The 124,652-nt window shown below is 50.9% G+C and overlaps 7 protein-coding genes, 1 non-coding gene and 1 pseudogene across 9 annotated transcripts; 3 read left to right on the top strand and 6 right to left on the bottom strand.

The window, feature by feature from the left end:
- Positions 1–7,044: 7,044 nt before the first annotated feature.
- On the bottom strand, positions 7,045–23,151 carry FLVCR1 (FLVCR heme transporter 1). Its single transcript, XM_049769825.1, has 10 exons — positions 22,367–23,151; positions 18,846–18,990; positions 14,794–14,931; positions 12,796–12,863; positions 12,340–12,443; positions 11,686–11,793; positions 10,685–10,790; positions 10,151–10,262; positions 9,292–9,359; positions 7,045–7,838 (listed from the first exon to the last, which is right to left on the bottom strand). Exons 1-10 carry the CDS (start codon positions 23,075–23,077, stop codon positions 7,776–7,778), a joined length of 1,623 nt encoding a protein of 540 aa, XP_049625782.1. The 5' UTR covers positions 23,078–23,151; the 3' UTR covers positions 7,045–7,775.
- Positions 23,152–28,679: 5,528 nt separating this feature from the next.
- Positions 28,680–29,479, top strand: LOC126003609 (40S ribosomal protein S3-like). Its single transcript, XM_049769898.1, is given in 3 exon segments — positions 28,680–29,302; positions 29,304–29,326; positions 29,328–29,479. Coding segments are annotated over 3 exon segments (714 nt in total). The 5' UTR covers positions 28,680–28,684; the 3' UTR covers positions 29,401–29,479.
- A 7,981-nt stretch (positions 29,480–37,460) lies between these two features.
- LOC126005254 (uncharacterized) lies at positions 37,461–37,604 on the bottom strand (annotated as a pseudogene).
- A 5-nt stretch (positions 37,605–37,609) lies between these two features.
- On the bottom strand, positions 37,610–46,484 carry TATDN3 (TatD DNase domain containing 3). Of its 2 annotated transcripts, none has more exons than XM_049769894.1 (10): positions 46,381–46,484; positions 45,763–45,795; positions 45,275–45,348; positions 44,749–44,833; positions 44,025–44,087; positions 43,187–43,296; positions 42,500–42,555; positions 40,883–40,995; positions 38,943–39,023; positions 37,610–37,847 (listed from the first exon to the last, which is right to left on the bottom strand). In XM_049769894.1, exons 1-10 carry the CDS (start codon positions 46,444–46,446, stop codon positions 37,704–37,706), a joined length of 825 nt encoding a protein of 274 aa, XP_049625851.1. In that variant the 5' UTR covers positions 46,447–46,484; the 3' UTR covers positions 37,610–37,703. The 2 variants fall into 2 exon arrangements, with proteins under 2 accessions (XP_049625851.1, XP_049625852.1); XM_049769895.1 differs by having other exon boundaries at positions 38,943–39,020.
- A 98-nt stretch (positions 46,485–46,582) lies between these two features.
- NSL1 (NSL1 component of MIS12 kinetochore complex) lies at positions 46,583–58,006 on the top strand. The gene is made up of 6 exons (XM_049769896.1): positions 46,583–46,799; positions 49,184–49,268; positions 51,149–51,279; positions 52,717–52,771; positions 55,906–55,973; positions 56,442–58,006. Exons 1-6 carry the CDS (start codon positions 46,590–46,592, stop codon positions 56,691–56,693), a joined length of 801 nt encoding a protein of 266 aa, XP_049625853.1. The 5' UTR covers positions 46,583–46,589; the 3' UTR covers positions 56,694–58,006.
- Positions 58,007–67,168: 9,162 nt separating this feature from the next.
- On the top strand, positions 67,169–69,131 carry BATF3 (basic leucine zipper ATF-like transcription factor 3). The gene is made up of 4 exons (XM_049770766.1): positions 67,169–67,222; positions 67,334–67,389; positions 67,500–67,647; positions 68,845–69,131. The coding sequence occupies exons 1-4, from the start codon at positions 67,169–67,171 to the stop codon at positions 69,022–69,024; spliced, it is 438 nt and encodes a 145-aa protein (XP_049626723.1). The 3' UTR covers positions 69,025–69,131.
- An 8,871-nt stretch (positions 69,132–78,002) lies between these two features.
- Positions 78,003–86,957, bottom strand: GARIN4 (golgi associated RAB2 interactor family member 4). Its single transcript, XM_049770764.1, has 4 exons — positions 86,852–86,957; positions 86,186–86,286; positions 80,635–80,668; positions 78,003–79,624 (listed from the first exon to the last, which is right to left on the bottom strand). The coding sequence occupies exons 1-4, from the start codon at positions 86,955–86,957 to the stop codon at positions 78,003–78,005; spliced, it is 1,863 nt and encodes a 620-aa protein (XP_049626721.1).
- Positions 86,524–93,877, bottom strand: ATF3 (activating transcription factor 3). The gene is made up of 4 exons (XM_049769901.1): positions 93,812–93,877; positions 88,942–89,191; positions 87,744–87,851; positions 86,524–87,389 (listed from the first exon to the last, which is right to left on the bottom strand). Exons 2-4 carry the CDS (start codon positions 89,185–89,187, stop codon positions 87,192–87,194), a joined length of 552 nt encoding a protein of 183 aa, XP_049625858.1. The 5' UTR covers positions 89,188–89,191; positions 93,812–93,877; the 3' UTR covers positions 86,524–87,191.
- A 20,570-nt stretch (positions 93,878–114,447) lies between these two features.
- LOC126005596 (U6 spliceosomal RNA) lies at positions 114,448–114,554 on the bottom strand. Its single transcript, XR_007494643.1, has one exon. It is a non-coding gene; the product is annotated as a U6 spliceosomal RNA (small nuclear RNA).
- Positions 114,555–124,652: the final 10,098 nt, after the last annotated feature.

Genomic DNA, 124,652 nt, shown 5'->3' with positions numbered 1-124,652 from the left:
TTAGGGTTCTAATGCAGAATCCAAGAGTGACTTGAAAATGAGCACCCAGGGACTGGAGCACAGCAGTTGAGTGTTTGCCTTGCATATGGCTGACGGACAACCTGGGTTCGATCCCCGGCATCCCATATGGTCCCCCAAACCAGGAGCAATTTCTGAGTGCATAGCCAAGAGTAACCCCTGAGCGTCAATAGGTGTGATCCAAAAACCAAAAGAAGAAGAAGAAGAAGAAGAAGAAGAAGAAGAAGAAGAAGAAGAAGAAGAAGAAGAAGAAGAGGAGGAGGAGGAGGAGGAGGAGGAGGAGGAGGAGAAGGAGGAGGAGGAGGAGGAGGAGGAAGAGGAGGAGGAGGAGGAGGAGAAGGAAGAGGAAGAGGAGGAGGAGGAGGGAAGGGGGAGGAGGAAAGGGGGAGGGGGAGAAAAGAAGAGAGGGGGGAGAAGGGGGAGGAGGAGGAGAAGAAGGAGGAGGAGGAAGAGAAGGAGGAGGAAAGTCACCCCACAGGCCTTCTAGCTCAGTTGCTGCAGGATAGCAGGATGATCCATTCATCCCTGGGGATGGCCTCTGTCCTTAGCCACCCACCTTTCACCCTCTCCCTTGTCCTTCCTTTGCATGTCTGTATCTACTCCAATCCCAACCCCTGTGATATAGTGACTGGAGGGCCACTGCAGGCATAGGGGGCAGGGGGCCTGAGTGATAAGTTCCTGGCCTGTCCCAAAGGATGGGTGGCCATGTCTGTCTTGGAGCTGCCCAGAAGCTTGTGGAGGGCAGTGGGCCTGTGAGAGGCCCCAATAAAGTCTTTTGTGCATTACCTTCAGGAGCCAGCCAATCTGCTCCCTCTGCTGTGTTTAGGTCTCTGGGGGCCAAGCTGGTGCAAGACAGTCCTCAGTCTGCAAAGTTTTGGCTGTTATATTCTCTGTCAGTGTCCTCCCAGGACCCCCAACTCTCCTGATGGGACACACATAAGGGAGCCCCTGGGCCTCGCTCAGCTGTTTCTTCCTCCATGAATTGGAGATTGCAGGAAATGTTTGTAGTAAGAAACTTGGGTGTCCATAGAGCCTTTATATTGGGGGATTTGTGACAGGAACAAATTCCCTGATTTGAGGATATGCAGAGAACATGGGGGTTCAGGGCTGGCTGTGTTGAAGTGCCTCAATGAGGCACAGACTCCACCACAACCTGTAATGCACAAATGGAGACGCTACACTCCTGGGTAAGGGTTGAGGGGTGAGGTCACCCTCAATGCTGTATGCCAGGGCCATCTTTTCTATTTAAGTGCCACATTTGGCAGTGCTCAAGGATCATTCCTGAAGGGGCTCAGATGGAGTTTAATGAACAACTCCAGGTTAGGTGCATTCATGGGAAGTACCCTGCCTATGGCACTATCTTTCTAAACCTCAGTGCCATCTTAATATAGGTTTCAAATTTGTGTCTGTGTCAACATCACAGAGGAGATGAGCCTTGGCATCACAAATAATCCCAAGCACTACTGGCTGTGGCCCCAGAACATAAGGCCGGGCCTGGACCCCGAGTACCGCCAGGTGTACCCCAGAAATAAAGAGAAAAGAAAGAACATGATCAAGGCAATCAGATGAGACTTGAACAGAGTGTTTTGGGGCTGGATGGTTTATGGCTTTTCACTCCTGCCACTTTGTTCTGACATTTGGAATTATCACCAAGTTAAATAAATGTTACAAGGACACAGACTAACCTCTAAAAGCATACCTTCTCACCTAGCAGCCCTGGAGGATCCAGGGTGCAATTATTCCCACTTTCCAAAAAAACAACAACACCAGCTTTCACAGGTTGGGGGAAATGGGCCAAGCACCAAGCTGGTGCTGAAAGCCAGACCTAGATTCAATCGACTCTACTACCTCCTGCCTTTTCTTTTCTTTCTAGTCGTAGGCGAAACTGCATTCAGGGCGAGCTAGTCAGGCAATGCCAGGATGTCCGGCTGACCCAGGGTTGCTGTCCTTGGGAGTCAGGGTATCTATTTTCTGACCCACCCAGGGAAGGGTACAGAGGAGAGAGAGAGAGAGAGAGAGAGAGAGAGAGAGAGAGAGAGAGAGAGAGAGAGAGAGAGAGAGAGAGAGACAGAGAGAGAGAGAGACAGAGAGAGAGACAGAGAGAGAGAGAGACAGAGAGAGAGACAGAGAGAGAGACAGAGAGAGAGACAGAGAGAGAGAGACAGAGAGAGAGAGACAGAGAGAGAGAGACAGAGACAGACAGAGACAGAGACAGACAGAGACAGAGACAGAGACAGAGAGACAGAGACAGAGACAGACAGAGTCAGAGACAGACAGACAGAAAGAACAGAGAGAGACAGACAGAAAGAGACAGAGAGAGACAGACAGAAAGAGACAGAGAGAGAAAGAGACAGAGAGAGACAGAGAGAGTGTGTAAATAAGGCTACTAGGTTGGGGTAACCCTAGAACTGAAGACTTGGAGGGCCTGGCAGGACTGGGTCTCAGACCTCTCTCTGCCTCGAGGGTTCCAAAGTACTTTGAGGACAACCAGGACATGGAAACTTAAGACTTCCTTGGATTCTAGCTCTTTGCTCCAAAGTGCTTGTTTCTAGGCAGGCAGCCTCCAGAGACTGACCCCTGCCCTTTAGTGGAGGGTAGAACTTTCACACCCAGCCCCAAATGTCTGGTTTGAACACCCAGTCATTCCTTCTCAGCCTGAGGCCAGGAAGCCCACGAGGTCAGGAAACCCAAGTTCAAGGACCACAGATGGTGCCAGCTTCAGACTCAAGGCCTTGTGCGTGCCCCGGGCATGAACTCTGAGGCATCTACAAATGCACATGCAGCCCCAGGGGTGTTGAACCCATCTGATCCTTGGACTTGGCCCTGTGCCTTACAGGCCCTACAGCCCTTTGGGGTATTTTGGTTTTTGTTTTTGTTTTCATTTTTGTTTTTATGTGTCACACCTAGAGGCACTCAGGGGTTACTCCTGGCTCTATGCTTAGAAATCGCTCCTGGCAGGCTCAGGGAACCATATGGAATGCTGGGATTTGAACCAACATTGGTCCTGGGTCCTCTGCTTGCAAGGCAAATGCCCTGCCAGTGTGCTATCTCTCTGACCCCCCCTACAGCCCTTTGATTATAGGGCAGCCAGGAACTGGGCAGAGCCCAGGAAGGACTCAAATGAAGGGAGCCTGGCAGTGTGTTCTGGAGCAGCACAGAGGGGTGGGGCCAGAGGGACCAAGGTGGTAGCTGAGAGAGGGTGTCTTGGCCCAGGAGAGGGTGTGCAGACCTGGAAGATGGCCAGTCTCTGCTCTAACCCTCTACCTGAAGCCTTTCACATTTGGTGGTGGCCCCGTGGATTCTGTGGCTCTTGTCCTCGGGCCCTGAATGAGTGCTGTTTGCTTCTATGGGGGTGGGGGGCAAAGCTGGCTCCAGTTCATGCTCCTCCTCTGCAGGGGACCTTACTGAAGAGAAATGAAGAAAATGATGAAGAGAAAACTGAGAGCAGCAGGGGCTGATGAGGCCTGGCCAGAAAGCCGGTGTGGGAGCCCAGCGAGACGGTAGCTAGGGCAGAGCAGAGCGGGGAGAGATGGGGTGGAGAACAGGAGGCCTGAACAGGTTTGGGGTCCCCCACAACCCCTTTCCTCCCTGGGGCCAGGCTCATGAAACAGAGTCCAGGCTCCACTCCTAACCTTGGTTTCTTTTTCTTTTTTGGGGGGGTCACACCTGGCAGCGCTCAGGGGTTACTCCTGGCTCCACGATCAGAAATTGCTCCTGGCAGGCTCGGGGGACCATATGGGATGCCGGGATTTGAACCAATGACCTTTCGCATAAAAGGCAAACGCCTTACCACCATGCTATCTCTCTGGCCCCCTAACCTTGGTTTCTAATGGAACTATGTACATAGGTTCCAGGAGGAGGGATCTGGGGGTTGCACCTCATAAATTCTGCAGCTGCTGGACCCAGACACAGGCTGGGTGGCTCCTGGGCCTTGTCACCCATTCTCAGTTGAGCAGAGGTGCTGCAGAGAGCTCTGCACCCCTCAAACATATCCCAAGTAGGGTCTGCTCTAGAAAAAGCCAGAGTCCAGACTCAGTAGTTCCGGGGGGCTGAGTGTTGACATTCCTGCTTGCAGAGGAGCACTCAGGGGCAAAAGGGAGGCATTGTGAGGTAAGTTCTGGTCCCCTGAAGCTGCTCAGACAGGACTGGAATCACCATAGAGCTTGCAATCCAGGGGTCACATCCTTGAATGCAGGAAGCACTCCTAACAGGGTAGTGATGCTGGGGGCCAACCTGGGTAGGCCATGTGCAAATCAAGCACCCTACCAGGGCCACATCACTGGACCCATCTCAGCCCAAAGAGGCAGGGATCCAAGTGAGGGGCCAGGAGCACTATGGGGGGACCTCAGCAAGGCCAGAGGGATGGACAGTGGAAAAGGTGCTGGCCTTACATATGGCTGACCCAGTCTTCATGCCTGGAGCCCAAAGGGTCCCTCAAGTACCTCAAGAGTAGTTACAGAGTAGAGAGCCAGGAATACTGCCCTGAGCACTACTGGGCATGACCCCCAAAATAACAGAAATTTAGGCACGCTGAGCAATGGGGAATTTTTCTTGTTTTTGTTTGTTTTGTTTGGGCTATCTGAACCACACCTAGTGGTGCTCAGGAGTTAATCCTGGCTCTGCACTCAGGAATCACTCTTGGCAAGTCGGGACCATATGGGATTCTGGTGATAGAACCCAGATGAGCTATGTGCAAGGCACACACCCTACTTACTTCACTATTTCTCCAGTCCTGGGGAGGAATTTAAGGGAAGCTGGAGCCATAGGACAACAGGGTCCTTGGCTTGCATGTGGCGGACCTGGGTTCCTCTCAAGAACCCCATCTGGTCTCCTAAGCCACGCCAGGAGTGAGTAAGCCCTGAGCACCGCCAGATGTGGCCCAAAAACCAAGAGGAAAAACAGGAAAAGAAATCTCAGGCCTTCTGGAAGGCATTTCAGCCAGGTTTTAAGTAGTTTGCGAAATGGCTGGCAGAGAGCGCTCTGTCCCCATTTTCCGGGAAAGGGGCTCAGAAATAAGGAGCAAGCAGAGTGGGACTTAGAGCACCGCGTGGGAGGACTCATGCCACTGAGGGTGGGAGGACTCAGGATACTGAGGAAAGGAGGACTTGAAGCATCCGGGGTGGAAGGGCTGGAGCATCCAGAATGGGAAGATTTGGAGCACTACAGATGGGAGGACTTGGAGCTCTGACAGTGGAAAGCAAGGCTAGTTCCTACTGAACTGAGGATCCATCAGAAACAAATACTCTGATTCCCACCTCAGAGGGAGGGCCTGGGAGGGTCTCAAAGTACAGGGGATGGGAAGCCCTGAAAACCCCCTCTCTGTGGTACCTTAGTAAGGAGAAAAAAAGCCACACTTCGGGGAGGGTGGAGCCAGGATTCATATGTAGGAAACCTTGCCAGAAAGTTTTGTAAACCGCATTGCTTAAAATGTTTTATTTTTTTTTATTTTAAAAAAAGCCATACAAAATGAACATTAAAAAAATAAAATTTATTTCCAGTTTGACATACTAAAGAAGACTAAGCAGATAAATAGTACAAAGAGACACAATCAGGACATAAAGACAGACAAGTCTCCTGGCAAGATTCTACACAGAAACATAAAAGACATTTTTCTCCCTCATTCAGAAGCAGAAGCCAGAGCTGCTAATGCATAAATTCGATGTTTGGGAAACTTCCAGTTTCTTTTCTAAAGTCTCTTGATTAAAAGTGACACAAACAGGGGGCGGTGACCTAGCTTAAGGACACACAAGGCTTTGCATGTCAGAGGCCCTTTGCAGGTCTGACCCACGGCACCACCTGCCTGGTCTCCCAAGCCCCTCTGGGCTACAGCCCTTGCACAAATGAAACAATGGCCCCACTGTTTGAAACGGGGATCCTACTGATGCGCCTGACAGTTCTAGCTGAGAAGATCCCAGCTCAGTGTTTCGCACAACAGCTTGCGATTTTACTGAGCACACATGTCCACACTTTTCAGAAAGCTTCCACTCACGTCCCTGATTTGTTTAAGTTACAGGGACTCACAAAACATGATTATTTTACATTAATCCAACAGTTAAAAAAATTTGTTTTTAAAAATCAACATTCAGGCTAGAGAGGAGGGCCTGAACATTTTTTTTTGGCCATAAAACTTGTGATATAAATAAAGGAGTCAGTGATCAGTACATTCCATCTGAGATTCAAAGGCTCAACACGGGTGTGGAAGGCCTTGTCCACACAGCAGTCACTGGGCAGACATGTTCTCAGGCCAGTCTGTGCTAAATGCAAAGATTCGCAAAGGATGTCTGAGGTCAAAGAAGCAAAGGAAAGGGGACAAAGGAAACAGCTGAGGGAATGAGAAGAAACATCTCTGGACCCCCAAGCAGCCGGCCCTGATTCCCTGCTAACTTCTGGAGGCTCCAGAGTCCCCAGGATTTGTGCCAGGGGGCCACAGGGAAGTTTGCAATTCCTGGGAAATCAAGGCACATCAAGTCCAAAGCAGACTGTCCCAGAGCTTTTCAGAAGCACGTCTGTTGGACATGTCTGAGACAAAAGGTCACTGCCCTCGAGGTCCCTCTGTAAGCGGCATGGGGACATTACTGGCCAGGTCTGGGTCCCTGCTGCCTAGGTCACCAATGAAGGCTATGTGCAGACACAGCCCAGTGATGGGCAATGGGCACAGGCTGCGGGAACCCACGGCCTGAGGAGGGGCCATTAGGGCAGGGCTCTGGATGTCCAGACCTTAGACAGAGACCCCTGGGCTCTGGAATCTTCAAGGCGTATGAGGTGACAGGCACAATGCTGTTCTCTTACTAGAAAGTTCTGTTGGGAGGGACAAAGTCAAAAGGAGGGTGGGCTTGGAGAGATAGCACAGCGGCGTTTGCCTTGCAAGCAGCCGATCCAGGACCAAAGGTGGTTGGTTCGAATCTCGGTGTCCCATAGGGTCCCCCGTGCCTGCCAGGAGCTATTTCTGAGCAGACAGCCAGGAGTAACCCCTGAGCAACGCCGGGTGTGGCCCAAAAACCAAAAAAAAAAAAAAAAAAAAAAAAGTCAAAAGGAGGGCATGGAGGGGTAGAGAATGACTCAATATTAAGTCAGTAAAAAAAAAAAAAATAGTGTTAAAGAGTGTGGTGAGCAGGCCCCAAGGATGAACTCAGGGTTTGTGCCTGTCCCTTCGTGGAACCAGGTCCCAGAGCAGTGCCCAGGTGTAAGCATAAAGGTGGGTCCCTCACATGAAGCGACAGAGACAATATGGAGAAGGGAGGAACTTGTTTGGAAACCCAAACACTGATCATCCTTTAACTCAACAGCAGGTGGGGCTGCAGGGGAGCTTGGGAAAATGTTAGGACAAAGTGGAAGGGTAGTGTCAAGGCCTGGGGTGTCCCAAGGGCCCAGCAAGCTATAGTGGATGGCCTGATGCTCCAGCTCTTTATGGCCAATGGCACATACCTAAGGGCTGGTGTCAACTTTTGCTGCTAGGTTTGGGTTCATACCAGGCAGTGCTCAGGGCTCACTCTCAGCTCTATGCTCAGGCTCCCTCCTGGCTCTGTGCTCAGTGTTCACTCCTGACTGTGCTCAGGGGTCCCTATGGTAGGCCAGAGATCAAGCCTGGTTTGGTCAGATGTGAGGAGAGAGCCCTCCCCACTGTGCTGTCACTCTGGCCCCCAGAGAAAATGAAAAGGGGGCTCTAAGGCGGAGCAGTGAGGAAACGACTGGTGCAGGAAGGCGACTTTCACAGGAAGATTTCTCCACACCTCCTCCACGGTGCCAGCTTCTCACACTCACACGGTGGCCTCCCCTGGCGCAGGTATTACCACAGGCTCTGAGGGACTGTCTACCGGGACCTGCAGATGGGAATCAAGAGCTTAATGGCTGAAAACTTGATTCTGGGTGACACTAACAGCAGCCCTGTCCCCAGTCACACAGATTGAAACCCTGTGGGCTCCCCAGGTGGAAATGGCACAGACAGGGAGGGCGGGGGCTGGGCATTGATTTGTTTGGTTTTTGGGTGACAACTGGCAGTGCTCAGAGCTGCTCTGGGCTCAGTGCTTAGGAGCTCCTGCATGTAGTTTGGGTCATAGCCTTTTGGTGCCCAATTCCCTGGTACTGTCAAATAGGAAAACAGTTCTATGGTGATACTAGAAAAAGGAACACACAAAATAGTCTTTTAGATGCTGCCAGTGAGAACCTGTATGTCTCTCATAGGCACAGAAAACATACCACAGGGCTGGAGAGGTCAGTGAGCAGCAGACCCAGGTCTCAGTCTCACGATCCCTTGAGTATCTCCGGGAGCAATCCACAAGCACAGAACTGGTATACCCCAAAATAAAATTATATGGTGTGCTGGAGGCATAGTACAGGTGCTTTTGTGTGGGGTCAACTCCAGATTTATTCCCAGCACCATATAGGGTCTACGAGGTACCGCCAGGAATGATCCCTGAGCACCACTAGTTGTGTCCCCTTCAAAAACTAAAAAGAGAAAACACCTTAACAATGTTTGCTTTCTAGTATGTAAAATGATTTTGCCATATATTTTAAATTTTCCTTTAAAAAAAAGAAAACAAAAAACAGGGGCTGGAGAGATAGCACAGTGGTAGGGCGCTTGCCTTGCATGTGGCTGACCCAGGAAGGATCTCAGTTAGATCCCTGGCATCCCATATGGTCCCTCAAGCCAGGAGCAATTTCTGAGCACATAGCCAGGAGTAACCCTTGAGTGTCACCGAGTATGGCCCAAAAACAACCAAAAAACGATTTAGGAATTTGGAGTAATAGCACTGCAGGTAAGGTGTTTGCCTTGCACAGCTGATCTAGGTTGGATCCCCAGAATCCCATATGATCCCCTGAGCCTGCCAGGAGTGATTTCTGAGCAGAGACAGGAGTAACTCCTGAGTGTCGCTAGGTATGGCCCAAAAACAACAAAGAAAAAAAAGAAAATATTTAGGACTTAAATTTTTTTCTAGGGGCTGGAGAGATAGCATGGAGGTAAAGCATTTGCCTTTCATGCAGAAGGACGATGGTTTGAATCCCGGCATCCCATTTGGCGATTTCTGAGTGTGGAGCCAGGAGTAACCCCTGAGCACTGCCGGGTATGACCCAAAAACCAAAAAAAAAAAAAAAAACATTTTTTTTCTAGACCTCAGGGTCAAAGATGCGTCTTCACAGTCGGGCACATGTGTCAGAGTGGGGAGACCCTGGGTTCACTTCCTGGAGCTAGCCCCACAAAACAAAGTGACTCAGGAATGAAACAATGGGCTGGACACAGCAGGGACCACACCTGTGCCCCAAACCACCACTTACCGCCTTCACGGTGCCATTCATGACGCCAACATTTATGTTGTGTCTTCTCAGATCAGACTTGATCAATGCTGGAAGAAATGTGGTGGGAAAGGGCAATGGGTGTGAGTGTGCAAGTATTGTGCGCATGTGTGCATGCATGTATATGTGTGAAAACACACACATGCATGGAACAAAGTCAATTGGACCTGCCACGTGGCCCCAGCCAAGATCTCAGACACAGGGCTGGCAAGGAGAAGAGCCATCTGTACCCAGCCAGTGCTGCAACAGCTGAGAGCTGCAACAAAACAGACATGCAGTGGAAACATGGACAGACAGACAGTGGAAATACAGAAAGACAGACAGACAGTGGAAACACAGACAGACAGATACACACACAGAGAAACAGACATTGACAAAAACATAGACTGATACACATACAGTGGAGACACATAATGAGAGACAGACATGAGCAGACACACAGGCAGTGGAGACACACAGCTATTTGCTGACAGCCACATGGAGCAGGAGGTGAGTGAGGAGATGAAGGACAAACCTGCAGTACAGAAGACAAAGCATCAGGGCAGGAAGTGGCTGGAAGTGACTGGAAGTGATGGGGCAAGGTAAAATCAGCCACAAAACCACCACTGAAGTGAGGCTAGATTGTCTGCTGGGGTGCTGAGGATGATCCTGATGGAGGTAGGACCCAGGACAGAGCAAGGTTCCATATACCCCAATATTCCTGGTGTGTATGATTTGGTTTCGAGAAACAGTGGCTATGCTCAGGACTTCCTGAGAAAAGCCGTAAGAGTCCCGAGGTCTGTGGCACCCCGAGCAGTCCCCTACAGTAATGGGACCAACCCAGGCCGGGGCCCCAATTTACCTGTCAGGATGATGCCCACAAATATCCAGACACACAGGAACAAGTTGCCAGCCATGGGCCCATGCGTAGTTGTGAGCTTCCCTTGTGCCAATGTAAACAAAATCCCAAAGATCTGAGGCAGGCAACAGAGATGCTCAGATTAGAGAGTGGATGCCGACCCCAAAATCCACCTATCTCCAGCAGCAGAGCTGGGGGCCCACCCTGGCCCAGACCCAGAAAGTTCTTTCCCATCTATTCAGCTGGGCTGAATGTATGTGAAAAGCACATGTCAAAGGTCAGATATTAACAGGGCTGGGACTCAGCTCCAATCCCCCCAGAAAGACAGCAATGACCTAGGTTGGCAGGTCAGGGGACTTTGTTTGCTTATAGGAGGCAGATCCACTAGAAAGGCACTGAGTGTGTTGAGTATATATCAGTGAGTTTGTGTGTTAGTAAGCGTGAGTGTATAAGTGAATGTGTATGAGAGAGAGAAGGGGGCAGAGCTAAAGTCAGCCTCAACCCTGTGCCCTGGAACATTCCAGAACCCGCCCTTACTTGGGCAGCTGCATTGAGCAGGCCAGACGAAGTCCCCTCAGACTCAGGGTAGGTGATCTCTACAGCGAATTCGAATCCCAGTGGAAGGTAACCTGTCATGAAGAAACTGGGGGATAAGTCTAGAATTACCATGAGGCTGCAGGCCAGGACCAGATCCAGCCTGCAAGGGGCTCTGGGCCCCTCAAAGTGACCTTTTTTTTTTTTTGGGGGGGGGGGGACCTCACCCGGCGGTGCTCAGGGGTTACTCCTGGCTGTCTGCTCAGAAATAGCTCCTGGCAGGCACCGGGACCATATGGGACACCGGGATTCAAACCAACCACCTTTGGTCCTGGATTGGCTGCTTGCAAGGTAAACGCCACTGTGCTATCTCTCCGGGCCCCAAAGTGACCTTTTTTGAAGCTGTGAATGGGAAATGGCTGCGAGATGACTCACCCATCAGTCCTGGTCACACTATTTCTTATCTTTATTTGTCTTTGAACCACATCCTGAGGTGCTCAGGGGTCACTCCTGGCTGTGCTTTGGGGACCCTTCGAGGTGCTGGGCATAGAGGCAGAGTTGACCATGTGTGGGAAACTTTGGATCTATCTTTCTACCTACAGGTCCTGATCCTGGCTCACCTCTCATTTTCTTTCTTTTCTTTTCTTTCTATCTTTTTTTTTTTTTTTTTTTTTGCTTTTTGGGCCATACCCAGAGCCACTCAGGGGTTACTCCTGACTCTGCACTCAGAAATCGCTCCTGGCAGGCTCGGGAAATGGGATTTGGGGGATCAAACCTGGGTCTGTCCAGGGTGCCTGGGTCGGCCACTTGCAAGGCAAATGCCCTACCACTGTGCTATCACTCTGGCCCCACACCTTTCATTTTCTAAATGTGACCCATGCCTAACTCGGGGAAACACTGCCATGTCACACTCACAGGACAGATCGGGGACCCATAGGGCAGGCCACCCTCTCAGGATACCCAGAGTCCAGGGGAGCCTCCTGGGCCCCCCAGGGCCTGCTTACCCCAGCACTCCTCCAGTGACAAACACGACAATATTTCCAAGGTGCAGTGTGAAGGTGAAGACCAGCATTCCAATGAAAGATAATATGTATACTATCAGGGTGGTCTGTCTGGGAAGAATGACACAGCTCAGTCAGCCACACTTAGCCAGGGTCCCAGGCGCAGGGACATGCATCTGCTGGCTTTGTCAGGGGGTCCAGGTATGTTAAGAACACATGTGTGCTGAGTCTGTCAGGGAATCCTGGGCAAGTTAAGGACACACATGTGCTGGCTCAGTCAGGGTCACAGACATGTAAAAACATGCATGTGCTAATTCAATCAGAAGTTTGAACAGGTGTGGACACCCGTGTGCTGTTTTAGTGCTTCCTGTCTCTGCCCCACACTCCCACCAGCTGGACATTCATCAGACAACAAAGGGAACTGGCTATTTGGGTTGGTGCTCAGGGCTGACTCCTGTGTCTGAACTCAGGGATCACTCCTAGTGGGCTCAGGGAGATCACAAGGGATGCCGGGGACAGAACCTGAGGCTCTTGAGTGCAGTGCTCCAGTCCTTTCATCCACCACCACCACCACAACCCCTAGTCCCACCACAGTCCTGGTGATAGTCACCCCTGAGCACTAGAAGCTGAGCCCACACCTGGGCCCATCCTGCTTACTTGTAGGTTTTGGTGTAATCCAGCCACAAGCCACAGATGATGGAGCCCACCATGCCTGCCACGACCAACGTCAGCCCGATCCTGCCAGCATACACCTCCTGGTTCTGGGAACACGCAGAGGGACTCAAGCCTGATTCTGACACCCCCATTCCAGTGCTAGACTCTGTGGGTACCAATGGATAGTCCAATCCCACAGCCACAGGAAGAAAGGGTGAGAGGCGGCAGGATATGATACAGGACATTCTACTGTGTTTGTTGACTGGGATTTGAGGTGACCCAGAAGTGCTCAGGGCTGAGTGCTACAAAGTCACTCCTGGCAGGGCTCAGGAGACTGATGAGGGTCAGTCTGAGGGGAGGTACAGGTAGGCACATCCCCCTGCACTGTCCTTGGGTTGATGAGGTGTAGATGTCCCTAGCACCAAGGCCCTCCCAGTCCTTTCAGGCCCTGTGGCTTACCACATGGTGGGTCAGGATCATCTGATTGAGCAGTGTGGACACAGAGTAGAAGGCGCCCGTCATGATGCCTGCAAGGACAGAATGTAAGTGCTGCCTGGTAGGGCCATGAGCCAGGTCCCCTCCTGGACCCCCAGCACAGCTGGGCAGGGGCGTGTTTACGAACATGAAAAACCCAATGCAGGAACTGGCAAGCCCACAGAAACACAATGGTTTGTTCTGTCTGGGGGAGTCACACACCCAGCAACTTTCCCTCACTCTGTGTTCAGGGATCACTCCTGGCATCATTCAAGGTGTACCCAGGTTGGTCACCGGCAAAACAGGCACCTTCCTCTATACCAGCTCTCAGCCTCCAGGGAGCACACTGGAGCCTAACAGTCTGTCTGATTAAATAAAGATACTCTGTGAGGCCGGAGAGATAGCATGGAGGTAGGCCGTTTGCCTTGCATGCAGAAGGACGGTGGTACAACTCCCGGCATCCCGTATGGTCTCCCCGAGCCTGCCAGGAGCGATTTCTTTGAGCGTAGAGCCAGGAGGAACCCCTGAGCTCTGCCAGGTGTGACCCCCCCAAAAAAATATATACTTTGTGCCATCGGTGACAAGGCCCCCTCAAACTTAGAGCACTCTAAGGCCTGAAATGGAAAACTCTTCTCCTCTACAGCCAGTTTGCAAGGTCAAGTTCAGCTGCAGAGCAGGACCTCCATGCCCTCCACTCATTCCCCTTCCTTCCAGTCCTAACCCTGCCCACTGCTGTTCACTTTCCTGATGCTTCTCTCTCCTCCCCAGTCAGCTGATAAGGCCTTGAAAACCACAGCAAAGAGCAAACTTCTTTCAAGTACTCAACACACGTATTTGAGAAGCATCGCTAAGCGATGAAAATACAGTGACTAAAGGAGTTAAACATTAATTGAACTCTTGTAGGCCTGTGGAAGGGAAAAAGGTACATGTACATTCAGGTATAAGAAACACAAGCACAAAAGGAAAAGAACGTCACAGGAAAAGGAAGGAGAAAAGAATTTGTTCTAATAAATCTCCAAGGACCATTGTGCTTTTTATCCTACTTCTGAGCGAGGAGTTTCAGGTTCAAACCACCAGAGTTGGTATTTCCCAGCAACGTGAAAGAAGGGGATTGGGAATGTTGGGGTGAAAGTGGAGATGCTGGGCTTGACTTTGGTGTCTTCCAAGGGAGGAGTGAGAAAGAGATGAAGCCAGAACAAGAAGGTTAGTGAGATAAGGAGTCTATCAGGGGAGCCTGGAGCCTGAGACACAGACTCCACCAAAACTAATGTTCTACAACAAGGAAAAAAGAAATCCACTTTTGAAACATGCCACCACCACCACCACCCCTGGTCCACCCCTCCTCTCACTCCAGAACCCCTGGATGTGACCTGAACAGAACAAAGACAGGGGGAGGAAGTGACCCTGGCAAAGATCAGAGTTCAGAAATCCGGGAGTGATCTGCTCTGGGCGTGGGGCAGTGATGCACTGGGGGACCCTCCATGGGACTCAAGTCAGTCAGAGGCCTGCAGCGAGGGGTTTTTGAAGGCTCATCAGCCAGAAACGGTGTATGCAGTCTTTCAGCAGTTTGAGCCCCAGGAATAAGGAACAAGAGGACAGAAAACCATCACTGTCACTGTCCTCATGGGGTTGGCAAGGAACCCAGGGCCTTGGGCAGGGAAGAGAGAGGGGTTTTGGCCCAGCCCAGTGAGAGGGTTAGAAAACCAAAGAACCCAGTGCATTGGAGCCTGTGCTCTAGGCTCAGGTGTCTGAGCAGAAGGACGAGCGCTGGGCCAAACACTGTCAACCACCAAGAAGGGCTATAGACCAATGGTATGTCTGAGCATGGGCCAGGGGAGGGGATGCCTGTCTGTCTGTCTGGTCAGGCACCCAGTTTGATTCTCAGTAAACAGTCTCATTCAGTGAAGCTCCAACCACAGGACAAACAAAATCAAGATGCTGCAAAGCTCGAAGCTCCAAGAAAGCCAAGAGCAAATGACTCACCATAACTAATCAGCAGCAGGACGAAGGGGACATTTCTGAAGAGATTCATTATGGACCTGCCGTATGAGAAGTCAGGGGGGCTGTCTTGCAAGGCCGCCTGGGCCTGGCTCGGTGGATATTTCGGCTTCTCTCGAAAAGCTGGAGATGAGAAGAGGGTTATACACCAGGGTCTCCCAGGAGCAGCCTTGGGCCAGGGTGGCTGTCTTTTTTCTTTTCTTTTCTTTTTTTTGTTTGTTTGTTTTTGGACCACACCTAGTGGCGCTCAGGGGTTACTCCTGGCTCTGCACTCAGAAATTGTTCCTGGCTTGGGGGACTATATGGGATGCCAGGGATTGAATCCACTTCCATCCTGGGTCAGCTGCATGCAAAGCAAACACCCTACCACTGTGCTACCTCTCTGGCCCAAGGCTCAGTCTGATTAAATCACTACCAAGCAAGGGTGGGGCTCTGGACAGATACATGCACCAGCCACACATCACAGGAGACTGACAAGCTAGTGACTTGTTGCCGTATGATACACATGATAGCTCCACTCCCAAAAGCAGCACGTGTGTGTGTGTGTGTGTGTGTGTGTGTGTGTGTGTGTGTGTGTGTGTGTGTGTGTGTGTGTGTTTGGGCCATATCACCAGTGTTCAGGTTTACTCAGCACTCAGGAATCACTCCTGGTGGGCACAGGAGACCCTATGGTATGCCAGAGATTGAACCTGGGTCAACTGCCTATAAGGCAAACACCTTGACTATTGCTCTGCCCCCAAAACAGCACTTTTATTTTCCAATTTGAGTCATCCTGGCACATCCTGTGCTCTCAAGACACATAAAGGATGCACTTTCCCACGAACCACATGTCCCACACACACTTTTGATTATTCTTAGGAAATATGTGTGTTTCCCATGGATGAGATTCCGAGTTTGAGCCACAGCAGTGAGCAATTTGAAAAAAAATTAAATCAAAACCCATACACACACAATTCCAAAAACAACTTACAAAGCTGTATGACCCATGTTTGCAGGCTGGAGGGTTACTACTGGCCCCATTTGGATACAATACCACATGGGACGCCCCACAGCACCCGGAAGAAGCCCTAAGCCAGGGTTCCTCAAAAGTTTTAAATAGGGGGCCAGTTCACTGTCCCTCAGACTGCTGAGGGATGGACTATAGTTTTCAAAAAAAAAAAAAAAGACTATGAGCACATTCCTAAGCACATATCTTATTTTGAAGTAAAAAAAAAGTGGGGGGAACAAATACAACATTTAAAATGAAAAAGTAAAATTAAATCAACAATCTTACCAGTATTTCAATGGGAACTATGGGCAGGCAAACATCTGGCTTCCGGTTTCCTCTTTGATTCTGGAGACCAGCTCTTGCCAGGTATAGGGTTTGGGGAGGCCCCATACCGGAGCCCTTCTCCCTAGCCTGGGGGGGGGGGTGCTGGGAGGCTTGGCAGGCCCCCAGCCGTCCTTGTCTTTTTCCCCTGACTCCAGGCCTTCCCTGGGTGCCAGCTCAGATGGCCAGAAGTGGGTTCAGGTGGACTCTTAGGGGTCCTCAGGCTTCCCCCCTCCCTCTGTACTCCAAGGGGGAGGTGCATGGGGAGGAGGGCAGGCAGACATCTGGTTTCCGGTTTCCCCTTTGATTCTAGAAGCCAGCTCTTGTCAGGTATGGGGTTTGGGGAGTCCCCATGCCGGAGGCCTTCTCCCTAGCCTAGAGAGTGCTGGGCTGCTTGGCAGGCCCCCAGCCATCCCCCTTTTTCTCCCCTGGACTCCAGGCCTTCCCTAGGCACCGGTCTAGGTGGACTCTATAAGGGTCATCAGGCTTTCCCCCTATCTCTCCCTACACTAATGGGAATGTGCTTTGGGAGGAGGGTGGGCCATTCTAGCACTGGTTTATGTTGGGACAGTCACTAGAAATTTTTTCTCCTTGGTTTCCTATTGATAGTATTGTATGCATATATTTTATATATCCATAATATCCATCTTGTATTGTGACCTTGATACTGCCCTACAAAGCTCATTTCTAATCTTTTACTGCCTCAGTCCCAACCCTTATTTCCCCCCATCTTCCCATGTAGGTGCAGCTCATGATATGAAGCTCACCACATAGAGTGATGAGTGCAGTTATAGAAATAACTACACTGAAAACTATCATAACAATGTGAATGAATGAGGGAAAAAGAAAGCCTGTCTCAAATACAGGTGTGGGTGGGGTGGGGAGTAGGGAGATCTGGGAAATTGGTGGCGGGAATTTTGCACTGGTGAAGGGGGGTGTTCTTTACATGACTGTAATCATACAACTACAATTATATTTGTAACCACGGTGTTTAAATAAAGATAATTTTTTTTTGTTTGTTTTGTTTTTGGGCCACACCCGGCGGTGCTCAGGGGTTACTCCTGGCTGTCTGCTCAGAAATAGCTCGTGGCAGGCACGGGGGACCATATGGGACACCGGGATTTGAACCAATCACCTTTGGTCCTAGATCGGCTGCTTGCAAGGCAAACGCCACTGTGCTATCTCTCCAGGCCCTAAAGATAATTTTTTTTAAAAAAGGGAACAAATACAACATTTAAAATGAAAAAGTAAAATTGAATCAACAATCTTACCAGTATTTCAATGGGAACTATGGGCCTATTTTTGGCAGGACATGTTTGAGGACCCCTGCCTGATAAGAGGAGGAGTTGAGAGACAGAGAAGAAAGGGAGCTAGGGAGTGTGGCACAGATCCCACACATCGCAGTGTGGCTCCAGGATGAGTTGGGTTAAAGCACAATAGGTAGTTGCAAAAATACCCAGCAGGCCAGATAAATGTCCTCAGTGGACCACATATGGCCCACGGGCCAAAATTTGAGGACTATCAACCAGGTGGGCCCCAAAATAAAACCATGCTCACAGCAGTGGTGGGCATTAAATAAATCTTAATTATTGAGTCTGGGGCCAGAGCAATAGCACAACAGGGAGGGTGTTGCCTTGCACATGGCCAACCCAGATTCAATCCCTGTCATCCTATAGGGTCTTCCAAGCCTGCCAGAAGTCATTTCTGAGCATAGAGCCAGGAGTAATCCCTGAGCACCATTGAATGTGGCCCAAAAGCAGAATATATAAATAAATAAAAATAAAATTATTGAATCTGAGTTAAAAAGAATCATCAATTCACTTGCTGTTGACAACTGGTTATTAGTTATTAATCAATACAGCTAATTAATTTTCCTGTCTTCAGCTATTTGTGGGTTGGGACCAAAATCCAGTTGTACACCAGGCTTATTCCTGACTCTGTGCTCAGAGATCACTCCTGGCTGGTTCATGGGGCAGTAAAGAATGCTGGGGACTAAGCCCAAGTCAGCAGGATGCAGGCAAAAACCCTTCCTGCTTTACTATGGCTCCAGACACCTCCAATTAAGTTTTTGTTTTTGTTTTTGTTTTATTGATTTTGGGCCACACCCAGCGGTACTCAGGAGTTACTCCTGCTCTCTGCTCCTGGCAGGCATGGGGGACCATATGGGATGCCGGGATTTGAACCACCATTGGTCCTGGGTGGGTCTGCTTCTTGCAAGGCAAACAACCTACTGCTGTGCTATCTCTCCAGCCCTCCAGGTAAGTTTTTTATCTCACAAAATATAGATAAGCTGTGGCCCAACGAAGGGTGCAAAGTAGGTGCTGGCATGGTAAGCAGAGAGTTGTGGCAGTCTGACAGCCTGCACAGATGCCTGCTGCCCAGACCATACTCTGTGCCTGAGCCCAACCCTGGGACCCTGGATGCCCACAGGGTTAGTGCCATGGCCTGGCTCAGCCCCTTAGCAGAGCCAGAACCAAAGGGCAGGCGGGTAAGGCACAAGGCTGCTATCACCAATGGTCGGGTAGAGTAGGAGGCCAAAAGGGGCCTGGCTTCACCTCCACTAGGGTGCAATGTGAGGGAACAGTGCAGCCCTGGCCAATTCGAGAAACCAGACAAGCATGCGACGTCCCCACAGGAGCCACCAGGCCTAGGCCTGACTCTATTTCCTTTGCCTTTGCCTATCAATCCTTTGGGCTTTGGCGGGAAAGAAAGGGAAACCATCACTCACCAATCAAAGTTAAGACGAATAAAAAGGTGGAGATGCCTGCAGTCCCGTAGAACATGACACTGATGTTGGACGCCAGGAGCTCTGTGTTATTCTGTGTGTTCGGCACCAGAACTGGGGGAAGCAGGAAGCCAATTGCAGTTCCGAGCTACAAGAAAAAAGAATCAAGTGAACACATAAGGTCCGTGAGCAGCCCATGAGTGTGGACTCAGGCTGGCAAGGGCCAGGTGGGGCTGGGAAGCACCCAGTCTGACCACTTGGAACCCAAGAGCCTTCATTATGATCCCCACCAGCTGATGGAAATCTCTGATGAGCAGCTGCTCCCTCACCTTACGGGGACTGAGCACTGCATCTGAAGTCAGACTCCAAGAAGAGTCTGGAGAGATGAAAGGGCAGCGCCCCAGTAGCTCAGGCTTGAGTTTCATTACTGCAAAGGGTCTTTTTATTTTTTTGTAGGGGAAAGGGTAAGAGATGGTATGGACTACCTTGGCCATGCTCAGGGGTTACTCCTGGCTCAGTGCTTACTCCTGGTGATATGAGATGGGGGATGACAATGTGGTGCTGGAGATCAAACGGGTTGGTTGATTGCAAGGCAAGGACCAAACTTTTGTGGGTTTAAATAAATCTTGCCCCCAAAATAAACAAATAAACAAATAAATCTTGTGGTCTTGACAGAACAGCTAGACTGTAAATTATAGTAATTATAGTAAATTATTCTGTTGAAAGGTTACACATAATAAATATGCAAAAAGTTGAACCTTTTGTTTGTTTTTTGTTGTTGTTGTTTTTTTTGTTTTGTTTTTGGGCCACACCTGTTTGACGCTCAGGGGTTACTCCTGGCTATGTGCTCAGAAATTGCCCCTGGCTTGGGGGGACCATATGGGACGCCGGGGGATCGAACCACAGTCCTTTCCTTGGCTAGCGCTTGCAAGGCAGACACCTTACCTCTAGCGCCACCTTCCTGGCCCAAGTTGAAGCTTTTGAATACAAACTTGCCACTAGTATGCCTGAGGCTGAATAAGCAGGAATTACATTTTAGACAATGTATCACAGGACCCCCACAGACGAAATTCAAACCATAATAAAAAATTCAGTCTGTGGTTCAGAAGTTAAATAAAAACATAAATAGTCAAAAATAGTACAACTAATGGGGGACCTTTGCCCAGAACACAGCATCCCAGGTTTCATCCCTGAGTACAGATAAAAAGTAAGGACTAAGCACAGCTGACCATGATCCAAAAAAAAATTAAAAAAAAAATTAAACCAGGGGCCGGGCGGTGGTGCTAAAGGTAAGGTGCCTGCCTTGCCTGCGCTAGCCTTGGACGGACTGCGGTTCGATCCCCCGGTGTCCCATATGGTCCCCCAAGCCAGGAGCAACTTCTGAGCGCATAGCCAGGAGTAACCCCTGAGCGTTACTGGGTGTGGCCCAAAAACCAAAAAAAAAAAAAAAAATTAAACCAAAGAGAGGTTAAAGGGTAGATCCCAGATCAAATCTCTGAACCATATGTAGTCCTCCAAATCCCTCTAGGAGTGACCCCTGAGCAGCAGCTCAGAATAAGCCCTGAGCACCTGGCTAAGGCCCAGAGACAAAATTAAAAAATTCAAAGCCAAAAAAAAAAAATTCAAAGCCAGGGGCTAGAAAATTGGTATAAGAGTACATTGTTTGCCTTGCACCTTGCCAACCTGGGTTCAATCCTTGACATGGCATTTTGCCATCCCCACCCCCTAGTACTACCAAGAATGATCACTGAGTGCAGAACTAAGAGTAAGCCCTTAGCACCACCAGGTGTAACCCCTAAACAGAAAAAAAAAATTATCAGGGCCGGAGAGATAGCATGGAGGTAAGGCATTTGCCTTGCATGCAGAAGATAGGTGGTTCGAATCCCGGTGTCCCATATGGTCCCCTGAGCCTGCCAGGAGCGATTTCTGAGCATAGTGCCAGGAGTAACCTCTGAGCGCTGCCGGGTGTGACCCCAAAAATAAAATTATCTTAAGAAAAAGAGGAAGAGAGGCTAGAGCTATGGAGCAGTGGTAGACTGTTTGCCTTGCACGCAGCTGACCCACGACGGACCTGGGTTTGATCCCTGGCGATCCATATGGTCCCTTCAAGCCAGGAGCAATTTCAGAGCACATAGCCAGGAATAAACCCTGGGCATCACCGGATGTGTCCCAAAACAAAACAAAACAAAAAAAGAGGAAGAAAAAGATAAAGGCCTCATTCTGTTTCCTAATATTACTGGACATGAAAATAGTCAGGAAAGCACCGTCAGGAAGAATTGACTAGTCAGGTCACCCTGTTAAAAGTTAGTTTCTGGGAGGGGCCGGAGAGATAGCATGGAGGTAAGGCGTTTGCCTCTCATGCAGGAGGTCATCGGTTCGAATCCCGGCGTCCCATATATGGTCCTCCCGTGCCTGCCAGGAGCAATTTCTGAGCCTGGAGCCAGGAATAACCCCTGAGCACTGCCGGGTGTGACCCAAAAACCACAAAAAAAAAAAAAAAAAAAAAAAAAAAAAAAAAAAAAAGTTAGTTTCTGGGGTCCTTAGTGATAATAAAGTGGGGAGGGCACTTGCCTTGCACATAACCGGTACCTGAGTTCAATTCCTGGCATCCCATATGGCCCCCTGAGCTCAAAAGGGATGACCCCTAAGCCCAGGGTCCTGTAAACCTTGAGCACTACAAGGAATGGTCCCAAAAAGAGAGTGATAAAGGGAGTCCTTGATTTCTGATTTGTGTGGCATTTTATTCCTGGAAAACTAGCTGCAGGGTTCCATGAGACCTTTTGGCACGGAACATATATTGGGCAGCTACTACAAGTTTTACACTCATTCACTCAGATGAGGGTTCTGGTGCCAGGCTCTATTTATCAGGAACTGTGCCCACTGGCCACACAGACGGGAAGGAACCTCCCAGATTCCAAGTCCTTCTGGAGAAAGTTACTGGCAACTCATTCCCTAATAGCGCTGCCCAGTGATCTCAGAAATGAAACTAGGAGCTAGATCAAACTATTTTTTCTTTATTTTGGGGGGGGCACATCCGGCGGCGGCGCTCAGGGGTTCCTACTACTCCTGGCTCTGCACCTAGAAATCACTCCTGGCAAGCTTTGTCGCGTGCAAGGCAAACGCCCTACCAGCTGTGTTATCGTTTAGGCCCCTCACAAATAACTTATTTAATTTTTGTGGTTTGGGGGGGGGGCACGCTCAATGGTGCTGGGGATGGGATGAGGAGGAACCATGCATTCTGGGGGAATTAAAGGTGTGCTCTCCAGCACAAAAAGTCTGTGCTCCAATCCCAGCGATTGTCATTTTACAGGCGATTTTCTACAAAGTCTGGCCCTTTCCAAAAATCAACCAAAGTCCCCTTAACTGAATGCTGTTCTCCTCACTTTATCTTCCTCTCCCGCTCTGAACGACTGAATTTAGGTGAGTGGGGCGTGCCTGGGCCCCCAGCTAAGACCTCAGAGTCCCCATATCACCCCAACCATGCTTGCCTGCACCCTGCGCGCTCTGGCCTCTCCTCTACTTACCTGATTGCCAAGCACGGCGGTGGCGCAGGCGGTAGACACCTCCTTAGGTCCGAACCACACGGAGGCGATGCGGGAGGGCAGGCCGAGGATGAAGACCTGTGCCACGGCGCACAGACACTGGCCCAGCATGGTGACCCCAAAGAGGTGCGGCCGCACGCTGGCGCACTTAATCCAGGCGCCCAGGCAGTTGAGGCCGGAGCCAAGCAGCGCGCTGAGCCGCAGGCCGCGGGCTTGCAGCAGCCAGGTGGCCGGAAAGATGAGCGGCACGTAGGCCAGCATGTAGACCATGGACAGCCAGTCCACCTGCAGGGTCTCCACGCCGTAGAAGCCTTCGAACACGTTGGTGATGATGCTGTACTGGATCCATTGGAAGGCGTTGATCAGCGACGACAGGCTAAAGAGCAGCAGCACCGCGAAGCGCAGCGGGGACAGCGCGGTGCGTGCGCCCGGGTGGCCGGGCACCGGCTGGCCGGGGCCATCGGCGAGCAGCCGCTTCTGCGTGTCCTCCTCGGGGTCTCCCAGTGCCTGCTGGCCGGGGCCATCGGGGAGCCATCGGCCATGCGTGTCCTCCTCCAGGGTGACCGCGGGGCTGTCCCGGGGGTCCCCGTTTTGGACCGGGAAGCTGTCACTCGCCCCGTGGCGCGCCTCTGCGTCTCCAATTCCCCCCGGAGAGCCTTTCTCCGGCGCCCCCGTGGCGTCCGGCCGTGCCATGTCCGAGAGCGGGCGATCCCCGTGCTCCCACCGGGCAACCCCGGAGCGCCCGAAGCTGGTGCAGGAAAAGGTGAAGCTCAGGCGGCTGCAGCGAGGGCCACAGAGCCCGCCCCGCTGCGTCATCGCGTCCTGGGCCCCGCGGCCCATCAGCTCATTCTGCGCTCTGCGCTGGAGCCAATCGGGGTGACCGAGACGCGCCCGCTCCCCCGAGCCCGCCTTCACCCGGGGCCGGCTTGGCCGTCGCGTAAAGAAATGTTGAATTACCATCTGTCTTCTCTGTGTGCTTAGGTAGAGGCGTGAGGGGTGTGGGTCTCCGTTAGGGTTGTGAGTCTCCTCTGTCCCGATTACAGACCGTATCAAATACCCTGCATTAGGTATTAAGAATTAAGTATTGGGGGACCGGAGAGATAGCATGGAGGTAAGGCGTTTAGCTTTCATGCAGAAGGATATCGGTTCAAATCCCGGCATCCCACATGTCCCGTCCCCCGTCCCCGTCCCCCCCCCCCCCGTGCCTGCCAGGGGAAATTTCTGAGCACGGAGCCAGGAAAAACCCCTGAGCACTGCCGGGTGTGACACACACACACACACACACACACACACACACACACACACGAATTAAGTATTGGGCCCGGAGAGATAGCACAGCGGTGTTTGCCTTGCAAGCAGCCGATCCAGGACCAAAGGTGGTTGGTTCGAATCCCGGTGTCCCATATGGTCCCCCGTGCCTGCCAGGAGCTATTTCTGAGCAGATAGCCAGGAGTAACCTGTGCCCCCCCTCCAAAAAAAACTAAATAAATTGGAAAAGAATTAAGTATACTGAATTTAATATCTAGTGTTCCTTCATTTATATTGAACTCGTGGCCAGGGCCGGAGTGGTGGTGCAAGCGGTAGGGCGTCTGCCTTGCACACGCTAACCTAGGACGGATCCCAGCGTCCCATATGGTCCTCCAAAGCCAGGAGCGATTTCTGAGCGCATAGCCAGGAGTAACCCCTGAGTGTCTGCCTCCCCACACACATTATAATTTGGGGGGGGGGCACATCCAGTGGTGCTCCCTCAAGAATTACTCCTGGTTCTGGGGCCGGAGAGATAGCATGGAGGTAAGGCGTTTGCCTTTCATGCAGAAGGTCATCGGTTCGAATCCCGGCGTCCCATATGGTCCCCCGTGCCTGCCAGGAGCAATTTCTTTTCTTCTTCTTCTTCTTTTTTTTTTATAGACAATTTTATTTTATTGAGACTGAAGTTCATTTACATGGAATTATTTACGATACATAGTGACAATGAATGAAGGGCATTCCCACCACTAATGTTGTCCTCCCTCCACTCCTTTTCCAAGCATGTCTCCCACATATCCCTCCTTTACCCCCCCCAGAATCCTAGTGCAACTGGTTTTCACCTTACAGCTTGTTATAGGTTGGGTATCTATTCTGTTTGGTGTTCCAGTCTGGTCATTTTTTAATTTACACTACATGTTCATATGACTGGTCCTGGTATCATTCCCCCCCTCCCCCAATTTATGAGGCTGAATGATTCAAATTATGCTATTCTGTTGGAGGTTAAAAGGTTAAGGAAGGGCCCGGAGAGATAGCACAGCGGTGTTTGCCTTGCAAGCAGCCGATCCAGGACCAAAGGTGGTTGGTTCAAATCCCGGTGTCCCATATGGTCCCCCGTGCCTGCCAGGAGCTATTTCTGAGCAGACAGCCAGGAGTAACCCCTGAGCACCGCTGGGTGTGGCCCAAAAACAAAAAAAAAAAAAAAAAAAAAAAAAAAAAAAGGTTAAGGAAAAGAGGAGAAAGAATTTGGAATCAACTACTAAAAAACAAAACAAAAACAAACAAACAAAAAAAAAACCACCTAATAATATCCACAAAACTGGAAAAGAAAAAAAAAGTGGAATAAAAAGGAGAAGGAAGATAATATCAAAAAACAAACAAAAAATAAAACAAAACAACACTAGAAAAGGTGCTGCAGTGGCAGGGTTTGTGTTACCCTACCTTTTTTTTTTTTTTTTTTTTTTTTGTATAGGCACAGCAAGTATTGGGGAAGGAAGGAAATTCCCGTGGCCTAAGAGATTCAGGGTTTCTCCATTCTTGAAGCATATTGTCATGGGAACAACCACTGGCTCCATACCTTCTCATTACCATATCCCAGGGTTGTTTTATGTTTGTTTGTTTGTTTGTTTTGTTGTTGATTTTTGTTTTTGTGGTGTCAGGAACCTTTCTTCTCTGTTGTGGATGAGAAAATAAGGCCACTATAGCAAGCAATCTTGGTATTTGCACAGGTCCTAGGACAGGGCCTAGGATAGAGTCTTTAAGGTTCTAGAGGTACTGTTCCACCATTGTTGGTGTGTTCAGTTTTCTGTATCATGTGCTCCATGTTTTTGCTCGTTCCCTAAGCTGAAGTCTAGGAAATTATGGTTCCAATGGTTCTGCTCAGTCTCTGTTGTCAGAATTGGGCCTCTGTACTAAGAAGTCTTGATTTTTGTAAAAGACCTGGGCTATAGCCTAGGGTAGGGTTTTCCTTAATGGTCTCCAGGTAGGTTCTGTTCAGTCACAGTTGTCAAAGTCAGGTTTCTGTAGTTAGTGCTCTTATTTTCCATAGTTCAAAGGACGATACTTCTAATTTCCACTTAGTGTTAGGTGATGTGATAGGACCTCCTGGTCTTAGGTCAAGTTTTCGTTTCCTCACTGTCCTCGTTGTCATATTAACACTGGCACAAGTATATCTCCCAACGCAGCTTAGTTCCTGGTATTGTTGCATGAGTTTGTTTCAGTTTTACATCTGGGATCTGGGATTTGAGAATGAACTAACACTGTCCAATCTCGTGGAAACTGAGTTGTATCCACATGGCATATGTTCAGGATGGGAGGCACCCTTGTATAAAAAGTGTGAGTTCTTATCCTAGAAGATAAGATCTTGTGTCTGAGTCCATGATTTCCCCTTATTTACTGTGCCTATACAAAATGTGTGGTGTCCTTTAGTATTGCTGATGCTATTCCAGGTAAGGATGACAGACCACACGTACAGTCTGTGGTGTGGTCTGAGCTTTTATCCCAGGCAAGACGTTTCCTTGGTTTTTGACCAAGCAGCACCAAAATTGGTGAGGGTAGAGATAATATGTATATATAAAAAGTAGATTATAAAGATAAAATTTATATATTAAAAAAAAGGAAATTGAAAAGAAAAAAGGGAGAAAAGGTATTTGAAAGAAGAAAGTGATTGGGGAGGCTATCTGTATGTTTAGGAATACATATCTTAAGATACATTTTTACAAAAGTATTACATTAAAATAGGCAATATAGGCCTCCCAATTAGGTCTTCTGACATATTCTTGTGGGGAGCAAAAGCCAAGGTACTTTTTCATATCACAGACATTGGTCTAGAGTTTAATATATGATTTGCGGCATTTCAGAGTCCTATAGTGTCCTTGAACTAGGGGTTTTGCTGCAGCTGAATCCGGTATCATGCAACGATCCACGATTTGAAGAGGGTGAGAGGGGTCACAAGCTTGAGACAGGAGGCTTATTGTTGAGGTTTCTTGCTGAGACAACAGATGAGGGATCAAGAGGGTGTCTTTCATTGAGGAGCTGGATGGTGGTCTGTTGGGAAGGAGGTCGGTCTTGGTGCCTAACGAGTTAAAAACTGAGGGTAAACAGGGTTAAATAAGGGGGAGATAATAAATCCAGGTTGGGATATGGGGGGGTAGAGAGGTCTCTGGGTGTGGAAAAGCAATAGAGAAGAAGGGCTCTATACATTGTATAGATAAAATGTTTAAGGCTAAGGCTCTGTAGTCAGATCGGACAACTGTATAGAAAGTAATGTTTACTTAGACACTGACTTCAGAAATCTATTTGAGTGCTATTCTCCATACATAGTATATTCCATTTCCTTACCTACAAATAGTCAAGAATAAGAATATTTTTGGACTATGTTAAAAAGGGTATATGCACCCGCCTGCTTTTAAAAAAGGTTGAGATAAATCTGCTTTGGCTAGCTGTCCAGCCCAGTGCTCACCACATGCCAGTGCAAGGGACCAAAGCCAGGAGCAATTTCTGAGCATGAAGCCAGGAGTAACCCCTGAGCACTACCGGGTGTGACCCAAAAACCACAAAAATTACTCTTGGTTCTGTGCTCAGAAATCGCTCCTGGCAGGCTCGGGGAACCATACAGAATGCTGAGAATGGAACCCGGGTCAAGCCCAACCTGCTGTGCTATCTATCACTTCAGTCCCAGCACTAGAATTCTTTTCTGAGTGATTATCTCTAACATTGGGACTTCTTACTTCTTTGGGGGGGGGGACCACACTCTGCAGCACTCAGGGGTTATTCCTGACTCTGCACTCGGAAATCACTACTAGAAAGCTCAGGGGATCATATGGGATGAAAGGGATCAAACCCAGGTTGGCCACTTACAAGGCAAATACATGCCCTTCCCACTGTGTTCTCCCAGCCCCCGTTGGTGTCTCTTACATTTTTTCAAGTTGCAATAACTTTTGGCTTCAGAAAATTTTATGTGACCCCCCATTGGTCTGTAAACTATGTAAATAAAGGAGACATTTACTGATAATAAAAATATTATTTGCACATTCCTCCTCCCCTGTCCTACTTCTGTTGCTGAGGTAGCCATATCTGGTATCCTGCTTGCCTGAAACACTCATACACTTAGCATGAGATGGGACCAAAGAGGCAGTGCCAGGTAGGTGCCAGGTGCTGTGGGCTGATGCTGGGATTCAACACTTGCAAAGCAGGTGCTCAGCAATGCCCAGATTAGATTCTGCAGTGTGTGCCTGTGTACCAAAGCCACGAACCCCCACATCTACCACACTGAACAATGTCTGGGGCAGGTGGCCAGTGTGGAATGGAGTCTGAGCAGAGATTAACAATGGCTCCAGGATTGGCTCCAGGGGGTCAAGTCCAAGTCTGGAGGGACGTGGCTGCCTGAGCAAAGGTTCCTCTTAGATATCAAGAGGATAATATGCAAGAACTTCTAGAGGCAAATTCCATCAGGAATTGTGGTGGGGAGACTTGAGCAACCTCGTTTTCCATTTGGGAAGTTGCGCTGTAGAATGGGAAGGTTCAGGCTGTGGGCCAAAGTAATAGCACAGCAGGAAGGGCATATACCCTGCACACAGCCAACCCCGATTTGATCCCCAACATATCATAGGGTCCCCTGAACCAACTCAGGAGTACTACCTGAGCACAGAACCAGGAGTGAGCTGAGCCCTGAGTACCACTGGGTATAGACCAAGACCCTCTTAAAAATATTTCAGCTTGGGGGCCGGCGTGGTAGCGTGGAGCGGTAAGGCATCTGCCTTGCTGGCACTAGCCTAGGACAGACAAAGGTTCAATCACCCGGCATCCCATATGGTCCCCCAAGCCAGAAGCAATTTCTGAGCACATAGCCCGGAGTAACCCCTGAGTGTCACCAGGAGTAACCCCTGAGCACTACCGGGTGTGACCCAAAAACCACAAAAATTACTCTTTTGGTGCCCCCCCCCAAAAAAAAACCAAAATAAAAAAAAATATTTTGGCTTCAAATGGGATAGAAGGAGAACAAAAATCCCACACTCACTTTTTTTTTTGGCTGCGTGGGGGGGTGGGGGGGACAAGATGGAGGTACAGATTTCCAAGAAGAGGAAGTTTGTGGCTGATGGTATCTTCCAAGCTGAATTGAATGAGTTTCTCACACTGGAGCTGGCTGAAGATGGCTACTCAAGAGTTGAGGTACAAGTTACACCCACCAGGACAGAAATCATCATCTTGGCCACCAGGACACAGAATGTGCTTGGTGAGAAAGGCCGTCGGATTTGGGAATTGACCGCTGTGGTTCAGAAGAGGTTTGGCTTTCCTGAGGGCAGTGTAGAGCTTTATGCTGAAAAGGTTGCCACCAGGGGTCTGTGTGCCATCGCCCAGGTGGAATCTCTGTGCTACAAACTCCTGGGAGGCCTTGCTGTGTGGAGGGCTTGCTATGGTGTGCTGAGATTCATCATGGAGAGTGGTGCTAAAGGCTGTGAGATTGTGGTGTCTGGGAAGCTCCGAGGACAGAGGGCTAAGTCCATGAAGTTCGTGGATGGTCTGATGATTCACAGTGGGGACCCTGTTAACTACTATGTTGACATAGCTATGTGCCATGTGCTGCTCAGGCAGGGTGTGCTGGGCATCAAAGTGAAGATCATGCTGCCTTGGGACCCAAGTGGTAAGATTGGCCCTAAGAAGCCCTTTCCTGACCCATGTGAGCATTGTGGAGCCCAAACACACCCATCTCTGAACAAAAGGATGGGAAGCCAGAGCCGTCTGCTATGCCCCAGCTAGATCCTACAACGTAACAAGGCCTCCTTGGCAGCTGGATCTTGATGTTCTATAAGGACCTTTAATAAAAGTTGTTTTCAAAGACAAAAAAAAAAATCACATACTCACATACACACATTCACACACATACATATACTCACGTGCTTACACACACATTACCCCTTCCCATAACCAAGCTGTCTGATTTGTGCTTATATTACATTTGTAAGCCAGAAACTAAAGGATTTCAGGAATTTTCCTTCTTTTTTCTCCTTATATTTTTGGGGAAAGTGAGGGTGGCTAGGCCATACCCTGTGATGCTCAGGGCTTACTCCTGGCTCTGTGCCCAGAGATCACTCGGGGGGGGGGGGGGCGGGGGTTGGCTAACTATTTACGGTGCCAGAATAGAACCAGGGTCGGCCCATGCAAGGTGAGTCCCATGTGCTGTACTGTTGTTTCAGCCCTTTTATTCTTGTCCTAGGGGTAGGACCTGAAGCATCACTTAGGCCAGGGGAGTGCTCCTGATTTAAGTCATCTTAAATTTTTTTATTGAGGTTTGGGGGGGTCTGCCTGACAGTGAAAGACTACTCTTGGCTCTGTATTCAGAGAACCATGGGGTCTGAGGGTGAGTCCAGGCCTCCAGGATGCAAATGAGCTATTCCTCTCCCCACCGGACTCTCTCCAGGCTCCTAACAAGTTTCTTGTGTCCTGGGAACACCAAGAACTTGTCTTGTCCTGATAGCTGCTCTTTAACTCTGGCTTCTTCCTGTGAGCTCTTAAATCCCTAGAACTTCCGGATGAGCCCCCCATCCATTGTCCATTGTTCTAAAGCTGAGAGACCGGGAAGGGGGGGCTGGGAGAGAAGCTGCCTGGAGCAGGGGCAGTGGAGTGATGCCCTCTATAGCCACCTGAGTCCCAGAGTGGAGACCGCCTCTGGGAGGTCGGCAGGTGGGGGTACAGCCACCTTCTGCCCTACCTGGTGATGGTCTGGGCCCCTCATGCCAGCCTTTTACAACTGGGTAAATAGTAAGGAAACTTACTGTTTAGCTTAGAGGTGCCAACTTTTCTGATTCATTAAGGAAGAAACTCAAGACTTTACATCTGTAAGGCAAGTGCTCTAGATCCAAATCAGGTGCATCCCAACCCCTCAAGTCAGGTATACCCCAAACCCTTTGATCCAGGTGCATCCCAAAACCCTCAAGCCAGGCTCCAAGGCCTGGTTTCTTTTGACCCAAAGCAGTGGCTAGCAGGACACCTAGCCCAGGAGGTATGAGGATAAGTATGGGCAGGTGCCAGCACAAGGGGAGCCCTCCCTGCAGCTCTCACTCCTGCTCCCCCAGTTTCCTGTCTCCTAGCAAATATGCAGAGAGAGGCCATAGGGCTAGTCTTTCTCCTGCTGACAGAAGCAGCAGCTCTGGGGTGTGGGGGTTTTGGTTTTAATTTGGTTTTGGTTATCTGGGCCATACCTATCAATACTCAAGAACCAGGAAGTTCTGGGCCTTATACCTAAGGCTCACAAAAATACTTCCCCCACTGAGAAATCTCTTCAGCTCTAAACCCATTTTGGAGATGAGGAGGAATCAGCCAAAGCACCTGAGCACTGCCTAGTGTTGTGAGAGATAGTCTAAGGCAGGGGTCTCAAACTCAATTTACCTGGGGGCCGTAAGAGGCAAAGTTGAGGTGAGGCAGGGCCCCATAAGGGATTTCGCTTACCGAATATTCGCAATAAAAAATCGCATTAGTATGAAAAAAGTCGCAAAAAATTGCATTAAACATTTGCATACCCCGAATGGAACTGCTCGGGGTATGCGAATGTTTAATGCGATTTTTTCCTTACTAATGCGATTTTTATTGCGATTATTCAGTAAGCGAATAATCGCGAATACTGCGATATTTGAAGGCTGGCCGAGGGCCACAAAATGTTGTACGGAGGGCCGCAAACAGCCCGCAGGCCGCGAGTTTGAGACCCCTGGTCTAAGGGTAGGGGCTTGCCTTGTCTTGCCTTGCACACTCCAACCCAGGTTAATCCCTGTACCACACAAAGTCCCCTGAATCTAACCAGGAGTGATTTCTGCCTGACTGCAGAGCCAGGAGGAAGCCCTGAGCACTATCAGGTGTGGCCCTCAAACCAAACCAAAGCAAAAGAGATTGAGGAAGGCCACGGATAGGGATATAAGTCAGGAGGAGGGCCTCTTCCTTGCATATGTGAGATTTGAGGGTCAAGCTCTATAACAGAGATGGAGAGATTAAGTACCGATTATTGTAATTTATCCTAGGACATACGGCTGGTAAGTTACTGCTCTGAAACTTCCCTCAGCCAGGATTCTAGAACAGAACAAAGCCGGAGTAGCAAAAGGCAGAACATTCCAGAACAATCTGTTCCCAGGAGGCTGAGTGGCTCAGGAACTCGGGTGGGCTTTGTTGCTGGGTATACAGGTAACTACACACCCTGCGAAGCCAAGCTAGGGTACTCATCAATTGCTCTCTCACCTGTGTTTGTGCCAAGGGGGTCTACAGTGATGCCCTGGGCCATGCAGTCCCCCAAGAGACCCTGAAAGTGCCCCATAGCCACTCCAGCATTGAATCTGAAATAGCCCCCGAGCACCACCAGTGCCTGAGATCCAAATCATGAGACCAAGCTCATGATTGACTGGGGTGTTGTCTTCTTTCTCTCTAGGCTCCCCTAGCAGTGTTCAAGGAGCAGGGGACCCCCAAGGTGACTCTCATATAATGGGGCTAGTAGGCCATTGCTCAGGTCTGGCAGTACTGTGCTACTGAAGTGCTGGAGTGCCGAGGGGGAATCCCACAGTGCCAGGGGCTCATATATGAGTGCATGTGTTTACAAATGTGTGTATGCGTGTGTGTGTTTGAGAATTAGTGTGATGAGTGTATATGTGAATGTGTTGTGTATAGGAGTGCATGTATGTGTACAAGTGAGTCTGTGCACATGAGAGATTGTATATGTTTTGGACTTTTGTAGGTATCCCAGAAGAATTGGTAACCACCTGCTGTTGGTCCAAGCAGGTAACTCCGAGTTTCCCATTTATTTTTTTTAAATAATATATTTATTTAAGCAGCATGATTACAACATATTCCATTTCTTTATTTTTTTGTTTGTTTTTGTTTTTTTTTGGTTTTTGGGCCACACCTGGCAGTGCTCAGGGGTTACTCCTGGCTGTCTGCTCAGAAATAGCTCCTGGCAGGCACGGGGGACCATATGGGACACCGGGATTCGAACCAACCACCTTTGGTCCTGGATCGGCTGCTTGCAAGGCAAATGATGCTGTGCTATCTCTCCGGGCCCCCATTTCTTTATTTTAACACGTTTCCCTCCCTTTCCTTTTTTGCTTCTGTTGTGGTTGTGATGTCAGGCAAATGGAGATCACGTTTGTGTGTGTGTGTGTGTGTGTGTGTGTGTGTGTGTGTGTGTGTGTGTGTGTGTGTGTGCCCATGGCTGTCACTCTGAGAATGATACTTGGCATGTGAGGTGGTGCTGGGATCAGGCTTGTGGCCCCACACCCACCTGAACCTGGGGTGTGTCCTTCCTTCGAATCAGCACTGCTGGCCTTGGTGTTCGCAGGATGGAGGGTGAAGAGTGTTCCTTTGTCATTGTGGGGAAGCTGAGACAGGGCAAGCATGAGCTGCTGCAGGAATTCAACCAGCTGAGGGAATCCAACTGCCTGGTGGAGCTAAGCAACCAGGTCAGCCAACTGCGGATGCAGAGGAGGCACTTCAGTGGTGCCTGCATGTCTGCGTCACAGATCAAAGGCAAAAGGCCTGTCCCTGCAGGCAGCAGGGATACCTGGGTACAAATGGGGCCTCTAAGGCACAAGGAGAAGCGGCACTTTACAGCCAAGAGTAAGTAAGGCTTACGGCTGGGGTGGGGTGGAAGGGTAGAGTTTGAGTCAACTCAGATGAATGTCAGGTTGGAAATGAATTGGGCAATGCTTGGATGGTCCCTGACCCTCAGCTGGTGAAGGCTCATCTGTCAGTCTGTCCATGCATCTACCTATATATACCTACATATGTATCTACCCATCCATATCCATCAATTCATCCATCCATCAATCCATCCATCCATCCATCCATCCATCCATCCATCCATCCATCCATCTATCCATCATCCACCTAGCTACCCATCTATCCTATCTTTTATCAAGCCATCTATTATCTATCTTTGTTCTCTCATTTATCTTTTACAATCTTTTTTTTTCTTTTGTTTTGGGGCCACGCCTAGCAGGGCTCAGGGGTTACTTCTGGCTCTGTGCTCAGAAATCACTCCTGGCAGGCTTAGGGTACCATATGTGATGCTGGGGATTGAACACAGGTTCGTCCTGGGTTAGCAGCATGCAAGGCAAACGCCCTACCTCTGTGCTATGGCTCAAGCCCCTATCTTTTACAACCTTTTATCTTTATCTTTTTGCTGAATTTGTTTTTGTTTTGGGGCCACACCCAGCTGTGCTCAGGGCTTATTCCTGGTCTGGGCTCAGATCATTCTGGAAGGACTTAGGGAACCATGTGGGGTGCTGGGGAATGGACCTCAGGCCAGTCATGTGCAAGGCAAGTGCCCTTCCCTCTATACTCTCTCTCCAGCCCTCTGCTTTTTTTTTTGTTTTGTTTTATTCTTTTTTGTTTGTTTGTTTGTTTGTTTGTTTTTGAGTCACACCTGGCAGTGCTCAGGGCTTGCTCCTGGCTCTATGCTCAGAAATCACCCCCGGCAGGCACAGGGGACCATATGGGATGCTGGGATTTGAACCAACAACCTTCTGCATGAAAGGCAAATGCCTTACCTCCATGCTATCGCTCCGGTCCCGCTTTTTGCTTTTTTTGTGGGGAAGGATGTTTGGGTCACACCCAGCAGAGCTTGGGGCTCCTCCTGAATTGTGAGTTGCTGGGGACGGGGGTCCACACTGTTATGGGACAGGGGCTCGAGCCGGAACTTATTGGCAAATGCCCAATGCCTATTGCCCCATACCCATCTGGCACCAACCGTCTGTGTCCCGAGTTTCCAGTGAATCTGCAAACCTCATTTGGAGCACAGACAGCAGCATTATTCGCCTTAAGTGGATTCTCAGTCCTGCTCCCTCTGGAGCTATTATGCTGGAGTCAGTTTATCTCAAAGAGACCAAGCCCTTTTCCTGCTGGTCTCTGTTGACTCCAGATGACTGGTGAGCACCTTGCTGCCATGGAAGCTGGTTATGGAGATGCTCTGGGCTCTGGTTTGGTTTCATACAAACCATGTCAGGTAGCACACCCAGCTTGTCTCCCATGAGTGGCAAGATGACCTTTAATTCCCAGAGACCAGAATACCAGCCATGCTGAGTGTGGCCTTAGCCTTCTTACCCGTGTCCCATGCTTTGACACTAGGGGCAACTCCCTGCCCACTTCCCTGGCACCCTCCCCTCCATGTAGGGGCTTTTCAAACCTAAGTTGGCTAGGTGCCAGACAAATGTCTTTGCCTCCTATACTGTCTCTGGCTCTAAATGCAGGATTTTAAGCAGTTTTGGAGGGCAGAGAGCTAGAGTAGGTTGGGTTTGGAGTGATATACCCTGAGGAAAAGGGAATTAATTGTAGGGGAACTGGAGTAGCTGTATGAGGTTAGATCGCAGAGCATGTGGGGTCCCCACGATGGCCCCACACAGAGGGCACAGGGGGCAGACTGAGGTCTGGTGGGGAGCCCCTGAGTGTGAGCGCAGAGCCAGGTGAGTGTTTGAGAGAGCTCTGAGTTCTGGGGACACCTGGCTCTCTCCATTTGTGATGAATGAGGGACTCCCCCATTTTCATCTGCCCCACCTGAAAATGTGACTGTTGAGCTATCTCCCCAGCCAGAGCTGTTTTGAAAATAGCCCTGGGCCCGGAGAGATAGCACAGTGGTGTTTGCCTTGCAAGCAGCCCTTCCAGGACCAAAGGTGGTTGGTTCAAATCCCGGTGTCCCATATGGTCCCCCATACTTGCGAGGAGTTATTTCTGAGCAGACAGCCAGGAGTAACCCCTGAGCACTGCTGGGTGTGGCCCAAAAACCAAAAAAAAAAAAAAGATTCTATAGTTTTCAACAAGTGCTTTTTTTTTTTCCTTTTCCAGGCCATTCCATATTTGGGTAAGATGCTTTCTTTGGTGACCCCCCAGATAGTCAAGCTCTTTGATCTTCTTAAGTCTCCAAATATTAATCATAACAGAAGTGACAATTATTTCCTAGGTCACTGAAAAAATAAACAATGACATCACAAAAATGTGTCTTTCTTTATTGTTTTCATGCTCAAATATTTTGAAAAGAGGATTGAAGTTGTTAAAAGCTTTTTTTTTTTTTTCTGGTTTCTGGCCACTTAGGGTGACGGTCAGGGGTTACTCCTGGCTCTGCACTCAGGAATCACTCCTGGCATACTTGGGGACCATAGGGGATGCTGGAGATCAAACCTGGGTCAGTCACATGCATGGTGTGCTTTCACTCTGGCCCTAAAAGGATTCTTTTAGGGGCTGGAGAGAAGAGTGTGATATGGATGTGCTCACCCAACTGCTATCCCGCTTCTGGTTCCCATGACTCAAACAGGAGTGATCCCTGTGGCAGGGAGGTACAGCAGGTAGGGTCCTGGCCTTGCATGCTGTGGACCCAGGTTTGATCCATGGCATCCCGTAGGATTTCCAGAGTACCACCAGGAGTGATTTTTGAGCACAGGGCCAGAAATAACCCCTGAGCATCACAGGGTGTGACCCAACAAACATAAGAGTGATCCCTGCACATAGAGCCAGGAGGAAACCCTCGGCACTGTCTGAGGTATGCCCAAAAGCCAGAAGGAAAATAAAGATTCTTTTAAAGATGAGTGATCTTGGGGCCAGAGAGATGGTTCAGTGGGCTGGAGAAAATGCTTTGTATGCTAGAGGCCCACTTCCTGAGCACAGAGACACAGGTGGCCCCTAAACACAGAGTCAGGACTGATCCCTGAGCAGAGCCAGGAGTGGCCCCCAAGCTGAGCTGGGTGCTAAGAATGGATAGCACAGGGGACCCAGACTTCAGGCCTGGGCTCCTTTCTCTGGAAAGACTGGCTGTCTTGCCCCTCCTCTGTACTGGTTTCAAGAGATGGAACCTGTGGCCCTGCCCAGAAGTGCACACTCGCCCCCAGGCTCCATTCTAGCCCCCCCCAGAGTCCCCACTTTTCCCTCTGCCCAGAGGCTCCTTCCTCATCCTCATCCTCATTCTTCACATATTTGAGCCTCACTCCAGATCTTCATCACATTCACTTCTGCAGGGGCCCCTGGCCAGTGCCTCTGGCATTGCCAAGTATGGTAAGTGGTAGGCCTCAGGAAAGGCATGGAATGTTCCTGAACCTCCAGGAAGGTAAGGAGTTACACCGTGAGGGGTTGGCACTCTCAAGAGCATTTGGAAATACTTCATCCCAGGCTTCACCACAGGGCTCTCAACCCACACTGTTTTCCCAAATGACCAGGCAAGTGCAAGGCCAGCCCAATACTTTTTAATACTTCAAATAGAAAACATCACTGGAAGCCCAAAATTCAGATATATCTTTAATAAAGAGGTGTTTTTAAAGTAACAGGAGTTGAAACCAGATCTTAAAATCAGCCACTGAGCTTTAGGGTGTGTACTCCAAAGTCCCCAAGAGGACCTTGAAGGCGGCTAGAAAAAGAATGCACTGTTGGGGCTGGAGAGATAGCATGGAGGTAAGGCGTCTGCTTGCCAGGAGCAATTTCTGAGCATGGAGCCAGGAGTGACCTCTGAGCACTTCCGGGTGAGACCCAAAAACCACAAAAAAAAAAAAAAAAAAAAGGGAGAGAAAAAGAAAAAAAAAAGAATGTACTGTTCAGAGCGAAGCTGGAGTTGTATAGAGCCAGATGAAGGTCCCTGATTGTCTGAGACAGCTCCCTCTGTTGCCACCACCTGGGGACGCAGGCTTATTCACCACTGGGAATCCTGATTTCACGTCTGCGTCCCCAACCCCCAGGACCTGTTAACTTGGCAAGGGATAGCAGTGGGGTGCCCCCTCCCTGATCCTGTCAGACTCAATTGGTCAGAGCAGCAGTGGCTAGGACTTGAAACCCCAACAGAAATTGGCTCTACGTGATGGTCTTTTTTTTTTTTTTTTTTTTAAATAACTACCACAAATTTTGCAGTCGAGTTTCCCACATTTGGGGAAATCGCAGAGGTCAGCACACCTGGAGTGCAATGGGTGAGCCTCGCCCTGGGGAAACCACCTTCATGATCATGGTATCTCCCCTGCCAGGTAAGTATACGTAATGGTCTTTTACTTGGGGTGAGGGGGTTCAGCCACATAGATGCTGGCTCCGTGGATGAGGTGTTCCTTCAGTTTGGGTTTGGGGGACCCCATAGCTATTTCTGGAGCAGTGGCCTCAGCCTGGGAAACAGTCTCAATGCATTCTGTGTAGTGGCATCCAGCACTGTCTCCACAGGGATCCCCTTCACTTGCGCGATGTACTTGGCTGAGACCCAGATGTTGTGGGGCTCATTCCGCACCTGAAACGGCACAGCAGCAGCTTCATGAAGTGGCTAAGACTCCTACTGGAGTGGCAATGGGTAGTGAGAGTGTGGTTGTAGACCCCACACTTGTGGCTACACCAAGGTGAATTTGTGCACTGGAAATCAAACATGTATGCCTGGATCCAGGCTTGTCTCAAGGAGCAGCATCTCCTTAGGACAAGCATATTAAAAGAAGAAAAACAAAAATTTGAGGGCCAGAGAGATAGAATAGTGGCTTGTTAGGATATTTGACTTATATGTAGCTGACCCAAGTTCAATCCCTGGCACCCTATATGGTCCCCGAGCACTGTCAGAGTACAAAGCCAGGAGTAACCCCTGAGTACCATTGAGTGTGACCCCAAAATAAAAACAAAAGAAAAACATTAATTTTTTGATTTGTCATTTTTTAAGGTGATACCCAGTGATGTTCATGGCTTACCCCAACTCTGTACTTAGAAATCACTCCTGGTAGTGCTTGGAGGAACCTATGGGATGCTGAGGATCAAACCTGGATTGGTTACATGCAAGGCAAGTGCCCTCTCCACTGTGCTATCTCTCTGGCCCCAACAAAAATTTCTTCAGCACCTACTATACATACACTGGGCACTATGAGTCCCAATCACCTTATGAGGCACTTGGGAGCATTTAACTTTTTGTTTGTTTTGGGGTCACAATGATGTTCAGGGGTTACTTCAGGCTCTGCACTCACGAATCACTACTGGCAGTACTTGGGGATTCTATAGGCCTCATGCTTGGCAAATACCCTACCTGCTGTGCTCTGGCCCCACATTTAACTTTTTGTCCTCATTTTCAGGGGAGGGCCTGGGATCCATGTGGGCACAAAATTAGGGCAGGGTCAGGGTTTCATGGCTCCAGGATACAGGACCAGTGCCTGTCCTTGTAACCACTGAGCCACACTGATGCCAAGCACAGTGTTTAGAGCAAGTCTATTGAAAAAGGCCAAAGATAAAGGGGATAAGCAGGCCCCAGCCTTATTCCACAGCAGCAACAGCTGTAGCTCAGCCCACCTAGCAGCTCACATGTCAAGTTCAGGCTCCCATATAAGTAATGCAAACACCGGAAATAGCCTACCTGTTTCTCTGGTCCAAGAGCAGGAGCATCTGTTTCTAGACAAATTGAAGATAGAGGTAACTGCTCAACAAGTTTCTGCTTCTTAGAGAAAAGAGAGAGCTAATAAGTTTAAGATACAGAACACAGCTGCAGCAGAAGCAGTTAGTGCATACACAGGTACTCCACACATGCCCGTAACACCCAGGCTCTGAGTCATGACTATGTTCTTATTATCCCACTGTACAGACTGAAGCAGGTGCAATAAGGTACACTTGCAAGGAGGCCTAAAGACAGGGTGGCACAGAGACTCAATTATTTACACATTGGTCCTAGTAGGTCCTGGATTGTGTTGGGTCACAACACACTAGAACAAACTTGAACACCAGACGGTGAGTCCTGAACAATCAGTAATTTGATGGTTTCTGGTTCCTGTCCATTAGAAGTAACTTCTTCCAGCTACAAAAGCAGATCAAGGCCTGCATAGGTTAGGGCTGTACCATAAGCCTACATGCTTCTCCTGCATCATATGGGCACTCATCTGCTGCCAGGTGACTGTTTCATAGGGACTTATTTGCCATTGTTTGCTATAGATATTCCCATTTCCTGGTAGTACATATGAGTAGTAAGTTGATCTTTTTGTTTTTCTTTGTGGGGGGGCCACACTGGCTGTGTTCAGGGGACCCTATGAGGTGCCAGGCATGAAATCAGGACAACCACTGGCAATGCAAGTGACATCCTCTGGTACTCTATTACTGGCCTCAATTTTTGCATTTTGTTTTTGGGTCACTCCTGGTGCTGCACTCAGGAATTACTCCTGGTGGTGCTCAGGGGACCAAATGGTGTCAGAGATTGAACCCAGATTGAGTGCATGCAAGGCACCTGCTGTACTATCACTCCAGCTTTTGTGTGTGTTTTTTGATAAGAACCATTGCCTAATTCAAGTTTTGAATTTTTGTTTGTTTGTTTTGCTTTTCTGGGGCAAGCTCCTGGGCTATTGCTGGTTTGGTGCTCAGAAGACCTTGTGGTGTGTTGGGGACAGAACCTGGGCATCAACAGACAGACACATGCCTACCTTCTGGGCTGTCAGGAGCCCTCTCCTGGGTGGTCATTTTACCTCTTCAACAAGGGCTCTGAGCCAGGAACCTAAGATGAATTTGAGGGGAGCTGGGGTACACTGGCCATACCCAATGTTGTTGAGTTTTTATCATGAACGGGTGCTGGACCTTGTCAAATGCTTTCTCTGCATCAACTGTTATATGATCATGAGTTTCATTTTTTCTTTAATTATTATGGTATATTATGTTGATTGACTTGCATATGTTAAACCATTCTTGTATTCCTGGGATGAATCCTACTTGGTCATGGTGCCATGATTTTTTTGTTTGTTATTTTGTTTGGGGGTCACAACCAGTGGCACTCAGGTAATTCTTCAGGCTCTGCACTCAGGAATCACTCCTGGCAGGCTCAGGGGACCATATGGGACCTAGGTTAGCTATGGGCAAGACAAACACCTTCCTCACTATATTGCTTTGGTTCCACATACACTGGGGGTAGGGGTTGGGGCCATATTCGGCTGCATTTGGGAGACTGCTGCTTTGCGCTCAGAAATCACTCCTGATAGACTTGGGAGACCTTATGGGATTCCAGGGATCAAACCCGGGTTCATCCTGGGTCAGCTGTGTGCAAGGCAAATACCCTACCACTGGGCTAATGCCCTACCACTGCCCCCCCATACTCTTTCTGATGCATTCTTGGATGTTCTCTGCTAGTATTTTGTTGAGGATCTTTGCATCTGTGTTCATTAATGATGTCACTCCCTGCTCTCTCAGAGTACTGAGGTGCTCAGCTTCAGGAGCCATCTCCTTGGCCCACTTAGGCAAATTTGAAAATAAGAACAGTACATGCGCATAGATGAAAACATATGTCTACCTGACAAAGGCTGAAAGGAAGGAATGAGGTACCTGTTGGCTTCTGATGATGGATGGAGGGATGGAGAAGAAGAAGCCAGCTCGGACGCCTTCCATGGCCACGGCCGGTCGTCCATCAAAAGCATGCAGAAGTACTTGGTCGGCACCTCACAAGTCAAAGCAAACCAGAACCTTTCCCTTTCAACTCTGGCACCATTCAGCAGAGTGGAACCCAGAGTCCAGAGTTGCCTTGATGTAAACACAGAGCTCTGGGGCTCACAAAAGTGGAGAAATGCAGTATTCAATAGAATCCCCCCCCAAATTCCCCCAAAACAGCTTCAAAATAAAATTAAATAATACTGAGGGGCTGGAGAGATAGCATGGAGGTAAGGCATTTGCTTTTCATGCAGAAGGACGGTGGTTCGAATCCCAGCATCCCATATGGTCCCCCATGCCTGCCAGGGGCTATTTCTGAGCCAGGAGTAACCCCTGAGCGCTGCCAGGTGTGACCCAAAAACCAAAAAATAAATAAATAAATAAAAATAAATAATATTGAAATACAGATTTTTGTTTTATTTGGGTGACACACCTGTCTGAGCTCAGGGCTTACCCCTGGCTCTGTACTTAGTGATCACTCCTGTTGGGGGTGGAGGGCTCAGGGGCCATTCCTGTTGGGAGTTGGGTATCCCAAAATGAGGTCCCAGGGACCAATATTGGGTCCAACACATGCCCATGCACTGTCCACTGAACTATCTCTCCAGCCCCCAAGAAATACAGATATTTTTGTTATTTTAACTTCTTGAGGCTGGAGTGATAGTACAGCATGTAAGGCACTGGTCTTGCATGTGGATCAAGTTCTATTCCCAGCATTCCATATGGCCCATCGAGTACCACCAAGAGTAATTCCTGGGTGCAGAATCAGGAGTTCAGTCCTGAGTACTACTGGGTATGGCCCCAAAACAACTACCTTCCTTATTCACAGAGGTGATGCACCATGCCATCATTGCTGACTAAGAGGCATGGAAGTCATCACAGGCCTTAGGGAATGCTAGGGGCAGAAATGGGGGCTACTGATAGAGCCAAGAGTCAGAGCTGGTCTCATAAACTACCTTAGGGCAGAGAGACAATAGTAGAAAGGGTACTTTCCTTTTACCCTGATTCACTCCCCAGCATCAGGTATAGTCTCCCAAACCCTGCCAGGAGTAATCCCTGAGCATAGAGACAAGAGTGATCCCTGAACACAGTGGGTATGGCCCAAAACCCCCACCACTTAAAACAATAATTGTAATAATAATAATTAAAAAAAGGAAAATAGGGGCTGGAGCAATATCAGAGAGGCTATGGTGCTTGCCTTGTAACTCAGATTCGAACCCCTGCATCTCATGTTCCCCAAGCCCACAAGGAGTAATTCCTCAGTGCAGACCCAGGAGTAAGCCCTGAGAGTCGCCTGTTGTGGGCTCCCTACCACCACCACCAAAAAAAAAAAAAAAAGTGAAATAATCTCTCTATGTGCTGGAGTAGTAGCACAGTGGGGAAAGCAATTGCCTTGCATGCAGCTGATCGAGGCCCAATCCCCAGCATCCCAAGACCCTCAAGACTCCCAGATAAATCAAGCTCAAACCAAGCTAGTCCACAAGACTGGCAAGTGTTGCCCTTGAACTTGGCTCCTACCTTGCTCCTTTAGTAGGTTGATGGTGGGTCGCCCTGCCGAGCGGGAGTGAACATTTCTGTGCAATAAGAGAAGCCTCATCACTACCTGACCCCAATGATCTTGTTCCATTCTGTGCTCTAGTGACATGACTCAGAGGAAGAGGAGTGTATAGCCTGTCTCAGAAAAGTCTTTTTGTTTTTAGACCATGCCCAGCAATGCCCAGGAGTTACTCCTGGCTCAGAGCTGAGAAATTACTCCTGGCAGGGTCAGGGCACCAAATGGGTGCCAGAACCCAGGTCTGTCATGTGCAAGGCAAATGCCTTCCCCTCTGTGCTATTGCTCTGGTCCCAGAAAAGTCTTTCTCAGTCTTGCTCTCTGTTGGAGTAACCAATTTTCATTCTTTTCAGGATAATTCTTTTTTGTTGGTGCTTGTCAATCACAGACTAGAATTACTTCTGGATTGGTCCCTTACACTACCTGTTTTCCACCCTAAGGAGTGTTCCTTCTCTTCTCAATAAAGACCTTGGGTCTCAGGAAGAAGCTGCTTGTAGTTCATGTTCCACAGCTAGTCTATCGGTCTGCTGGTATTTCTTGCTAGTGAACTTGTGGTGAAATTTTCCTGAACCTGTTTTATTCCCTGCAATCCATTGAGATTGGGGCATGAAGCTTCCACTTCAGCTCTCTACTAACGGACACACTCTACTCACAGGGGCAAGTTGAGTCTTTTGGCCAGCTGGATCTGTCTGATGAACACCTGCTTCTGCTCTTCTTTCTGCTCAGCAGTGCCAGCAAACCTGGGGGAGAAATCGAGTCCAACCTGGCACAAATAAAAAGCAAAACAAAACTGGGGTTAGGTACTGTGACTCCATGGTTTCCCAGGCCACCAATGTGGCATGCAAGGGGTGGGTAATGGAGAGAGGGTGCAAGACACCAGAGGCACCTCACATTTTTTAAGACTTGCAGAAAATTACCAATAAGAGCCACCCCACCACCACCCCAGGGAGATGGCCCAAAGGTTTGATCCCCAGCACCACCAATTCTCAAAAAAAAAAAAAAGGTCAGAGAAAATCAAAACACCACCAAGAGGAAGCAAGGTTTCATAAAATGGCACTGGAGTCACACAGCATGTCCCCATGTTTCAGTATGTCACTATGACACCCGATCAGCCATATGTGAGGCAATGCCCCATCTGCTGTACTGTCTCTCCAGCCCCGTTTTCCACTGTTTTGTTTTGGGGGTGCATCTGGTTGTTCTGAAATTGAATCTGGCACTTCTCTGTGCAAAAATCTGATCCAGGTTTGATGGCTCTTCCCCAACCCTTATCTGCACCTTTTATTTTGGGGGCAAGACATCCTGATTTTGTTTTCAGTTGGGGCCACACCAGAAATTCTAGAGACCACTAGGGCTCCCTCTGATGGTACTCAGGTGCCCCACAATTCCAGGGATGGAATCAGGGCCCTATGCATGCCAGGTATGTGCCCTAGTCCTGAGTTCACACCCCCAGAAGTGGAGTGAGAGTTGCAGGATGGGGTAATGGGCATTTACCTCTCCGATTGCCAACAATTGGTCCTTGTAGTTTTCTATTATAGGTAGAGCTATATCCAAATCCTATAAAAAAAAAAAGAAATAGGGTAGAGGATAGTAGAGAAGGGACTGAAGAGAAATGTGGCCAGTGGCCATCAGGGCTCCTACAGGGCTCACCCTGTCACAGAGACAAGGCCGAACAGAAGTCTTGGCTTCACACGGCCAGGACTACGATCCATGTTCTGATCCAAATGACCTAAGAACTTCCTTCTCTCGAGAACTTTCCTGCTCCTGGGGAAACTGGTGTGTTTTCCAGAATAGCTGGACAGCCTCGGCCTGTGAATGACCTAGTCACACTGCTGATTTTGGAGAGCCCCCAATTCCAGCAGAGAAAAGCCTGCATGCCCATGTGCCTCACCATTTTCATAGGATGCTTCCTAGTCTTGCTCAGCCTTCAGTGCAGATGGTCTAACCCAGAGCCTTACAATGAAAGCCAAGCTTTCTCTTATTTTGGGGAGGAGCCCACATCCAGAAGCACTCAGGGATCAACCTTGTGCCAGGCTGGCCTGTGCAAGGCAAATGCCCCTCCCTCCTCCATTGCTCTGGCCCCAATCTGGCCTCTTTTTCATTCCCAAAGCTCCACCAATATGGACACAAAGGCTATATCAATGCTGTGCCTTGGGAATACAGAGCACTGAGCAGGCGAAAAGGGCCAGGGAGTGAAGCAGCAGCCCTGGACTGGTACCTTCAGTGTGACGCTCCTCTGGTCCTCAGGGGACAGTCCTTGCACAGGGTGTACGCCCAGGCATGGCTGAACAAACCCGTCATACCTAGAGGTGAAGCAGGTGGTGAGACAGCAGGGATAGGGACCTCAGAGCCAGGATAGGACAACTTAAGGCCTTTGACCTGAGTCTGATCCCTGGCACTGCCATGAGCGACTCGAGCACTGCTGAGTGTGGCCCCCAAAAGAAAGCAAAGCAGGGATGAGAACTGAGCAGACACTGCTACACCAAGAGAAAGGTGGGTGGGTTTTTCAGCTTCTCTGGTGCTCTTTGGACTTCACACCTCATGGTGCCAGAGGATATGGGAGAGAGCCTGGGGACCCTCACATGTTCTGTATGTGCTCTACCACCATAGAGCCCAGGCCCCAGTTCCAGGAGAGGCGGTTCCTGGGGACTTCCTGGGGACTGACAGACTCTGACCCAAGCCCAGAAATCCATATCGCGTCCACAACCCAAGCAGCTCCTCCAGGCCTTGTGGACAAGCAGCACCTTTCTGAAAGTTGCATGATCTTCTCAAACTCTCCAGAATGTTCAGCAACTACCACGAGGGCCTTCACGTTGGCCTGAAATCCCAAGAGAGAGAAGAGTGAGGCCTTGAGCCAGAGGAATCCCGGTTTCCAGGATTTAGAGCGTTCTCTGGGTTCAACCTGCAGCACCCTGTAGGGTCCTCTGAACACTGCCAGGGGTTATCCCTGAGCACAGAGCTAGGGTATAACCCCTGAGCACCACTGGCTGTGACAACAAAACCAAACCAAGCAAAATCCAAACCAGAAAAGAGAAGAGAGAGCCCTGCTCAGGCAGGCAGAAAGCAGCATCTGATGAGCTCTAGCTGGAACAACAGCAGGACCATTTGTCAGTATTTCTGGATCCAACAAAGCACACACAGACACACACACAGACAGACAGACACACACACAGCTCGTATTCCATGCAGCTACACACGCACACACAGGAGGCTCGTTTTCCATGCAGCTCACCTGCTTGGCTTTCTCCAGCACAGCTTCCCGGTCCTGCAAAGAGCACAATTCGTTGTCAGGAAGCCCCAAGGGGTGGGATGCTCCACTGTGCATGGGGCTCTAGGATTCAGTTCCAGACACACAGAGAGTAAACTCTGAGCACCAACATGAACATGCATGCTGAGCTGCTGTCTCAAGGAAGAGACAGAGGAACAGGGAGACAGGGACAGAGAGACAGGAATAATGGACGAGGAAGAGCACTGGTGGCAGTGGTAGTGCAGGAGCAGTGAGCCCAGAGTTATGCTTCTAACTCAACGACGACTCCACCCAATGTTTTTTGGGGGACCGACCCATATGGTACCCAGGGCTGACCCCCGGCAGTTTGGGATATGAACCTGCTAGGCCCTGGACTACTCTGTCCCTCCATGCAAAGAATTTGGCTAAATAAGCAAATGATGATGTCTGCTAGTGGACGTCAGACTCCACACACCTGGATAAGTGTTTGCACCCCGCACCCCCATTTTTCTGCCTGCACCAGGCATCTATCTGCCTGGACTTTGCGGGGAGCGGGCAGGGATCGTGGGGTTAGCGGAAACCGGCGCGGGCCTCCCTCTGCACCCGCGGATCGCCCTCACGTACGTGGTCAAACTCGGGGGCGCACAGGTGGCAGTGACAGTCCACGAGCACCGCGCCCAGCTCGCCCATGACTGGGGAGCCCGTCCGGAACCCGGGCGCGGAGGCAGCCGAGGGCGGCGGCGGACTGCTTTTGCCTCCGGACCGAGACCCGCCCCTTCCGGCCAAGGCCCCGCCTCTTCCACTCGGGCCCAGCCCCGCGCGCGCGCGCGAACATGGCGGCTGTCGCGGATCCCGCGCTTACGCTCCCGCCGCGGGACGAGCCTGCGCCCGGCCCCGTCGCCCCCCGGGAGGACCTCCGGGTGCGCTGCACGTCCAGGCGGGCCGTGGCGGCGACGCTGGACCTGTGCGGCCGCTTCGTGCAGCAGCTTGGCGAAGCGCTGCCCGACGGCATCCGGGAGCTGGCGGTGCGGGACGCGCAGTGGGTACGAAGCGCTCTGCCCCGCGCCCCACATCCCGGATTCCGCGCCCACAAATCCCGGACCCGCGCCCCACACCCTGGACCCCAGATCCCGAACCCCAAGCCCCAGATCCAGGATTCCGCACTCCACACCCCGGACCCTGGACCCCAAGCCCCAGATCCCGGACCCCAAGCCCCTGATCCTGGACCCAGCGCCCCACGTCCCGGACCCCAAGCCCAAGATCCCGGACCCCGCACCCCAGACCCCAGACCCCGTGACCCCGACCTCGGACCCCGCGCCCCAGGCCCCGAACCCCACGCTCAACATCCCGGACTCCACGACCCAAAACCCGGACCCCACGCCCCACACCCTGGACCCCAGATCCCGAACCCCAAGCCCCAGATCCAGGATTCCGCACCCCAAGCCCCAGATCCCGGACCCCGCACCCCAGACCCCGTGACCCCGACCTCGGACCCCGCGCCCCAGGCCCCGAACCCCACGCTCAACATCCCGGACTCCACGACCCAAACCCCGGACCCCACGACCCACACCCTGGACCCCGGATCCCAGACCCAGGCTTTTTGGGTCACACCCGGTAGCGCTCAGGGGTTACTCTTGGCTCTATGCTCAGAAATCGCTCCTGGCAGGCTCGGGGGACCATATGGGATGCTGGGATTCGAACCACCGTCCTTCTGCATAAAAGGCAAACCCTTACTTACCTCCATGCTTGCTATCTCTCCAGCCCCAGCCCCAGTATTTCTTACCCCAGATCCCGGAACCCGCTTCCAGGACACCGCTTCCCCCACCCCCTACCCCGGCCCGGCCCCAGAGCTGAGGATTTAACTTCACAGAACTTATGTGTTTTTAGTGATAACAAAATGAACCAAATACACCCACTTTGTAAGGGAAAAAAAGGGAGCAGAAGACAGGAGTAAGCTTCATACATTCACACAACCCCTTTTGGAGCATACACCCTTTACACACATACCTGCCCAGCAAGTGTGAAGCCCCGAGTTACACACACACACACACACACACACACACACACACACACACTGCCCAGAAAGTGTGAAGCCCCGAGTTACACACACACACACACACACACACACACACACACACACACACGTGTGAAGCCCCGAGTTCCATCCCTAGCAGCACATGCACCTGTATACACTCATTTGCCTTAGAAGTCACCTTTCTCCTACCTTAGAGTTTAGGTTTTGTTATTTTCTCCTTTAATCGTTTCAGATGGTACTAAGATGACCTTTCTCAATGGTTTTTGCCAAAAAGTCTTTTAGCATCTATTGATGTTTCTGGAACTGCACATTTGTAATTTTAATAGTCTAATCAAACCTCTCTCATCCTTTCCTTTACTCGGTGATCTGGCCCAGAGAGATAACACAGCGGCAGGGCATTTGCCTTGTATGCGGCAGACCCAGGAGGGACCCGGTTTGATTCCTGGCATTCCATATGGTTCCCCGAGCCTGCCGGGAATAACCCCTGAGCACCGTTGAGTGTGGCCCAACAACCAACCAATAAATAAATAAATAAAGTTTAAAAATAAATAAATACGCCATTGCCCATTCCAGGTAGACAGATCCATGAATGGTTGCTGGCACTTCATAGGTCAGTTAGCACCCGCTGTCTCTTAACTGCCTTTTATTTTATTGGTGGGGGGAGTGTTTGGGTCACACCTGGAGGCACTCAGGGTTACTTCTGGCTCTGTGCTTAGAAATAGCTCCTGGGGGGCCGGGCGGTGGCGCTGGAGGTAAGGTGCCTGCCTTGCCTGCGCTAGCCTAGGATGGACCACGGTTCGATCCCCCGGCGTCCCATATGGTCCCCCAAGAAGCCAGGAGCAACTTCTGAGCGCATAGCCAGGAGTAACCCCTGAGCGTCACAGGGTGTGGCCCAAAAAAAAAAAAAAAGAAATAGCTCCTGACAGGCTTGGGGGACCATATGGAATGCCAGGGATTGAACTCAGATCTATCCTCCATCAGCCATGTGCAAGGCAAACGCCCTACCATTGAGCATTGGCTCCAGTCCCTGAACTGCCTCTTTTTAAAGAGGATTCCATCTCTCAGGCTTCCCTCTCCCTAAATCCCATCCCTAAGGAATGAATTTCACTTTCTTCTGCTTCTATTCCTCCTTTTCTTTGAAACACTCAGCTGTGGCTTGAGTGAAATGAACCAAGCTTTTACCTTTCTCCTTTCCTTGAAGTAGTATGTACTTTCTAAAATCTGCATCCAAGTTTCCTGTATTTCCAATTCTTGGTGGGGAGAGGGGTAAGAAATTGTTTCTTGTAGCCCAGCTGCTACTCTATTCCCTGGATCAGAGCCTGTTACTTTGTCACACCGATGGATTCAGTGTTTCCATTTGTTCTGACTCCTGTGATGTACTTGTCTTGCCAGACCTTCGAAGCAGCTGTGCAGGAGAACGTCTGCATTAATGGGCAGGCCTGGCAGGAGGCATGTGAGGCAGACAGCAGCTTTCAGGGTACGTGCCTCTTTCCTCTTCCTCACCATGCTAGTGCTGGGTTACTTTGCAGCTGGTTTTCTTTTTTCATTTTTGGTTTTTGGGCCACACCTAGTGACACTCAAGGGTTACCCCTGGCTCTGTGGCCTGGGGGGACCATATGGGATGCTGGGGGATCGAACCACAGTTCGATCAGGTTAGCACGTGCAAGGCAAATGACCTACCACCTGCGCCACCACTCCAGCCTCGCAGCTGGTTTTCTTTTTTTTTTTTTTTTTGGTTTTTTGGGTCACACCCGGTAACGCTCAGGGGTTACTCCTGGCTATGCGCTCAGAAGTTGCTCCTGGCTTGGGGGACCATATGGGACACCGGGGGATCGAACCGCCGTCCGTCCAAGGCTAGCGCTGGCAAGGCAGGCACCTTACCTTTAGCGCCACCGCCCGGCCCCTGGTTTTCTTTTGAACTCCAGTTTTGTCCTTTCTTTGGGGCTGCGCCCTATAATGCTAAAGGGATGAGAGTGGCAAGGATTGAACACGGGGCTCCTGTGTGCAAAGCATGTGCTCTAGTCCCATTAGCCAGGGTAGTTGTTGTTTTTGTCTTGATTTGGTTTTGGTTTTGGGCCACATTTGACAGTACACTGGGATCACTCCTGGTGGGTTTGGGGGGCTGGTGAGTGCTGTGGAAGGAAGCAGGTTCTGTTGCCTTCAGGTTAAAGGCTTATAACTCGTGGAGCTGTGGGTTTGAAAGAGCAAATTACTTGTTTGGCTGTCAAATCCACTGAACCTGGCTGAACGTTACCGGGTACAGTTCTGTAGTTTCATCACTAGGTGGCGCGAGGCAACCAACCTCCTGCCTGAAGCAGATTTTAGCTGGTTGAAGCTGTTGGTGAATTAATGCCATTTTTTCTTTCAGGCCAACTTAACTTTTATAATGGACATGTGTAAATGGAGGGAAGACCACTAAATGAGTATTCAGTTTTCAAGTGAGAAGTGGTGGGCAGAGATGGTACAGAGAGTGAGGTGATTGCCTTGCACCGCTGGCTGATATGGGTTTGGTTCCCAGCACCTTGACCACTGCTAGGAGTGGTCCCTGAGCACTGAGCCAAGAGTCATCCCTGATATTATGCTGAGTGAAATAAGTCAGAGGGAGAGAGATAGACACAGTATAGTCTCCTTCATCTATGGGATTTTAGAAAAATAAAAGACATTTTTGCAATAATTCTCAGAGACAAAGAGAGGAGGGCTGGAAGGTCCAGCTCACGACACGAAGCTCACCACAAAGAGTGGTAAATGCAGTTAGAGAAATAACTACACTGAGAACTATCATAACAATGTGAATGAATGAGGGAAGTGGAAAGCCTGTCTAGAGTACAGATGGGGGTGTGATGGGGAGGAGGGAGGTTTGGGACATTGGTGGTGGGAATGTTGCACTGGTGAAGGGGAGTGTTCTTTACATGACTGAAATCCAACTACAATCATATTTGTAATCAAGGTGTTTAAATAAAGATATTAATTTAAAAAAAAGAGTCATCCTGAACATAGAAGGTATGGAACACCACCTGCCCCCTAAGAGACAATTATAGTTCCTTCACAAGTAGGCCTTTGTCTACTGGACTTGATTTTTGTTTTGGTAGTTTCTGGTTTGGGGGCCACACCTGTTCTCTGCGCTCAGGCATCACTCTTGGCAGTGTTCAGGGGATCTTCTAGGGTGCTGAGAATCGTACCCAGGTCAGCCACGTGCAAGGCAAGTACCTGCTTCTATACTATCTAGCCAGCCCTGTTCTGTTTTCTAAATGTGTTACATTTGCATGGGGATTATATGCCAGTTTTGAAACAGTCTTGTTTTTGTGTGTGTGGTTTATTTTTTGTTTTGAAACTGTTTTTATTCCCCCCTTGGAATAGATTCTGATATCAAAGTACTTGAAGATCAGTTTGATGAAATCATAGTAGACTTAGCCACAAAGCGTAAGCAGTATCCCAGAAAGATCATCGAATGTGTCATCAAAATCATAAAAGCAAAACAAGAGATTTTGGTAAGATAATTCCCTTAGTGGGAACAAATTGTATGTCTCTTTTAGTACAGTCCAACAGTGATGAGGGACTGAGAGACAGTGCAGGGGCTAGTACTTGCCGAGCATGCTGCAGAGCCCCGAGCCATTTTCCTAGAGATGACAGAAGTTGTCTTGACTGTCTGAGTCATGCCCAGCCCTGCTGGACCCTGTAGCATCAACTGTATCATCTTTGGGATGACCCATGACCCTGCTGCTTTCTCAGACAAGCTGCTGTGGATGGGACTTCCGAGTCCCAGGACCCATTTGGAAATGGCCTGCTGAGGCGGTGTCTGTTCGGAACATGACCACTAGCCTGTACCTTATGCACCAGGTTTCTTTCTTTTCTTTTTTTTTTTTTTTTGTTGTTATTATTGTTGTTGTTTTTTTGGGCTACACCCGGTGACATTCAGGGACCACTCCTGGCGATGCGCTCAGAAATCGCTCCTGGCCTGGGGGAAGAAATGGGATGCGGGGATCAACCCACAGTTTGTTCTAGGCCAGCACATGCAGGGCAAACGCCCTACCGCTTGTGCCACTGCTCCAGGCCCTATGTGCCAGATTTCTGTGCCTTTAATCACTTTATGGATTTTCTTTTTTTGGACATACCCGGTGACGCTCAGGGGTTACTCCTGGCTATGAGCTCAGAAATCAATCTTGACTTGGGGACCATATGGGACACCGGGGATCGAACCAAGGTCCTTTCTGGATATGCCCCATGCAAGGCGAACACCCTACCGCTATGCTATTGCTCCGGCCCCTCATTTGTTGGATTTAGTTCATGTTTCCTTCTGGTGTTATTTCTTCTCTTCTGCAATGGGTGGCTTTGTGATAAAGGGACCTTTCAGGTTTCTATTCTCCAAAGGGTCTTTTTCCCTCCCTTTCCTGCAGGTTTCAGGAACTGTTTCTTACAATGACATGGTTTTTTTGTTGTTGTTTATTTGTGGGGTTATTTTTTTGTTTGTTTTTGGGCAATGCCCAGTGACACTCTTGTTACTTCTGGCTCTGCACTCAGAAATTACTTCTTTCTTTTTTTTGGGGGGTCACACCTGGCAGCACTCAGGGGTTACTCCTGGCTCTATGTTCAGAAATCGCACCTGGCAGACACAGAGGACCATATAAGATGCCAGGATTCGAACTACCGACCTTCTACATGAAAGGCAAATGCCTTACCTCCATGCTATCTCTCCAGCCCCCAGAAATTACTTCTGACAGGTTCAGGGGACCATATGGGATGCCGGGAATCAAACACAGATTGGTCACATGCAAGGTGAATGTCCTCCCTGCTGTGCTGTTGTTTCGGCCCCTGTATTTTATTTTAATTGTCATGAATTACTATGCTGAAAATGTGTAGTCTTGTTAGCTGAGGACTGTGTGTGCCAGGCCCTGAGGCTCACTCAGACCCACTGTGTTTCCCTTCAGAAGCGCTACCAGCCTGTGGTGCACCCTGCAGACCTGACCTTGCAGCCTGACCCAGGTGAGTCCTTCCTTGCACGCCCAGTCTGTGTGGGACCTTGGCCCCCCAGTTTACCCTGCTGCCCTCTCAGCTCCTGGGGAGATCTCAGAACCCTTTAGATCATGGAGCAGTGGTTAGGGTCAGACTGTGTTTCCGCTGTCCTGAGAGCACCCCACTCTACCTCATCTGGTCTCAGGGCTTCCTCTGCACTGCAATGGGTGTGTAGTACTATCCTCTGGGTTAACTGAGTACCTTATACCTTATACTAAGTCTTCTGACCCTTGATGGGCATTTCAGGAACCTCCAACCTGAGTGCCATATTGACATCACTTTTTCTGGGCCATATCAGGGATGCTCAGTGCTTGGGTGATCAGACTGATGTTGGCTGCATGCAAGATAAATACCTCACTCACCCACTCCTTCCAGCCCCTCTGAAGTTTTGACGGGCCTCTTTGGGTATTGAATGCACAAGAACTTTTCTGAAGGAAGGCTCCTTCCTGCCCTGGGCAGTGGGCGTCAGCAGGATAGACAATCTCTTCTCTCCTGTCACAAGCGTTGGGGTCTTTGAGTGCCTTCTTGGTGGGGCTGCTGGAGTCATCAGCATCATTACCATACCTTTAAGGGATTTTTGTGGTATTTCTGTTTGTTGTCTTTTTTTTGTTTTGGCACACCCAGGAATGAGTCTGCTCAGGGATCACTCCTTTTTTTGTTTGTTTGTTTTTGGGCTACACCCAGTGATGCTCAGGGGTTACTCCTGACTATGCACTCAGAAATTGCTCCTGGCTTGGGAGACCATATGGGATGGTGGGGAATCAAACCACTGTCCATCTTAGGTCAGCTGCGTGCAAACACTCTACCACTGCACCACTGTTCTGGCCCCATTTTGGGATCACTCCTTTACTCAGGGCTTGCCCCTGGCTTTGTGCTTGTGGCTCACTACTCCTGGCTCTATACTTGGATAATTCCTGACTCAGCTCAGATCTCACTCCTGATGCTGCTTAGGGATCACTCCTGGGGTGACTCTGGAAACCCTACATATATGTAGTGCTGGGATTTGAACCTGTGTCTACCATAAGCCAGACAAATTCCCAGTGTACCTGCAGCACCATGTCCACTTTTCTTGGGTCTCTACTTTTCTTAGTTGGTAGTGGGAGCACTGGGCACTGTGCTGCCTCCATGCCAAGCTTGCGGCTCACTCAGCTCTTTTTATTCAAGAGTGTCTGCTTCAGGCGTCTGGTGTCTCTTTCCTGTTGCTGCCTCTCCTTCCTGTCTGGCCCTTTGTGGTCACTGCCTGCTGGCCCCTGAGGGTCCCAACCGCAGGCATGTAGGGTCAGCATCCCTCTCCAAGACTGGACACCGCCACTTGGCACTCCAAGTTAGCAGGCAGCGGACCCAGACCCAGTCATGGCTTGATAAGTCTGGGCTGCGATGATCCTCAGGGCACCAGCTGTCATTCTTAGGCTCATCCCTCAGTGCTCAGGACAGGCCCCAAGGCTTGGGTATAGATACCAGGTGGCAAGGGTAAGTGCCTGGGAACCCTCATACTCAGTGAAGGGGCTGGGCAGTGTGCCCCAGCAGAAGTTCCTGCAGAGATCTGAGGAGGTACAGACTTTTCTGGATAGCACAGGATTTGCTCTGTCCCCCCAGCTTCATGACATCACCCTGGTCCTTGGAGACACCCCAGAGGGTAGTGGGGCTCAGCAGTCAGACCCTGCATATACAGGGTGTTTGGGCCAAGTTGGATGCACAACTGAGTCAGAGTGATGGACCCAGTCAAGGTGCAGAACAAGTCAGTGTATAGGACCCAGTCGGGGTACAGGACTCAGTCAATGTGAAGGACCCAGTCAGGGTGCAGGATCCAGCCAGGGTACAGGACTCAGTCAGAGTGAAGGGCCCAGTCAGGATTTAGGGCAGAGTTAGTGCAGGACTTAGTCGGGGTGCAGGATCCAGTCAAGGTACAGGACTTAGTCGGAGTACAGTACTTAGTTGAGGTACAGGACCCAGTCAGGATACAGGACTCCATTGGGGTGTGGGGCAAAGTCGGGGTGCAAGACCCAGTTTCTTCCTCCTGTGGCCAGCTTGTGACCCGAGTTGGGCGCTGAGTATTGGTTACTCAATCTTTCGATTCCACTTTTCATTTCCCTGTGCTGGAGAAAGAGAGTGACCAGGAAAGACCAGTGCTCAGAGGGTCTCACTTCCACATTTCTGGGGTACAGCCTCAGTTTATAAATATCCTGCTGTCTGCTTCCGGCACCATGGGCCTGTTTGTCCATCAGATTCTATAGTGCTAGTTGGAGTAGGCCCTGCTTCCAGGGTCTCTGTATATTGAGGGGTTCTTGGAGATGGGGTGAATCCCCCTTCCCCCTTCACATAGTTGGCACTGACAGAGCTGTTTTGATCTTCAGAAACTTGATCTTATGGTCCCCCAATTGAACCTGCAGATTCGGGCAAACTCGGGCAGGGCCAAGGTGAAGCTGGGCATAGACCTGTTTCGGCTGTGCTCTGAGTCTCAGCCACATCGCCCCCTGGAAAAACCAACCGACAGTGACCAGAGAGAGCTCACATAAACAGAGCATACAAGGGCCTGGGGCTCAGTCTCACACAGCAGGGTTCCCTGAGATCATACCTTGTTTATCTGCCTCCAAATTCCCCAGCTAACATGCCTGGCAGGAACATAGTAGCAAGGGTAGGTTTGGTGGGAATTAGAGAAGCACCAAGGAAGGACAGAAGAAAAATGTCACAGGTGTCTCCCCATAGTCTTCACCAGGCCCCTGCAAAGCAGCTGGTTGCACAGGCCAAGTTAAAGGTCTTTTTTCATCTGTTAATTTGGATGCAGGTCCCAGCCCTGGCCTGCCTGTGTGTGTCAGGTTCTGTCCTGGGCACACCAGCCCAGCCTAGTCCACTTTCAGTAGGGGCTTAGAGCTGAGGGGCACATCGGTGTAGGTATTCTATTGGGCACAGCCCCTGCTACTGAGGACAGAGCCATTTCCTGCCCCCATGGATGTCTCTGGCCGTCACTGCCAGTTTCTCCCAGAGACAGTTCCCCATACAGGTGCTGAGATCAAGCTAAAGCCCAAGTGCTGGCTGGCCTGGGCAGATGTTGCCAGTCCATATCCAGTCAGGGACTGATCTTGCGATTGCTGCTTTCCCTGTAGCCTCGAGGATATTAATACTGGAGCGCCGAGGAGAAACAGTGGCACAGGAGATTGGTGAGGCCATGAAGGTAAGGCTGGGGCAGGCCTCAGGTGGAACTTGGGGACCAGGGCCAATATACTGCTGAGGAGCTCACAGGACCTCGAAGCACAGCTCACAGCACCCAAGGCCTGCAGGATTTCCCAAGAGCTCTGTCAGTATTGACTGAGCCCCAAGAGATGAGATACCATCCATAGGCTGCAGGCCATGCTTCTTACATGGTCAGGGAGTGACTGGGGTCCGGCCCCTGAAACCCTCATTTACTGAGGGCAGTAGGGACTCAGCTCCTCGAGTCTGCACCCCTGCCATGCACTGCCTCTGTCCTACTCCTGTTCCTGCCCAGTGCTGCCCTGCCCTACTCCTGCTGCTCTTATTTTCCCCCACCCCGGCACTGGGAGACTCCCGCATTCCCTTTCAAGAGGATTTCTCTAATATAATCTGGGGTGTACCCCATGGGGGTCCCAGTCTGGTGCCAAGTGCCCTGTCCCACTGTTTGCAGGCCCTGCCCTTGCTGATCAAGCAGGGAGAAGGCTTTTCCCAGGTTCTGAAGATGCAGCCACGGATCCATCTGCAGCCGGTGCACCAGGAAGTTTTCTCAGGTTCTTCTGGGCCAAAGCAGTTGGAGGCGACGCCCCCCGAGGCCATCGCCCGCAAACCCTCCGACCTGGCACTGCCGCGCAAGAGGCCTGCCAGCTCCCCACAGCGCAAGCCCTACCCGCTGCGGCCCAGGCAGATCCCACTGGACACCTGAGTGCAGTTGGGTGACAAGGGCAAGCAGCCTCTCTAGGCATTGCAGTGCCAGGATTGGATGCAGAGCCTCATCCCTGCAAGCCACATGCTTGATGGCCCAGCCTCATCCCTTGGGAGGGAGATGGGCATTAGACACCCTCGCCCCAAATGCTTGGGGGCTGAGGGCTGCCATTTAGTACTGAGGGTAAAGCCAGCAAAGACTGTGACCAGTTCTTCTGGTCATTTCCGACAGGTGTGTGACCTCTGCTTTCCTGGGTTCTTGCCTTGCTGTGGTCAAACTGATGGATACTTTGACTCTTCTCTTCACTTTTCACCGCCCCCTGCTAGTGCTGGCCACAGACCTACTGACCTCGGCTACTTCACACATGGAATAGTGACAGACCTGGCCTTGTCTGGGGGTCTGGCAACATGGGGGCCCCGTAGCCACCATGGGGGAGGGTTCCTGTATGTAGCAACCCCTGCAGCCAAGTAGTCTCTTTCAGAAAATCCTGCTAATTTCTTGTTTTATGGGACAAAGCAGACTACAGCTGTTCAAGACATCAAATGTTTGTAGCCTATTTCTTGCTCACACTTGCCAAGAATTTTCAACTTTTCAATGTAATTTGAAGATGTAAGGTTTGGTCTCTGTGCAGCCAATGCTCAAGCCATGTACTCAAGGATCACTTCTGGCCGTGCTTGGGTATGCTGGGGTCTGCCTCGAGTAAGGACAGTGCCCTCCCCTGTACTGTCTCTTCAGACTTGGATGGAATGCTTCCTTTCAAGAGCCTGAGAGAGCACTGAGCAGGGACCAAGACACACACCCAAACCTCCCCCAGTTTACTTCTCAGATCTCGCTGTTTGTTGATGATGCTGACAGCTAAATCGACTTTAACACATCCAGTCAGATCATGGAGGGTCATTCTGAGCTGTCCTTTCCTGTGAGGTCTCTCCTGGGCCCATGAAGCCAGATCCAGAGAAAGTTCTAGACTAGCCACCTCTACTGCTCCCATGGGCACAACCATGGTTACTTCGAGGCTGTGGGGGTATGGAGGCTGGATATTCCTGAACATCCAATTAGTTGTGTCCAGGGTCCTACATTCCTCCTGGCAGGAGGCCCCTCAGAGCCAAAGAGCCCCAAAGCCAGGTCATTGGGCCCAACTTTGTCCCCCACAGTTCATGCCTAGAACCTAGTGTTTTATGAGCTTGGGTCACTGATCAGTCTGTATCTCAGAGGCAGAAGAATCTCTGCTGAAAGCTGTTCTGGACTGTGGAATACTGTGACTATAACACAGTGCTGGCTTGTTAGTACTGTAAAATTCTGTGTGCAGTTTTTCACTTCAAATGCCTTCACATGGGGCCAGAGAGATAGCATGGAGTAAGGCGTTTGCCTTGCAGGCAGAAGGTCGATGGTTCGAATCCCAGCATCCCATATGGTCCCCCGAGCCTGCCAGGAATAACCCCTGAGCACTGCCAGGTTTGACCCCCCCCCCTAAAAAAAAGATGCCTTTACATAACAGAATTGTTGGTTCTACTACATCCAGTGGTTGCAGCATGATCTCAAAGGATCTCTGAGATACACCTCCATGCAGGTTCTTGTCTAAAATAGGCATGCTGAGTCAGCACACTAGCACTGTCTTGGGTTTCACTGAAATATTTCAGCCAAGAGAAGAAGAGTTGGGGAGTCTGGGTTCAACTCCACCTACCGCCAAAAGAAAAGGGGGGGGGCAGAGAGATAGCATGGAGGTAGGGCATTTGCCTTGCATGCAGGACAGTGGTTCAAATCCCAGCATCCCCTATGGTACCCTGAGCCTGCCAGGAGCGATTTCTAAGCATAGAGCCAGGAGTAACACCTGGGCCTCAAATGGGTGTGCCCCCCTCAAAAAAAAGGCCAAGCTCTAGGATTCCTGCACTGCCTGCCCCATGTCTCCATCAAGGACCCCTCATACCTTAGCTTTCCTGCTTGGTGCCTCCACTGGAGTATAAGCTGTTGTGGTTTTTATTCTGCCTGCCAGTACCTAGAACGTGGGGGGTGGGGAGGAGAGCGCTGGGCCATGCCTCAACTTTCCTTCTCCGTTTCTTTTCTGAGAAAGAGCAGTGAAAGCGCCGTTAAAGACCAGTTTTACTCAGAAACACCCAGGGGAAAGAGCTCTGGTTTCTCGCCAAATGAATCACAGAGGAATCAGTCTCAGTCTTGTTCCCTCATGGGGTCCCCATGAGGATGAAGTGGAGAGGAAATGCAGCTGTGAGGACAACAGTAGGAAGAACAGTGAGAATGTCTACTGCAGGGGAAAAAAACAGCAGTTGGGGAGTGAGGGCTCTCTAGATCCCCAGAATGTGCCCCTCTTCCCGCACTGCCAGGAATGATCCCCGAGCACTGTCCAAAAGGGACCCAAACAAACCAAGACCAAGAATCAAGACAGGTGTGGTGAGTTGGAGGAGACTGTCCAGAGTAACCGGCAAGACAACAGGACAGGACTTGAAGTTGGAATGTCTTAGAGTGCAGTCAAACAGGGCAGGGGTGGCCTAGTAATCAGGCACAAAACCTGGCCCCTCCCCTAACACCACACACAGCAAAGCAATTTTTTTGTTTATTTGGGGGGCCCACAACTGGCGGCACTCGGATTACTCCTGCCTCTGCACTCAGAAATCACTCCTGGTTCAGGAGAACACATGGGATGCCAAGGATCAAACTGGCATTCATCCTTGGTCAGCTTCGTGCAAGGCAGATGCCCTACCAATGTGCAAAAATTTTAATTTTTTGATTTGGTTTTGTTTTGGGACCACAGCCAGTGGAGCTCAGGGTTTACTCCTGACAGGCTTGGGGGACGCTATGGGGTGCCAGGAATCAAAACTGGGCCAGTCATGTACAAAGCAAATGCCCTCCCCACTGTGCTATCACTCTGGATTCAGCAAAGCAAATTGTTTTGGGGGCTACATCTGGTGGCACCTGGATTACTCCTGGCTCTCCACTGGGAAGTCAATCCTGGCAAATTTGGGGAACCAATTGCCAGAGATCAAACCAGGATTGGCTGTATTTAAGGCACATGCATGCCATCTCCACTGTGTTATCACTTTGGCCCCAGCAAAGTAATTTTAAAAAGCAAGTGCCTTGGTCTGGGGCACTCTTGAGGTCAAGCTGCATCTGGGGGTTGCCACGGGGAAGTCTCGGATTCTTTTTTTTTTTGGTTTTTGGGCCACACCCAGCAGCACTCAGGGTACTCCTGCCACTTCACTCAGAAATAGCTCCTGTCAGATTCAGGGGACCCTATGGGATGCCCAGGGTCAAAGCCAGGTCGGTCAATGCAAACGCCCTACTCCAGAAGTCTAAGATTATTGTTTGGTTTTGGTTTTGGGGTCATACCTGGAATTGCTCAGGGGTTACCCCTGGCTCTGTGCTCAGAAGCCACTCCTGTCAGGCTGAGAGGACCATATAGGATGCTGGGATTTGAACCAGGGTCCATCCTGTGTTGGCTGTGTGCAAGGCAAATGCCTTACTGCTGTGCTATCGATCTGGCCCAGTCTTAGATATTTTTTCTTTTAATTTTTGGGTCACACCCGGCAGCGCTCGGGTTACTCCTGGCTCTACGCTCAGAAATCGCTCCTGGCAGGCTCAGGGGACCATATGGGATGCCGAGATTTGAACCGCCATCCTTCTGCATGCAAATGCCTTACCTCCATGCTATCTCTCTGGCTCCAGTCTTGGATTTTTGATGAGCCTTTAGGAGTCCCATCAGCCCTCCTGGGGTTCTCCTTTTCTGATGGGTTTTACCCTTTTCTGGGTGGTGTCTCAGTTTCTCCACCTCCAAAAAGCTCTTGATTTTCATAGCAGAGGGGTGTGATTCCCCAGGCCTTTGGGCTACTTCAGAGCTAGGCAGTTTCATCTTCATTTTACATTTTCTACTAAAATCTCTTTCCTGAAACTTCCCATCTACTGCAGAGGTAGGTGCCCCCTGCTAACCCACAGCCCCTCACTCTGATGTGACCAGACTTTCCCTTCTCCCCTACTCCCCCTTTGTGGCTGGGGTTCTCATGCCCTTGATTGTGATGCCGGACTCAAGCAGCCACCCTTCTAGATCATATGGTGCTCATGCGGTGGTGCTGGGATCGGATTTGCTGCCTCACACTCGAAAGCTGAGCACTTAAGCATTGAGTCCCCTCTCAGAACCCTAGCTTTGAGTCCCCCCAGGTACCCTAGCACTGATCCCCCTGAGCATGCTAGTGCTGAGCCCCCCCCAGTACCCTACTGTTGAATCCCTCTAATCACCCTAATGTTGAGTCTCCCCATCATTCATGCTTGTGATTTCATTCACTTATCTATTTGGGGGTCATGCCAGGTAGGGCTCTGAGGCTGCTCCTGACTCTGTACTTGGGGGTTGACCCCACCCCCACCCAGGGAACCATATAAAGTGTGTGTGATCTCATCAGGCCCATGGAACCATCTCCCTGCCCCCATGCTTAACAATTTTCTAAATATATTTTATTATATTAGGTTTGGGGCCATACCCAACTGTGCTCAGGACTTCTTCCTGAATCTGTACTTGGGGTACTAGCTCCTGCTGGAGCTTGGGGTTGCTAGGAACTGAGACCAGATCAGCTGTATCCCTGATACCCCAAGTATGCAAGGCAAATAAATCTCTGCTGCACTATTGCTTCAGCCCCTGGCTGGTAATATATATATATGCACACATATATATACATATATTATATATTGGCCCTACCCAAATGTACTCAGGAATTACTGCTGGTAGTGTTCAGAGGACCATAAATATGGGATGCCAGGGATCAAATTCTGGTTGGTCGCATGCAAGACAAGACAAACACCCTCTCAATTGTGCTATTGCTCTGGCCCTGTTTTTATTTTTTGTTTTGTTTCGTTTTAGTTTTTGGGTCACACCTGGCAGTGCTCGGTTACTCCTGGCTCTATGCTCAGAAATTGCCCCTGGCAGGCACAGGGGACCATATGGGATGCCAGGATTCGAACCACCAATCTTCTGCATGAAAGGCAAATGCCTTACCTCCATGCTATCTCTCCGGCCTCGGCCCTGGTAATTTTTAAAGATGGGAAGTATTCTATCCCAATGAAAAGGCTGTTTTCTAACCTGTTGCTTCGCTATTCACATATAATTGAATATTTTTGTTGCCTACATTTTTTCCTTAAGAATGTTATTATGGGCCCGGGCGGTGGTGCTAGAGGTAAGGTGCCTGCTTTGCCTGCGCTAGCCTTGGACGGACCGCGGTTCGATCCCCCGGTGTCCCATATGGTCCCCCAAGCCAGGAGCGACTTCTGAGCGCATAGCCAGGAGTAACCCCTGAGCATCACCGGGTGTGGCCCAAAAACCAAAAAAAAAAAAAAAAAAAAAAAAAAAAGAATGTTATTATGAGGGCCCGGAGAGATAGCACAGTGGCGTTTGCCTTTGGAGCAGCTGATCCAGGACCAAAGGTGGTTGGTTCGAATCCCGGTGTCCCATATGGTCCCCCGTGCCTGCCAGGAGCTATTTCTGAGCAGACAGCCAGGAGTAACCCCTGAGCAGTGCTGGGTGTGGCCCAAAAAAAACAAACAAAAAAAATGTTATTATGAGAGGCAGAAGTGGTGGCGCTAGCTGTAAGGCATAATAGCCTGCCAGGAGCTATTTCTGAGCACACAGCCAAGAGTAACCCCTAAGCGTCAAACAGGTGTGCCCCCCAAAAAAAAGAATGTTATTATGAGGGGTCAGAGTGATAGTACAGTGGGGAAGACACTTTCCTTGAACATGGCCTATCCAGGTTTGATTCCTGGCATCCCATAGGGTCCCCCACTCTCCTCCAGAACTGATTCCTGAGCTCAGAGCCAGCAGTAATTGCTGGGTGTGACTCAAAAACCAAAGGAAGGGGCCAGCGAGATAGTATGGAGGTAAGGCGTTTGCCTTGCATGCAGAAGGACAGTGGTTCGAATCCCAGCATCCCATATGGTCCCCCAAGCCTGCCAGGAGCAATTTCTGAGCATAGAGCCAGGAGTAACCCCTGAGCGCTGCCACGTGTGACCCAAAAAAAAAAAAAAAAAAAAAAGGAAAATTATTATGAGGGGACTAGAGCAATAGTACAGCAGGTAGGCCAGTCGACCACCAGGAATGATTCCTGAGCACAGAGCCAAGAGTAAACCCTGAGCACTGGCGCGTATGGACCCCACCAATGAAACCAAAGTTATGTGCTTTTGGTGCATGTTTTGAGTGTGTTCACCGTCTTCCAGGGTAATTTCCAGAAGTAGGACGACTCAGCCAGAAGTATCTCCCTAGAACTGACTCACCTCCCCAGGTCACAAAGGACCACAAGCAAGAGAGGGTCCCTCAATCCAGCATTGAATCTACCCTTTTGCTAATTTGGTTTTCAGATCCGTTTCCTGATTGTCCCTGGTCTGGTGACCTGGAGCTGGCTCTGCTAGCCTTCCTGGCCTGTAGCTGCATCAGATACTTGAACCCACTTAGCAGGCTGCTCCACCAGACTGTCCTCAATCCTGGGTGCAATCACCCCCACCTCAGGGCGTCAGGATTTTTACTCTTGTGTCTATTTTCTGACCCATCCCAGGGTGTGTGAGGTATAAACCATGACCTTGGTTCCACATTCAGATTTGTCTTTGTCTGGGGCCGCAGCCATGGTGCTGTAAATGGAACTGGGATCCTCCACATACAAGTACTGTCTCCCCTGCTCCGCTCTCTCCTGTTCCGTCTCTCCTGCGTGGTCTCTTTGCCCTACCCACTCCACTTCTTTAAAATGTGTACGAGTTTACTGAGAATCTTCAGCTGATCTAGCAGGAAGAAACGCTGAATAAGTATCTGAATTCGTGTCTGGGGTACGTGGAGGTGGGGTTCCCCGCTCTATGGGCACAAGAGGCCCGCACAGCTCCCGGGGTTTAGAAAGTGTCTTCCCCAGAGCAGGAAAAGGTCAAGTTGCTCAGCGAGAGGCCAGAGTGCCCTGGAGTTTCCCTGCGCGCGCGTGCGTGCGTGTGTGTGTGTGCGTGTGTGTAGTGTGTGTGTGTGTGTGTGTGTGTGTGTGTGTGTGTGTGTGTGTGTGTGTGTGTTGGAGGGAGGACTTCTCGGAGCTACGGACGCCCCACCCAGAGGCTTCCCCTCCCCGGGCACCCCGGGAAATTTCTCAGAACACGACTGGATCTCAGTGGACCCTCAGCCGCAGCCCGAGCTTCTGAGGTCGCGAGGAACGATGCGGAGGATGAAAGGGAGACGAGTGAGGTGCTGGCTAGTCCCTGCATCCGCGAGGGCGCACTCGCTTCTGCACCCGACTCCCACCGCCTGCGCCCCCCGAGTGCGTGGACTCCGCACCGCCGCGCCCCATCTGCTCCCGCATTCTCGCTCACAGCCAGCAGCCCGGGCCACCGCGGGAGGTTGGGGCAGGCTGGAGGGGCATGCGTGAGCGAGGTGGGTGGTGATGGAGGGTCCCGTATTAACAGGCGGCTGTGCCCGGCCCCGGGAGTCGCGCGTCCTACTGTGCGCCTGGGACCAGCATCACTGGAGCGGCGGGCACAGGGCAGGCACGTTGGGAACCCCCCGGACTCTCCCTGTCCCCGAGGGACCCCGTTCCTGAGCTGTCATCCCCTGGTGCCCTCCGCAGTCCCGAGAGACGACTAGAAAAGCGCTGCGCGGTTCTCGGGGGCGCAAGGGCGCACTAGGCGAGCCGCTGCCTACCCTGTTACTGTCCCCTTTGTGCCCCCCCCCCAGACTCTACCTCCCCTGGCCGTCGCTCCTCGCTGTCTCCCCCGTGTCCCGCGCGGGGTGGGTGGCGGGATCGAAGCCCCAGGGGAGTCCCTGGCCCTGTGACCTGTGCGGTGAGACCGGGGAACCCCCTGCTCCGAAGCACCCTGGGTCCCCGAGGGCGAAGGGCGGACCCCAAGCCTGGTTGGGTGGGCTCAGGCTCAGGTTCGGGGGCTCCACGTGACTTTCAGGAAGGGCGGGAAGCTGCCGGGAGAGGGGTCGGGGACCCCGAGATGCGCCAGGGGCGGGGCGCGAGGCGGGGCGGGGCGCGGGGTGGTGGGCGGCAGGTGGCCTGGCGCGGGGCGCGGCGGGCAGCAGGTTCCCGCGCGTGCTGGGCGCGGGCCCCAGGGCCGCTGCTCGACTGCCTCCCGCCCGCCCGCTCGCCCGCCCGGCATGTCTCAGCGGCCAGGGGCCGGAGAAGTCCTGCACCCGAACGCGGGGGTGCCGGGAAATCAGCCGCAGCCGAAGGTAGGAGCAGGAGGAAGTCCCCGGGCGGCCCGGAGAGTTGGGGGACCCTAGGCGAGGGTGTCGCGGGTCCAGGGAGGCCAGAGACTCAGAGGCTGTGACGCGCCTCGCACGTGGGGTCCGGTAGGCGACTCCGCCGGTCTGGGGGCGCTGATGGGGTGGACCCCGGGGACGCATCCAGCTCTCAAACACCGAGCGCTCCCACGCGCCTCCGCGCACTCAGCGCCCACTTCTTTTTACTTATTTATTTTGGGTTTTGGGCCACACTCAGTGATGCTCAGGGGTTACTCCTGGCTATGCACTCAGAAATCGCTCCTGGCTTGGGGGACCATATGGGACGCCGGGGGATCGAACCGCCAGGGGATCCGTCCTAGGCTAGCGCGCGCAAGGCAGACACCCTATCGCTTGCACCACTGCTCCGGCCCCAGCACCGACTTCTTACCTGGGTGCCAACCCCCTCCCCCCCCCAGATAAGGAATTCAGTGTCATCTGGGCCACCCCCTCCTGCACTAGCTCCCTGAGCCGAGTCTCAATTTCCCCGGTTGAGAAATGGGAAAAAAGTGTATCCGCTGTCGCGACTGGGTTCGGGGAGCTGAGAAGCCCGGGCTTTAGTGCGCACCCCTGGCCCCGGCCCTACTCTCTGTCTGGATGTTGGATTTGAGGTGAGCGGTGGGGGTCGCTGTTGAGTTTTTCTGATGACAAATGGCAATGGTTTGGTGACCAGAACTAGGGGTAGGGGCACTAAAAAAAGAAACTAGGGAGGGCCAGAGGTATAGTACAGAGGGGAAGGCACTTGCCTTGCATGCAGCCAATCCGGGTTCCATTCCCAGCAATCCTGAGCACTGCCAGGAGTGATTCCTGAGTGCAGGTGTGACCTTAAAACAAAATAAATAAGTAAATAAAAATAGGAGGCACTAAGAGCTAAGAGGTAGTAGAGCAGGGAGGGCATTTGCCATGTACACGGCTGATGCGGGACTTTGTTCCTTGGCACCTCTTAGGGTCCCTCGAGCACTGCCAGGAGTGATCCCTGAGCACAGAGCCAGGAGCCAACCCCTAACACCTCCGGGTGCAGCCCCATTTAAATGAGTGCTTAAGCAGCAGGGAGTTCTTGAGGGCACCACCCGCGCATGGTGCCTTGGGGAGAGGTTTTCCTGCCAGTTACCTCCAGGCGTGAAGTACCTTGGAGCTGGTCCAGAGATGACTCAGCATCTATTGGGGGCAAGTGCCACCCGCAGTGCCTGGCACACGGGGGTGGGGTGAGGGGCAGGCACTCATCTTTCTTGGTAAAGGGCAGCTGAGTCACTTGGCCGGTACTGAGAATGTGGATGGCCCGGTACTACCTCAGCTCCTCAGCCCGGCATGCCCTGTCCCTGCTGAGGAATTCCCTGCCCTGCCCTTGCCCACGTGCTTCTGCTGCCAATTCTGCCTCTTCCCATTCACCTACTGCCCTTTTCTGGCCTCCTGCACAGACCACCTCATGTGTACCTTTGATGGGGGGAGGTCAGGTCCCCACCCTGCAGTGCTCTGGGCTGACTCCTGGTAGCCAGCATCAGCTCTATGCAAGGTTGTCTCTGCTGTACTATCTCTGTCTCCCTGCATGTGTGTTACTCAAACACCTGGGTGGATGTAAATCCATCCCTCACTCAGCAATACTTTCATTAGGATTGACCACAGGGTGCTTGCGCCACTAGCACCCCATTACTTTTTTGTTTTGGGGGCCACATTTGGAGGTGCTCAGGGGTTGGTTAGTCCTAGCTCTGTGCTCAGGTATCACTGCTGGCAGGCTTAGGGGACCAGATGGGATGTCAGGACAGAACCTGGGTCAGCTGCGTGCAAGGCAAATGCTCTTCCCACTGTGCTATGCTCCAGCCCTGCACCCTGTCACTTTTAAGCTCTTTAGTGGTAGACCCCATCCCCCGTTCCTTCATGTCCTCTCACAGGGTTCTAGAAGGGGCAGGCTGCTCCCTCTGGGGCTTTCCTGCAACTGTCTCCAGCTGTTAGTTGTTTGTTGTTTGCTGTTTGTCTCATGCAGTGTCCTTTCTTCCCAGCTGCCTGGCTCATCAGGTTCACTGGTGCAGCGCAGGGCTGTGTTTTGGTTCAACCTTAGCTCCCACTCGGAGCTCACTCTTCTTCTCAACTTGGTCTCTGATCTTCTCTGACCTGGGAGAGATGGTAGTGGGTCCAGGCTTGGATGTGATGGAACTCGAGAGGGGGCTTGGGATTTGCACCTTGCCTCCAAGCATCTGAAGGAGCAGAGGCTGGGAGCCTGGTGCACAGAAGTTTCCAGAGTATGGAGGCCTCACTGAGTTCATCCCTCAAGATCAGCTTCCATGGCACACGCCCTGTGGGTGGGGGTGGTGGGTGACCGTTTGGGGTCCCAGAGACCTGGGTTCCACTTCCTGTTCTCCCACCTACTCCCCGCTACCTGCACCAAGTTAGTTCCCCTGGCTCCCAGGTTCGATTCCTCATCCCCAAGGCGGCCACACCCCGGGCTGGTGCACAGGCACACATGTACACACACACACACACACACACACACACGCATGCACACATACACTCACACACCAGTACATATACTCACACACACACACTTGAACACATACTCTCACACAAACACACATATACTGGCCTCTGCCACTGTCTCACCCCTTCCCCCTGCAGAGCCCTGAGGATGATGATGACCGGAAGGTCCGAAGGAGGGAGAAGAACCGGGTCGCTGCCCAGAGGAGCCGCAAGAAGCAGACCCAGAAGGCGGACAGGTTGCATGAGGTGAGAGTCCTGGGGTATCAGCCTCCCTCATCCCTGTTCACAGTGGCCCCCGGGCCTCCAGCCCCATCCTCAGACCAGAATGGCCTCTGACCACAGCTGCTGACTCCAACCTCAATGTACTGGCCTTGTCCCCTTTCTCCAGCACTCACTACCCCGTCAGCAGCACCGCCAGGAGTAAGCCCTGAGCACTGCCAGGTGTGGCCCAAACAAGAGAACAAAGCAGAGACAGAAGAGATGAGCTCCTCCCCCTAATGCTTACCCCTCCCAGTGAGCTCTATTGTGGGGGGAGTGGGTCCTGTTCCCTGCTTTGTGCCTGCAAGCCCCTAGCCAAAGATTTTTGCCAGGCAAAAAGTCTCCAGGTGGTCAAAGGTGCAAGTCTGCCCTGAACTCTCCCCCACACCCCAGTGTCCCTGGGGTTCATGGAAAGGTTTTTCTTCAGGGTTCTGTGGGGTGGCCCAGGTGGGTTGAGCACAAGGAGATTGGGGGGGCTTATGGGGGCTCCCTCAGAAGGTGAAAGATGCTGCTTTAGTTTTTTGATATTGATTCATTTGGGTGGCAGGGTGGGGGTATGAACTGCACCCCAGGGAGGCCGGCCCCAGGCCAGGGGAATCATGGAGCACATGGATCTGGATCAAACTCGGGGTCATTGCAAGCCAGGGGGCACCCCGAAACTTGGGTGAACTTCACATCCATGCCAAGGAGGTTCAGGGGTCCAGGCTAGGGGTCCTCCTGAGTCAGGACCCTCGACTCCCAGCAGGGCCCTTTAGCTCTGCAGATTGAAGAGGAGAGAACCAGAGTTGGCTGAGGTCACAGGCGGTTTTGGGGGGGGGGGAACACAGTCAGTGGATCATGCTGCCATGCCACCTCTCGCTCTGTCTCTGCTTCTCTGTGAATGGAAACTTCTGAATGCAATTGGGGGCAATTGGGGTGGGAAGGCGCCTACAGAGGCCCAGGGGGCTTTTGGGGAATGGTCCCCGAAGCCCTCAATCAGGACTTGGGGGTGCTCTTGAAAAAGAAGCATGTATCTAGCTGGGAGCCCTGGTGTGTGTCCTGGGTTGCTTTGGGCAGGGAGGCAGTGTGATTGTGGTTTGGGAGTGATCCCTGAGGTCAGTGCAGTTCCCAGCCCTCGCTACCCAAGAGAGGCTCAGAGGCAGGCAGGGGGTGGGGTGGTTCTGGCAGACACCCCTGTCTCCCCAGGAGCACGAGAGCCTGGAGCAGGAGAACACAGCTCTGCGGCGGGAGATTGGGGCACTGACAGAGGAGCGGCAGAGGCTGAGCGAGGCGCTGCGGGAGCACGAGAAACGCTGCCCCCTGCTCCTCTCCCTCAACTTCCCATCCACACCCCGGCCTGACCCTGCTGGCTGCCTGCCCCGCTGAGGGCCCTCGACTCCAGACCAAGCAACCAGGACTCAGCATCTTGGGCCCCAACCCCAGCACGCAGGGCTCAGCGTCATAGGCCCTCCGGCACTCCCAGCTCACTCGTTGACTGCCTAGAGCCACATCTTTGAGCATTGGAGAAGGTGGCCTGACTTGGGAGGCTGTGAACCCACGTGGTTCACCCTGTCTCTGGCGCTGTCCACGGACCCACAGAAGTCCCCCACTGTCCCCAGGTGCTCTGCAGCTCTCAGGTTTGGCTCCCCGACTTCCCTCACCCCCACCCTGAGGTTCCTCCATGCCGGGAGCTGGGAACCAAGCCCATGAGGCTCATGTGCGGGAGACTCTAGTCTCAGTTCCAGCCTCCCCACATTCCAGAAGGTCAGAATGGGGTTCTGGGGGGGCTGGTGCTGCCTATGACCCAGGTCCCCACTGAAGGGTGCCGTTCCTAGTGAATAAATGTTAGTGAGTGTGAGGCAAGGCCAGCTCCATTTCCAAAGCTCTGTCCAGAAGAGCAGGAGGTGCTTAAGGATGGGGTCCATGGCAGAGCAAATGGGGGTCTCACACTGTGTTTTGGGGGGCTATCTACAGGGGCCAGTGCACACTAAAAAGAGTGGGAATGAGGCAGGATGGGAAGTGTGAGGAGGGAGGGACCCAGCTCAGACCTGTAGACCCTCTGCTCCACACTTCCCAGTGGGGGTCTCTGGTCACCTACCCTCGGATTTGGGCTCTGGGACCCCTGAAGCTGAACTGAGGGTTAATAGGACCAGAGCCTTGAACCTGTGAGGAGCCTGGAATGTTCTTGCCTGCAGTCCCCGGACACTGCCCATACACCCACAGACAGGGTCATCCGCTATCTCAGAGGCTGGGGGACTATGGGGTTCAGGCTAGAGTCCTTGGGGTTTGGTCTCCCTCAGCTCCAGTACAAACTGAGTTGCACATGTGGGCCCAGCACTTCTCAGGGCTGAGTCCTCACCTTCCTCAGAGGAAACCCTGAGCCCTGGCCCTGTCCCTCAGTGTCCCCCAGCCTCTTATCTTTGAAGGGAGCACACCTGGAAGCACTCGTGGATTATTCCTAGCTCTGTGCTCTGAAATTGCTCCTAGCAGTCTTGGGTGACCATATAGGATGCCAGGATTCAAACCTGGGTTCATCTCGGGTCGGCGTGTGCAAGGCAAATGCCCTACTACTTTGTTATTGCTCTGGTTCTGGCCCCCAGCCTCTTGCCACCCAATTTAGAGAGCTAGGATGGGGCTGCCAAGGTGCAGTGGGTGCCTTAGGGCTGCTGAAGCCAGCACTGGAGGATGAGAACAGGCCCCCAGGGCTCAGAGCAGGGGAGAGCAGCCATTGCCAAGAAAAAGAATGAAAGCCCCCCTGAACCACTTCCTGCCCACAAGGCGCCGGGGTTTCAGTCTGTGAATTAGGCCTAGGGCTGTGGGGGGAGCAGAAGGAGGGCATGAGTGGGGCCCTCTTTCCTCTCAACACAGACTGAGGAGATGGGGTGGCCTTACTGCCAACCCTTGGTGACCAGGATGCCCTGGGTGATCACAGAGCCAGAGCTGGTGGGCATGGCCTAAGGAGGGGGATACACCCCAGAAAGTGGCTCAGAAGCCATGTAAGAAGACTGTGAGAATGCTTGTGAGTGTGCGTGTTTGTAACTGTGCTTATTAGTGTGAAAGTGAGTGTGTGGTTGTGATAGTGTGAGTATGATAGTGTGTGAATGTGAGCTGCCAAACACTGCGTCTCTGCACTTCCCTGGGTGATGTTTGCTTGTTTGTTTGTTTTCTGTTTTAGTGCCACTCCTGGCAATGCTCAGGGATTACTCCTGGTGGGCTCAGGGACCATATGTGCTGCCAGGGATTGAATCTTGGTTGACCATGTGCAGAGCAATTATCCCCAGCCCTTTCCCTAGGTGAAGTTTGAAAGTTGCCCCCCATGAAGATGGGCTGCTCTGAGATCTGGGTCCATGCATCCACCTGACTTCACCCTCCACCTGGGTTCTGTATCCACCAGGTGCTCCACCCTTGAGCAGCAAGCAGGACATAGCCAGGAGTGCTCCCAGAAATGCTCTACTGGTGTGACCCAATCCCTCCCCCCAAATAAAAACCTAAGCAAATTTTGGGCTCAGGACTCATTTCCCCCATTTTTACTGAGGTGTGTGATTGAATAGCATTGTTTCACACACTCATGCTTCCACACCAGCAGCAGTGCTCCTGTCCTGTATCCCCGGGCCCTGCCCAGGGTCCGCCCCTGCCTTGGGTAAGCTCATTCCTGGAGATAAATGCTAGGTCCAAGGCATTGGTCTGACAGGCTGTGTAATGTTGGTGTCCTTACTGTGCCCTTGCCTGCTCACAGGACCCTCATTCTGTTTCTACTGCTCCTTGGGAAGAAGGGTTCTCTCAAGGATACCCCAAGAAGGAACCATGAGCATTGAGCCCTTCCTCCATGTCCAGCTCCACAACACCCTGATCTGTGGCAATATCCCACCCCCCTTTGTCTCAGTGGCCACGGCACCTTGGGAAAGATGACAATGATTATGGAGATGATGGTGATGGGCGTCCACACCCACCCAACATGGTTGCATCTTCTTAGTCATTTCCCCCTCACTTTGACTTTACTCCAGGCAGAGCCCACAAAACTAGTAACAGCAAACTTTGTTGCAAATAAAGCCTGCTGCCCACCCCCTTCACTGCCAGGCTGTAGGAAAGGATAGGCATTCCCTGGTGCCATCCTGAGGTGGCCTTCAGGCTGATATGTCCAGAGCCAAGCTGCCTGCTTCTGAGAGGCATCTCTGAAACCCAGACAAGTGGAAAGGCCTCTGCTGAGCCCTGTTTATCCTCGATGGAGAGGGATGGTATGCTGGAGAAGTACTCACATCTCACCACCTCCGCGGCACCTCTCTGCACCTTGCAAACATGTCAGGGTCACCCAAGTGCCTCCTGGCCAGAGCCTTGGTGAGAAAATAGAAGCTCCCATGTCCTGTGTCCTTAGAAACAGGATTTGAGACCTGTTAGGGCGAGAGACTTCCCCTTTGCTGCTCAACTCTGGCTGCAGTTAATCAGGAACTGAGGTGGCTCTGTACATGCTTCCTCAGCTGCTGGAGATGAGCCTGCAAGCACCTCCCACATGGACAGCAAGGGACCCTCTGCCCCACAGGGACATGGAAGAGAATGTCCCTGTCCTGCATGGACACTCACAGGACCACCTCACTGGAATGTAGTTCTGTGAGGATATCAGGGTGCAGCCTTTCTCTCACTTTCACCTTCATCTAAAGGAGCAGAGGGGACACGCCAGTGGCTGTGGGATTCTCCAGACTGTGTTTCTGTATTTTTGTCTTTTATATTGAACCCAAAGTGCTTCAGGATATTTGACTTTTGCAGCTGTGTTCATGAAGGGGTATTGATCTGGGACAATTTTCATGAGCCATTTTTTGTTAGTTTGGGCATAAATGCTCTTTCTCTCTCTCTCTCTCTTTTTTTTTCTCTCTCTCTCTCAAACACACACACACACACACACACACACACACACACACCTGGAAATTCTCTGGGCTTATTTCTACCTATGCCACTCAAGAATCACTTCTGGCAGTGCATGGTGAACCATATGAATCCTGGTCTGTTGCAAGCAAGGCAAACACCCTCCCCAAAGTGCTATGGCTCTGGGCCCTTTTTGCTTATTCTTAAGGTCACTTCATGTTCTAGGATGGCTGTTAGAGCTCTACCCAGGACATCAAAACCTCAGGCAAAAGACAAGGGGGAAGAAGAAGAGGAAAAAGTGGGCGCCTCCACTTTCACAGCTTCATACCTGCCTTCTCTAAGGTTCATATTTGCCTCTTCCAAGGTTTCTTTGCTCATTATTTTACCTGGTTACAAGGAACCCTGGCTCACCATCCAGGTTTTGCTGCTGAAGTCTGAAGTCCCACTACCCCATGTCCCAGGAAAAAAAGGAGGGAGCAAGGGTCCTGGGTTGTCTTAGGAAGCACCAGAGGGATGAGTTTCACGGAGCATCTTGGTCTTGGTCCCTTGAGGGCAGGGAGCTTCTGTTCTGCAGGATCTGTGTCACAGCGCCACCTGGTGGCAATAACTGGTGTAACAGGCATCCTGGTCTCGGATGTTGGGTGGGTGACTAAACCCGTATATGTGTGAGTCTGCTTGCACGTCTATGCACGTCACCATACCTGTCTGTACGCCTATGACTATGTGCATGTGTATCTGTTAAAAGCACAGCTGTGTTTTAGAAGGGGTGTGTGTAGGGATTACTCCTGGCTCTGCGCTCAGAAATCGCTCCTGGCAGGCTCAGGGGATCAGATGGGATGCCAGGGATCGAATCTGGGTCCGTCCTGGGTCGTTCGAGTGCAAGGCAAAATGCCCTGCCACTGTGCTATTGCTCCAGCCCCAGTTCTCAAACTTTAAACAGGAACCAGTTCATTGTCCTTCCAACTGTTGGAGGGACGGACCATAGTTTAAAAAATCTATAAACAAACTCCTATACAGACTATACATCTTATTTTGAAGTAAAATAAAAAACAAAATGGAAACAAATACAACATTTAAAATGAAGAACAGGGCCCGGGGAGATAGCACAGTGGCGTTTGCCTTGCAAGCAGCCGATCCAGGACCAAAGGTGGTTGGTTCGAATCCCGGTGTCCCATATGGTCCCCCGTGCCTGCCAGGAGTTATTTCTGAGCAGACAGCCAGGAGTAACCCCTGAGCACCGCCGGGTGTGACCCAAAAACCAAAAACCAAAAATAAAATAAAATAAAATAAAATAAAATAAAATAAAATTAAAATAAAATAAAATAAAATAAAATGAAGAACAAGTAAAGTTAAGTCAACAAATTTACCAGTATTTCTTTTTTTGTTTTTGTTTTGTTTCTTTTTTTTGGCTTTTGGGTCACACCCGGCAGCGCTCAGGGGTTACTCCTGGCTCTATGCTCAGAAATCGCCCCTGGCAGGCACAGGGGACCATATGGGATGCCGGGATTTGAACCACCCTCCTTCTACATGAAAGGCAAAAGCCTTACCTCCATGCTATCTCTCCGGCCACAATTTACCAGTATTTCAATGGGAACTATGGGCCTGCTTTTGGTGGGCCATAGTTTGAGGACCCCTGCCCGAGACTGAGGGGAAGATTTGAGAGACGGAGAGTTCGGTGCTGATCCCACACATGCATGTGGGCCAGCGAGTAGGCTGCTAAGCAGGACAGGCACCTGCTAAAATACCCAGAGGGCCGAATAGATGTCCTCGGGCCGCATGTGGCCCGTGGGCCCTAGTTTGAGGATTACTGGTCTATGTGAGCATGCCTGTGTTTGTGTCTGGCACTGCATGGGGTCCTGAGCACTGACAGTGGACACCACCAGGCATGACCCAAACAAAAGAAATAAAAGAAGGGAGGAAATAGAGGAGCAATTGAAGGTTCTGATTTGGCCATTACAGCTGCAACCAACACAGATGGCTTTGCCCACCCTGTCAGACTCTGTCCCTATTTCTCTTTTTGTTTTGTTTTTGTTTTTGGGTCATACCCGGCAGCGCTCAGGGATTAGTTCTGGCTCTGCATTCAGAAATTGCTCCTGGCAGGCTCAGGGGACCAGATGGGATGCAGGGGATCTAACCTGGGTCTGTCCCAAGTTGTCTGCATGCAAGGCAAATGCCCTACAGCTGTGCTATGGTTCTAGCCCCTCTGACCATTTCTGTCCAACAGGTAGCTGCAGCAAGAGCCCATCGAGGCTGGCTCATGATGCAGCAAGAGCAGGGGGTTAGCGCATGCCTCCCCTCTGCAATGCTCAGGACACCCGTTACACTGCTGGAACAGAGGCCCGGCTAGTCTTTCTCTACTCAGGGCCACATCACAGCATCCAAAGCATTCCTTGGGCCAGAGAGATAGCTTGAGGTAGGGCATTTGCCTTTCATGCAGAAGGATGATGGTTTAAATCCTGGCATCCCATAGGGTCCCTGAGCCTACCAGGATCGATTTCTGAGCATAGAGCCAGGAGTAACCCCTGAGTACTGTCAGATGTGATCCAAAAACAAAAAAATAGCATTCCTAGGATTGAGAGTTTCCTTAGGAAGCTCCTCTCAGTGCAGCACAAAGATCCCCTGAAGGCTGTGGTAGATTCTTTGGTTTGGAGGTAACACCCAGCAGTGCTCAGAGGCCACTCCTTGCCAGTGCTTGGAGGTAGCTCTTGGCAGTGTTCAGGAATTGGTGGGTGCTCAGAACCAGGGACTGGGGCTCTAGTAGGCAGGGTACACCAGCCCCTCAAGCTCCCCACCTCTGATATGTAGAGTGCTCAGGGCATAGCTCCGGATGGGCTACTGATGGGGCATGCTGTGGTGATGGGGGTTGAACCTGGGTCAGCTACGAGTAAGGCGAGCTTCTTGACCCTGGATACTACCCTCCACAGCCCATTGAAAGAGATTTGGGGGGACCAGAGCCATAGTACAGTGGGAAGAGTGACCCAGCTAAGTGACCCAGTGAACCACCACATGGTTCTCTAAACACTGCCAGGAGTGATCCCTGAGCCCTGTGAGGAAATCTGGGCATTCCTGAAGTCGATTCCCACCCCAGCACTGAAAATACATTATTCAACACATTGAGTTGTTCCAGGCCCTGTGTACACACAGAGCTCTCCCATCTGCCTCCCCCAAAATGTGCTCCACCCCCAGCAATGCCCTGTATATCCTTCAAACTGGCTATGCCTTAAATCAGACAGAACAGGGTTTGGTGACGCACTTGTTCTGTACACAGACAACCTTTGGTTCAAATCCTGATTTCCACCCCAATCCCCCAAGCACTGCCGGGGGTCATGCTAGAGCACAGAGCTGGGAGTAAGCCCTGAGCTCTACAGTGGCCATGATGAGCTGAGCTGAGCTGAGGGCCTGGTACTGGGCCCCTAGTTAAGAGGGGTTAAGAGTCACATCTACAGCAGCTCAGGCCCCTGCAGGAATGTGCCCTGCCCTCCTCACTCAACCCTCACTCTACCCCCTGCGGCCTGGTCTGATGGGGTTAAGGATTGGAAGCTGTTTGCCCCTCCCCGCCTGCCTTCTCTGGCAGGTTTCCACTTTTCTCAAGAACCTCTGACTCACACCCATGACCCCCTCAGGGATGGGGTGGGGAGGTGTCTGGGTGCTACCATCTGCAGAGGCAGTCCCCCACCCACCATGGAGGCATCACACCAGGACCAGCCAATCCCAATCCCCACAGCCTAGGAGGCACCCCTAAAACAAAAGGATGTGCCCCCAGGACAAAAGGAAGGGGCCCCCAGGCCATGAAGTAGCTCCATGAAGTCCACCCAAATTAATTCCTGAAGCTTCCATCACTGAGCAGCTGCCCTGCTCCCAACTTTCTTTTTTGGTTTGGGGGTTACATCTGACAGTGCTCAGGGATTACTCCTGGTGGTGCTTGGGGTTAATCCCCTAAAATATTTACATACACAACACTTGGGGGACCATATGGGATGCTGGGGATTGGACCCCATTGGCCATGTGCAAGGCAAACACCCTCCACTTCTCTATCATTCCAGCCCCTTCCTGAATTTCTTAGTGAAGAGGGAAGTTGGCTTTCATGTCAAGACATAAATTGCCTAAAATTCTTACCAATAACTTCATCAATACTTCATAAAACATTAAAATAAAAAAATAATAAACTATAGGGGCCGGAGCGGTGCGCAAGCAATAAGGAGTCTGCCTTGTGCGCGCTAGCTTAGGATGGACAGTGGTTTGATCCCCCCACGTCCCATAGGGTCCCACTAAGCCAGGAGCAATTTTTTTTCCCCTCTTCCTCCCCCAGGAGCAATTTTTGAATGCATAGCCAGGAGTAACTCCTGAGCATCACCGAGTGTGGACCAAAAACCAAAACAACAACAAAAAACTATAATAGAAAATAAAAGTCGAATTAGGGGCTAGAAAGATTAGTAGAGGTTAAGGTGCTCATCTTACGTACAGCTGGCCCGGTGCCAACCCTGGAACCACACAGTCCCACACCCTGTACCCATGCCAGAAATCAGCCCTGAGCACTGCTGGGCCTGGCCCAAATCTGAGAAAGATCAGATACGACCTTCATCTGAAGCAACCCCTCCCCAGAAGACACAAGCCCCTAGCAATTGGAGCATCAAGGGCTCCCTGGGGGTGGTCTCTGGGGCCCCTAAACCCTGCAAGTCCTACTCTGTCTCAGCCAAGGCAGGAAGCTGTTGGCATGAGTCCAGAGTTGGGCCTCAGGTTCTGCTGGCCACTTTTGCCAGCCTGGACAGATCAGCTGGGGACCAGGTTCTTTTCTCCTGGTTCCTGTACCTGGAAATGACTCAGCCACAGGAGGTCAGTCTCGAGGCTATTCCAAAGGCTCTGGAAAATGGAAAGCGACCCTAGTTTGGGGGGCTGGAGAGGCAGCAGAGGGTACGCACTTGCTTTGCACCCAAATTCAATCCCCACATCCCATATGGACCCCACAAGCTCCACACGGAATGATCCCTGAGCTCAGAGCCAGGAATGAGTCCTGAGCATTGTGGGGTGGGTCCCATCTCACCCTCGTAAAAAGGTAGCAAAACCTAATGAGAGGGTGAAACTTCAGCCCTTTAATGATTGCACTGGATGAGGCTCTGGCCTTCAACCCTGGTCCCATCAGTCTTCCTCTGGCTCAGAGCCAGCAGTCAGCCCAGAGCACCACTGGAGTGGCCTCCACGTGCCCCAATGTAGGAAAGAAAAGGACAGGGAAGTGGTGGACTAGGATCCCCTCTGTTCCCCAGCTTCTGGGCTCCCAGCATAGCTCTTGCTCTTCAGGGCATAGCCAGGCACAATCAAGAGGTGGTCAAGTGTACAGGGACCAGAGTTCCCCCCAGGTGATCTCACAGAGGCCACTGTGAGGTTCCCCCTGGCCAGGTCTGAAGCCATCACAGAGCAGGAAGTGACTAGAACTTTAAGCAGATTCTGATCTTTATTTAATAGCAGGAAGGGTGCCTGTGGCTCTTCCCTTGACAACCCTGCTCTGTATCCTATGAGTCTCCTTCTAAAGCCATTGTCTTTGTGATGCTGTCTTTGGCGGTAGGCTTGGTCTCCTCTGGGGTGTCCTTGGAGACCTTAGACATCACTTCCATGGTGCCTGACTCTTCCTCGGATGTGGTCAGCAGCTTCATAGTGCTAGTATGTAGGGCTGGTACCCTCCTGGAGGTGAGACCGCGCAGGAAGACCCCGATGCGGCCCAGCCGCTTGCTGGTGGCGCCTGAGCTGCTTGTGGCCAAGCTCCGGCTGGACTTGTGGGCAGCTCTGGACTCCTTGGTGATGGGTGCATGGCTGATGCCTTTGTGCGTGTCTCCCCTCTTGATACTCCCAGGACTGCCCCGGATTCGTTCCTTCTTGTCCTCTCGGGTGGCCCGGTGACTAGCCATCGATTGACTCTTGGTGGGCTTCTGGGGACCCAAGTCAGCATTCTCTTTCTGGCAAGTCTCAGGGGGCTGCTGCCCGCTGTCCCCGGGCCTGTCCTCATCTTTCTCCTCCTGCTGCCCCCTCTTGTTGAAGGAGGCCTGATCGGGGGTATGGAGGGACCTCGCCATACCCTTTGTACCCTCCTGCTCTTTTTCCTGGTTAAGGAGCGAGAACAGGAGCTCCTTGCCCAGGTCTTCTGTGTCATCGGTGGTCTCGACGGCAGCCTGGCAATCAGATTCTGGCCCCACTTTGGTCAGCTGACATTCATCAGGGGACCTAGGCACAGTACCCACCAGTGGGGTTTTGCTCCCCCTCTGACCTTGGATGATGACACTAGGGGTGGCCACGCTTTGCTGGTCCAGGTTATCCAAGGCTATGGCGGCTGTGTCCTCACGCAGGGACCTCTCCATAGAATCTGGGTCCAGCCCCACGGGCTTTACGTCTAGGGTGGCTGCCCAGGACCCGGTCACAGGCTCGGAGGAATCTGGTCGGGTGCCTTCACCCCCCAAAAAGCCTGCTGAGGTGGCCCCAGCCACGTCCGAGGCACCATGGACGCTCCTGATGCTAACCTGGTCTGGTTCTCCGGGGCCCTGACAGTCAGCTGGCCCTGGGCTCTGGTGTTCTTTACCCTCCAGCAGGGGCTTGCCTTCCAAATCTTTAGCCGAGATGGCATAGGTGCTGCTGCCGTAGTCCACGGGTGGCCGCAGTAGGTAGACCAGCTTCTCCCAGTGGGCAAACTGCCCGTTCTGTGAGCCCAGGGCAGGGCTCAACTGGAGGTAGCAGGAGCGGCCAGTGGCGAACTTGAGGCGCAGCTGCTGCTTCTCTGCACTGTGGACAGAGATCCGCACGAAGCAGAGGGGAACGAGCCGGGTGAGCTCCAGGGCCTTGACGCCTCGCCTCTTCTTGGCCTTGCTCTGCCCGTCATTGCTGCCGAGGGGAGCCGGGCGGGCCATTAGCATGATGTCGGGGAGCTGCAGGAGTGGGCTGGTGTAGGCAATGCCCAGGGTGACCATCTGCATACGGTTGTGCACGTCGACTAATTCGCCCCGCCTAGTAATCTGGATGAAGTCGCTCTCGAAGATGGGCGCGTGCTTAAAGAGGTCGTACTCACCCTTGTGGAGCTGCCGTTGCAGCTTTCCCTTGAATGTGCAGAACATGCTCGTGCTACTCATGTTCTTTGCAGTGTAACAGGCTCATGCCATCTGGCTGACTGCACCCCCTGATGGCAGCGTAGTCCCCGCCGGACCCCGTCTGGATCTTGCCCAAAGCAGAGGGATGAGGGGGGCCCTGGTACCTCCCCACAACTGCCCCAACCACAGTTCACCCGACAGGCTGCCGGCAGTGACCCTGCCGGAGGAGGGACCTTGCTGTCTCTTGGCTTCCCCTGCTTGCCCTCATTTATCCCCCTGGTGCCCTTTGTGACCTGTTCTGCTACACCCCCCTTTGTCTCCCCACAGCTGCCCCCACCCTGTCCCAGACCCTCTGCAGAGTTCAGGCCTGCCCTGACAGCCACTCAGCGGGGGTCTCCATACCCACTTCAGCGAAACCACTGTGTTTTGCTAATACCTGGAAAGGACAGACATTGTCCTTCAGACACACAGGCAGGAGGGCTGGGAGTCTCAGGAAATTATGAGCCAGAGTCAAACTCAACCAAAAGTCAGGATGCCTGCGACAGCGGCTGCACTAAGGGGACTCCAGGCTACGTGTCCTCTCCCTTCCCAGAGGAGCCAAGAAACCTGCCAGTGAGTCCTGCTGCAATAAGGGGTTTGAGGACAGGGAAGTGACAGGGGCAGCCACTGTAGACTCAGAACCATTACCCCAAGGAGCGCTCAACTCCTCACCCAGCTCAGAGAAACACCCCAGCATCCTATACCACAGGGTTTGTGCAGTTTAGGCCTGAGGCTTGTTCACAGAGGGCATAGCTGCCATCTACAGAAGGAGTACCAGGGTGGAAGACTGCTCAGCCCGGACAGAACTAAGGAGTCAACCAAGGTAGGCATGAATGGGCTATGAAAGCTATGGGAAAAGCCATGAGGAAGCCATGGGAAAGCTAAATAAATCAACAGGAAAGCCATAGAAAAGACACAAGAAATCCAGGATGGAGCCATGGGATATCCACAGGGAAGCCACGAGGAAGCCAAAGGAAAGCCATGGAAAAGCCAGGAGGAAGCTACAGGAAATGAGCAAAGCTGGCAGACCCACCTAGAAGGTAGGTAGCATGGCAATTGGGCTGTGGCTGAGGGGAGAGGGGGTGCTGAATGACAAGGGAGTCCTCAGCTATGCCTTGGGAGCTGCCCAGCATGTGAGTCAACTCACTGCCACTAAGTGCCCCAGAAGCACCCATGAGGGACTTTCCATTCAGACACACTCATGAGGGGAATCCTAGTTTGTTTTAGTTTTGTGGGGGGGTTTGGGTCATACCCAGGGGCACTAGAGGTTACTCCTGGCTCTGGACTCAGAAATTATTCCTGGCAGGCCCAGGGACATGGCTCTCAAATGGGGATCTGGGGCTCATGTGCTTGAGGCAGGACTGGGGGGACCCAATGGGGTGTCAAGGATGAAACCAGGTCTGGCCACGTGCCTTTTCCCCTGTACTTGCCCTCAGTGACCTGAGCTTTGTCCGCTGTGTGGGCTGCTGAGAGTCAAGTGGTCACAGGGCTAGTAGCCCTTGTGGGTTTCTCCTCAGTTGCCCCCTTGAAGGAGCAAGAAGCTCTCCATAGAGTAGAGGATGGGGCAGGATGGGGATGAGGGAGTTGAGGAGGTTGGGGGGCTGGAGGAAATGGGGCATGTTCCTGGGCCCATGGAGAGCCCCAGTGGGATGGGGATTATGGTTTGGCTGCAGCAGCTCTCAGGGAGCAGGTGAGGCAGGAGTGCAGTATGCGGGGAGGGGGTAGGATCTCCAAACCCATAGTGTGGCATCACCATGGGGTGGGGTCTAGCCTAGTGTTACCCCTCCCTCAAATCCATATGTTAATATCACTTGGATGGTCAGACCCAGCCACACCTGGGAGGGGCTGAGGTTTGGAATAGAAAAATAAAAGAGGCAGGCATGGGGAGGGGAAGAGGAGAGAGCAGATCGAAGGGAAAAGGCAGCAAGGGATCTTGGAGGGCAGCTGAGAAAGACTGCTTAAAAAGGCTTATTATAGAAGCCATGTGGGGAAATGCACATGGCGGTTAGGGCCATTATATAAAACTGGCTGACTCCTCTGACACACATCACAAAGAACAAGAACAATCAGTGCTGGCGAGGATGTGGAGAGAAAGGAACTCTTATTCACTGCTGATGGGATTGCTGTCTAGTCCAGCCTTTATGGAAAATGATATGGAGATTCCTCAAAAAACTAGAAATTGAGCTCCCAGGTGATCCAGCTATTCCACGCCTAGGGATATACCCTAGGAACACAAAAATACAATACAAAAACTCCTTCCTCACACCTATATTCATTGCAGCACTATTTACAATAGCCAGACTCCGGAAACAACCAAGATGCCCTTCAACAGATGAATGGCTAAAAAAACTGACGTACATATATAAAATGAAATATTATGCAGTCATCAGGAAAGATGTAGTCATGAAATTTTCCTATACATGGATGGACATGAAATCTATTATGTTGAGGGAGAGAGATACACAGAATAGTATCACTCATCTATGGGGTTGTTTTTTTTTGGGGGCGGGGTTTGGTTTTTGGGTCATACCCAGTGGAGCTCAGGGATTCCTCCTGGCTCTATGCTCCTGGCAGGCTCAGGGGATCATATGGTATGCCGGGATTCAAACCACCGTCCTTCTGCATGAAAGGCAAACACCTTACCTCCATGCTATCTCTCTGGCCCACAGCTATGGGTTTTAAGAAAAATTAAAAACATTACTGTAATTAGGCCCAGAGACAATAGAGTTAAGGGCTGGAAGGGCCTGAAGGACTGGTTCTCAATTTGAAGCTCACCACAAAGAGTGGTGAACACTGTTAGAGAAATAACTACACTAACAACTAGCATGACAATGTTAAAGAATGAGAGAAGTGCAATGCCTGTCATGATACAGGTGTGGGAGGAGGGAGGCCTTGGTGGTGGGAATTCATCCATTGCACTGGTGAAGGGAGGTATTCTGTTTATGACTGAAACCCAACTACGAACATGCTTGTAATTATAGTGCTTAAAGATTTATATTAAAAAAAAACTGGCTGACTTCTGAAACTTCATCTGACTGCTTGTGAATTTCTTTTTTCTTTTTTATTTAATTATGACAACAAAGATGCAAAGAAGGAGGACAGGGTAAAGTTACAGTGGCAGCCCAATCACCCATAAACAGAATTCTCGGTAGTCCCATCAATGATATCCCAGCCTTGAACTTTCAGCCAAAGAACATTAAGAAAAACAAAACTGAACCCATGTACAATACAATTACTTTGTCTCTCAAATCCCCAGTTGTAGTACATACTATTTTTTAGCAGCACACAATATAGTCTAAAGACATTAGACTTATGTAACTCCTTAAACATTGAGGGCAAAGTACATTTCTCTAGTTCCATGCACATGCTTACTAGTTCAAGTTAGCCTCAAAAGTTTTAGTGGGTTGTTTTTCTTAAGGATTGGAGTCAAGGGAACATAGTAAAAAACGGTATTAAAGTGGCATTTGTTTGCATAGGCCCACCAAAACATAAGGGATATGGAAAGGCAAATTATGGTCTAAATACAAGGAGACCCTACCCCTGAAGTTTCCTGGCACAGGACTGACTCTAGGCTTCAGGCACACTAGTTTGTCCAATTCAAGTCATCGTCTGTAGTGGCAATACACCTCCATTCCTCACTTAGTCTCTGTTGTTGTTGGTATCATGCTTCTGTATTAAAGATCCTGGAGTCTGCATATCCCATATTGTAGTCAGGATGGTGCAGAGCATCCTCTCGTTTCACCTCACTTAAGGGGCAATAGAGAGAACTATGTCCTGTAGAGCAGGTCATTGTTGTTGTCAAGTCTTCTCAGTGTAAACGGAAGTCTCTTTTTAGGAGGTCGATGTCAGACCCTTGGTAGAGTCTTTCCTGGTAGAGGACTGCTTCCAGCTGTTGCTATAAAAGACCTTGGATGTTTCGTAGATAGCTTGCCTGGTTCCGGCGTGAATGGAGGATGCCCATTCTTCTGAGGCCTGTGCCAGGTCATTCTATCAATGTTCAGGGTGTAAGGTACATTGTACTGAGATTTATTAGATAAGAACTTATCTGTATGTATGGTATTTTCCCATTTTAATGTGTCTATGCAAACAAGGATCAATGCCATGAAGCGTTATTGGTGCATCTGGAGGCAATAGGAACAAGACCAGCAATTTCCATGACATAGTTCAATCATAGGCATCAAACTGAAGGACAGTTCCACCAACAATCCTTACTGAACAGCTTACAAAGAAAAGACAAGATGAAAAGTGGATAGAAACATCATAGTAGAAGAATATATAGAGAGTTACATCAGTTAAAGAAAATACCCGGGGCCGGGCGGTGGCGCTAAAGGTAAGGTTCCTGCCTTACAAGTGCTAGCCTAGGACGGACCGCGGTTCGATCCCCCGGCGTCCCATATGGTCCCCCAAGCCAGGAGCGACTTCTGAGCGCATAGCCAGGAGTAACCCCTGAGCGTCACCGGGTGTGGCCCAAAAACAAAAAAAAAAAAAAAAAAGGGGCCGGGCGGTGGCGCTGGAGGTAAGGTGCCTGCCTTGCCTGCGCTAGCCTAGGACGGACCGCGGTTCGATCCCCCGGTGTCCCATATGGTCCCCCAAGAAGCCAGGAGCAACTTCTGAGCGCATAGCCAGGAGTAACCCCTGAGCGGCACAGGGTGTGGCCCAAAACCCAAAAAAAAAAAAAAAAAAAGAAAATACCCATAAAATATTCAAAAGATATATGTGTTCAATATGTGTTCAATTTCTGTCCTTCTAAGTAGTTCTGGGATTTGTTAGATCTACTGTATGTCTTTGGTCAGAGAATAGAACTGTGTGTTACTGAAGTTAAGAAGAGTAAATCTGGGGTACTAATGGTTGGGAGGAGCATATGTTCCCCCGCGCGGTTTCCAAAATGTAGACTGGTATGAAATTGCCAGTGACAGCCTGAGTATAGCTGAGCAGCTATCTGCCACCCCCCAGATCAAACTCCACCCCCTTAGCCAACCTCTGTAGCCAGCCTGGGAGTGGGGAAAACCCAGGGTGCCCCATCAGCTCCTTCCAGAAACCCACCTGGAGATCAGGAGGAAAGGGGGAGAGGGGGGTCAGGTGACCCATGTCCGAGCCCCCCTACCCTAGGCCGGGCCAAGAGGCCGCTGGCACATGCGGAGGCCTGCCAGCTGCCTGCCCGTGCCGGCTAAAAATCCTGCTCCAGGAAGGGAGAGAGACCCTCCCAAGCCCAAAGGACAGGGATTTAAGCCCCACCCTAGGCCAGTGTCCGGGCCCCGGCCAGGGAGTGGGGAAAACCCAGGGTGCCCCATCAGCTCCTTCCAGAAACCCACCTGGAGATCCGGAGGAAAGGGGGAGAGGGGGGTCGGGTGACCCATGTCCGAGCCCCCTTACCCTAGGCCGGGCCAAGAGGCCGCTGGCACATGCGGAGGCCTGCCAGCTGCCCGACCGTGCCGGCTAAAAATCCTGCTCCAGTGCTTGTGAATTTCTAAGCCACTATCCTGTGCCTTCAGACCCTTGGGCTGAAGGGACTACAGGCGCCATGCCATGCCCTACATTTAAACAACAGTCCAGTAGGTGACTTGGCCCTGGAGGGGTCCTCTGCACCTGGCAGAATCCCCTTCCATGCTTGTTCTCACAGACCCAATCTTTGTGTCCAACTGAGAAGAAGGAAACAGCTGCTAGTAAATAGTCCTTTTATTCAAGTGTCGCAGCAAACCTGGACAGAAATGGAAGGAGCTGGACATGTTCCGCACAGCTCCATGAACCAGGTGCACTTCTTAGATACACTTTTCCCCTTTGAATGCTGGGGCCCCACCTGGCATGATCAAGGATCACTCCTTTGTTTGCATTCAGGGATCACACCTGGCAGTGCTGGGAGGGACTCACTTGCAGTACCCGAAATGGGACTTGAGCTGGCTGTGTGCAAGGTAAGCACCTTCCCCTGCACTATCTCCTGGCCCTGTGTGCTTCTTCTGTCCAAGGTCAGCCCCTGTGCTCCTTCCAAAGACCCCTGCTGAGTGCCTACCACTTAGGGCCTACCGCTAAAGAGTGCCCTTTGCCCACAGTGCTCATCCCCTAACACAAGTTCTGTTTTTCTGTTCCTCCCTCTAGATATGGAAACTGACACTGCCCAAGAGGGCTGGGGTGCCTTGGGAACCAGAAGATCCCCCTATGATTTTTAGTCAACAGGGCCAGTGGGTCAGTACAGGGTCACAGGTGTAGAGTGCTATGGTTGGGTGAGCCAGGCTGGGTTCTGGGACAATGCCTTATCACAGATTCCATGCAGTGAGGGTCTCCTGAGTCCAGGGAGGTTGGGCAGTGCCCAGATCACCCCTTGGCACAGACTTGACCCACCTGGGATCTGCTAAGAGTAACTGGGGCCCCAGGTAGCAGCATGGATGAATAAGTTTGGTGCTGTAGGGTGTGGGCACCTCCCTCCAGCTGCAAAGATGCTGAGCACACACCCCACACACAGGAGTCCTGGGTTTGATCTCCCTGAACCCAGCCAGGAATGATCCCTGAGCACTGAGCTGGGAATAGCCCCAGAGCCCATCACCCAAGTCCCAGTATATGTGGTCCCACATGAGGACACCCCCCCCCACTTGCTTCTTGATGCAGATTTGCAGTTCACAGACAGGACGCAGCGGGAATGGAGCACAATTCAGGCTAGATGCAGGTGCCCTGCGGACAGGCACTGAGCTGTCTGATGGCCAAGGGGGCAATAGCCAGACCCTGTCACCGCTTCCTCCCCACCCAGCTCCAGGCTGTGTTCTGGGTCTGTAATAAGGAGCTTTGGATCCACTGGAGTGGAGAAAGAGACCAGGAAGGCAGCCAGATCCTAGGGCTGCCCCAGAGCCCCAATGCCCGCCCCCCCCCCCCCCGGCCAGGGCAGAGTTGGGGATGGATCCTCCCCCCACAGACCCATGAAGAGAAGAGAAAATGGCTGTGTAAGGAGCCCCACTATGTCTTGGCCCCGTAATTTATTATCACGGCAAGTCAGGAGAACTGAGATAAATAAGGGGCAGAAAACCAAGATGGCTTCGTTGCATGGGGCGAGACATTGAGGATTTTGACTGTGGCCAAGCAGTCTGCCCAGTCAGGATCGGCCACCACTGAGGCTTTTCCCAGGGCGGGGCTCGGACCACTGGAAACAGACTGGATTGCTTGTGAGATCGTCAGGCCCAGAACAAACTCAGGGCCCTTAGCCCACAGTGACTCATCCAGGAGAACTGAACCTGGGAGGGCCACCTGCTGGCAAAAGTCTCAACCACGTAGGCCTGTGGCCAGCTGAGGCTTCTGGCTGAACACAGGGTACAGAGCCCCGAGCACACGGGGCCACATGGGCAGTAGCTCAGCCAGGCCGGCCTGCGGCATGGGAGACTCCATCCTCACACCCATGGTCCTCCCCCTGTGCAAGTATCCTGGCACATTGCCGGCTCTGTGAAACTCCCTGGAATTGGGGAGTGGCCGCTAAGGCAAGGCCTGCAACTTGGAGTCAGGCCACTTGCTGAGCCCTCCTGGGGCTGCTGGGGTCCAAGCCATGTGTGAAGGCCAGATCAGGCAGCTGCAGGAGAAGTAGGATCTGGCAGTCTGAGGCCCATGGTGGCTCTAGCTGTGCAGTGTGCCCTCTTGGAGGCGCTGCAGGAAGATGCTGTGCTCAGCGTCTGGTGAGCGCCCGTGTTGGGCTCGCACTATGCAGGTGGGCCGGTGCAGATTGAGCAGGTACATGAGCTGCTGCTTCTCGCTCCGCAGTTCCTCAATTTGTGCCTTCAGTTCCGCATTCACATGTTCCAGCTTCTCCGACTCCTGTAGGTGGCATGAAGGGTGGCAGGAGATCAGTGGGGGAGCAGTACAGGGATCAGCAGGGGGATCAGTACAGAGGAGCAGCACAAGGAAGGCTTGCTCATTTGGGGGCTCTGGGGCCTGAACTCTGGGGAGGCTCCCAAATCTCTGTCCTCAAAGTCACTGTGGCTCCAGTTCACACCCTGGATTCCCTGGGAGCCCCATCTCTGCCTCCAGGCTTTTTTTTGTGCCAGATTCTGAGGATACTATGAGGATGGAGGGAAAAGGTGGGACAAGGCAAGGCTCAGGGAAGGGGACAGGGCAGAGGACAGGGCACAGGGTAGAGGACAGAGCACAGGCCGCAGGCATGGTACCTACCTTCTGCAGACACTCTGTCTTCTCCTTCTTCTTGTTCCGGCACTTGGCAGCTGCAATCTTATTCCTCTCTCTCCGCCTCTTTTTCCTCTCGTCTTCTTCTGGAGCTACCTGTGAAGTCCAGGACAGATTCATCAAGAGGCAAGACACGACCTTCTTGGATGCTCTGTGTGGACACCGGGAAGATAAACCAAAGGGAAGGAAAGATCTGCACACAGCCCCTGAATGGGTCAGGGCACTGGTGGGAGTTTACACACAACCCCAAGCCAGCCAGGGTGCTCTGTTCTGGACAGAGTGCACAGGGCCTGAACAGGGAGGTGGCAATAGCTCCAGCCCTGAGCTTTGCAGGCCGGCCACTGGGGGTCAGCCTTGAGCCCCCGCCACTGCACCCCATGTGCCATTAATAACACAGACAGGCAGGGCCCCCACACTCAGACCTGGGCTCTCCCTGAGGGCCTGGAAGGCTGTTCACTACTGCCCACACCACAACTGAGCTACTGGGGCAACTCCAAAACCTGAGGGGTGTGGCTCAAAGGCTGAATGCAACTCCACAACAATAAAAACTCAAAAGCAAGGGGGCTGGAGAAATAGCATGGAGGTAGGGCATTTGCCTTGCATGTAGAAGGTCAGTGGTTCGAATCCCGGCATCCCATATGGTCTCCCGAGCCTGCCAGGAACGATTTCTGAGCATAGAGCCAGGAGTAACCCCTGAGTACTGCCGGGTGTGACCCAAAAACAAAAAAACAAAACAAAAAACCTCAAAAGCCAAAGAATCATTATGGGAGTCCATTGTTGGGCCCTTGGGCTGGGCCACTGCTGCGTGACCACATCCCTCATCCAGGGGGTCACTGCTGTCCCCCATCCTGGGGTGATGGTTCCCCTTCCACTCATTGTGTCCACCAAGGCCCTCCTTCAGTGCCCCAACCCCGCTCTTGCTGGCTGGTACTGTCTTCCCTGGACCCTGTCCATGGTCTGGCTCTCTAGGGCTTCTTCCTCACTTGCTCAATCACTGCCCTGCCCACTTCTCTGAGCCTCTGCTCACTACTTTGGGGCATCGTCCATCTCCCCGGATGGTAGAAAAGCAAACAGCCTTGAAACATACTGCCTAACAAGTCCATCCTAGCAATTGCCTGTCATGGCTGCATACCTAGCCTAGGGTAGTCACTGTCAGCTAACAGAGTTGGGAGACATGCAGACTCACCTCATCTGTGTGGAGCAGCATGTCAAAGGGCCGGGTGCTACCCATGGTGCCTGGGCCAAGTGTGCTGGTCACCTGCTGGCACAGCCGCTGCTTGCCTTGGATGGCAGCTCTCAGCTCCTCCTTGACAAATGGTGTCAGGTTGGCAAAGTCCTCAAACCCCAGTGAGCCAGGTGGTGAAAGACAGGGGACTAGGGCCGATGCACTGACTTCCGAGGCTGCCACTAGGCCTGGGTGCTGGAGCATCATTTTGCTGCAAGACACAAGGAGGCCCCCGGCCTCTTTAGGGATCTAGGGGCACGGACAGAGACCCCTAGCCAATCTCATAACCAGACCCCCCCCAGGCTTTCACTGACGGACAACTCCTAGAATGTTCTGGAAACACAGCACAGGAAGGTGACATGGGCAGAGGTATAAAGGGGAACTTGGGCACTAACCACTGGGGGACTGTGAAGAACCCCCACTTGTGGGTGTCTCAGAAAAAAATTTGAGGTCTCTGTGACCACCTGCAGTTTCTGAGGGTCCAAGGAGGCTGGTGGGGGACACAGAACGACTATCGAGGGGCTGGGAGGAATCTCAGGGTGTCACGGACCCAACCACACTTCCTTTCCCCCCCACACTGTCTCATCTCTCCCTTTGTACTGTACTCCAAACACTCAGATTATCAGTAAGGTGGGAGTCTCTGGTCAGGCAAGAAGTCCAGGTTGCCCACTGCTGGCTGGGCCCTGAGCTGCAACCTGAGCTGAGTCAGAGATAGTGCGGGGGGGGGGGGGGGTCTGATAAGCCTGGGATGGGGAAGGAGGTGGCCAGGCAGGTACTAAAGCTGCAAACCCAGATTATCCATGTTACTGATTACAATGCTCTGGAGAGGAGGCTGAGAGCTCAGATCTGTCTCTCTGAAGTATGGACCCTTTCCTGTGGTTCATCAAGCGAGTGTTCAGGACTGGGGGCTACTGTTTGGGACACACACACACACACACACACACACACACACACACACATCCAGCATTGCTTGTTACAGAAATGAGCCTCTCGGCAGTAAGGAATGTTCTTCTGCGGAGCAGGAATGGGAATCGGCCTGCTCAGGTGGAAACAGGTGAACATATCAAGGCCTTCCTAAAAGGGGCAGGTCACAGTGGATGCTGAGGCCCATCTGGGCTGCCAACTCTCACCTCCAGCAGTGCTGGGAAGACCCAGAGGGCTCAGAAAAACAATTCTGCAGAAGCCCACAGTGCTGACATTTGACCTGAACCCAGCCTGTGTTTTTGGAAGCCATGCCCGGGTCACAGGTGAAAGGGAAGAAGTTTCAGAAAAACTGCCCCAGGGGGCCCAAAGATATGACACAGCAGGGAGAGTGCCTGCTTTGCATGAGTGAACCCAGCCATGAGTGATTGCTATGCACAAGGCCAGGAGTAAGTCCTGAACCAGCTGGGTTTACTCCCCAAAAGTGCTCTGCTCTAGGCTGGAGGAGACAGGTGCTATGCAGATGGGGGTGGGTCTTTGAGGTCTTACACTGGACCATCCTCACCCCCAGCATGGAGAATAACCCCCACACCCTGCTGGCTATAGCTGGAAAGCAGGATAAGAGGAGAAACAGCAGGAGGGATGCGAAGTGCCTTAGATTGACTTCCTCAGCTTTTCCGGACTTTTGAGTGCTGCTGCGGACCCCCCTTCCACATGGTCTGACTGAGGCTCATCCCCCCAGAGAAAATGAGATTAATTTCCATACACTCTCTTTCAGACAGCTGAGGCTCCCCCCCACTCTCACACACATGCGCACACATGTACATACATATGCATACATACAACATGCAGGTGCGCACACATGGAAAAAGGCAGCTCTGGGCAGACCTCCTGGTCCTGGCAGTATATCCCCATTGGAATCCCCATGTCCAGCATTTCCAAGAAAGTGAACCTTATGGCATCTCAGATAGCCCTCACGCCCAGACCTACTATCCAGCTGCCTTGGGCCACCTTTTTATGGCAACTTTCATTTCCACCCAGAAACACAAATTACTACCAAGGATGATGCTAGGTGGGAGCGTAGGGGTACTGATTGCCCTGCTAGGCTGCCCACTGCCTTCCTGGAGTCAGGAAGTTCTGACCATCCTAAAGTGGGCTGGACAATTGGGCTGCATGGATTCCTCTGTGCCTGCTTTGGGGGTGTTCCTAATACTATCCAGGAGTCAGGACTCACTGCACCCCTGCTCTACACTTTGATTGATGTCTGGAACCCAGCGTCTGATGGACCCAAATCCCTCCTATATCCCCCATACCAACTCCTCCACTACCAGCACCAGCCTGTCCCTCATCTTCCAGCCCTGCCAATGTTTTCACGCTCGGGCCATTTCTCCTGTCCCAATGATGTACTTTCTTCTCTCAAAGCTCACTCTGACCCTGCCCGTGTTCTGGTGGGACAGAACTCCCACAGCAGGGCCATAGGGTCATCTCCTCTTTTACCATGGAGGAACAAGAGAGGCAGGGTCTGACCAGGGCCTAGCCCCAGACTGCTGACTGTCCCAGCTGCACTGAAGCGTGAGGGCAGCCCAGGCAGCCAAGAGAAGACAATGGCTGGGAAGGCTGAGGGATGGGCGGAGAGGGGCAGATGGGGAAGAAAGGAGGGCTGGGCCCAGGGCTCTAATGGGTGCTGTGTCATATTTGCTTTGCCTTGTTTGGGGCCTCTATCCCATGGTGCTCAGAGACTGTTCCATGCTCAGTGTTCATGTCACTCAGAGCAGGTGTTGGGGGACCGCAGTGCTGAGATCTCCAGCGTACAAAGCATGTGCTTGGTTGGCCAGGCCTTGTCCCTGACCCACCCCGGGGACTGGATCTTACTTCCCAGAGAATTCACACCCCCAAATCTGCTTCCACCAGGACCCTCAAAGCGCTACAAGGCTGCAGCATAAAAATAATTAACTCCTGGGGCCGGGGAGATAGCATGGAGGTAGGGCATTTGCCTTGCATCAAAAGGATGGTAGTTTGAATCCCAGCATCCCATAGGGTCCCCCGAGCCTGCCAGGAACAATTTCTGAGCATAGAGCCAGGAGTAACCCCTGAGCGCTGCCGGGTGTGACTCAAAAAAAATAAATAAATAAATAACTCCTGAGACCAGAGTGATAGCACAGCGGGAGGGTCAAGGAGGGTGTTTGCCTTGTATGTGGCTGACACCAGCATCCCATTGAGTTCCCTGAGTCTGCCAAGAGTGGTTCCCGAGCATGCAGTCAGAAGTAACCCCATGGGGCCAGAGAGATAGCATGAAGGTAAGGGGTTTGCCTTTCATGCAGAAGGTCGGTGGTTCGAATCCCGGCATCCCATATGGTCCCTCGAACCTGCCGGGAGCGACTTCTGAGCGTAGAGCCAGGAGTAACCCCTGAGCGCTGCCGGGTGTGACCCAAAAACCAAAAAAATAAAAAAAATAAAAATAAAGAAGTAACCCCTGAGCATCGCTGGGTGTGCCCCCCAAAACAAATAAAAATAAACCTACAGTCAACACGAAATTTAAAGGGGGCAACAACACCAACTTTCCCTTCATTTAAAGTTGGGGAGACCAGGGGCTGAAGAGACACAAGGCTCAGGGGTTTGTTTCATGTGTGGCTGACCCCAATTTGATTCCCATCATTCCAAAAGGTCCCCTGAGTCCCACCAGGAATGACCCTTGGCACAGAGCCAGGGCCCGCTGCCTGTGAGCCCCAAATAAAGTTGGGGAAACTGTAGACCTCACAAGGCTGACTCCTCCCACGCTGAAACAGGTGTCCGGAGGGAACCCTGGATTCTCCAGTTCCCCCTTTTTTCTGGCTAGAGGATCCAGAGACTCCTAGAGAATGAGAAATCAAAGAGAGGTCCCGGAGAGATAACACAGCGGTAGGGCATTTGCCTTATATGCCCGCCGACCCAGGAAGAAAGGTGGTTTGATTTCCAGCATCCCATAGGGGGCTGGGGGATAACACCTCCCCAACCCCAGCCTGCCAGGGGCGATTTCTGAGCGCAAAGCCAGGAGAAACTCCGTAGCGCCCCCCAAAAAAAAAGAAAGAAATCAAAGAGTACCTGGGTGGGTGGGTGGGAGTAGGGAGTGGAACAAATAGAGGAGGGGTCAGGACAGGGCCGTACCGACCTGTCCAGTGATCAGAGACACAGATGCGCGCACGACAGTCCCCCCAACCCCGACACCTTGGGGTTGTCAGTGACGTGAGACCCCGATCCGCTCGTCCACAACCCGCCTCGCCCCTTTCCATCACCTTCTCGAATCTGAATGTTTCCCTCGAGCGCGGGCCTTTTACGGGCGCCCCCCAAACCAGTAGTGAGCGCTCCAGCAGGGTCCCGGTTCTTAATCCCGCACCCCAAACACCCAGAGAACTCGTCGCACACCCGCACCCCTATTTCTCAGCCGTAGGGACCCCGCCTCCTCTGTCCAAGGGGACAGCGTGTGACCGGCAAGGGGACAGGAAATCCCGGGAGAGCTGTCGCCTTCCGCTCCGGGACAGCGGCCGAGCGCGCACCGCGGGTTCCCTCCTTCCCGCACCATTCATTCCCGGGGCGACTCCGGGTTCGCTTCCCACTCCCTCCGGGCCGGGACCCCTAACTCTGACGACCGTCCCCCAGGTGCCCGGGATGGCGTGGGGCTGCGCTGTCTGCCGAGGGCGCGGCAGGACGAGCGGCGGGGACCCGGGAGACCGACGCGTCGCTCTCGGCCACTAGGAGCTGTGCGCGCCGCGGCTCGAAAGAGAAAGTTACTTCTTGGGGAGAAACTTTTCCCGGCGCGAAGAAGCAGCAGCGCCCGCGGGACACTGGGCTGAAGCGAGAAGCTGGGGAAGCAGAGGCGGTCCCAGAACACTCCCGAACCGAGCCCCCCCCCCACGCCGGCGGCAGAGCTCACCTGCGGGGTCCAGGCGGGGTGGCCAGGGTCCGGGGCGAGGACGCGCTGGAAGCCGGAGCGCGGAGAAGTGCGAGCGGTGGCTGTGGCGGACTGCGCGTTGCATCACTCCTTTATAGCCCGAACTCTGGACCAGCGCCCGGCCCACTCCGGGCGGCGAGGCCCTGGCTGACGTCATGCTATTAATAGCTTCTCCCCAGAACCAGCCCAGCTCTGCGGGGCGCAGGGGGAAGAGGCCGGGCAGGCAGCGGTGATGCAAGCCGGGGAGGAGCCGGCCTCGCACGCTCCGGCACACGCCCGCTCGCCCGCCCGCCCCTCTCGCTCCATATCAGGCCTGGAGCCGCCTGGGCCGGCCGCCAGATGTGCTTTCCCCGGGCTGCGTGTCCCAGGCGTGAGCCAATGGTGCCCAAGCCAGCCGCATGACTCCACCGCGCCGGTATCCGGCCCCCCTCGGCCCCGGGATTGGAGGGGGCGGGTCCTGGCCACGGCCCAGACTAGGTGAGGCTGGACACGGGGCACGACCTTTCTCTAAAGTGCGTGGTCATTTTGAGGCGCTTGGGGAAAACACACCCGCCCCTCACCCACCCACCCAGTCTCCTTCGAAAGACCCGCAGCGGGCCGGGCCTCTACGAGCCAGAGCACACCGTTATCCGGGGGAGGGAGCGGCCCGGGCCCCCCACGCGCGCTCCCCACACCTGCTAAGTGCTCTCCCCCGCACCAAGTCGGGGCGTGTCGGGAAAGCTCAGACTTTTTCCGTTCTCTGATCGTTCTGGGAAACGCCGGGACCAAAGAGAGAGCGCAGAGGACTGAGACAGACCAAGGTTGGCCCCCGGGGGTCACCTCTGTGGGGGTCGTTTTTGGAGAATACCCTTCCTTCGAGTCCCCGAGTATTTCTGCAGGTTCGGTGTGTCCGGGGCGCAGGGACTAGGCAGCCGAATGGAGGTCCCGCGGGAGACTTCAGGGTGGCGGGAAAGCGGGATCCCGCTACCCTCGGTTAGATCCCGGGTTTCAAGGCGCGCTGGATTTAAATTTTTCAAAGATGATTTCCTGCTGCGACCACCCCCTAAGCTCTCAGTATTTATGTTGAACCCGGGATCTTCCCAACTCCCCCTGAGGAAGGAAAGGAGCGTTCGGATCTGGCTTGGGAGGGAAGAGATGGGGTGTGGGGGTGATACGAGACTTTCCCCTCGTTTCTTCCCAGATAGTGGCCGCGACTCAAACACAAGCAACGGGTCATCTCCAGAGCTGCCGCCTGCACCCCGACTTATTCTAACCCCCAAAGCCGGCCTCATCTAGAACCCGCCACACACACATTTGCCAGAATAAAACTGACTTCCCACCCCCGCAGGGTCGACGGCGGAGGAAAAGCCCCTCGAGAGGCGGCGACCAGGGCCACACAGGGTCCCCCGCTGATGCGCCCTGAACCCACGCGCTGCGAAGGCAGGCGCGCAGGAAACCCCGCGTTTGTTTTTGTTTTACTTTTCGCCTTGGTAACGGCTCCTGGGGCCCCGCCCTTTACCCCCTCCCACGCCCACACCCTCGAACCCGCCCCACACCCCCGCATCCCGGCCCGGCGCAGCAGCGCAGCCAGGTGAACTCGGGGCGTGTCGGTGCAGCCCAGACGGCAAGAGGCCTGGGGCAGGTGTCTGTCTGGTGACGTGAGCCAGGATCCTCTCCCGAGCGAGCAAAAGCAAAAACACCGATTAGGGTCCGTCCGGTCAGCCTCCTCAGAGCCCAGCGCAGCCCCAAGCGGCATCCCTCTCCCCCCGCAGTTCTATCACAGGTTTGTGTTTGGAGTTACCTCGGCTCAGACGGAGACCCGTCCTCACCTTAACCTGGAGCCGCGGAAGGAGAGACCCTCCTTCTGCCTCCAAACAATGCCATGCCGGACAATTTGATGAAAACTACCGCGGTGGGGTCCCCTCTCCCCCGGACACCTGGTTTCAGGCGAATTCTTGGGTTTGAATCTGCGTAAAACCCGCCCGGCCGGCTGCCCGCCGACAGCCGGGCTCTGCCTTCAACTCCGAAGGCTGATAAGCTTCGCGGAGAAGCGAAGCCGCTGTCTGGGGCATGAAACTCTTCTCCCAGGAAAACAAACACCGTGTCTGTCCTCCACTAGGAATCACCCGCAGGACTGCAGGCAGACTTGGCGGGGGATGATGGTGGTGGTGGTCCAAATCCCAGGCCTGTGTCCTTGGGGGTAGTTACCCCGAGGGTGGTCAAAGCCAGAGAGTATGCTGCTCTGTGCTGAAAGAGGCAAGGAAAGCTCAGAGCTCCAGGCTGCCCTGGGGCTGGGGGCCCTCTTCGTCCTGGGGGGTTCATGCTGAGAAGGAGGATTGAAGCTGAGACTCGGATTCCCAAATTCCCGCAGAGCCCCTGTGAATTTCCCTTCAGATCTGAGTGCGATAAGAGCTGGAAAGTTCGTGTCGCTGCGTGTACAAGGAAAGGGAAAACAGTCAGGAGGGGAGGGGAGGGAGCAGGCAGCTGCCAACAGCCCACTCGTGGCAACCAAATCTAAACACCAAAACATTGACGGGAGCCCAAAAAAAAAAAAAAAAGTCCAAGAGATATATAAAGATTCAGGTCGTTTTTATGACAGGACAGGCCTCCTTCTCCTCATCCCACTCTGTGATTGAGCTCCAGAACTTTAAAAATGCAAGTTGGGGCCAGCGAGGGGCACTTGCTTTGCAAGCAGAAGCTCTGGCTTGGTTCCTAGCACCCACGGTTGGACCCTCACCCCCACAGGCCCCAGCTGGGAGCAGCTCCCCCCAGTGGGCGGGACAAAGCAAACTAACAAACATACTGGAAGCCCCAGCTGAGACTGGAAACTCAGGCTCCAGCTTCCCTCCCCCCCCCCCCAAGCCCACATCACCTCTGAAAGAGACCAGATGCCTGGGCCAGATTGTCTCCACTGCTCCCCAAAGCCCACATCTGGAAGTGTGAGTATGGGTTTCCCAAGCGTCTCCCAGACAGGAGCACCTGTATGACATTAGTAACAAGTGGGACTCTATCTGGGGTCCACATCTCCCCCAGTGTCCAGGTCATCCCAAAGTCAGTGCCAGGAGTTGGGAACTAAGCTGAGGTTTCCAAGGAACTCACTTCCCCCAGCCTCACCTCAGTGCCCCATAGACCCCATTCATCCTTGGTAAAGGGGCTGGAGTGTGACCATCTGTTGTTGTTGTTGTTGTTGTTGTTTTGTGGGAGGGGACACCTTCTCTGAAGTCAGGAACAAGCCTGAAGGGACCCTCAGGTGACTATCCCAGAGGACCTGGGGAAAAGGTGGCTGGTTTTGAAGTGTGACCACAGACCCAGAGTCTTTACTGGTCCCCTGGGAGACTAGAGCTGAGATCCCAGTGCCTAGTTCTAGCAGCCTCTGCTGGTACATCTCTGTCCCATCTGTCCTTCTCTGTCCTATCTGTCCATCCATCTCTGTCCTATTCCATCTATCTGTCTCTGTCCCTCCATCTCTGTCCATCTATCTCTGTCCTGTCTTTTCATCCATCTCTGTCCCATATGTCCATTCATCTCTGTCCAGTTCTATCCATCTGTCTACTCCTCTCTGTCCATTCATCTGTCTGTCCATCTATTTCTGCCTCATTTTTCTTTTGTTTTTGGTTTTTTTGGGTCACACCGGCTGCGCTCAAGGGTTATTCTTGGCTCTACGCTCAGAAATTGCTCCTGGCAGGCTCGGGGGACCATATGGGATGTCGGGATTCGAACCACCGTCCTTCTGCGTCTAAGACAAATGCCTTACCGCTGTGCTATCTCTCTGGCCCCTATCCATCCATTTCTTGCCCTTCAGTCCATCATCTCTGTCATCTCTGTTCCGTCTGTCTGTCCATCTTTCTTTAACCTGGGTCGGGACTGGCTAGAGAGGGTGGTGGGCACACGGCACCAAGGCAGCAGTGCTGGCTTCATCCACCTTCTATGTAGCCCATTTCAGATCTGCAGACTATCACCTGGATCCCTCGAAACCCACCAGGGCCTCACAGGGCCCCTCTGAGGTTCTCTCCAGTCAGCTGGGGTCTGAGCTCCAGCCCATGCTCTGGTCTGGGAAATTCAACTGCCCTAGACAGGTTGGACAAGTGTGACATAAAGACAAGGCATGGGGGGTGGGCTGGAGAACTTGGAAAGAACCTGACCTGACAGATGTTGTGGGGGGGGGTTGTATTCTTTTTATGGGAGAATCAAGATGAGGAAATCCAGCCCCACATCCAACCCCACAGCTCTGCCTCCTGCCTGCATTCATTCCTACAGTCTTTTCCCAAGTATGGTTGTTGTTGTTGCTGTTGTTGTTGTTGTTATTGTTTTACCAAAAAATTCAAGATAGCACCCTGCTCTGAAAGGTGACTTTTTGCTTCTCAGTTTTCTGTGAGTATGGTCATCTGCACTGTGGATATTTTATCTTCTCCAAAGGATGTTGTGATGGGTGAGATGCAGCATGCACACAAAGGGTTCTAGGATATGAGCATATTCACTCTGACAGTAGGGCAGACAGGGAGACTTTGCAGCTGCTGTCTCCAGTGCTCCTGAGAAGAGCCTCAAGTTCTTTCTCAGTGTACAGGGCACAGTGGATGACGGGACTCCAATGTCTGTCAGGCTCACCTGTAATACAGGGGTGCTGTCTCTTGGGACAGTATAGTGCAGACATTCATGCACATCCTTGCACACAGCTGACCTGGGTTTGAGAGAACTACCCCAAGTCCCCTCTGGAGTGATCCAGAGCTGAAAGTAAGCCCTTAGACCCACTGGACATGGCCATCCCCACACTGAAAGTGAAGTCCCTGTATCAAGGTGGCTGGAGAACAATGCTCCTGAGGCTCCTGAGAAAAGGGGACTTTTTTTCTTTTCTGTGTGTGTGTGGGGGGGGGGGTGTCACACCTGGCTCTGCACTCAGAAATTGCTCCTGGCAAGCACAGGGGACCATATGGGATGCTGGGATTCAAACTACCGTTTATCCTGAATCGGCTGCATGCAAGGCAAATGCCCTACTGCAGTACTATCTCTCCGGCCTCAAAGGGAGACTTGCAATAGCCACTTTGCCACCAGTAATCCCCACAGACTCTGCCCCAGAGCAGCCCTGTCTGAAGAATGGCAGGTTCAAGGCGATTTGCTTCCAATGGCCAACATGGGAGCAACATGAAGCCCAGCGGAGGCAGGACCCTGCAGAGCTGAGTCCCTGAGCTTGTGGCACCAGCAGACAGCCCTGACTTCCCCAGCAACAAGCATTGAGAGCTCTAGACAGAGAGTACATAGGACACTTTTTATCAGCTGTCTGTCCCTGGACTCATGAGAGGCTCATCACTGCTCAGCCCGTCACACATCAGTCACACCCCGTCCCCCACTCTCAGGACCTGAGGGAGAGAGCACAGAGTTAAGGTACTTGTTGTGGTGCATGGAGCCCCATGGTTCATTCCCAGACATGCACATGATCGCTGAGCACCACCACAAGTGGTCCCTGAGCAGAGCCAAGATTGAGTCCTAAGCATAGAAGGGGATTGGAGAGAGAAGGAAGGAAGGAAGGAAGGAAGGAAGGAAGGAAGGAAGGAAGGAAGGAAGGAAGGAAGGAAGGAAGGAAGGAAGGAAGGAAGGAGGGAGGGAGGGAGGGCGGGAGGGAGCGAGGGAGGGAGGGAGGGAGGGAAGGAGAGAGAATGAGAATGAGAAAAAGAAAAAAGAAAGGAAAGAAGAAAGAAAGAAAGAAAGAAAGAAAGAAAGAAGAAAGAAAGAAAGAAAGAAAGAAAGAAGAAAGAAAGAAAGAAAGAAAGAAAGAAAGAAAGAAAGAAAGAAAGGGGAAAGGAGGAAAGGAAGGAGGAAAGAGGGAGGGAAGAAGGAAGGAAGGAAGGAAGAAAAAAAGGAAGGGGGGCCAAAGTGATAGCACAGCTATAGGGCATTTGCCTTACACATGATCAACCGGGGACAGACCCAGGTTCGATCCCAACAACCCATATGATCCCCTGAGCCTGCCAGGAGTGATTCCTTTTGGGGGGGGGTCATACTCGGCAACACTAAGGGGTTACTACTGGCTCTGTGCTCAGAAATCGCTCCTGGAAGGCTCAGGGAACCATATGGGATGCCAGGATTCAAACCACCATCCGTCCCGGATCAGCTGCTTGCAAGGCAAATGCCCTACTGCTGTGCTATATCTCCGGCCCCATCCAGGAGTGATTTCTGAGCCGAGAGCTAAGAGTAACCCCTGAGCGCCTTCAGGTGTGACCAAAATGCTCAAAAATTGAAAGTAAGGGGAGGAAAGAAAAAATAAAGGGGTAAAAGAAAGGAAAGAAGTAGAAAGAAAGGAGAGAGGGGCCAAAGAGATAGCACAGCAGTAGGGCATTTGCCTTGCATGCAGTCGACCCAGGACTTGATTCACAGCATCCCATAGTCCCCTGAGTCTATCAGGAGAGATTTCTGAGCCTAGAGCCAGGAGTAACCCCTGAGCACTGCTGGGTGTGGAGAGAGAGAGAGAGAGAGAGAGAGAGAGAGAGAGAGAGAGAGAGAGAGAGAGAAAGGAAAGAAAGAAAGAGAAAGAAAGAAAGAAAGAAAGAAAGAAAGAAAGAAAGAAAGAAAGAAAGAAAGAAAGAAAGAAAGAAAGAAAGAAAAAGTAAAGAAATAAAGAGAAAGAAAGAAATAAAGAAAGAAAGAAAGAAAGAAAGAGAAAGGAAAGAAAGAAAGAGAAAGGAAAGAAAGAAAAAGAAAGAAAGAGAAAGGAAAGAAAGAAAGAGAAAGGAAAGAAAGAAAGAGAAAGAAAGAAAGAAAGAAAGAAAGAAAGAAAGAAAGAAAGAAAGAAAGAAAGAAAGAAAGAAAGAAAGAAAGAAAGAAAGAAAGAGAAAGGAAAGAAAGAAAGAAAAAGGAAAGAAAGAAGAGAAAGAAAGAAAGAGAAAGAAAGAAAGAAAGAAAGAAAGAAAGAAAGAAAAGAAAGAAGAGAGAAGAAAGAAAAAAGAAAGGAGAAAGAAAAAAGAAAGGAGAAGAAATAGGAAGGAAAGAGAAAGGAGGAAAGAAAAAAGTAATGATGGGAAAGAAATGAAAAAGAAAGAGAAAATGAAAAAATGAAAGAGAAAGGAAAAGAGGAGGAGGAAGAAACACAAACAGCAATGCCTTACCCAGAATTGTAGACTGACCTTCTCAGAGAGCTCACACTCCTAAAGTCTCGCCAAATCCCCCCCTCCCCCAGATCAGCCCCCCCCCCGAGACTGCCCCAGCTGCCAAATGCCCCATTATTCCAGAACGTGCTTTAACCACAAACATGAGCCGGCTATTGACTGAGTAAAGTGAGCTGGGCTTTCTGGACTTTTCTTTGGATTCCCGAAATACAATGAACTGAAATCATCTGATGATGAACTTGTACTTGAAACTAGAGTGACAGACCAGCATGAGTCACCTGACCTCCTTCTAAGGTGGCCTTTGCCGGCTCACTCCCAGCTGGTTTGCTGATGCCTGCGGAGCTCATGACCTTGAGGCATTTGATGTCTTATTTGGGGAGGACGAATATGGGAGAAGCAGCCTTCAGCTCAGTACCGATGCTCTCCAAATGCACCCAACCTACATTCAACTTGCTGATGCCCGTGTGTACCACCAGTGTTCTTACATAACACAAATGGCACTTGCTCTGAGCTGTGGACACCTTGCTTCCCCCACCCCAACACACACACACACACACACACACACACACAGATGGTCACTGCTGGAGGAGAGACTGACTACAGAGGGTCAGCCTGAGCATGAATCCCAACTGTTGCCGAGATTCATGAGCTCCACATCATAGGCTGAGCAGGGGCAGAGGACACAGAGAAAGGAGGAAGGCCAGGGGGCTACTGGCTGGGCCCGTGGCACTAAGGAGAGGACAGGGCAGCTGTATGAAGTGGGTATGCTGAGTTTGCATTGTGTCCTGGGGATGGAGGTGGTGATCCTGAGAATCAGGAGGCTGAAAGCATCTCTGTGGGGAGGCTGGAGCTGATCAAAGGTAACCTGGGAAACAGATGAGAAGTGCCCATGCCACTGTGTTCAGGGTGACACCAGTCATGACAGAGGAGAATAGGCCCAGCAGCCAGAGCAATAGCATAGTCAGGAGGTTGCTCTCCTTGCACATGGCCAACTGGGTTTGAACCCTATACCCCATGTATAGTCCATGAGCCCATCAGAATTTAGCCCTGAGCATAGTACCAGGAGTGAGCACTGAGCCCAGAGCCAGGAGTAAGCCTTGAGCACCACTAGACGTGACCCAAAATCTTACAAACCAAACCAAACCCCTCACTCTAAGGTTTTGCTATCATCTTCTGAGTATTATTACTTGCCCTAAGGAGCTGAAAACTTGTGTTTGCCCCCAACCCTGCATGCTATTTATAGCAACTTTATAATTGCCCAAACTTAGAAGCAAGCACCATGCCCTTTAGCGGTGGAATAACCTGGGGCCAGGCAGATGCCAAAATGTGAATATAAGAACCATGCACCTTTTGGGGATGTTGATCATATGGGGCAGGAGGTATATGGAGACACTATGTACTTCTCTCTCAATCTTGCTATGAACCTAACACTAAAAAGTTTACCTCTTTCAGGGGGTGCTACAGAGACAACCCAGAGGAGAAGAGCATCTTCCTGATTCCCAAGGCCCCAAGTTTGGTCCTCAGCACCTGGTGGCTCCCTCAAACATCACTGTCTGGTCCTAATGGGCTCCAGCATCTCCTAACCAGAGCCCTGAGTCTTCTCCACCACACAGTTGGGTCCAGAATCAGGAAAAACGTACTTCTTGGAGGGCTCCCTCCCAATTCATTAAGAAAATCTTGGCAGAAAACAATGCAGTGGGCCCCAGCATAAATGAGGCCCTAAGTTCAACTTCTAACACTGCACAAAAGCAAATCCCCAGCACAGTGCCCAGGGCATGCATGTAGCAACCCCTGGTCAGCACCGTTCCAGATCCACTGTGGGCCCTAGCAACTCTATCTTTGGACTCTGATTGGCTGAGAGCCTTCCTGGCACCATTTGGGAGACTCACAAGTAGGTTAATTAAAAAGCACAGGAACTCTGAACAGTTAAATACATGAATAAAAGAAAAAAGGGAAAATAGCCATCTGCTATGACCAGGGTAGATGGGTAGAAATAGGGCCAAGGACGGGGCTGGAAAGATAGCACAATGGTAGGGCGTTTGCCTTGCATACAGCTGATCCAGGAGAGACGGTAGTTCAAATCCAGGCATCCCATATGGTCCCCCGTGCCTGCCAGGGGGGCACTTTCTGTGCGAAGAGCCAGGAGTAACGTCTAAGTACCGCTGGGTGTGACCCCCCCCAAAAAAAAAAAGAAGAAAAAAGAGAGAAAGAGAGAGAGGAAGGAAGGACGGACGGAAGGAAGGAAGGAAGGAAGGAAGGAAGGAAGGAAGGAAGGAAGGAAGGAGGGAGGGAGGGGGGAGGGAGGGAGGGAGGGAGGGAGGGAGGGAGGGAGGAGGGAGGGAAGGAAGGAAGGAAGGAAGGAAGGAAGGAAGGAAGGAAGGAAAAGGAAGGAAGGAATTAAGAAAGAAAGAAAGAAAGAAGAAAGAAAAGAAAGAAAGACAAGAAGAAAGAAAGAAAGAAAAAAAAGAAAGAAAGAAAGAAGAAAGAAAGAAAAAAAAAGAAAAGAAAGAGAAAGAAAGAAAGAAAGAAGAAGAGAAAGAAAAAGAAAGAAAGAAGAAAGAGAGAAAGAGAGAAGGAAAGAAAGAAAGAAAGAAGAAGAGAGAAAGAAAAAGAAAGAAAGAAGAAAGAGAGAGAAAGAGAGAAAGAAAGAAAGAAAGAAAGAAAAAGAAAGAAAAGAGAAAGAAAGAAAGAGAGAGAAAGAAAAGAAAGAAAGAAAAGAAAGAAAGAAGAAAGAAAGAAAGAAAGAAGAAAGAAAGAAAGAAAGAAAGAAAAAGAAAGAAAGAAAGAAAAGAAAGAAAGAGAAAGAAAGAAAAAAGAAGAAAAGAAATAGGGCCAAGGGATGGAAGGGGGCATGTTAATTCTGGAATGGTGAAAGGCAGAAGTGAAGGTAAGCACAGAAGTGGACACATCTGCCATAGCATTTCTGAGGCACAGCCCCTCCTGCTTCTCCTGGTTCCAGCCTAAAATCCCACCCAGACCAAACCCAATTGTAGGTCATATATTCAGGACCTGCTCCTAGAGGCCAGGTACTGAGGGTGGATGCAGGAAGGAGTAAAGCAGGCATGGTGCAGGTGACTAAGAGTCTAGGCACATGTAAAGCTTTCATGGGACCTCAACAACTAAGTCCCAGGGGGAGTTCAGGGTCCTGTAACTCATGAGCTTTGGGCAGGTGGGGAGGAAACCCTGAGCTGCACTCACAAGACACTTTCCTCAGGCTCAGGCACCTTCTGCATAAGTCAAGGCTTCATTAACAAGGGTGGGGGGAATCCAGGAAAGGGCAAGAGTACCATGGAACTTCCTGCCCATTGGCACAATGTCTCTGTGCTGAATGAGCAGCCTCACACATCCCTCAAGCAAGCCTGAGTCTCATGGACATTATTTTGTGGTTGTTAATTTGTTTTAGAGCCACAACTGGCAGTGCTCAGGGTTACTCCTGGCTCTGCGTTCAGAAATTACTCTAGGCAGGATGGGGGGAGGCATATAAGATTTCAGGGATTAAACCCCAGGTCGGCCCTGTGCAAAGCAAATGCCCTCCTTGCTATGCTATCCTTTAGCCAGAGTCTCAGGTATATTTGCACGTTGATATGAAGCAGTTAGGGGCTGGAATGTAGCAAAACAGCCACACAGGGTGCCCTCTGCTTTGCCCTACTGAGAAGTCCTTCCAGTTCTCCTAGTCTGTTTTTCTTTTTCTCCTTCCTTCCTTCCTTCCTTCCTTCCTTCCTTCCTTCCTTCCTTCCTTCCTTCCTTCCTTCCTTCCTTCCTTCCTTCCCTCCCTCTTTCTTTCCCACACCTGGCTCTGTACTTAGGGGTTACTCTTGGCTCTGTACTCAGAATTCACTCCTGTAGGCTCAGGGGACCATATGGAATGCCATGGATTGAACTCAGGTCAGCCACATGCAAGGCAAATGCCCTACCCACTGTGCTGTCGCTCTGGCCCCTCCTACTCTGTTTTTTAGCTATGATGTAGTAGATGGCAAGAGAAATGGTCTGTGCCTGACCCATATGTCCTGGTCCAGGGTTTCAACCCAGGGCAAGTACTCAACCACTGAGCTCCCACCCTTCTTGGGGGCAGTGCATGTTCGGACCCTTCCTCCTGCTGTCTGTCCCTCTGGCCAAGGGTCCAGAGACAGGCACCTTCACAACAAAATCTTTGAGCAGTGTTAGGAGCTCTGACAGAGTCCATCACAGCTAGTCTCAGTGGCCCCCAGTACTGTTGGACTTAGGCACAAACTGAGCTGCCTGAAGCTTACCTGGGGAACTGTTCTGCAAAAATATCTTCCCAAGGAGATTCCAAACTACCTCAAACTCCCCCCGCCACACACACACACACCATGGTTTCATGCCAGGGTGCAAGGAGCTGGGAATGGCTGGGATCCACTCACAGCCCAATGACAGCATCACAGGGAACATCTTGTGTTATAAGTTTTTCCAGGTTTTGGTTGAGGGATTTAGCTGGTGGTGCTCGGGGCTCCTTCCTCAACTGATTATGGCAGGGACTGAAGCAGGGTCGATTTTCTGCATGTTAAACACGCACTGGAAGAGATCGGTTTGGCTTCAAAAGACTCCTTTTAGGATTTCTGGTCAGGGTGGACATAAGCCCATGGCTATGGGCAGTGTTGAAGTGGGCTCCCCCTTTGTCCTTGGTGAATGGCAGAAGAAAACAGGTGTAAGGTGCAGGACCTGGAAGGCCTCAGCCTTCACATTCTGACTGCCCGGACAGGAGGACATGGGAAACACAAATCAAAACTGAAAACGAAAGTCAGGATGGGGGCCGCCTGAATCACCACCTGTTTCTCCACTCTCGCTGTAATAGACTCCTACACAATCGAGTCTTGTTCTATTTCAGTTCAGGAAGCGTCAGGGGTAATTAAAGCTGTTCTGATTGCTGTGGAGCCAACAGGAGGAAAACACAGTTCTTAGAAACCTCTGATTCACGGATATCTGGGCGGTGAAGTCACAGACGGAATGTGGCCCTGCAAGGCAGCAGAGAAGCAAGGTGGGGCGAGTGGGAAGTCAGGGTTTGCCTGCTCCTGGGAAGAGCCAGTTCAGAAACCAATGATGGGATGCGCGTGGCTCTGACCAGCACCACCAGCCCCTGGGCTGACCACTGGGCTTCAAAGACCACTGCTTCTGTTCAAGATGGTCCACACAGCTGGGGGTGCTCTGGGTGGACTCCCCAGGAGTCTGCCCACCGGGCCTCATGAGCGGATTCTTACCCCATTGGGGCAGGTGCCTTTTCTCTTTTCCTTTACCAAAGTAGCCCCTAAGAGGCTTCCATGCCATGGCAGAAGGGTGTATTCCACAGTCCATGGAGGTGAACGTGTGGAGGACCAACGCACTGAAAGTTAGGGGAGAACAAGGCCAAGGACAGGAACTTCAGGGAGAGAACCATATAGCATACAATCCCTCTGTCCGTTCTATCACACCCTCCCTATCCTTCTCTCTGTGGGGTCTCTGTGGGCTTCCGTGGGTCTTTGTGGGTTGTCTGTGAGGGTCTATGAGGTCTCTGTGGGGTCTCTGTGGTCTCTATGGAGTCTGTGGAGAGTCTATGGGGGGGTCTGTTCTCTGTGGCATCTGTATGGGGTCTCTGTGAGGGTCTCTCTGGCTTCAGTAGCATTTCTGTGGCATGTCTATAGAGTCAACATCTCTGGTGTCTCTGTAGCATCTCTGTGGGGGTCTCTGTGGGGACTCTGGCATGTCTGTGGCATTGTGACATGTCTGTAGGGTTTCTGTGGCATTCTGTAGTGTCTCTGTGGGGTCTCTGTGGGGTGTCTCTGGGGGCCCCAGTCCCTCGGTTCTGGGATGGTGAGGCAAGAGCATGGTAGTCCATCTTTCCTAAATGCCTGATGCTTCTGGAGAGTTCAGGACGTCCTGTCTCACTTAATCCTCTGCTGCCATCCAAGGCCACACCCACAGGATCTCCTGTTCCCGCTCTAGTTTCAGCATCTCCTAGGAAAAAGTTCTCGAGGTGGGGGGTCCCCTCTCGAAGTCACCGGAGGTCACCCTGACTGCTAGAGGCTTCTGGTTCTGGCCCTCCCCTCAGCATAGGGGTCCTCCAAGCTCCCCCACTATCACAGAACTGAAGTTAATCCACTTGGCTTCTATCCTTGTCCCATCCCTCAAGAAGGTATAAGGGCTGAGCAGGCAGATATTGTGGGGAAAAAAATATTTTGAAGGGTTGTGCCAGTCATTAGAACTTTTTCTTCTTGGGGTCATACCTAGGAGTACTCAGGTCTGACTCCCAGTCAGTACTCAGGTCAGTACTTCTGGTCAGTACTCTGCTCCGTATTTAGGACTCAATCCATGTAATGTGCTCAAGACACAATCCAGGCTCTGTGCTCAGGAATCACTCCTGACATGGCTCAGGGAATCCAGATGTACCATGTACAAACCAGCGTCTCCTCAGCTCCCTCTCTACCTGGGGACCCCTCTCTGCAATGGGTCCCCATTGAAATCTCTTCTCAGGCAACTGAGCTTACAGCAAGACTGAGCTCTTGCCCATGACAGAACCGTGTCTGGCTGGTATAGCTCTGAGTTCCTTAGGGGCCGAGCCCTTTCTATCTGATCCCTCTTTCTGCTCTCCCCACCTCAGGCAACTGGAGCACAGCCTGCCAAGCCAGAAAACCTTCACCCATCAGATAAACTTCTGCACTGAGAAGGGTCCAATTGGTACTCAGGCCCAAAGTCCCTGTGTCAAGTGGCTGGGCCTTGCTAAGGCTGCGGCTCTCACTCTACCACTGAGCGTTTGCGGACTCGGCTCTGGAGTTTTCACCCCTTTACCACAATATAGCTCTACTGGGGCCCAGATGAAGCAGCCTGGAGAGCTGTGAGGTGAGGAGAGGAGCCCCACTTGCCTGGACTCTGAATCACCACACTAGAGTGAGTGAGCTTAGCTGGTACAAGGTTCTGTCAGGGGAGATGTAACCTGAGGCCAAGAGAACAAGGCAAGCAGAGCACAGTATAAGTTCAGGCCGCTGTTCACAGGCACAGAGTCCCGGGGCCAAAGTGGGTCCAGCTCAAGAAGAGAAATATGTTTTCAGATCCACAAATCTTCTAAAGAGAACATAGAAGAGAAATAAAGCCTTGTCCTTGAAAGAATCAGGGGCTAGAGCAATAATAGCACAGTGGGGAAGGTGTTTGCCTTGCATGTGGCCGACCTGAGTTCAATCCTTGGATCCCATAGTGTCCCCCAAGCCTGACAAGAGTGATTTCTGAGTGAAGAGTCAAGAATAATCCCTGAGCATCACCGATGTGGCCCAAAAACCAGAAGAAAAAATATTTTGGAGGAGCACAGACATAGTACAATGGATATAGCTATTACCTTGCACCCTGCTGACAGATGACATGAGTCAACCATGGGCCTCACATATGGTCACCAAACCCTATCAAAGTAATCTTGACCACACAGTCCTAAGTGCCTAGATGTGTATCCCTCCAAAAAAAACCCATCTTTTTAGTGTTATATGGCTATTAAAGACATTTTGTTTTGTTGCAGAAAAGACATTTGGTAGAATGTAGCCTTCTTCGATTGCTGCAAAATATCTTTGTAAACTGGCATAAGAAAGTAAGTTCTTTACTTTCATAGGCCATTCATCACATATCTACATTCAACCATTATCTTAATGGTTGCCATTTTAGAGGTATTTCCACCAAAGTTAGAGATAGCAGGGAGATATTCATTATTTCTAAAGTCTTAGCAGGAGCAAGAGAAAAGGCAAGAGGAAAGGAGATGAATAAATGTTGTTTGCAAAAGTGTATATTCATGTCAAAAAGTCAAGGAAAAGGGCCAGAGTGATAGCTGTGGCCCAAAAACAAAACAAACAATAAATAAAAATAAAATAAAGTCAAGGAAAGACACAGAGAAAGTCAGAGCTCAAAAGTGTTTGCCTTTCATGAGGCTGACCGGGATTTGATCCCAGCATCCTATAGGGTACCCTGAGCCCTTCCAGGAGTAGTCCCTTAGTGTAGAGCCAGGACTAAACCCTGAGCATTGGTGGGAATGGGCCAAAAACAAACAAAAGTATTTTCCAGATACATACACACACACAACACACTCAAAACTATTCCTACCAGAAAATTTTAATTAGAAAAAATTCCATTCACATGGTAGCAGCCAATGATATAGAACTTCAGAATACATTTATTTTAAAAAAAAATGTGCAATGTCTCTGTAAAGAAAAGGATGAAAGTATTATTGGATAACATAAAAAAAGAAATAAGAAGAATAAAGCACCATCATTCTTAGAATAGTCAATAACATTAAAAGGTCATTATCTCTTAAACACTGATCTACAAACTTGGTTTGTTTTGTTTTGGGTTTTTTTGGTTTGTTTGTTTGATTGGTTGGTTTTAATATTTGGGCCCCACTGGTGGTGATCACAGGTTATTCCTGGTTCTGCATTTAGGAATCATTCCTGGCAGTGCTCAGGGGACTCTATGAGATGCCTGGGATTGAACCTGGATGGACTGTGTGCAAGGCAAACGCCCTCCCCATTGTGCTAACACTCAGGCCCTGACTTGGTGCATTTTTAATTGTTTAGATCCACCAGTTGTGATTCTTAATGAGCCTGTTCTAAAGTTTTCCTGAAAGAATTGAAGAGCCCAGCACAACAAAAAGAACACAGGGGTTCTACTGAGAATGGGCTTCCAAAGGATACCTGAACTGCTGTGGTGGAGTCAGCACAGTGTGGGTGAATGTCAAAGCCACCAGGAACTCATCACCAACACAATAGCACAAAGCAGACCTAAATATGAAAGCAAAAGTTTCCCTTGTCTAGGAAAACACACTTTTTTTTTTTTTTTTTTGGTTTTTGGGCCACACCCGGCATGCTCAGGGGTTACTCCTGGCTGTCTGCTCAGAAATAGCTCCTGGCAGGCACGGGGGACCATATGGGACACCGGGATTTGAACCAACCACCTTTGGTCCTGGATTGGTTGCTTGCAAGGCAAACACCGCTGTGCTATCTCTCCGGGCCCGGAAAACACACTTCTTACTGCCACACAAGGGAAGAGGTTTTGTGTAAGAGACAAATATACAAGCAAGTAAGAAAGATGTATTTGATCGCATTTGGTCAAAAACAGTTTAGACATACACATGTTCCACAATATACAATGTACATTGGGAGGAAAGTATTTAGTGAAGAATGGTATTTGCCATGTGTATAATCAAAACCAGGAAATACCAGAAACAGAAACTGCTGAATTTATATTTTTTAATCACAAGAGAATAGAACTCTTCATCACAGAATAACAAAATAACAAAAGTCAAAGTAAAAATGAAACAAAAGTTAATGTATAAGAACATAGTAGTTGGGGCCAGAATGATAGCTCAGCAGTAGGGCATCTTTCTTGCATGCAGCTGATCCAGGATAGACCACAGTTCAATCCCAGGCATCCCATATGGTCCCCAAGCCAGGAGCAATTTCTGAGCACATAGCCAGGAGTAACCCCTGAACATCACTAGATGTGGCCAAAAAACAAACAAAAAAGTCAGAAGCTAGGCTGGTCCAATGGCAGTGGTTTATCAGAACTTAATAACGTTAGTATCACAAAAAAGAAAAAAAAGTCAGAAACTTTGGGGCCAGAGAGATAGCACAGTGGTAGGGCATTTTCCTTGCATGCAGCCGATCCAGAACAGATGGTGGTTCAAATCCCAGCATCCCATATGGTCCCCCAAGCCTGCCAGGAGCGATTTCGAGCACAGAGCCAGGAGTGGCCCCTGAATGCTGACGGTGTGACCAAAAAAAAAAAAAGTCAGAAGCTTTCTATATGAAATTTATTGTCTGGTGATGAAATGTACTGAACAACAAATCCAGCCGAAAAAATCCTAGTGAACAGTGAGGGTGTTGGACACTGCCCTTGGATGTCTAGTAGCAACTGTACTGAGGGGCTAGAGGTATCCTGGCCTGAACCTTAGCTCGCTCTGAGAAACACAAGGGGCTTGAAAGGTAAGGAAATGGTAAGGAGATGGCAACGAGCTCACAAATTGCTCAATGCACTTTCAAGAAACAGCTCCATCAGATTCTTTCAGACTCCTGTTTACTGAAAGAGTAATTAGTAATGAGTAGCAGAAAGAGAAAGAAGTGTTCCACACAGGAAGGATGATGATGATGAGACAGTGGCCTTGCCAGGAATGAAGCCACTTGACAAGTAAGTTTCAGTGAAATGCAGAAGCATACAGAAACTGTTTTAGGAAGAGACAAAGCAGCTGCACAGCACAGACCTTCTGCAAAGAACGTCATCTATGACTGACCAGCACCCTAGGTGGGAATAAAGCTACTTAATAAGCTGGGCTGGGCTAATCATTTAGGGGGAAAATTAATTCAGGGATGGTTCTCAATATTCAATCCAAGGGCTTTTAAGTAGATAAGTAAATGTAATTCAAGATAAGGTATCAAACTATTAAAATGAAACTAAATAAAAGCTAGAAGCCCATGAACCATGTTCAGGAAGCGAAGTCATCGAAGATATGCAAAATAAAAGAACACCCTGGGCCTGGTGGGTCCCAGGTTCCCAGTTTCACTACCTTTTGTGTCCATTGTCATCTGGGAACTGCATGGCCCCTGCCAGGTAGAAGACCTGGTGGCAATCCCCAGGCCCAGGGCCTACACTGGCTTTATGAAAGAGCTTTTCTCTCCTTCTCATCAGTCCTTTTTTCCCAAACCGCGCCAGGTCAAATGTGATTAGTCCACCAAGATACCATAATACTCATAATTATAGGCTACCTCTAGGAAAAGAAATGGGATGCGCAAGACTCACTGGATAATAATACATGGTTATATACTCCCTATACAGTGTTCATTACCATACCACATATTTTCTAGAATGCTCTATATGCAATCTATACCTGGTAGCCTTTCTCCAGTAAAGTAAAGTTTACCATCACCAAACAGGATTGGACCAGAAAATGGAAAACGCTTTCTGACTTTAACCATTTCTTCTTTCTCTCTCTTTCTCTCCCTTTTTTATTTTATGTCCCATCTCACCTGGGTCTGTTTTTTTTTATAAATATTTATTTAAGCACCATGATTACAAGCATGTTTATAGTTGGGTTTCAGTCATAAACAGAATACCCCCCCAAGTGGGTCTTCTTTTAACTGTAACCCATGGATTGATCGCATGAGTATATATGTTCACCATACTAATGACTGTCTAATGTTTGTCTGTAATAGACAATATCAGTTTCATGGTATAGTCTCCCCAGATAGTGCTCACTACCATGTACTTGGTTATTTAGATGGAAAACCATGATTGTCCTTAAGAATGCTCTACACACAACTTAACCTATGAAGCCTTTCTTCAATGTAGTTTACTCTTACCAAAGGAAAATAAGGGGGGGAGGAAAAACCTTTCACAGCAGATTTGCCAGCTTTACTTCCTTTCCTTTTCTCCTTTTCCCTTCTTCTCTTCAAGTGTTCTGTCCCATATCACCTGGGCAACCTTTTTAAATGTAATCCAGAATCTATTTTCTAGCTGCCACTGTAGGCACATGAGTATCTATCTGTGTATGCCATACCAATGTCAGTCTAATCTCTGTCTGTAATAGATATAATGTCTACAGAGTCTAGTGTTGTCCCCTCTATCATAGATAACTCTTCATTCCCCCTTTCTTTCTTAACACCTTACAAACCCTTTTCAAGCCCTTCATGTTATTTCTCCACATTTAACCTTTTTTTTCTTATTCTCAGTCATTAATTCCTCATGAAGCTAAATATTCTTCCTAGCCTAGCTACATGCCAACCAGCCCCCAAAGTGAAAAAATAGACTCTCACCCTGAGAAGAAACCAACAGTCTGCTGCTACTGATTTGCTCTTAATGGCCCCTCTTCCTTCACCTCCCTTTACTGTGCACTTTTGCTTGCTACCAGATTTGGTTCCTAAGAAATCCCCCACTTGAGGACACTTCCTGATATGGGCCTGTTGGGAGCCATCTTTCCTAGAATCTACAAAACCGAAACACAGATTGAAGCTGCACCCTGTATCTTACCCCTTCCCTGCCTATTTCAAAAGATTTAAAGAGTTCATATAAATTTCCTTTGAATATTTCTTTTAGATACACTTCTCTAATAGGCATAATCATTATCGAATATTTTCTCATGTAGCAGTAATTTCCCCTATCCTTGGGTTCCATTCAATCCAGTATACTAGTAGACAAATCGCTGTTCAGAACTCATGTAAGCAAAAGGCTCTGGGGACTACTGTTGGTCTTGACACCTCGGCCACCCACATGCACTAGTAATTTCCTGTGGCATTGTCCCTTTTTGCAGAGGCACATTAAAATGGGAAAAGTTAACAGATGCAGACAAATTCTTATCTAATAGTGATGGGAACACAACATTTTTTATACTGCAGTGAGACCTTACTGCAGGGGTCCTCAAACTTTCTAAACAGGGGGCCAGTTCATTGTCCCTCAGACCATTGGAGGGTCTGACTATAGTAAAAACAAAACTTATGAACAAATTCTTATGCACACTGCATATATCTTATTTTGCAATGAAGAAACAAAACAGATACAAATACAATATTTGGCCTGTGGGCCATAGTTTGAGGACCACTGCCTTACACCCTAAACTCTTGGCATAATGGCATAATGACTTGGCTTAGACTCCAGTTGATTAGACATTGACTATTCACCCCTGAACCAAGGATACCACCTATAGAAACAGACATGGTTTCCTACACCAGCACCAGGAACGTAAATTCTACCAAGGAAAGCTCCACTACTGCCATGGCACTGACTTACTCCAAAGACAGTTCTTTTTTTTTGGTTTTTGGGCCACACCCGGCAGTGCTCAGGGGTTACTCCTGGCTGTCTGCTCAGAAATAGCTCCTGGCAGGCACGGGGGACCATATGGGACACCGGGATTTGAACCAACCACCTTTGGTCCTGGATAGGCTGCTTGCAAGGCAAACTCCGCTGTGCTTTCTCTCTGGGCCCCCAAAGACACTTTTTTTTTTTTTTTTTTTTTTTTTTTTTTTTTTGGTTTTTGGACCACACCCGGTAACGCTCAGGGGTTACTCCTGGCTATGCGCTCAGAAGTCGCTCCTGGCTTGGGGGACCATATGGGACACCAGGGGATCGAACTGTGGTCCATCCAAGGCTAGCGCAGGCAAGGCAGGCACCTTACCTTTAGCGCCACCGCCCGGTCCCTCCAAAGACAGTTCTTATACCACCCTGAAAACTGGGCAACAGCAATTGTCTGCTTTTAGAGCAGGATTCTCTGCAATGCTAACTGATGGATGGTGAGATGAATTGATGGTGAGAAGACACTATATACCACCTGGTCTTCAACACAGGACCTGTTCAGAAACCAGGATCTAAAAAAAAAAAAAACACAAAAAACCAGGATCTATAACTACAGAAACCTAATAGCAACAACTGTGAGACTGAAGAGCTGACCACCCAGAATGATTAGGGGGCTGGACAGCCAAGTATATGCCTGAAGCTTTGAGTTGGTTTTATGCCAAAATACTTCTGGGGTAAGATCTCCTGTTTTTTAGGCCAAAGGTCTTTCTTTCCAATTTCTTCCATGTTTTTTTTTTTTTAAATATGGAACGCTTCACGAATTTGCATGTCATCCTTGCGCAGGGGCCATGCTAATCTTCTCTGTATTGTTCCAATTTTAGTATATGTGCTGCCGAAGCGAGCACATTTCTTCCATGTTTTGTTGTGCCTATGCAAACGACAACTGCCACACACACACTTTTTTTTCTTTTTCTTTTTCTTTCTTTCTTTCTTTTTTTTTTTTTGGTGTATCTCCCATCTCTAAGGGGTAAAAAGGAGCATACTAAACCTTCAGCTATTGTACTAACTACTTTATTGATGATACAACAATTTTCACAAATATAACTGCTGATCAACTCTCTCCCCTTCTTTTTCCACTTTATTTTTTAATTCTCTATTCTCTTTCTATTTCTTAATAATTTTGCTTTCTGCTAGCCTGAAACAAATGTATTATGATCAGTTATGTCAACTATGTGATACATTTTCTTTAAATAAATTAAAAAAAATAAAAGTCGGTGCCAGAGAGAGAGCACAGCAGCATTTGCCTTGCAAGCAGCTGATTCAGGACCTAAGGTGGTTGGTTTGAATCCTGGCATCCCACATGGTCCCCCGTGCCTGCCAGGAGCTATTTCTGAGCAGATAGGAAGGAATAACCCCTGAGCACTGCCGGGTGTGGCAAAAATAAATAAATAAATAAATAAATAAAAGTTACCAAGGCACCAGGCACATAGACAATGTGTTACGAATGCTAAGACCAAGAGCATCAAATGCTGAACCAATCGGGTGCCCACTAAGCCCCCTGAGTTCCCCAGTGCCTGATTAGTGGGCATCTAAGACTGGGCTATCACTTTGAAGGAAAGAATCCAGCATTTTCTCCTAAGACTAAACTGACCAAACTGGTGACTCAGGGATATCTCTTGGGATCCACTGAGGTCCAACATCAAAAGAGTGCCCAAACAGGACCATGCACTAGGCCTGCACAGGATCTCTCCATTCCTACTCCTAAGTCCCAGACAGGTAAAGTGAAAGTTTGACAATGAAATGGACTGATGTGGCTGTCTGGGCTGGAGCAGACCCCATCTACCCAGGATAGGGCACTGTGGGACTTTCTGAGTGATATGAATGTGTGTATTTGTAAATACATAATACATATAACATCTATACAGATATCAAATTGCAAATGTATATAAGGCCAACTGACATAGTAGCATCATATTTTGTATGATTGACATATTATCATAAAAAATACAATGGACTGGAGACATAGCACAATAGGGAGAGTGCTGGTATTGCATGTGGCAGAGCCGGGTTTGATTCCCAGTATCCCATACAGTCCTCTGAGCCTGCCAGGAATGATTCCTGAGTGCAGAGTCAGAAGTAATCCCTGAGCACCACAGGGTGTGTCCCTCCAATAATAATAACAATAATAATACATGTTCATTAATTAAGGCATCTATCTTAATAGATTTCCCCCAGGTAAAGCGAGTGTCCATTAATTTCCGTGCATTTACATCTGTAGGCAAACATGCCCTTCCATGTCTCATTTGGAGCTGGGCTTGCAGTGGTCATTGGTCAAGAGTCACTAAGATACAGGAATTTCACTGTATATTCTACCTTCTGGAGGTCTTCTTAGTAAAATAAAATCAGAAATAAATTTCAAATTCCATATGAAAAAGGCCATTCTTCAAAAAGAAAAATATTAATTTTTCTTGATTAATTTAAATCTGTAAACCTCTTTGTGTCAAAAATGTAAGAATGGAACTAACATTAAAAAACAAACAAACAAACAAAAACAAATATCAGGCACGAAATAGTGCAGGTGGTAGGGTCCTTGCATTGCATGTGGCTGACCTTGGTTCATCCCAGGTTCATCCCAGGAGTGCAGAGCCAGGAGTGCAGAGCCAGGAGTGAGATGAACATCATGAAAAATTAAACAAATAAAAGCAAATAGCAGGCCCAGAGAGATAGCACAGTGGTGTTTGCCTTGCAAGCAGCTGATCCAGGACCAAAGGTAGTTGGTTCAAATCCCGGTGTCCCATATGGTCCCCGTGCCTGCCAGGAGCTATTTCTGAGCAGACAGCCAGGAGTAACCCCTGAGCACCGCTGGGTGTGACCCAAAAAAACAAAAAAAAAAAAAGCAAATAGCAAGTCAGAGGACAAGTTACTAAGAGAGACCTGCCACCTCACAGCAGAAGGGGCTTGGCCCAGAGCATGCCCAGGCCAGGGCTCCCTGCAGCTGTTGGCAGTAATAGAACATGTGAGTGTGTGTGTGTGTGTGTGTGTGTGTGTGTGTGTGTGTGTATGTGCCTGCCTCACTCTGTATATCTGTGCTTGTGTGTGCATATGCTCCCAGATGTCCATGGCTGACCCGACCTTCTTGCTAACCCCTCATATTACTCATCATCTGTAAAATGGTCCCTGAGCCCTGGGAGCCGGTGTTAATGTCAAATGAGTCAGCAGGGTGGCCCCACTGTTCCTGATTGTTCCCCCCCCCTTCCACATGTAGCCTCATGCTGGAGCCCCTCACTCACCCTCTGCAGCTGCAGGAGCCAGTGCTAGCTTGGATTCAAGATTCACAGGAACTGGAGGTCTGAAGCATGTGGCTTTCCTGAAGCTAGGGGTTGGAAGGATACATGGCTCCAGGACACCCTAGACTGGTGCCAGAGCCTGAAGATGCTCTGGCAGGTACCTTCCCATTCCATGCCTCCAGCTCTCTTGGCTTTGGCACTGTGCCCCTCTGGGCTAGGTAGTCGGCCCCTCAGACCTGAGCTGCAACCCCTCTCCCAAGCTGTCCCAGGAACCCTTCCAAACCCTCCTCAGCTGCTGAAAAGTGATGAAAGGATGGAGTGGGGAGGGGCCTCTCTGCACCTGCCTGACACCCCTCTGTGCTTAGTTTCCAGCCTAGGCACAAAGCTGCTGGACTCTTGCCCAGTTTCACTCTGACCTCTGCTCAAACCAGGTTAGGCTGTACTTTAGATGACTGATCACAGTCTTGACCAGCTGGAGCCCCCAAATTCTGTCCCTGAGCAACACGGGAAATGACCTCTGAACACTGAGATGGGGGGTTCCCCTGAGACACTTCAGGCACAGACCTGAAACCAAAATAAACACTTAAGCAACATCCCTGGGCCCTTTCTCTCCAGGAGTACCATCACCCCACGTTGTCAGTGGGAGACTGAATCTCTGAGAGTGTGACCTTAGCAAAACCACACGGAAAGTGGCAGAGTCAGATCCAGGCACTCTCCTCTGAGCCCCAACTCAGGCAGGGGCCAGAAGCCCCAAACTCACATTTCCACAGATAAGAACAATCACAGTCACAAGACAATGAGAAAATGATTGGGCCAGGGGTACAGGGCAGAACAGCAGCCGTCCTGACTCTGGACTCCCCCATCCCTCCCTCATCTGGAGTGGGGGATGCCAACTCACCAAAAGCATTCACAACCAAACAAGGGTCCAAAAGAGGGGGGGCAGTGTAGATGTACCATAAGATGTGCAAACCAATAGCCGTACCTCAAAGCCACTCCCTCATACCCCATGGCAGAGGACCCTTCTGGGGTCCTGTTTCAGACTCTCCAAGCTGAGCGCACCTGATCCAGTCTGGACACCCTGCTGCATTCCCACTGTTCTGTGGGTAGCACAGACTTTGGCCATGGGGGTTCCCCCTGCTGGATGTTGCAGGTTAGGCACCCCTCTGTCCTCTGTCCCCTGTCATTGCTGCTGCTCAGAGCCCACACACAGACTCACATGGTGGAGAGAAGTTCCGCTAGTTCTGGCAGACTGGAGTGTCCCATCTGGTGGGGACCCTGTGCCCTCCTAGCTCCTCTGGGCTGGACCCTCACATTTATGGTCCCCGCCCCGACAGCTGCTTCTGCAGAGACAGTAACCCGAACTACGTCAGCTCACAGTGACTAACGCGCCCCTGTGCCCCGCGAGCCATCATCTAAAAATGAGCCTGCATCACCCCGACCTTTCTGCAGGCCAGAAACAAGGTCATGGTCCCCAGAGTAGCTCTCCCCTCCCCACAGCCTGATTCTCAAACCTTCCAGGGACAAGCAAGACCTGAAGTGTTGCCAGCAGGTTCTACCTTACCAGTAACCCTCCAGGGGCCAGAGGGTTGTAGCCTGGGCTCACCTAGCTCTGTCCTGAGTACCACAAGGTTTTTAGAGCACTGAGTCAGGAGTAGCCACCAGCACCACCTGGATATGATGGAAGACAAGAACAAACCCTAAACATGGCTTCCTTTTCATCTGGAACCCAGTGACTAAGCCCCTGAGTCTGAGGCTGCCCAATCAGAACTTGCCCTAGAGGGCTCTGACCCCAGCCCTGTTTGGCCCCTGCAGACCCAGCTCCTGCCTCCCTTGGAACTTTGTGAGTAAATTTTGTTTGTAGAGCAGTTAGAGTTAGAGGACTGGAGAGTTCTGGAACAGCCCACTGCAGCCCTTTTACAGGTGCCCCTAAGGAACATTTGCTCCCAGGGATGCCCTGTATGTCATGAGATTCAGAAGTCCACAGGCAGGCTAGGGGCCCTCTTGAGAGCCCTTCTGCAGATTTTGGCAAACGGAGCCTCTTGAAGAACACTAGTGAGTGTTGACAACCTGTGATGCCTCTGAGCTCCACTAAGAGTCTCCCCCTACCACCCATCCACCCATCCATCCACTCACCCTCCATCCATCTACCATCCACCCACCGATTCATCCACTCATCTATCCATTCACCATCCTCCATCCATATCTATCCCTCTACTTATCTATCCATTTACCCATCTACCATCCTCCCACCCATCCATAATTCATCCACCATATACCCATCCATCCACATCTATTCATCTATCCATCTATCTACAATCATCCATCTACCCTTCCATTCATCCACCTATCCATCCACTCATTCACCATCATCCACTCATATATTCATTCACCCATCTATCCATATCCATTTGCCTATCTATCCATTTACCACCCACTATCCACCCATCCATCCATAATTCATCCACCATATACCCATCCATCCACATCCATTCATTTATCCATCTACCCATCTATCCACATTCATCCATCTACCCATCCACCCACTCATCCACCATTCACCCACTCATCCATCCACCATCTATCCATCCACCATCCATCCATCCATCCACTATCTACCATCCTTGTAGCTCCTGACTCATCCCGTGTCGCCCTGGAAAAGCCTCGGAAGATGCTGTCTGATCGTGGAAAGGGGCACCGTGCAGCCCCTCTCAGCACCTGCTGTTTGTGAAAGGGGTGCAGTGCAGCCCCTCTCATCACCTGCTTCAGTAGGAAGTGCTTTCTGGGAGGATGAGGAGGGAATGTGCACAGAGATAAGACAGACGCAGTGACTGAAACCACCTTAACTATTCTATCTGCTTACCCTGCCATTCTCACATAGAGCATCTAGTGGCTCTGGTTGAATGGCAGCACAGTGGAGTATAAACTTGATGTAGCACCTTCTGTGTTTTAGGACCTAAGCCCTTGGACATGTCCATGCTGCCTGAAAAAGCTGTGAGGCTGAAACATAAACAGATTAACGAAGCCGTAGATAGATTCCTGGAGGGCAGCTCTTCTTCAAGCTATACACAGAACTGAGCTAGGCAGGGAGTATCCCTAACCCATGAATGACATCACCAGGGGGGAGTGCCCTAACCCAGCCGGTATATCACCATGTGACCTATGGAAGGGGATTCGTGTGGGGTCCCCAGAGCCCCAGAGAGCCAGCAGCTGCTTCTCTGCCCCTCCTGGCCAGTAGCCACAACCCTCCTCTGCCTTCCCTCCCCCCCCCCCCACACACACAGCCTCTTCTGTGCCATCCCGTGAGTCACTAACAAGATTGGAGCAACCCTGGGGGTCACAATCCTTCCACATTAGAGGCCAGAGACATTTGTGGATCTTCACGACATTTCACAGGGCTCTAGGGGCTGGGAGCAGGCAGAGAGAAGCCTGGGATGACACGCAGGTCCCCGTTACGGCAGGTTTAAAAACGGCAGAGGACTCAGAGCAGTAAAGTGGGGGCTGCTGGCTGGCCTGAGGTCTCCACCACTTTTCCCTCCCAGCACTGTGCCACTGCCAGCTCCTTCCCAAGGCTCTAGTCCCAGGCTCCAAAATCTGGGCTAGACAAGGACGTACAGTGGGCAGCGCCCCCCATAATAGAACAGAGAGATAGGAGGAAGACAACTTGGTGGCAGCTGAGCCTGAAGTTGGAGCACACAGGGATCCTTTCTGTGTGCCGGAACGGGGGCTGGGCCAGAGCCAGAAAGTCCTGAGTGCCAGGGGCCACAGGCACAGGTGTCTCATTCTAGAACACCATTATTTTGCTCATAACTTTGAGAAACCTGTGCTACCTCTAATCTGTTTCTTGGCTGGAACATGGCTGTTCCCATGGGACATTTTTGTTTGCTTGTTTTTGTTTTTCGGTCACACCCGGCAGCACTCAGGGGCTACTCCTGGTTCTACGCTCAGAAATTGCTCCTGGCAGGTTCAGGGGACCGTATAGGATGCTGGGATTTGAACCACCGACCTTCTGCATGCAAAGCAAACGCCTTACCTCCATACTATCTTTCAGGCTCCCCCATGGCACATTTTTGTAGGAAAGGATTCTAACAAGGAGAAGCAGGTATGGCTTTGCTTTGATGCCAAGAAGGGAAACCAAGTCAAAGATAGTCCCTCGGGGGCACTGGAAGGGAGGTGCAAGCCACAGGGGTGTCCCCAAAAGGAAAAGAAAGGTCTCTTGGGTACTACTTACACCCCTCAGTCATATGGCCCAGTGACCTACATGATCTGGTCTGGTGCTCTGTGAGTTTGAGCAACACAGGGCCCCATTTCTTCCTAACGTGGGGTGGGGGGAGAGTCTAAGCCCGGAGGGGCAGGGTGCTGAGGAGTGCAGAATCCCAGACACGGGTAAACTGAGTCTGGAACAGGTAAACTGAGTCTGAGTCCACAGGCTACAGGAGCCTGGCTGTAAGATGGGAGTCAGCAAACTTTTAGAGACCCCAGAGCTAAGATGCCCAAGAACAGCTTTCACACACTGGCACCAAGGAGGAGGTGCCCAGGACTCCCGGGCGATCGCAGGCGCCTCTAGGGCCCTCGGAGTCCCCACAAGCCCCCCATTGGTCGGGAGGGTGGGATCTGCGACACGCGAGGGGCGAATTCTGCCCATGTCCGTGCCAGCCGAGGCGCGGCCCCTTTAAGGCACCGAAACTTCGCGATTCTCCCGAGGGCGGTCGGGGCCTCGGTGCCGCGCTGACGTCACCCTTCAGGGAAGAAAGCACTGACGTCAACGCGCGCGGGAGGCGGGGGGCGTTGCTGGGCGTGGCCTGTCTCTAAGAAACATTCCTCAGAGGCCCCGCCCCGTCTCGCGCTGCACCTGAGCGTGCGCGACGTCGCCGGCTAATTTTAGAGCCTTGCCGAGTCTCGCGAGGTTACGGAGAGTTGGGGGGGAGGGGAAGCCGGCCCGCGGGTGAAACAGGGGGTACTGGGAAGCTGAGTGGGCGCTTCCAAGGTGCTATCCCGGCCACCGGGGCTTCCTTGACAGGACCTTCTGGAACGTTCTCTGGTGGGCGGGGCTTCACCGTTAGGGCGGGGCTTTGAAGAATGGGCGTGGCCTGTGTGCATCGGTGATTCGTGAAGGGCGGGGCTTCCCAGGGGCGGGGTTTTAAGGGCGTGTCCTGATTGGAGGAGGGGCCTTGTCTGGGTGGGGCTATATGGAGGCGGGGCTTTCTTGATGGGCGGGAACCGTGTACCCGGGGATGAGGCTATTCCCTCCTTGGTCCTTTTTCTGGTGTTTTGTTTTTGGTTGTTTGTTTTTGTTTTGTTTTGGGGCCACGCCCAGTGACGCTCAGGGGTTACTCCTGGCTATGCGCTCACAAGACGCTCCTGGCTTGGGGGACCATATGGGAGGGACTCTGGGGGATAGAACCTTGGCCCGACAGCACGTGCAAGGCAGATTCCCTACCACTTGTGCCACCGCTCTGGCCCCACCTCCTTGGTCCTTGATGCTCGATCCAACCTAGTTCCAAGGTGACCTTCCCAGTGAGAGTTCGATACTCCCGTTGGGGTTGGGGAGTGGGTTCATCCTAGAGTAGACAGAAGCACCATCAGCGTTGTGTGTAGGCACTTCTCATTGTATAAGGTCTCACTGAGCCCAGAGCAACAAGGGCTGTAGCTCCAAACACCCCCCCCCAAAAAAGGCCCCGGAAGGCAGTCAGATGAAGGCTCTTCTCAGAGATGAGGGTTCTCTGCAGGCCTAGGAGAAGGCAGCTGGTCCTGCTGGACCCTACCCCCCCACCCCCCATCCCCCCTCCCCCCCACCCCAGTACCCAGGGTTCAGGCCTGCAGTGGTTTTCCAGCCTTCGTTGTCGACTCTTACTTGGCTCCTTGCCTGTTAAGCCTGTTTGCGTTCTTCTTGTATTTATAACAGAGTTTCGGGGGCAGGGGGATTTTGTCTACCTTTTCATCAAAGTTGAGTTGCAGTTGTATTTTAGGAAGCAATTGAATCTGTCATATGACAAGGCGAGAAGATAACTTTTGTCCTTTATTATTTCAGCAAGAGCATTCGGCAATAAGTGCAACAGGATTTGTGGCAATATTCTGCATGTTTAAATCGGTGACATGTTTTTAACAGACTTAGTTATTTTGGAGAAAGAAAGAGAAAGCCACTAAATATTGGTTAAATAAATTAAATCTGTAATAACTTCAAGTTGAGCGAAGAATGGTTGGGTTTTTCTGAGGTAAGCACCTCAGAGTGTTGGTAATAAGAGATGAAAACTGAAGAATGGGGCCAGGGGCCGGAGAGATAGCATGGAGGTATGGCGTTTGCCTTGCAAGCAGAAGGTCAGCGGTTCGAATCCCGGCACCCCATATGGTCCCCCGAGCCTGCCAAGAGCGATTTCCAAGCGTCAAGCCAGGAGTGACCCCTGAGCACTGCCGGGTGTGACCCAAAAACCAAAAAAAATTAAAAAATAAAAAAATAAAAACTTGGGGCCAGCGATAGGACAGTGGAGAGGGTGCTACACTGATATGTGCTGACCAAGGTTCGATTCCAGACATCCTATATAGTTCCCAAAGCCCTGCAAAGAGTGATTCTGAGCACAGAGCCAGAAATAAGCCCTGAGCACTTATAACCTCTCAAGGTGTGACCCCCCCCCCAAAACAAATTTGAATATCATATTTTCCGGGGTATAAGACGACTTTTGAAACAAAAAAAAGTCAACCGAAAATCGGGGGTCCTCTTATACGCCGAGTATATCTTGAAAAATGTTTCAATATGCTGCTAAACGAAAATTATCTGAATATTGCCACAAAACGAATTTTCCAACTCGATCCTGCACCAATCACTGCCAGGCTGCTCAGACCGCCTCTCTAACTCAGCCAATCCAAGCAGGCTTTTTATGCATGCAAATTAGACAATGTTTTGGACCTGAATCTACACCGTCAAAAGCCTGCTCAGATTGGCCTGAGTCAGAGAGGAAGTCTATTACAGTAGAACCTGTGAACCTTTCCTTGTTGTGATTGGCTCACTGTGGTACATACAGTTGCAGCACAGGAACGTCTGTTTGATACAGCGTATATAGGCCTAAACCTATGTTTTAACTGCAAAATTAGGGGGTCGTCTTGTACGCCGGCAAATACGGTAATTATAAATGAAACTAAGATTCAATTAAAAGTCTGGTTTTAGAGGTGTAAATACAATCTAAAGTTTTTTGGGGGGGCCACACCCGTTTGATGCTCAGGGGTTACTCCTGGCTAAGCGCTCAGAAATTGCCCCTGGCTTGGGGGGACCATATGGGACGCCGGGGGATCGAACAGCGGTCCTTCTTTGGCTAGCGCTTGCAAGGCAGACACCTTATCTCTAGCGCCACCTTGCTGGCCCCTAATCTAAAGTTTTAAATTGGAAAACTGACTTGCTCAATTAATTGGGAAATCAGGCAGATTTATTTTTCTTGTCTATAATATCACACACACACACACACACACACACACACCAAAAAGAAAAAAAACACACACACCCCCTGCTGAACTACTCAGGGGAGAGGCTATAGAGCATATACTCTTTTCAGGGTCTCTGCCCAAAAACTTCTAGAAGGTCCCTCTGACTGGGCCCTCACAGCAGTGGGAAAGCAGCCGCCTACCCATCCCCAGGGGTTGTGGCTGGAAGGGGCCATGGGCACAGGGGATACTTGTACTCTCATGGGCTCTCTGGATAATTACTGGTTCTCTGATTTCCTCTGGGAG

This window comes from Suncus etruscus, chromosome 3 (assembly GCF_024139225.1).
Source record: "Suncus etruscus isolate mSunEtr1 chromosome 3, mSunEtr1.pri.cur, whole genome shotgun sequence".
NCBI lineage: Eukaryota > Metazoa > Chordata > Mammalia > Eulipotyphla > Soricidae > Suncus > Suncus etruscus.
Note: the sequence above shows the minus strand (reverse complement) of the source record. Positions and strands in the feature narration are given on the sequence as shown.

Excerpts from the sequence above, each read along its gene's own strand:
- FLVCR1 (XM_049769825.1), bottom strand. The coding sequence starts at position 23,077 with ATGGCACGGCCGGACGCCACGGGGGCGCCGGAGAAAGGCTCTCCGGGG. Across the intron at positions 10,791-11,685 it reads GTCACTGGAGGAGTGCTGGG|TTTCTTCATGACAGGTTACC; the intron begins GTAAGCAGGCCC and ends CTTATCCCCCAG. Across the intron at positions 10,263-10,684 it reads TGCTCAATGCAGCTGCCCAA|ATCTTTGGGATTTTGTTTAC; the intron begins GTAAGGGCGGGT and ends TGCCTGCCTCAG.
- TATDN3 (XM_049769894.1), bottom strand. The coding sequence starts at position 46,446 with ATGGGCGAGCTGGGCGCGGTGCTCGTGGACTGTCACTGCCACCTGTGC. Across the intron at positions 44,088-44,748 it reads AGAGGAGCGTCACACTGAAG|GATTTGGATATAGCTCTACC; the intron begins GTACCAGTCCAG and ends TTTTTTTTATAG. Across the intron at positions 39,024-40,882 it reads CCATCATCAGAAGCCAACAG|AAGCAGAAACTTGTTGAGCA; the intron begins GTACCTCATTCC and ends CTTTTCTCTAAG.
- NSL1 (XM_049769896.1), top strand. The coding sequence starts at position 46,590 with ATGGCGGCTGTCGCGGATCCCGCGCTTACGCTCCCGCCGCGGGACGAG. Across the intron at positions 49,269-51,148 it reads GGCAGACAGCAGCTTTCAGG|ATTCTGATATCAAAGTACTT; the intron begins GTACGTGCCTCT and ends CCCTTGGAATAG. Across the intron at positions 52,772-55,905 it reads GACCTTGCAGCCTGACCCAG|CCTCGAGGATATTAATACTG; the intron begins GTGAGTCCTTCC and ends CTTTCCCTGTAG.
- BATF3 (XM_049770766.1), top strand. The coding sequence starts at position 67,169 with ATGGAGGCCTCACTGAGTTCATCCCTCAAGATCAGCTTCCATGGCACA. Across the intron at positions 67,223-67,333 it reads GCTTCCATGGCACACGCCCT|GTTCGATTCCTCATCCCCAA; the intron begins GTGGGTGGGGGT and ends CCTGGCTCCCAG. Across the intron at positions 67,648-68,844 it reads AGGCGGACAGGTTGCATGAG|GAGCACGAGAGCCTGGAGCA; the intron begins GTGAGAGTCCTG and ends CTGTCTCCCCAG.
- GARIN4 (XM_049770764.1), bottom strand. The coding sequence starts at position 86,957 with ATGCCGCAGGCCGGCCTGGCTGAGCTACTGCCCATGTGGCCCCGTGTG. Across the intron at positions 86,287-86,851 it reads GCTGGCCACAGGCCTACGTG|ACAGCTCAGTGCCTGTCCGC; the intron begins GTTGAGACTTTT and ends CTTGGCCATCAG. Across the intron at positions 80,669-86,185 it reads AAATCTGCATCAAGAAGCAA|CCACAGCCCAATTGCCATGC; the intron begins GTGGGGGGGGGT and ends CTCTCCCCTCAG.
- ATF3 (XM_049769901.1), bottom strand. The coding sequence starts at position 89,187 with ATGATGCTCCAGCACCCAGGCCTAGTGGCAGCCTCGGAAGTCAGTGCA. Across the intron at positions 87,852-88,941 it reads TGCTGCTCCACACAGATGAG|GTAGCTCCAGAAGAAGACGA; the intron begins GTGAGTCTGCAT and ends TGGACTTCACAG. Across the intron at positions 87,390-87,743 it reads AGACAGAGTGTCTGCAGAAG|GAGTCGGAGAAGCTGGAACA; the intron begins GTAGGTACCATG and ends TGCCACCTACAG.